Source organism: Rhipicephalus microplus, chromosome 6 (assembly GCF_043290135.1).
Source record: "Rhipicephalus microplus isolate Deutch F79 chromosome 6, USDA_Rmic, whole genome shotgun sequence".
Classification (NCBI taxonomy): Eukaryota; Metazoa; Arthropoda; class Arachnida; order Ixodida; family Ixodidae; genus Rhipicephalus; species Rhipicephalus microplus.
Window position 1 is genome coordinate 130136243 of NC_134705.1, and position 105990 is coordinate 130242232.

General features: G+C 45.8%; 1 protein-coding gene across 1 annotated transcript; it reads right to left on the bottom strand.

Moving 5' to 3' along the window:
- Window positions 1-39238: 39238 nt before the first annotated feature.
- On the bottom strand, window positions 39239-103973 carry Gnpat (dihydroxyacetone phosphate acyltransferase). Its single transcript, XM_037418847.2, has 14 exons — window positions 103833-103973; window positions 101811-102060; window positions 99408-99584; window positions 94784-94913; window positions 93279-93482; window positions 90095-90246; window positions 79231-79361; window positions 74535-74785; window positions 73046-73357; window positions 58845-58924; window positions 54932-55069; window positions 53644-53843; window positions 43939-44000; window positions 39239-39438 (listed from the first exon to the last, which is right to left on the bottom strand). The coding sequence occupies exons 2-14, from the start codon at window positions 102003-102005 to the stop codon at window positions 39368-39370; spliced, it is 2103 nt and encodes a 700-aa protein (XP_037274744.2). The 5' UTR covers window positions 102006-102060; window positions 103833-103973; the 3' UTR covers window positions 39239-39367.
- Window positions 103974-105990: the final 2017 nt, after the last annotated feature.

The window sequence follows — 105990 nt, forward strand, 5'->3', positions numbered from 1 at the left end:
AAGCCCCCCCCCCTTCTTTCCCCAGGATCTTTCGAAGCCTTCTCAAGACTTTTTTTTTCTTCGTTTTGCTTCTATTCGCTAGTGCATTTCTTCCTCCCTTTCACCTTCTTTCTCATTTTCTGTTCTCCTTTCGGTTCGGTTTCGCTTTTCTTTACTGATTCCACGCCGCTGTAACGCTGACCCAATTTTCGGAGGGGCGACGCCGCCTTCGAGTCGCCGCTACGGCCCGTTTCCGCCATGGAGAGACTCTTTGCCATCGTTCAGAGGGGGGGGGGGGGGCACAAGCCGCTCCCATTGGAACGAGCAGGGTCACATGATCACCACACTCCTCCGTAGTAGCCTCACCACCCCACGCAGTGGGCTACCTACCCCCCTTCTTCTTTGGCCGTCTCAAGTCGGCTCACTTACCACCGACTTTCGCCGTTATTTCCGAGACCCTAAGAAGGGAAGGAAGAGAAGGAAGATCTGCTATAAACCTACCCGCAACCACCAGGCACTTACGCACGAAGCGCAATATATAAGCGTCGACTATATAACACTGCAGCATTGCGCGAGGAAGTATGGAAAGAAAAAAAAAGAGGGCAGTCGGACAAAGAAGCCGGCTTCGATGCAGGTGTAATCGTGTTTTCTTTCTCGTCTGGCCATTACGACGCTGTGCGCACGCGTGTTAGCCATCCAGAGGATGCGAACGGTGATAGTTAACGAAAGCGAAGGTTTCGACCTAAGCCCTTCCGGAAAATCGGTAACCCGTGACACCGGACGGGTCATTCGATGCGTGTAATCTTCTTTACTGTCTGGAGCGGGATAGTCTACGTGCCAAAGAACGGAACATACTTTGCAAGAACGGTATGGAGAAAAAAGTGAGAGGTCCAGGAAGTAGATGGCATCGCCGTACAGTGTTATAAATGCACGAAGCAACGTCCCGTGAATATAAGCTGAGATTTATCATAGACTGTCGGTTAGGTTCCGTTTGGTATATTTGGCTTACTCGAGGCGAAATTGTTAGACATTGCCTTGGTGGGACACTGCTAAAGGTTCAGTGATCACCTGAATATATCTTGCCACTCTGATAGATATTAAACCGGACATTGCTTATGACATTCCGCCATACTGGCGTTTCGAAACAATCAGAGTGAACCCAGCAACCCTGAAAGTCAATAACAGATGATAATATGGTGCATATAATTGTACGACACTATTTACGATAGGGTCTGGATATCGGCAACCTTGATCCACGGTTGATTCACGGTACCACCGTGCCTTGAACCCTTTCTGTAAGTGGGGGGGGGGGGGTGCAAGGTTCAAGAAGCGAAGAAATTTGTGAGAAGAGGGTAACTGAGACATAACATGAAAACTAGTGACATCAAAAGGATACAGACATTTTGCCACTAGGCAGGTGGCCACAATTGGTGCTTCACGCTAATACGTCACGAGAGCGTGCAATATCAACCGTGGTGCCCTGCTGAACGTTTACAAGGACGTATGTGATTAGAGAACTGGTAAACTTCTCATGATTTGTACCAGTGTATACGGGATACACCACCTGCATAGTTGGCGAAATGTCAATACCGTTTCGTTGTTAATAATTTATGTTGAATCGTGGTTAACATTTTATGAACTGTGAAAAAAATTGCCAAAATCTTGGAATTTCTTGTAATATTACAGCGGAGGTGAATCGGGTGCTAGGTCAACGCGTGTATTTTACTTATTTTTAACAGACGTTTTGTTATTGTAGATGAATTTCGGTAAAATTTCCACCAGTATACACAATAAGAAGGCCTCTTGAAATTGATATGTCCGTCCAACATAGTTTTTGTTTTTTTTACGGACCATGTAAATAATTTTCGCTGGGGTTTGCGAAAGTAATTTGCTAAAGAGAGATGCACTATGAAATTGACGCCCAATGAGTGCAGCTCTTTCCCATTTCTTACCCGTATGGTTAGCCCTTTGACATAACTGTGCACTCCAGCGACTGCTAATGTACTAATACAAGGTGTTCTTAAACAATTCAAGAAGTAGCCCACTTGCTTTTTTTAGCAAGTACTTAAGCACATTCGCAGACAGAACACGTACCGTTTACTACACGCGTACCCAACGTACCTGTACGTTTCCAGGTTCTCCAATTCAGAGGAGCCGATTCCGAGGTCTGGCTTCCCAGTTTATCTAATGACGTTATCGCACGGTGGTTCCAGCAATTAATTCATCAAATAATTGCCCGGAACATTTACTCGCCCCACATCTATTGCTTGAGCCCCCCCCCCCCCCCCCCCCCCAGTACCTCAGACATTACCACTGAAGGTACCCATTCACCTGAGTTGGGCTTTGGCGTACAAGTGCTGTACAGTGGCTGCCAAAAATAACGCACAGTGGCGCTAGTGTTTCTCCCATATGTGTTTTTTATCAAAAACGTGAAGGTAGGGATTAATTGTGGTGTTTAATTTTTGTGGAATATATCTGTCTAGGAATTAAAGTATTTTTGTTTGTTTCTGTTTTACCATGTCCTTCGTGCCTCACGAAGTATGAGCTGTCACTCTTTTTTTTTTAATTGTTTTCAGTGTACTTAGTACGAAACTTCCAAATAATTAACTTTTCTAACTGATTAACAAGGCACCATCCTGGAATCATAGAAACTGGCGTCACTCACTTTTATCTCAAAATCAGAACGTTCATGAAGCCTTCAGGCGAAGACATTCTTTTACGATGACGCCTTTAATGCCTCGAAGTAACTGCTTTCAATACTTTTTTTTCTCTTCAACTATTGTTGATTGAAATAACCTAACCAACAATATGGTAACACAAGACTCGCTTTCTTTGTCTGAAAAATACTTGCAGTATAGATCGTTATGACCGTTGAATATATTTGTAAGTTTATTGTTCATTCCTATTTCTTGCATAATATTGTACAATTTGATTGTATATTTGACAAATTTTCTCCTTCAAATTTTTATTCTCTTTTGTGTTTATTTCAACTTGTCCTTTTATTTTTGCAATTTACAGTTACTATTTGCTGTTTGATTCCATTCCGTTTCTTGTTGATTTTTTATTTCATGTATTTCCTTTGTAAGCTATTGGGCATATTTATGAATACCATGCTATTTGCTGTTTAATTCCATTCCATTTCTTGTTTATTTTTACTTCATGTATTTTCTTTGTAAGCTATTGCGCATATTTATGAATACCATGTATTAATAATTCACACCTGCTATAGTCTCTGCTTGAGACTGCAATATCAATAAATAAATAAAAATAAATGTAAGACCCATGTTGCATACATCATGTATAGGGAAGGTGGCCGAACACTTCGTTAACAACCACATCACTTGACACATTGAAGAGGATGTTCGCTTTTCATAAAACATGATTGGTTTCCGACCATCATTATCAACCCAGGGTGCCACAAAGTTGGTCAAAGGCTCGATTATCGACGTTCACACGAGAGATTTCGGGGCAATACTAATACTTGATCTGGAGAAAACCTTTCACACTATCTCTCATGCGTGCCTTTTCAACTCCTTCTCTAGTTCTTGTTTGGGACATAGATTACACGCATTCATCTTCTTCTTTCCTAAAACCAAAAAAGACATCATTAAGAAAGGATTAAGATAGGGCATCCTTCGTTCTTGGTTCTTAGGGTACGCCAAAATGCCGTGGCCCCAGCATTTTTATTTTATATTCCTCTCCATTGGTTTTCCAAGAGGTACTCGCAAGTAGAGGGCACAGGCATAGTAGAGGGCCCATCTTTCTTCCCCATTCTCCCCTCCCTTAGTGCAGGGTAGCAAACCGGATGCCCCAATTCTGGTAAACCTCCCTGAATTTTCCTCATTTTATTCTCTCTCTCTATTTTAACATGAGCACCTTGGCATTGCCAGAAGACAGGCTGATCTAAACAGTTGTTCAACTCTGTTATACAAACTTTGAGTGTTCGTCGGCAGCCTCAAATCGAGGCCGTACAACAGGTACTGGACGTTCTACGTCCAGTGCTTGCAAGCCTTCAGTAGGCACCATGAGCCCATTATCTGTAGACATAGGAACGGGATATGCTTAAAGTCACGAGTCCACTACTATCGAACGCAGCAGCCTATTTTAAGCTCACGTGTTTTTTTTTTTTCACGTTCTTGTCTTCATATCTCTCTTTTGATCCCTCAAACTTCTTGCCCCGGTGTAGGATAACAAGGAATCGGACACTCGCCTGGTTGACATTCCTGCCTTTCCTTCCTCTACCTCCTCGTCTTTTAGCCGACGCCATCACTGGTGTACAGGTGACAGTGAGGGCACAGTAGAAGAGGCACTCCAACAGACTATAAAATACACCGAGGCTTTCCTTAATGGCACTCGACTCTGAACCTCTGCGGCCATATAGAAACATTTGCTGTGCAGACCCACCGAAGGAGTGTCAAACCTAAGAGTTGGGACCCCCTTTCGGTCGTCATTATAAAGCTTCGCAGCGGCTCTGATCACCCCATCCCCGAGGTAGAGGTCGCCAGAGTTCTTGACAGAGGCTAATAGTCCTAAGGGGCAGATCATAAACAAGGTCACAGTGAAAATGTCAGGCATGATCTGGCTTATCACCAGGAGGAAAGAATTAAGTGGAAGGACCAAGGTATGCTACTTTCGAGGTGTCCTCAGGCAGGACAGTTTACGATGTTCCACGATTTCTTAGTGAGTCACATTACTTACGTTCCTGCAATGCACTGCTGGCAGGGTCATGAGGAAACTAAAGTAAATTTCCTTATTCGCAAGAGTATCAAAAGAGTGCCTAGGGGTCCCTTCGGGTACTAGCACGTACCACGTCAGGCGGCAGTGGCTCAGATCATAGAGTTTCCTAAAGATGCACTAAAGAGAACTCTGGCGCTAGTGTCTATGGGATCTGCAACGCACAGCGCTTCATCAAGCCTGTGAATGATGGGTAGTACACGGATTTGTCTAATCTTCTTACTTTAGGCTTTGTTTGGGTTCGCGTGGCTTTAAGCTGTTTTGTCACGAAACAAAAATCAGCAAAGGATTAGCAGTTGCACTTCACCACCTTAATACTTTAAGCTTACCATTTTGAATCGAGTCACAAAGTTCAAAACGGTTCTTTTTTTTTTTTCGTTTGAAACGAAAACAAAACACAGCTATAAACGAAGCCACAAGTACGATTCGCCACCCGCAAGGACGAAGACTAGGCAAATCTGTGTACTACCCATCATTCTCATGGTCGCTGAACAACCGCAGCGCCAGAGTACCCTTTACTTAACCTCAGTAAACTCTATAGCTCAGATAGTCTCGTTTTCGTCGTGACACCTGTCTACCAAAATGCGTTGAAGGAGCCCTGAAACACTTTTTCGAATAACCATGGAATTAATTCACTAGAAGAGCTTAATGCCTCACGAATAGACCTCTACCAGGGTACGTCACAGCGTGATGTCACCGGTGCTCGTGCAAGGCGGTGGTTGGCAAGACACTCCCGCTGGTGGCTGAGTGAGGTGCGCAGTCGCTCGGTGTTGGGGGCAAGTTTCTTTTTTTTTCTTTTTGAAATCTTAATCTTGATCTCAGTGGCAGAATTAGCGGTGGTATGTGTCAGAAAACATCTAGGTGTGTGGTAAAGTGCGTGATGAAATATTTGCCACGCTGGCTGGCTGTTTATCTCAAAGAAGTGAACACACGTGGCGGCCTGCGCGAGAAACAGTGGCATCGTCTTCGAAAATGTGCGGTGTTGATTGTGGCGTGTTGTGTGCGTTGACAGGCATCGACAATATTGGTTCACCTTTACGGAGGGTGAAACTGGGAATACTGTGCGTGGTGTGTGCAGTGTGAATGACGTAATGCATCCTGTTTGCGAAAACACTGGTATTCGTTGTGGGCCCGCTGGTTGCAGTAACCACTTGTCGATAGAACTTCACGATCTGACATTTTAGTCAAGGTAAGAATGCATTTGACGCAATCTTCTGCAAACGGGTACATCACAGCGTATGCGCGGCGTGCAGGAAAATAAAAGTTCACGATATGCTGGTGATATATACGACTACGCATGGGCTATAAGCATGTTGTAGCGTTGACGAATCTGCATATACGCTTCACCACGTGGAGGGGGGGGGGGTGATTTTAAATGAAAAGAAGAGAAAAGTGAGCCCCGTAACTGTCTCTCAGAGGGAGGACACCTCCACCCTAGCTCACGAGGGGTGCGGGTAACAGAGAGATTAAAAGAATAAGATTAAAAGGTAAAGAGATAGAGAGAGAGGAAGGAGAGAACGAGGCGCATGGACAGCGAACGACGGAAGTAAGGAGAAGATAGGTAAGATGGAGACGGTCGCAGGGGTCCGAGGACGAGGCACCACTCGGCGAGAGCTCTTGTCGGCGTCAGGAGATGGCGTAGATCGAGCCCAGTCGGCCAGAGCTACGCTGTCGTCGGAGATCACGAGGGCACAACCGGTCGGTACGAAATCCAGTGAGCAAATCACCACGGCTATAACTCGTTTTATCATATACCTGATGCGTGTTAATGGAAACAGCGGAGATTTTCGTTTCTTATCTACTTTGTATTTTTACGGATCGGTCCTTATAAAGTCACAATGCACATTGGAAGTTTGTGTATCATGCCAAAAAGAGCAATATAGGTCCGAAAACACGTTACAGGTATCAAATGCAGCAAGGTAACTGTGCCAAATAATAATTCAGTGGTCGTGTTTTACATCACATGAGTTTTCACTGGGTTATTGAGAAATGCAGCGGCAGAATTTCACTTTAATTTTCCCGAGGATATGTTAAGCTCAGCCTAACGCACGGCAAGAAATGCTTCTTTTTTATTTCGTTCATCTCCGATGAGACTGTTGAGAATCTTATCTATGACGTCACACACTGACGCTCAAAACCATGCTGCCGCCAATGTTGTGCCTCATTTAAAACTGCATTGCACATGCCACGATGGGAATTGAATAAGTTTGCATCCATGTCATGCAAACATCCAGTCTACGTATACATTCAAAATGTTCGCTTTCGAAACAAAAATCTGACTTTTTTATGGCTGCCATCTACGTGTGTGAAGCCCACTGCGTGCTAGTCGTGTCTCTCAGTAATCTAAATAAAGTTTCTGCGCGCATGCTTATGGGACGAAAAAATTTCCACACTATGAGCAGTGACCCTTCCGCGACCCCTTTCTTTCAAAAGCTGTGACTTTAGAACATAGCAATGGAGAAATTTCTGTCGAAGGAATGCAGACACGCAGCTCTATATGCAGAAAGATGCCGCCGGCGGAACTTTCTTGTTAACCAGCACCTGCTCCGAGATAAGGTGGCGTGCTCGCAGTGATATCACACTGTTTACAAACAGGGAGAACGGCGATGGCTGCACTATTCCGGCCTTTTTCAACGTAGTTTGAGGCCTCCCAAACGCGTTTACAAATCGCCGAATGGGCTCGTTTTCGTCGTGACACCTGTCGAACAAAATGCGTTAAAGGGGCCCTGAAACACCTTTTCGAGTATCCATGGAATTAATTCACTATAAGAGCTTATTGCCTCACGAATTCAACGCCGCAAAAATTTAAGAACCTGTCCAGTGCGGGTGGAGTTACGCAGGTTTGTCGCATGCTGCAAGTGCATTATCTCTTCTCTTGTCCGGAGAAAGCGCTGGAAGCTGAACAGGGAGGGTTGGCAGGGCAATGAAACTACCGAGCCTTTTGACCTTCAGCACTTTTTTTTCTTCAAATGCGCGGCTTTGTCAGTGTGATCGCGCACGCACGCGTGGACAAGTCACGACCTCCCGCAGCTATCTCGGTGAGTTGATTTTTCGGTCATGGACGCACAGAGGGTTTTTCGCTCACAACCAATGGGGCCGACGCCGGCGGCGGGTTTTCTGTGACACGAGCTCTTTAACGCTATGGCGTTAATATACATAACAGGCGTAACATACATTGTAAAAAGAATACAATGAGATACTCTGATGCAATGAATACAATGCTGCAACAATATAATAAATGCAATTGGTGCTATTGCAATGTGTTTATACAAGTGTTTAAAGATTGAGAATACTTGGTGTTCTACTATGAAAGATGTTCAACAAAGCATTAATTCATTTGTACATGCTAAGTTCGAGCGTGTTTGGGCGATTTCGGGAAGCGCGCGTGCGTGATCGAGGGCTTTTGCCGCCGCGCGAAGAAGCGCAGCTGTTCCACGTCGCGAACGCGCTGATGGGCCGAGCCTCGTGTTTGCTCGCCGGGGCCTTTCCTCGCGCGCTGCATTTTACGACTGAGTGTTTAATAATTTAGAGTACTCAGTACTTTACTATGGAAGAGCATATTGTCGGAGAGCATCAGCTGAATGGATGTTAATACACAACAGGGACGCTATTCAAAGAAAATTGAGTTGGTTTGTTGGTTTATTGTGGTCCTGCAAGGCACGCGCTAGCGCGCAGCGGGTGACTCTCACGTCGAAACCGTTAGGCCAAGCCTATCGGCGGCTCCACGGGCCCGCTGAACGGCCCAAAGTTGGTCACCCAGGAGGGAGCTGCGTAGGGCCGCCTCCCACCTGACCGAAGTGATGTCAGGGTTAGTGTGCATTGCCCTGCACTCCCAGAGCATGTGCACCTGCGTGGCTACGTCCCCATATGCAGGGCAAGGGTCATTGGGAAACACGTCCGGATAAATAGCGTTAAGAGAGCTCAGTCAAGGTACGTGTCCGTCTGTAGTAGTCTGAGCGTAAGGATCTGTGGCTCATTAAGTTTGGGATGAGGAAGTGGATATTGTCTTCGCGCGAAGTGAAATTGTTTTCTTATTTCGGTGTACGTGGCAGGCGCGTCCCTGTTTTCCGCAACCCCGTCGTGCACGAATCATTGCCCGGAGCCGGCTCGGTCAGTTAGCGCGCGTGCGGTCTCATGGGCCGACTCGTTGAGGTTAGGGGAGCGTCTTGGACCAGTCCAAGATGTGCAAGGAAACTATGTAGGTAAATGATGTTTGCTATCTTCTCAGCCGCCACTCTGGAGCACGCGCATGGCTTTCTCGGAGACAACACCACCCTCGAAAGCGCGGATAGCTGACCTAGACTCACTATAGATGACCTTTCTTTCACCGTCCAGGATGGCCAGGGCGGTGGTCACTTGCTCGGCAACCCTCGGATCATCAGTGGGAAGCAATGCGCAGTTGGAGATTTGCTGTTTCGTGTCAACAACGACTGCGATTCGACAAAGCTGACACCACGTTCCTCACTGTGGATCTGCTTGAGAAGAGTGGCAGCTCTAGCTCGTCACCTGCCACGATTGTGCTCGGGATGTAGATTCCTCGGTATCGGTGCCAAGGTGATAAGGCCGTTGAAGCTCACGGGGCACCTCTCTCGTCTTCTCATCCACTTCATCCGGAAAGTGACCGAGCTCTCGGAGTATATGTCTGCCGGTCAAGGAGGTGCGCGTGTTTAGAAAAAGTGGGCTACGATATAGAGCACTTGGTGCACTACTATGGGAGAACAAAAAGCCGTCGCGTGGGCCCAATGTCAAACAATGAACAAGGATGCACGGAGCGCATATGGCTCGCTCCGAAAAAGTGGTGAACGATTCTGAGTATTTGGTACTCTGGGCTCTGGGTTGGAAAATGTGTTTAACGATTCAGAGCACTTGGTACTCTACTATTGGAGAGCCGAAAGCCGTATCTATATGGTCTCTATATGGTCGAAAGGTGAGCTAGCTAAGGAAATTGAATTTACACAAATGTCATACCACAACGTTTGGCACTTGTCACTTTATAAACCCTTTAAATTGATAATAGCCGTAATTGTTGAGCTTATTGACATCATGTGTACAACGAGTATTCAATTTGGTTTTTGACGGGGCATTTTAGGAACAGTTTCATAGCCGCATGTGACTTTTATCTGAGAGTCAAATAAAATTTGAGATGAAAGCGAAATGTCAGTGACTGGCTTATGAATTTCTGCAACCTTCGTGCTTTGGCTAACTTGCACTTGAAGGGCCTCGATGTCACAGCACACTTTCTAATAATCACCGAATCGCCACAAGCATCTGAGCTATCAGGCGACAGCATCAAAGAGCCCTTGTCAACGAAACTTTGTTACTGATGTCAGTGTCAGCAGTGTTCACGAGGGAAAAGTTGCGATGGCCGCGTGTGAATAAATCGAGGGTTCGTGGTAGAATCGAAGCCAGGCATTCTGCGTGGCTGCCAGGTGTACTGACACAGCCGTTCCAGTGCAAAAAAAAAAGCCTATACAGACATGGTGGTGAAAAAAAGGTAAAAAAATATTTTCAATGAAAAAAAAATGACAGATTCCACATACAGTGGGAATCGATGGTTTGCGAAGCACAAATGAGAAAGTTTGATATGTCACTTTAAGATCAGCACTACGCAACGAGGTGGAGGTAACTGATGCCGTATAAGACTTCCGTGTCATGATTATTATGTTTTGATGTGTCGTTTACATTCGCCATCTATTCATTTCACGTTATACCAACTTTAGTATATGTGGCGCTAGCGAAACAGCCACGAGCACGCTATGAGCGTGGTTTGTTGTCATGTTCTTACTTGACGCGCGTGTCAGGATTATCATGTTTGCACCAGTCATATACTTCCGTCATTCATTGACGTCACTTAACACCAAATTTGGTATAAGTGGAGCTAGCAAAACGCCCGTTAGTGCATCATGGAGGGCCCAATATACTTCAATGTAGCGTTTACGCACGTGCACGCTGGGCACAGTGACGCTATGTTAGCAAAACGCGAGCACTCTATAGTCTGACGCCAGGCGTGATCGGCGCGACAAGCGTCCGTCTGCGCGACCCGACGTCAACCAGTGCGAAATATGCTAAATTTCGCACCGATAGATTACCCAGACAGCACTGTGTCTGCCTCTTTTCGTGACGGAGAGACACCGGACGCGCTGAAACGCGCATGCGTCAAAGCAACGCAGCTCGTCGCGTGCCTGCGAGTATATGGCAGGACCGGCGCTTGGCGTAGCAACGCTGGCGTGACGCGACAAAATGAACGCCGGCGAGCACGCACACCACGTCATGTCGAAATGTATTGGCACCTTGACTGTGGCACGTAGTCATGTTCTCGCATTACATGCATCTCACGATTATCATGTTTACACCAGTCACACACCTGCGTCATCCATTGACGTGACGTAATACCAAATTTGGCGTATGTGAAGCTAGCGAAACGGCCACGAGTTCATTATGAGTGTGGCATGCAGTCATGTTCTTACATGACACGCATTCCGTGATTATCATGCTTGGATGTGTCATTTACCTATGTCGTTCGTTCACGTTACGTAATACCGAGTTTGGTACATGTGAAGCTAGCAAAACGGCCGCGAGCGCATCATGAGCGTAGCATGTAGTGATGTTGTTACATGACACGCATCTCGTGTTTATCATGTTTGCACCAGTATCATACCTTCGCAATCCGTTCACGTCCCGTTATACCAAATTTGGTATAAGTGAAGCTAGCGAAACGGCCGCCAGCGCATCATGAGCGTGGCATGTCATGCTATTACATGACATGCATGTCATGATTTTCATGTTAGGATCTGTCGTTTGGCTTCGCCATGCAATCATGTCATACCATACCAGTTTTACAACATATTATTTGAACGAAACCACCACAAGAGCAGCAGGAGCACCAAATGTAAATCATGACATAGATGTCATGATTTTCGTGCTATGACTACGTAAATATGTTCTTCGTACTGTCATGTTATGCCATATCAAGTTTGGTATCGATACCATTATCGGAACCGCCAGGAGAGCTAAAAGTCGTAGGCGGTCCTTATAGATAGATAGACACGCTCAAAGTCACTGAAGTTCGCTAAGAAATGCTTCGCATTTAAAATTAAAAGTCAGGCTGCCGGTAGAGGCATCGAGACCGTGCCTAGCCACGACGTCCTCCTCCCAGGTCACCAGCCGTAAAGTAGGATGTCCGGCCTGGTGCTAGACAAGCAGCCCCCCCCCCCCCCTGCTGCGGACTTTTAAGGTGCGAAGAGGCAGGGAAAAAGTGTGCCGCACAAGAATATAATATGTGTTCATAGTTAGCTATGGAGCTGCCACATAAGCGGCGGCAGGCCAACTAGTACGTGCCGGGGTGAAAGAAGGCAAGAGACGCGGCATGGAGGAAGGTGTGGCCTCAAGTGCGGGAAAGTTGGGAGGCTGCCCTTCTCGGCTGCTTGGCCTTTGCTTGTCAGAGCCCTTGCAGTCAGGGCACGTGCCGCCGCGGAAACCACAGTTGTCCTGGAGCAAGTACTTCTCCTAGGGTTTGTACAGCATCATCCCTCAAGGCCACTCCTACCTCTCACTTGTAAACAGTTGAAATAAATATTTTTCACCGCCACCCCACCACCACCACAAGTGTTGGTGATGCTGAGAAAACGAATTTGTGTGGTAGGGGAAAAGTGAGGTGGTGGAGGCGGTAGTGCGATGTGGTGTTGTGGTAAGTGAAAAGCTCGTCGCGAATATCCATTACCGGCGGGGAGTGCGGGTTTTCTTGGCATACACTCCCCACTCAGTACAAGTAGTAGCTATTTAACAAATATGAGAGCTGTGACTGGCCCGTGCACTTCTTTATACTATCATCGTAAACGTTAGAGTCAGATGTCTCGTGTTATCCGGCAAGTTCTTCATAAACGACGCAAGCATAGCATTGTTATTGCACAAATTTAGTGCATTGTACATCTTTGGTGGTATGAATTAAATGGAACTTCTTTTTTTTTTCCTGGGAAAGTGCTCAGATTTGGGTGAACGTCAAACAACCCCACGTGATCAAAATTTCTGGAGCCCTCCACTATGGCTTCTCTCGTAATCATGTGGTGGTGTCGGGACGTCCAACCCGCATATAAATCAATGTACAAATGCACGCACAGATAACGTGAAACCGCCGCATATATTTCAGACTTGTTTACAGCTGCGTAACAAGGTCAACAGCAACAAGGATGTTAGCAACACCAGAAGCAGCAAGCTGATATGAATCAGTGCTTTCGAGAACAGTAGCCCTAGACACTGCTACATAAATTAACTTCAATTAACAGTTAACTTTTCTTCAGTTCATTCACAGGTCCGATGCACTACCTTTGGCTACGCCACTGTTCCTGATAAATCGAAGCACGCAGATAGTTGCCAGATGATGATGATGAAAAACATTTATTATAAAAGAGAGAGGTACGGGGCCAAAGCATGACCCCGCTACAGGGTCGGCGTCCTTATAGTCCGGGACACTGCATGACGAGGCCCCTACTCGCGCCCGTCTCGACAGAGCCCGTTGAGACTCTAGTGATGAGCAGTACAGGAGGGCAATCTCCCATGCCTCTCGGGAAGGGGTAGGGGAAGGGGGTAGGTGGGGATTTTTCGGACATGCCCATACGATGTGGAAGATATCACACGTTTCCCCACAGTGTGGGCACCGCCCATCTGTGTTCGCATCGAAATGTTTTAGGATTGCAGGACAGAGTAGAGTACCTGTCTGCAGGCGCCTTAGAGTTCGCTCTTCCGCCTTACTCAGCCCCTTTGCAGGAGCCGGGTAAAGGCAGTGAGTGTCACGATAATAGATCAGAATTTCTTTGAACCGCAGCAGCGGTGTATTGGCCTCCGAGTCATAAGAGCCAAGGTGAGGAGCCCGGTGGGTAAGCGCTCGGGCGGCCGCGTCAGCGGCCTGATTACCTCGTAAGCCCTGATGGCCAGGAGCCCATACGATGCGTTTCGGGGCTGGATCAGCGAGAGCCCGTTTTAGAATTTGGCTGGCTAGGGGGAATACCTCTCCTACCAAGGAATGAGCACATGCTTTCCGGGAGTCCGTGATGATAACTTTCGAGTTGGGGTCCGCAGCAGCAAGCGCTATCGTGACTTCCTCAGCGCGCTCTGGATTTTGTGCTCGGAACGAGAGCCCATTGACATGCTTTTCCCGGTGAACTACAGAGGCCGTGTAAAATCCCGTGGGCGAAGGCCCTGCTATATCTACGTAGAATACACCAGGTCGGGAGCCGTGTTGCCTTGCAAGCGTCCGAGCCCGCGCCTGTCTTCTGCTTTCGTGCGTGTGCTTATCCATGTTACTGGGGAGTGGAGAGACCGAGAGCATATGCCGCCAGAGTTCCGGAATACGCTCCGCCTCCTCTGCAGTGCAAGTGTGCTGTATATGTAAGCGGTTTAGCAGGCGGCGCCCGGGAGCCGTCTGCACTAGCCGCGTATATTGATTCATAATGTGGGCCTCCCGCAACTCCTGGTAGGAGTTGAGCACACCTAAAGCCCTCAGTTTTGCGTTGGAAGTGGCCACCGGGAGATCCAGAGCTCGTTTAGTAGCCTTACGAATGATGGCATCTATTCTTTCGTCTTCTTGCTTGTTAGTGCGAAGGTATGGGACGGCGTAGAGGATCCGGCTAGACAAGCAGGCATGGGCGAGCCGAAGCGCGTCCCTGCCCCGCAGACCACCCCGCTTGTTGGAAACGCGGTGAATCATGCGCCCTACCTGTTCGCCTATTCTCTTGAGTTTCGCTATAGTGGAGTCCGGTCTGAGTTTGTGGTGAATGAACAGGCCCAGAATCCGGAGCTCCTCCACCTCTCTGATGGGAACCCCAGACAGGGAGATGTGTATGGCTGACTTATCTCTTGGCTTCGCTCTAACGTGCAGAAGCTCTGATTTGTTTGGAGCACATTGGAGTCCACAATCGTTGGCATACGCCTCGACTATGGATGCGGCCTGCTGAAGGCGTTCCTGCATTTCACCAAGGCTCCCTTCAGTGGTCTAGATTGTAATATCGTCGGCATATACTGCGTGTTGTGTGCCTTCCACCCTGGCTAATTCGCTTGGAAGGCGCATCATAGCAATGTTGAAAAGGAGCGCTGATAACACTGCTCCCTGTGGGGTACCCCGTGTTCCCAATAGTTGCCAGAGCCATGCAATTATAACGTGTGCTAAATAGCAACTCCTCGCACTAAGTGATACCAGTATAGTTTTTAAATGCGGAGCATTTCTTAGTCGCACGGTGTCGCGCTTCGGCATCGGCAGTGACGCCGTCCACACACTTACAGTGCATGACAGCGTCTCGCGTCTTGTACCGCACGCCCGCGTCTCGTGCCGGCCCAGGAAAGCACCCCCAGAAGTGTCCCTCCACTCCCCCTCTCTTGAGTCACGAGGCCGACGCAAAAAAATTAAAGATGACTGTTCGCACTGCACGACCATTCACTGGTCGCCCATATATATGTAGCCACTGGATCGCGCGTTAGGGATTCAGTCGGGGGCGTCTTTACTTCGTTTTCACTTGACGTTGAGCACAAAGCTTTTTCTTCATTCAATGAACAAGAAAAATAAAGGGTAAACAACAATTAAGCATTCCCAAACCATACCCAATGGAATGCAAAACTTTATTACAAATAGTTTTTTTCCGGTGAAGGTGGAGCCCTCAGTCCAGGGCCCCTGTGGCCTTTGCCATCTTGCAAGCTCTGTCGATCAGCTTGAGCTGTTCTTCAGGCTTAGAGCAGGACAGCGCAGCCTCCCACTGCTCCGGTGTTGGTGTACAGTTTCTTGGCACTACCTGTGCGTGTTGGCAGGCCCATGTCACGTGGTAAAGTGTGGGGTGTTTTCTGTATAGCGGGCATTTGTTGGTGTATATTCCCGGATAGATTTTACTCAGAAGACTGAGATTGGGGTACTTATTAGTCTGCAGCTGTCTCCAGGCAACCGACTGCTATCTGTTGAGGTCTTTGTGGGGAGAGGGGCATACCCCCTCAGGGCTCTCTGGTGTGCTAAAATTGCTCCATAGCGTCTAGTAACTGTGGCTGGTTCCTCGTCGTTGTACGCCCCCCGGTCGGCGTATTCTCGGGCAATGACGTCAGCCGCTGGTTCCCTGTCACAGTTTCATGGCCTGGTGTCCACGTAATAGAGCAGCTCGAGAAGTTGATTTTTCTTCCCTTGAGTATGCGGATGGCAGCACTGGATATGCGTCCACTGCTGTACCGTCGACACGCTTCTTGCGAGTCAGTAACTATTTCTGTAGTAGACTGTTCAATCTGGTGTGTGATGGCGAGCGCGATCGTTACTTCCTCAGCCTCGAGGATGTTATTGCTTTTGATCAAAGCACTGTTGACTTCCCGAAGTTGGTGATCAACAACGCTTACAACTGTCCCGGAATGCTCTCTGTATGTGGTCGCGTCAACGTACAATACGTCGGTTCTCGCCTTAATTTTTCTCTTGTGCTTCTGATCTGGCTTTTCTTCGAGCCTTATGGATTTCTGGATGCATGTTTCGAGGTATTGGGCTGACTTCAATGATGTGGCGAATGTCCTTTGGTATGCTCGCCGTGTTATTGATTTCTCCACAAGCATCCCTCATGCCCAATGTCTGCAACGTATGCCTGCCCGTAGCAGTCAACAGTAATCTCATTTTCTGCGCAACAAGATGCCCCTCGATATGTTCTTGCACTGTGTTGTTTATCCCAAGTTTAAGGAATTTCTCTGTCGAGGTGCTGACAGGTAGACCAAAGAGGCACTTGTAGGCTTTTCTGCGGATTGCCTCTAATTGTTCTTTTTCCTCTGGAAGTGGTGTTTGGTAGGGGACACTGTATACAATCCTACTGACCACGAGGGCTTGTACAAGCCTACAAGTGTCCTCCTCCTTCATACCCCGTCTTTTGTTAGAGATTCTGGTGATTATCCTCGTGATTTGCGCTGTAGTGTTTGACAGCTGTCTGATGGTGTGGTCTATACGACAGTTGATTTGTATCCACATGCCGAGTATCTTGATTCGGGACACTTCTGGAATCTTCTTCCCCCCTATAAAGACGTCTATGGAGTTTTGCAGATCGTATCCTTGTCTGTAGCCTCTCAGGACTTCTGATTTCTCCGGCGAGCAGACGAGGCCACATTGACGCACGTAGTCGTGAACTGTATCAGCTGCGCGTTGCAGAACATCTTGTTTTTGGCCTAGAGATCCCCTTGTCACCCAGATTGTAACATCGCCTGCGTAGATGGCATGTCTGAGTCCTTCAACGTTTTCGAGGTTCCGAACTAAGCCGATCATAACAATGTTGAACCACACCCAACACTTGACATTCACGCGATAACGACCACTCTTCGGCGCACTCACTCGACTTTTCACTTCATTTTAGGGGGGGGGGGGCGAAGCTCCTTATAGCGACACCCGTTCGTCCCTCGTAGCCGTTGTAGTGTGTAACAAGTATAACATTTTGACCTCCAAGGTGGCGCTAGTGAGAGATTTCTTCTGTGCGTTGTTGAACAATAAAAAATAGTGCGCAATATACATGTTAATGGCTGTTAATGAAGAATGAGAAACAGGAGCATTCGGCTTTTAGTTAAAGCGGACGCTGCGATCCCCATTAGCAGCCATTGGCATGTACATTGAGCACTATCTGACAGGAAAAGGTTGCTACGTTACACTCGCTGGGCGTAACCTCCTTGGTTTTAGAAAGGTTAAGCGAGTGTTGGGCCGCAGTGCCATGAATACAGTGAACTACTATGTACCATGAACTCGACGTGGTTAAAGGTGGGAAGTAGACCCGAAGCGCAAGCCGTAAGAAAGTGTGCGTGTGCCACCTCTCGTTTAGTCCTTGGAATGTCCGCTGGATGGCGGTGCTTCTTTATGGGGAATATCTGATGAAAAGATGCGAGATGGTGGTACTTGGAGTGTTGAATAGATGGACGAACGGACACACAGACAGATGCGTGGATGGATGCATGAACGGACGCAGGGGCGGATGCATCGACGAACGCAGGGACGGACGCACGAACAGACGCACGCATGGACGGGCGGATGGACGCATGGACGGTAACACAGACAGACGCATGGGCGGACGGAAGCAAGAACGAATGGACGGACGAACGCTTCGCCCCACTCTCCATCATTCACTCCGTGGATATGCTGCTAATTTTTTTTCTCTCCTCGAAGCAGGTTCAACACTGGAATGACTGTGTTGGAACGTCTGACCACTGTGCCAACTGAATGCCTGGCTTAGTTTTCGCTTCGAACCCTTGATATTATTATATTCGCATCCACCGCTATTTTTCACTCACGGTCAACACCGTTGACACCGACACCGACATTTCCACGACACGGGCTCTTTGTATAAGTCTGACCACTTGTACAAGTTTCAGCTAGCGCGTTAGCACGAGTCATGTCGCCGTGGCCCCGCACCCTACGGTCAATGAAGAGAAAGGGCGCACGAAGCTCCACACGCACTCTCTCTTCATAAGGAGAGGGCGTGGCGCCACGTCAACACATCACGCGTTGACACGCTGCAATGCATACGTGTGGTGAGACCTAAGGCACCGCGCCGTGTCGCCTTATGGCTTACAAGTATTTGGTGCCTCTTTTCTTCTCATCGAACCACTACCACCACCAGACCTTAACGCTATCGCGTACAAACACGGGAGAACAGGCGTCATTCGGTGATTACTGGAAAACAATGTCCCAGCTTTGCCGCAAAGTCGAAGCAATGAACGTGATAGCAACAAATTAGAAGGTCACGCGAAGAATGGCAACCTTGGTTTGTCATGCACAAATGACGCACGAAACGTACTCACAGGTACAGATGAACGCGAATAATCGTCTCAGTTTTTACTTAACTGCGTCTCAAAAGCGCGCCCTTTTTGCAAACAGAGGCTGTGCAATAAGTGCAGTGACCTTTGTGCGCCCAGTAACTACAACCGAATCGTTCCGGTGAAAGCCCAACAAGTACGATTCTCAAAACCGCGAGATATAAGCGAGCGTACGCGTGAGCATCCCCTCTCCGCGGGGCAAAGTACGGGTGGGAGATGTGAGCACGCGCCGCCGCGTCGTGACAATCTGGCAACGCTCGCACTCGTTGCCCCATCTCGCTAGTAATGCTTAAAACGCGACAGTACCCCTAAGATGCCCATCGCCAGCGATAAGTGGTAGATATAAATAGCTCGCCGTTTCAACGTTGAAGGAGGTGCTCTTTCGTGGCCCAGTGGCCAACGCCTCGCACTCGCAATTCAAAAGTCAGACGTTGAATTCCGCGAGCCGAAGTCTTTTTCCGGATTATTTTTCTTTATTGCGTTTTCACACACACACACACACACACACACACACACACACACACACATATATATATATATATATATATATATATATATATATATATATATATATATATATATATATATATATATATATATATATATATATATACACGGGGGCCAGCCCAGTGGCTCCACCCATGTGGGAACTGGGAGTCGGAGCTCGCCAGCCACCTTTTGGGCCCTGGACGGCCTGGTGTTGAAGGGCCCTGTCGGGGCTCCTGAGATGGTTGATCCAGTCGTCCTCGGTGCAGGGGACCCGAAGCTAGCGTTTAGCACGGGACACTGCCACAGCATGTGACTTAAATCGCACCTTGAATTTTGGCATTTGGGGCATTCTGGCAATATATCTGGTAGGTATTTGCTGCAGATATAGGGGCTGGGCTAACTGTGCATTTTCAGCAGTCGAAGCGTTAATTGTTGTGCTTTATTTAGTGCTAAGTGAGGTGAGGGGAATTCCTTTCTAAATAACTTATAGTGCGAGCAAATTTCGTGATATGATAGGAGTGACTCCCGGTGCGTGTAGGTGTCCCCGGCCAGTGAGCCGGACCGAATGAGGTTGACGTCGATGCCGGCGGTGAAATCCAGCCGAGAGTATCCATATAATTGCAATATCAATAGTATGCTGCAACATCGAGGTCCTCGTATCATAAGTAGTCGAAGCGCACACGTTGCCAAACACCATCAGCCAGTCACTATCGTTTTCTTTTCAGCCTAGAACGTTAATTATGCTCAGCTAAAAGTTACACGTAGCGATTAAACTGCTCCATAAGTACCCTGCCGGAAACCAAATCAAATACTAATTAGATGTAATATGCCAATGATACAAACAATTACGACTACCATATCTTTAAAGGGTTTGTAAAGTGGGACCTACAAAATGTCCTCTTTATGAGCGGCAACAAAATGCAATCCAACGCTCATGAGATTATGACCTTTGTTCGGTGCCTTACCGAACAGATGGAAACGCAGGTTGAGTAAGCCTTCATTAGAAAGTAGCGTACACGATTTTACGGAGTGAGGAATGCAAATATCGACTTTTCTCTACTCTCGGTTTAAAAGTCATTGGCAGGAAGAAAATTTCTGCATATCTTCCGAAACTGCATGTGACTCTGTTCAAGCTTAGTGACAATTTAAGTTCCCATTTCTCGTTGTTTCCTTTAGTTATCCTGATATGTGATAGTATTTCAGTGCTGGAAGTTTCATCGTGTCTATTCTCTCTTGTTCGTACGTCCCATTGAAGTCATTTTGTTACACTGAACAGTTGAACTTACCCGAAATGCTGCGACTAGTTTGCAATTGGCTTCCCTATTTGTCGCTACTTCTCAGTGGTCAATGTGAAGATAGCATTTGCTTATAATCTACCTCAGTGTAACTTACTCGCGTGAAGGCCAATTACAGACGTAGAACTTTTTGACGCGGGTAGATTAAACTCGCTCCATCAAACGAGCCACAGCCAGGGTTGCTGTTGGACGGCTAAATGAAGCCAGCGTAGTTTTGACACTTGACTTGAAGTCAAGTTTTGCGATAGTATCGCGAAATTTGTAGCCATATACAATTAAAACCATCTTATGTATCCCATCGCACTGATCATCGTCACAAAGTTGGATTCGCTTCATGTAATACTGAGTACTTTTATCAATCATTTCTACCACGAACCTCTCGCGATTGGAATGGCCTTCCCGCTGACATTGTAAACATTAATAACTGTAAACATTTTCGCAATTCTGTAGCTAATATTGTATACTCAGGCTCTTTCTAACTTATAGTGCGTCTCTATTGTACTTGCATATTTTGTTCCTTTTATTTTGTTACCTTTTTGTGCTTTTACCACTCCCCCTCTGTAATGCCTCTGGCCCTGAGGGGTATAATAAAATGAAATGAATGAAATGAAAACGGCCGTATCACTAGATTTTTTTTTATTTTTAAACAATATGACTAACACTCAAAAACGTAATGTGTGTTTGGAAAAAGTGTTTAACGATTTAGAGTACTTACACAATGGTGTTGTCTTAATAAAATACACTTTGGTTTACCCTGGAATGTTGAAATCCATTGCAATAATGTTTCCCTCCTACTTGGTGTTCAAGTCACAAGTGAGTTGCAAGAAAATGATTTATCTATTTATTTATTTATTTATTTATTTATTTATTTATTTATTTATTCGTTAGCGTTACGGCCAAGAAGCTTATTTAGCCTAGATTAAGCTAAAGTCTTGTTTGCTCATCACATCTCTGTTAAAGATGTTGTTTGAGTATTTTCACTTTCCGTAACGCTACAGACTGTTTACATTATTTCGTTGGGCTTTAAAACGTTTAAGCGTTTCTTCGTTTTTTTTATTTTTCAGGAAGATATTCAATTATTTATTTCAAGTATTATTTCCGCTTCAAACGTGTTTAGTCAGTCACGGTTTTATAGCTTTGCGCGCATGCTTGATCTGTTTGTAGATAAAGCATATCTTGTAAACCCTTATCGCATTGTCATATTATTTGTTCACATTATGTGTCATTATCATAAAATAATTACTATGTTTATTGATAATCGGCTCTCTGAGTTGTGATGGCGTGTGATTCAAGGTTTAGTCTAAGATGACCACTGATGTGTGTGCATATAATACGCCGGACAAACCTTTAGTAGATTTTATGTTGCCAATGAACTATCAATTAATGTCACGCTGTTTCTGTCAGTGTGGGATGGGGATGGGATAACTTAACAAAAGAAACATTTGATTCAATAACTTCACATAGTCCAAACTCACTTTCGGATGGTTTCGCAACGTCGATATTGAAATCATCTGCAAGGGCTAGTTCACTACCAGTGTTTCCAGCCGGGCATAAGTATACATGGTGTTTCAGCTAAAAAGCACCAAGCAATAAAAAAATTGAAAATGAGTGCTACGCGTCCTCAGCTAGCACATTATTGTTCTTAGCTGTATGTAGTAAGTCTACTGTTCTTTTGCGCCAAGGTCGGTAATTAACAAAGATTGCTTAATGATCATCTGCAAGGGCTAGCTGACTACCTGTGTTTCCAGCCGGGCATAAGTATACATGGTGTTTCGGCTAAAAAGCACCAAGCAATAAAAAATTAAAAATGAGTGCTACGCATCCTCAGCTAGCACATTACTGTTCTTAGCTGTATGTAGCACGCCAACTGTTTTTTTATCCGCCAAGGTCGGTAATTAACAAAGATTGCTTAATGAACTTTTTAAATACTGGCTCTAGAGAAAAAATTTCAACACAGGACTTGTAGCTCTTACCCAGAAATAGCAAGATCTTCAAGTTAAGGTAAGATAACAGCGCTGGTTAATTTTTTCCAGCGTTTGTTTAAAGTGCGGGAATTTCAAAAAATGCCACGTGATTACCGCCAAGTTAACGCGCGGCGCTTTGAGTGCCCTCAAATATAAGTTGAACGAACTACCGAAGGCTTCTCAGACAACGAAGGTCGCTTGAACAGGCTATCGGTGACTACGATGGACATTAAGCGATGGTTGGATGGTACCGTTAAAAAAGGTGGTGGGTGGGGGGGGGGGGGCGAAATCAAAAAACGAAGACAATAAACTTCGACGAAAAAGCGGCTGAAATGTGTACTGCGATACGAGATCGAAGGCAGCATTGAGCACAGTGCAGACGTTTTTTTTTTTTTTATCGGGCTAACGACATCTTTTTTCAGGCCCTCTTTCCCACCATCATGTTTACCGTTGGTCGCTCACTTTGCCACTGAGAATAGTCAGGGAAGCTCGCACCCCCATCTTCCCCCCCCCCCCCAGTTTTGGCAGTGGTCATTGTCAGCTGCCCTCTGAGAAACGAACTGAGGCAAATTTTTCATTTGACGAAGCAGTCACGTAATTATATATTTTAAGACTTTGCAACATACTTTCTTCTAGTTTTTTTTACTGAGAAGGTTTTTTTTTTTTTTTTTCGCTTCTCGCGACCATAAACTGGGGGCTTTTTGCGTTGCGGGCCACTTATGCAACGCTTCCACACCTTGCACTCTGACCATTCCTAAAAAGCTACCGCTCAGCATGGGCTCAGAAGGTTAGATCACGCTTTCATGCCTTTCCTGAGGTTTGCTTGACCTGAAGTTTACATCACAGGTGACGCAGGTACAGGCGGGAACCAAATGGAAAACGCTTTATGAAACATTCGCGTGATGCTCCCGCCTTAAAAAATCGTTATCTTTTTCAGAAAACGAATTAAATCACGGCTGCTCTCTATCTTGGCTGCTATGAGTCAACGAGGGCGTTGAAGTGTTTTTTAAAAGGCCCAAATAGAGAAATCGAATTAAAAATGATTGATTTAAATGTGGGGTTTAACGTCCCAAAGCCACCGTGTGATTATGAGACGCCGTAGTTGAGGACTCCAGAAATTTCGACCACCTGGAGTTCTTCAACGTGTACCCGAATCTGAGCACACGGGCCTGCAGCATTTTCACCTCCGCCGAAATTGCAGCCGCCGCAGCCGGCATTCGATACCGCGACCTGCGGGTCAGCAGCCAAGTACTTTAGCCACTACACCACCGCAGCAGGGCAGAACTGAAAATGGATTGTACTTCAGTCTTTGGTGTACCAGCATCACCTAATTTATAGTGTGGTAGGTTACTTGAAACAATCTTGTGGTGGCTTCCAACAATGTGATAGGTAAGGCAGTCGACTCGAGCACAGAGGGAAGTCCAGCTTAGAGGCTTGTCCCGCGACTTGATCGACCTTAGCAGGGATATAATCCACAGTTTTCTGAACTAAGATGACTGCTCACCTGCAAAAAGTCTCATCTGTTTCTAATCATGTTTATTTCTCCATATCCGCAAATAGTTCCCAGAGAGGTGTACATGTACATAAACGGCTCAACATGGTTATAATAAAACTGAAAATATTTATTAAATGTAGATGAATTCATGTCGCCAACTGCATTAAAAGCCACCGCCAGACTGATCGTCGGGAATCCTTCTTGAATTGCGCTCCTATAAGGAGACACTGTCCGGATTCTGAAACAACTTTCCCGCAGTAACGCGCTGTACACACGTAATTTTAACGCAACAAGTTTTCGCAGATTTGTGATTTTGCGTATCATGTGGATGATTTTACGAAACACAAACTTTTTTGTCATTAGGAAAGAATCGTCTTAGAGAGGCGGTGCGCAAAAAAGCAATAACACGCTAGAAAGGGACACTGACAAAGCGCAAACTATCAACTCAGAATTTATAGAAAATAAACGAATAGATGTGTGTTTAAATGAATACTGGTTAAAAAGCCATGATCAAAACAAAGTTGAGTTCAAGGGCGCTTCCAAGTCCAAATCTGTGGCAAGTAACGTGACCGAGGATAACGCGACGCAAGAATTACTTGCTTCGTGAATGGGATACACTTCTTCGATTTCACGCACTACCCTATCCTTCATCAGGAAATGCAATGCCGTGTCAGCAGTTAAGCAAACGCGAACTTGACAGAAAAAGGAAAAAAAGTAGGAAGAAAAACAAATAGCACGAAAAAAATAGAGATGAAGAAATAAATATAAATAAATAGAGAAAAACAGCAGAAAAACAGCGGAAACACAGAAAAACAAAGACAGAACGAAAGATACAAAGAAGGCTGCCCAAGTCAGCACTTTCCTCAGGCTTGGCACCAGTATACCTGAAATGTTGCTTTTTTTGGTTGTTGCTGCATAAGAACATTGCGATAGCCACAATTTTTGTAATTTGCGACTTCCTTCACAGTGTGAACGGGGCTCAAGACCCCCCTGTTTCAATCCGAGGTGTCATTTGATTCGATGCCTTGTTACGTTGTAAAAATGCGATTGTGGGTGGTGACCACCGCTTTGTGAAAAGCCGCGCTGATTTCGGCTGTTTGCGAAACTCCTTTTCCTACCCTTGCGTCGCACATTTGCATGCTTCACACTCTGCGCGCTCCGAGGAACGTCTGGATCACGGACTGGTCTAGATTAACCGGGTTGCGTTCCAATTTCACCAAATCATTTAGAGTTCTGGTGCCGTTAAACAAAACATACGCTGGCCGAGCCAGACATTTCTCCAATTTTCGAATTAACGTGTGTCGAATTAACAAGCTTTTACTTTTCTAGCGGACTCTTACAGTTGAAAATTATCACACGGTTTACTTTCAAGATTTTTCTGAAACAGCTACATGATTCGTCTAGAAAGCGAAAATTTAGGGCTTTAAGTCGATAGAGATGTAAGATCTTCTCCGTAGTCATACTATTTACAATGTTGAACTCAGATTCTAGTTTGCAAATGAAATGCATGGTCAGTCCGAAAAGGGCCTAAATGCGCCAGAAACCAACGAAGTGTTTTGGGAACTTTTCTCGTTATAATTGGCATAGATGGGATTGAAGCACTGACGACAACACTAAATTTATAGTCTATTTAGATGATACCAGCTCATCTTTCGTAGGAAAATTAAATCAAAACTTGACAACAACAGCTAATGTGACCCAAATTGGTATAATTTCTGTGACTAAAAACTACCTAAAAAAATACCATGCCAAAACTTAGGTGGTCTGTGTTGTCTTGAATTGGCTTGTGTTGTGCCAAATACAACTTCGGACGACAAATTACGCACATACAATGGAGACTGTCAACTCATTGTTTATGGAGCACAGTAAGAACGTGCACGCACACGCGTTCACGGTTATGTAGTCTACCAGATCCATCTAGTATTTATATCAGACGAACTGGAAGGTGCGCCAATGCGATATTATGCAATCGCCACGGAAAATAGGAACGTGATGACCAATTACCAAACCGAAACCTCGCGGCACACAACACATAGCATCATTGCAGGCTACTGTATCATAAATATTTCTTTAACGCAATTTTAGAAATTTATTGCTTAACTCTTTTGAATGATGTTTTCATGAACAACTTCCCGGTAACTATCTGCCGACGAAGTGAGGAACAGGTTCGCATCCCTCAACTCGATCGTGTATATATATATGCCCCCCCCCCCCACACACACACGGGAAGAAGTTGGTACGTATACACTACTTTCTGTATGTATGTCCATCCGTCCGTCTGTCCATCTAGTGAACACTCCAAGTACCGCCACTTCACATCTTTTGATCACATAGTCGCCATATACCAGTACCGCCATCCAGCGGACATTCCAGTGACTAAAACCAGAGGTGGCTACTACCATAGTAAGACCATAGTCCCTCAATACTTGAGAGACTATTGGCGAATTCCATTGAGAGAACAGGAGTAGAGGGGCAGGGCACTGAGAGCAGGGCCACTCAACCTGCCCCTGGAATGCGGCGCGACCCCGGAGGGCAGGTGAAGGGGGTGTTGAGTGGGGAGACCATGTGGTCGAAACATTCCAAGCCCCGGCATATTCTCTGTGGGGAAGCAGCAAAATACACGTGAAACCGGTCAGCCACACGCCCTTTATGATCCTTATACCTAGTATGTTAGTGCAATGACGCTAACGACGCATTAGGCAGACGTCCAGTCCGTACGAAACAGCGGTGTCAAACTACACACGGTTGCTACCTTTGCAGCCACACTTGCCGCTAAAGAAAAAAAAATGGCAGCATATCCACGGGGTGAATGATGGAGAGTGGGGCGAAGCATTCGTCTATCCATTCGTTCTTGCTTCCGTCCGTCCATGCGTCCGTCTGTGTGACCCTCCGTGCGTCCATCCGCCCGTCTGTACGTGCGTCTGTTCGTGCATCCGCACGTCCATCCGTGCGTCCATCCCTGCGTTCGTCCATGCATCCGCCCCTGCGTCCGTCCATGAATCCGTCCGTCCGTGCCGCTATCCGTGCGTCAGTCCATGCATCTGTCTGTGTGTCCGTTCGTCCATCTAGGCAACACTCCAAGTACCACCATCTCGCATCTTTCCATCACATATTCCGCATATAGAAGCACCGCCATCCAGCGGACATTCGAAGGACTAAACGAAAGGTGGCACACGCACACTTTCTTATGGCTTGCGCTTCGTGTCTACTTGCCACCTTCAACCACCTCTAGTTCATGGTATATACTAGTTTACTGTATTCATGGCACTGCGGCCCAACGCTCGCTAAACCTTTCTAAAACCGAGGAGGTTACGCCCAGCGAGTATAACGTAGCAACCTTTTCCTGTCAGATAGTCCTCAATGTACATGCCAATGGCTGCTAATGGGGACTGAGAGACAGGAGAATTCGGCTTTTAGTTGACGCGCACGCTGCAAATTTTTTATTGTTTAACAACGCACAGGAGAAATCTCCCACCGGCACCACCTTGCAGGTCAAAGCATAAGACATGTTACGCACTACTACGAACACCATGACTACGACGGACGAACAGGTGCCGCCTTAAAGAGCTTCGCCCCTAAAATTCGGAGACTGTGAAGTTCAAAGGCCATGTGGCTCGTCGTACTGCTCCTACTCCGCATTTCTGGCGAGAACGCTGCAAACTGCTTCTACAGGCTGCAGCTGCTCTCGGCGCAGCAAAAGCACTCTCGCTCTACCAATGGATGACAGTGCTCCTGCACCTGTTCAACCACTGAAACACGCCAGCTCCGAAGAGAGCACTTTCGGCGTGCTTCTGGGTGCTCCTGCTCTCCCAATGAAATTCGCCATATGGCTGTGTACTGGCAATGGTGCTCGCAGTTCTTCTGTTGACGTCGCCTACAGCCTCGAGTAAAATAAAAGGTATGAAAAAGGCATGACCAAGCAGTGTTTGCTAAAGGAGAGTGCAGGGCATGACTACACGCCGTGCTGCAACCAACAGACATTTATGGCCGCTACGTGCAGGTACGAGTACGCTGCCTACACGCGATGGAGGGCCAGTTTATAAAACCCCACGGAAATATGATCGTGAAGTTAACAGAGCGAGTCTCCACGACGGAAACATCTTGACGTACCAAAAACACGTCATCGAAGTGGCTGCAATGTAAACCCTAATGTCTGCAGGGGTGCCCATGGCGGGAGGCTCCGTCCCTACACCAAACTTGGCCCAAAGTTTCGCGACCAGAAAAGAAGTATTGAGGGCATTGTATGAAACTCTATGATTGAGGGTTTATGCTACTAGGTACTCTACTATGGTAGAGCCTGAACCCGTCCCGTGGGCCTCACACTTGATGAGGCCGGAAATCAGCATTGTTTGGAACGATCCGACCGATCGTGTGTTTGTTTAGAAGAAATGTTTAACAATTTCAAGTACTTTGTACTCAACTATGGGAGAGCACTGAGCCGTCCCGTACAGACTTTTTGCAGACCAATTGTTATACTCAAGTTACGAATTACAAATATATTGCACAAGTAACCGTGGCATTCTCCTTCTGTCACTTCCCAAATCCTTCAAACATATGATAGCCGCAATTGTCAACCTCGTTGAAATATTGTGTTTAATTATTCATTTATTTCATTTTCGGCAAAATATTTTTGGAGTGGTTCGACCACCGCCTGTTACTTTTAATTGAAAGTCAGTAACATTTTAGCCAGAAGGCAAGACACCAGTGATTCGTTTATAATTTTTTTTTTTGCAACTTCGACGCTGAAAGTTTTTCAGTGCGTCACTGAGACCGGCAGCGTCCCCGGACGCTCTATCAAAAGAATGAAGCGTTCCATGAATGGATGGATGGAGTGATTTGGCTGTACCCTTTAGATCGGGTGGCGGCTAACGTCACCTAGCCGTAGTATTTAGTGAACAAAAACTAAATTTGTCTTTTTTAATGGTGAAGTTAAACACTGGCACTTTGCTCCGAATTCGAGATTATTTTCACTTGTGCATTGGTTGTAGCCACCAATCAGATAATCTCCTTCTAGTTGATTCTACCCGCTTAAAGTCTATTTCGCCCTCCCTGTTCCTAAACCGCAGTGCTTTGAAAAAAATGGCAGCATATCCACGGAGTGAATGATGGAGAGTGGGGCGAAGCATTCGTGCGTCTGTGTGAGACCGTCCATGCGTCTGTTCGTGCACCCGTCCCTGCGTTCGTTCATGCATCTGCCCCTGCGTCCTTTCATGCGTACATCCATGCATCTGTCTGTGTGTCCATTCGTCCATCTATTCAACACTCCAAGTCTCACCATCTCGCATTTTTTTATCATATATTCCCCATATAGAAGCACGCCATTCAGTGGACATTCCAAGGACTAAACGAGAGGTGGCACACGCACACATTCTTACGGCTTGCACTTCGGGTCTACTTTCCACCTTCAACCACCTTGAGTTCATGGTATATACTAGTTCACTGTATTCATGGCACTGCGGCCCAATGCTCGCTAAACCTTTCTAAAACCAAGGAGGTTACGCCCAGCGAGTATAACCTAGTGCTCAATGTACATGCCAATGGCTGCTTGTGGGGATCGCAGCGTGCGCGTTGACTAAAAGCCGAATGCTCCTGTCTCTCATTCCCCCTTAGCAGCCATTAACATGTGCATTGAGCACTATCTTTAATTGTTCAACAACGCACAGAAGAAATCCCTCACCGAAACCACCTTGGAGGTCAAAATCGTAAGGACCGCTATTTCGGGTACGTGCCATTGGTGGTTACATACGCTGCCAATAGCTGCCAATTGCCGCCGGCGTGCCTTGTGGCCGATACTGGGGAGAATGAGACGAGAGATCCTCGCGTTCCTCTCCGAAGAGCTTTTCTTCCTCGGGGAGCAAGAGTTTCTGCGGCATTGGTCGTGCCCTTTCGTCAAAGTGGAACACGAAAGGATACAACTCATTTTTCGACCGACTTGGTGCTAAGCAGCGCCCGTTGAGTTGTTATATATGATTTCATTTGTTACAAATTGTGTTTTATTTGCATCTATTGTATCGTTATACCCTTGTATAGTGATATCACATTGAATTTTTGTGTACATGTATGCCAACATAATCATGTATATTAGAGCAAATGTCTTCAATGTAGCGTAGTGATGTTAGTCGTGAAATATAGATGTGCCGAAGTGTATGTGCCCTGTTACTGGAATGGTATGAAGCATTTGTGTTCTGTACATGCTGTAAATAAACTTTTTCTAAACAAGGAGCTTCGCCCCTAAAACTCTGCGCCGTCATCCTGAACTACAGGGGGAAGCCCTTTACAGAACATTATCAAGTGTTTGGCAGTTTCCTCCTCCTCTCCACACACACTGCATACCGTGTCTACCCCTTCGTATTTGGCCTCAAACAGTAAAGAACTACCCCGAGTATTATCATAAATCCTTTCCTTGGCAATTTCCTGCTTAAAAGTTTGGTAGATCTCTAGTGCGGACTTCTTAATCAGGTCAATTTTCCACATATCGGTTTCCGTTTCCTTCACCTTCCTCTTAACTAATAGTCATTTTTAGTTTGGCCCCCTGCTCATTTGTAAGTGTTTACACGTCAATTTTCTGGTTTGCTTGCTCCATTTTGTATCGGCATTCTTCATGCACACGTAGCTGAATAACTTCCTAGCCCAACGCTCCTCCCCCATTTCTCTCAATCACTCCTCAAATTTTATCTTGCTGCTAGCTTCCCTGCCCTCGAATGATGTCCATCTCATATCACCTTGTGCTCCCTGATTTGGTGTATTCCTGTGAGCTCCTAAAGCAAGCCTACCTATTCCACGCAGCCTAATTTCTAATCTTGCTTGAAACTCTGATATCATGCACAAGATCACATTGCCGAAAGTCAGACCAGAAACCATGACACCTTTCCAAATTCCTCTCACAACATCACAGCGCCCTATTTTTTATCACCATAAATTGCTGTGCCGGGCCTTCCCCTGGTGGGTCAGAGCTACTAGGGCCTCCAAGGTGGCGGGTCACGCCGCGCGCCCGCAATCTCGAAGGCCATGGTAGACAGGAGCGTCGGCTGGCAGAGCCAACGTTTCTAGAACTAGGTTGGGCAGAGCAAACGAGGCTTTCCCGCTTTCGCATGCTTTCATCGCGCGCCGTGAGTGGTTTTGGCTGGCGTAAGGAGCTGCTATCATGCCGAACATGCCCAATAAGGAAAGCGGTGGACACACTTGCCCGGTTCTTGGATGTGATAATACGCGAAAGTCACTGGACGTTTCGTTTATTGCTAGCCCGCCACGGTGATGTAGTGGCTAAGGCTCTCGGCTGCTGACCCGCAGGTCGCAGGATCGAATGCCGGCTGCATTTCAGATCGAGGCGAAAATGCTTGAGGCCAGTGTGCTTAGATTTAGGTGCACGTTGAAGACCCCATGTGGTCAATTCCGGAACCCTCCACTACGGCGTCCCTCATATTAATATGGTTTTAGGACGGGTGCTACTTCATGGCTTAGATTTTTGTGATGCAGCAGCCAAGTTGGACCTTTGTTAAGATGTCTGCGTCTTCACTCACGGGGATATTACGGGGCTGGGATTTTACACCTGAAGCATACCGCATAATCAACTACGCGAATTTATTTATTTGTTTATTTACACATACTGTCGGTCCTCATCAGGACCAAGACAGGAGTGGTAACAATACATATACATACAGCAAGCAGTCAACGGAACAATAGAATACAGCGATACTGCGATATACGCCCTATTGTTGAAAATATTCAGACACAAGTGCAGAAAACTGATCATGATTCCCTGCGTTTATAATGTTTGCAGGGAGACGATTCCAGTCACGTGCTGTCGAAAGGAATGAGTGTTTGTAGCGATTCTTGTAAAATCTATTTTCCTTAACGTGCCTACTGTGTTTGTTTTGCATTATGCGGGTCTTGATGATTACCAGCTCATTAATCATTAAATAGAAAAAGCTAAGTCGTTTCTCCTTCCTCCTGACGATAAGTAGGGGCAGGTTTGCGCTCACGTAAAGTGGTGTTATGGTGTCTTGCGGACGGTATCGGGAATAAATAAACCGCAATGCACGTCTTTGAACTTGCTCTAGTTTTGACTCTGAATCTTTCAAATAGAGATCCCACACTTCACATGCATATTCTAATATTGGGCACACGAGCACTTTATAAGCAGTCAATTTCGTGGCTGGAGAAGCCAGTTTAAGGACACGTCGAATACAACCTAATCTCTTGTTGGCTTTCCCAACTACTTTCCTTTAATGTGTGGTGTCCAACTAAAGTCAGATGTTATTAAAATTCTGAGATATTTGTACTCTGTTACACGATGAAGTGGTTCTCCTGGTAGAGTGTATGTGAATGACAGAGGTTCATGTTTGTGTGTGATGGTCATACTGTCTTTGCTGGGTCAAGAGACATCTGTCACATGTACGTCACACCATTGTTGAACTTTTCCTATGATGTTATTTAAGAGCATTTGGTCACTAATAGATTTCACCTCTGTATATATGACACAGTCATCTGCGAATAACCTTGCTGTAACTGTGGCCGACTCTTTGATCAGGTCGTTATTGTATACCAGCAACAACGCAGGCCCAAGAACTGAACCTTGAGGCACCCCTGATCTCGCATCAAAGACCCCGGACTTATTTTCATCAATACTGACGAACTGTCGGAGATCAGTAAGAAAGTCTTCCACCCATTTGACTACATCTCCAAAAGGACTTGTTTTTGGGCTAGTTGGTGCATACTAGGTGCAGAAGACTGAGGCGCAAAAAACATATCATGAGGCAGGAAGAGCAGGAGACTGAGGCGCTGTTCTGTCTTCTCTCCTGCTCTTCCTGCCTCACAATATGTTTTTTGCACCTCAGTCTTCTTTTGACTACATCTGTATCTCCTAAAATAGCCTTTTTTTTATTTACAGTTTTCTATGATTAACCTTATCGAAGGCCTTCTTGAAGTCGAGAAAGATCAAATCTATTTGTCCCTTGCCATCAACAACTTTACCAAAATCATGAACACTTTTCAGTAATTGTGTAACGGTTGACAAACCCTCACGAAACCCATGTTGATAGTTACTAAGAATTTTGTTCTGTGACAAAAACAGCCGGATGTTCTTAGAAACAATATGTTCCAACACCTTACGGCAGCGTGACGTTAGCACAATAGGCCTACAATTGGCAGTAGACGTGGTGTCACGGTCTTTAAAAACGGGTATAACTTTACTCATTTTCCATTCTTCAGGAAGTGTACCTGACCGTAGTGACTTCGTGAAGATAATGAAGAGGTACTTCGCAGTCTATTAAGCATACCCCTTTGAAAACAAATTTGGTATCTCATCAGGACCTGCCGATTTCTTTGTATTTAGGTTCAGCAGCAAATTTAATACTCCTTGATATGTTAACTGCAATTCCGCTGCAACTGTAAGCCGTTGGTGTACCTCAAATTTTGACTGCTTTCCATCATCATTGGTGAAGACAGTAGCAAAAAAGTCATTGAAGGTGTCTGCTATATCACGTTTATCCTCAATAGATCCTTGTTCTGTGCATATTTTAGTGACTGCCTTCTTAGTTGGAGCCGGGTACCTCCTAAACTTTTGAGGTAATTCGCGTAGAAATGTATCTGTAGTGACACCATAATACTTGTCCTTATATTCCTTCATCATTAATTTTAGCTGTGTACTTAATTTTGACATGTCTTCATTAAGGTGAGATGCTTCTATGCCTCATTAAAAACTCACAGGGTCCCCTATCCATACACCTAAGAAGATTCGATGGCAAAAGTCATATTCTTTTTCTTCTCAGTCAATGTACTGATCCTACCCCGCCAGCCTATGACTGTCAGCAGGATTTTGCCATGGGTGCAAACCTGTCTTTCATCACGGCTGGGGGAGAGCACTGGCGTAGCTTGGGCTTAGGCAAGTGCTGGTGTGGCTCAAAGGGGACCAGTGCCCCCTTTACACACCCTGGCCGACACCCCTGCCCGCCACCAATCACACCACCCTTTGATAACTTGCTGTACCTAACAAGGTTGGCACTGCCTATAAAATTGAAGGCAGTGCGAAACTGACTTTTTCATTGCCTCCATGATCGGACCACATTTGACCAAGCTCGGATGTCACGCGATGGCGTGATCACGTGAAGTCACGTGACGTTTTGATAACGTCACAATTTTTGGCAATGTCTGACGCCATGTGTGTTGTCGTCAACACGTGGTGATTTTTCGATCACTCAACGCCGCCGACGCGGGACGCAAATGGTCAAGTTTCGCGTTTGATGAGGCATCTAAGGTTTTCAGCTACAGAACAAAAACTGACCGTCGGTGGCTTTGGCGTCACGCGACAGCAATGTCAACAAGAGTGATGCAAAAATCATCGCGTGATGGCGGCAACATAGGACCTCACATATTACCAGAATGTCTAAGGTCATCGTAAAGGCCCCATTATCACGGCATCAAACGACATCATCGCTTTGTACTGCTCTGCGATCAGCCCACAGAGCATTCGTCTACATAGCATAAGTACCATTTATGACAGGAGGTGGAGGAAAAGCACTGGAGAGGATGGGATGGGCACGTTGGCACAGGCTTTTTTTTGGGGGGGGGGGGGGGGGCACCCCCTCTGGACCCACCACTGTTTTGGGGGGATATAAATGTCACCTCTTCTACTTCATGGAGCGGCCACTAGACGAAGCACTTTGTGAAAATCGCGCTAAAGTCATAATTTATCTTCTAGTTACTACCTGCAAACAATGTTGTGTTGACCGATTTCAGCACATACTATCAATCCAGTTGAAAATGTCAGCAGCAAAAGTTTTCACTATTCTTTTTTTCACTTTCGATAACTTCATGCACGCACGTGTCCCACTAGTTGCTGCGAAGGCAACACCACTTCGGCGTGAAACTTTTTTTACCTTGTAAAGGCACATACTAAAGTGGGTAGGATACGTGCTTTCACAAACCTGCCATTCAATGTGACTTATGTTCGGGAGCAGATGGAAAAAGGATATGAGGGAGGCAACATTCGAGGAGGGGCATTTTTGCATGGAGCATTAGCCTACAGTAGGAACGGCATCGCATATTTGCTAAACTCGCTGTCGAATATATATACAACTGACTTAACGGAGGTGAACAGAAAGAATTTTGCCCAATAAGAGCTATGCCAGCAACATCCACTTATAAAGCTGTCGACTCCTTCACTTTTTCGTTACCGAAATTTCTCAAAATGTTTCTTGAACTTACTACACTCAGGCTAACCTCACCATTGTTTTCGTACAAGGTCAACCAGTTCTGTCTGGCGTGCTAACCAGTCATCACTGGCGAGCATGCTTTAAACATTAATCCTTTGCATCCCAGCATGCATATATGTGGACAAACATATCAGTTTAGGCCAGGCAATGCACTGCTTTAAAATTGGTAATGCAATGTTGATTTTCCATCAGCATTTCATACGAACATCCATACGTGTCCACTTATGTGAATGAACAGCTGTATGTCAGCACAGAACAGTGTTGTTCTCAAGTCTCCTGTACCCGTCACTTCAACTTTCTAAATAAATTTTGAATTCAGTTTCACTTGAGAAAAATAAGAGTTTATTTTTTGTGCAACTTTAATTTCACTGTCAATGACTAAAGTGTAGTTGTTGCTGCAATGTCCAGAAACTCATATTGCGTTTGGTTATTGGTAGTAGAACCGCTCATTCTAAATTGTAGAGAAGCCATTCGTTGCTGTGCAGCTCTGCACAACACTTTATTTACAACATAGCTGAATGCACCTTTCAAAAGTTATGTTCAAAATTCGTTTGCTATGCAGTAAACTCACAATAATTCAAACTCTAATAATTCATACTTTTAGTAATTTAAACGAAATTCAATTTTTTGGTTGACCCTCTACTTTTTCAATATATTTAAAAGCCTCTTATTTCAAACAGCATCATTCGCTTATTTCATAATTTTGGCAGCTTCATACAAAAAAAAAAAATGTCTGCTGCTTTCCCACTACTATTTAAAAACTTGCGTGCTTGTATAATCCTCACAGTTTAAGAATGAAAAATAAGCGTCTTAGGCCTTTAAGGAAAAAAGCTTTTGCCAGTAAACAAATGTTTGAAACGAAGAACACACATGGTGAACTGTGACGCTTCTCAACTAGTATAGAGAGCTTTGTGTTGAAGGCACATATATAGCAAACAAGCAGTTGTCACTTGACAATTTCTTTAAAAGGTGCGATCAGCAGTAAATGGCTGAAGAACTCTCCGCTTTCTGTTCATTGTGTGCAGTTAGGATATAAAAACGCTCTAAAAATGTTTAAATCTGATAAAATCAATGCCTAATCATAGAGTATGGTGTTACCTCACCCAAAGTCATATATCTGAAAACTTCTGATAATTCAAACTTCTTGATAACTCAAACAAAATTCAGAGGTTCCTTCGAGTTTGAATTAGCGAGAGTGAACACTATTTGGGATGTGGATTAATTGATCAAGACATGCTACGTGCCATGACACATTCGAGCTCACTAGCAGAAGCAAATGTTAAAAATTAAAGAGCACTTATAATTAGTGCACTAAAGCAGAGGCATCAAAAGCAAAGGCATCTTGAACAATAGTATAGAAAAGGAAGAAAAGCGGAGAGAGGAATAAATAATGAGAGAGAAAAAGCAAGAAAAACAAATATACGTTAGAGAGAAAGAAATAAGTACAAATAGAAACATAAAAGCAGAAACTGAAGAAACAGAGAGACGTGAAAAAAAAAATAAACACAAGAAGTAAGAAAGGAAAAGATAAAGGGAAACAAACAAAAACCTAAGTCAACGACTTCTTTGAGGCTTGGCCACCCTAGTGCGAAGCTGCCTCGATTTTTTTATTGGATAGATGCTTGCAAAGTACTAAATGAGATTGTTCGTAACACACAAAAATGAAACAACAAAGGCCACAAGGACCTATTTTAATGTTTTTACATACGAAGACAACCCACTGCACAAAACAGTCTGTATCATAAATGCCGATAAAGATGCTTTCAATGCAAACAATAAAGGCGGGAAAGCTTTGTTACAAGAACGAGTCCAACGGCAGAGCCATAATGGCATAAATAAGCAAAGCACGACAGCAAACTTGTGACAATTCCAGCAAAGGACAAGTTTGCTGAGTAATAGAAGTGCGAGACAGCTGCATTCAGGTAAATGTAATTCAATTGCACAGGCAGCACAAGTTGTCTCCTGAATTACGAGGACTGCACACAACTAAACAGGGCACGACCTCAGCGAGAATTAGTGGCAGTTATGGATACTACAGCGAAGAGATCTGCACACACTTATTGTTGTGCGCAAAAAAGGAGAGTTGAGTGTAAAATGCAGGTAATGAAATAGTGTATGTGAACTATAATAGACCATCACATGCAAAATAAATAAAACAACTTATCGACCATCAGATGCGGACACATTACAATGACTATAATGCCATTGTATCAGCTATTATCTATCTGCACTAAGAGCACAGAACGTTCAAACTTATCAAGCCTCGATTACATGATGTTGCATTGGTGCGACATAAAAACATTGCTCGCAAACCAACATTTTGCGTTATTTTGTGGTATACCACATCTTTACGTTATCAGAGCATGAATTACCTGTAAGTGTATCTGCGATTTGGCAGGCAGTGCGTCACAGCAATGTCGTAATTTAGTTCAATTATCACGACAAAGTAGCAGTTAAAAGGAAGCTTCCAATCTAAAACATAGTTTTATGCGTTCTATATTAGAACCAATAAGAAATCATGCCAAATTCATGCAACGATTTTCATGCATTTGCGTACATATTATGCAAACATGACAGTTTCTCCCAGTTACATCAACACAGCAAGTGTGCTTACATGATCGGTGTTCTCTACACACTGAGGCCACATTTGTCAGGTTAAAATGCACACTTTGATCATGTCATTATGTTAAGATCGCCACACCTTCAAAAGGGAGTAAGCAGACTCACCCGTAAGACATTCCAGAGAAGTTTTTTTGCTTTTCAAAACTTCTTAGAAACTTTGAGCAGCTTTAAGGTTCAGTCAGTATGAAGAATATAGGTGACCGTACAAAATCACATGAAAACCACCTTTAGGCATTAACCCATCACATTAAGTTAGAAGATTCATATGCCTTTCACTGAACAGAGAATTCCACAGTGGTACTCAATATGTAGATACTGTTATACCTCGTTAACTCGAACTCACATATCTTGAAAAATCGGCTAAGTCGAAATATTCCACAGCATCGCACATGTTCCTATATTTTCCATGTACATATTTCCCTTTATCTCGATGTATTTTTGGGTCGATGACTCGAAATCTTGACTGGAAGTTGAACGAAAGTTTCGCGGCCAGACCATTTCACGAGAATTTGCGCGATGCTGCCACAGCTGAAGTCCGTCAATTTTTTTTCTTATTTAGCTGCGCCTGCCACTACGTCGATGCTTTCTGCAACCGCAAAGTGTGTGAAGTCTCAACCTAGAGACATATCAACTTCATCAAGCAACTCTGTGGCACGTCATATGACACGTACATATGCCGAGAAGGGAAGCCCTCTGCCCACGCTTGCCGTAGTTTGTCTCGTTCGCTTTGTGCAGTGCACATGACTTTCCCCGAGGTGCGACTTCCACCCATCTGCGCAAACCACGTGGTACGGATTTTTTGCTGACTGCGAATGCAATGCTTGCAATTTTCCCTAAGGTGCGATTTCTGTTCATTTGCGCAAACCAAGCGGTACGAATTTTTCACTGACTGTGAGAAGTGGTAACTTAGCGTGTGTGGCAAGCATAGCATCAAGGCACTGCAAGCTGTTAACGCTAGAATAAAAGGTTGCCCTAATTAAGGAAGTGGAGAAAGAAGGCCGAACGAAATCGAGCATGGTGCAGGAATTCGGCCTCCCGTCGCTTTCGACGGTACTAAAAAAACAAGCAAAAGATGCTGGATGGATTTCAGCAGAGCTTCTCCAGCCAGCAAAAGGGGGTTCGAGGTTCAAAGTTTCCAGACATTGAAGCGGCGTTGATTGTAAGAGTGTCCGGCAAAACCCAGCTGGTTAAAGTTTCTTGAATGTCATTATTTTTTTCTTTAAATCTTGCATGACAAGAAAGATTAGAAACTCTCATTGAGTAGCCGGTAAGTAGCAGTGATTTTTCTGAAAAGCACTAATTATTCCTGGCAATTAGTGCACTTTTGCTTATCCCAAGAATCTCAAAATTTTCCCTGGTTTTTACGACTTCCAGTTAACGAGGTATTACTGTACAACTATTTCAGGCCATTAACATGTGCTGAACCTGAACACGTTGTTCATTAAGGAATACTCGGAAAGGATTCCGCTGCACTGACACATGTCCTCCCGAATGCCTACGCTTCACGTAATCACTACTAAATGCCATTAAAACACGACATTGAAACAAAACCCCTATCACTCAACGTAGAAACAGAGAACAGAAAAATTAAACGTGCGAGTGCAAAAAGAAGCACTGAAAGAGGTGAGAAAAAAATAAGCAAGCGAAAGATTAATTCATGTGACTCGTATAGATTACTTGTATTTGGGCTATACAAAACTGACTGTAGGCGGACATATATCACAACAATACCAAATGTTTCTATGGAAATTAAATAAATAAGCTGCACCATCCTCGCGGCTACAGCTTGGCTTGGCAGGGCTCAGCGTCCCTCGACGACGACGACCTCGCAGCCAGGGAAAGGAACACATCTGCGAGAAGGAAGAGGAGGTGTAAGCGTTTATTTCGCGAAACGACACCTCTGTGCTAGTCCAGCTTGCATCCTAGCTATGCACGTCGCGTGTGTGGAAAGCTAGCCATGCAAACTATACCGACGATCTTGCGTAAAATAATCAACACAACTTATCGATCGTCCGATGCTGGCATATTCCAATAAGAAATGCCACTGTATCAGATATTTATTGGTTTGTGCTAAATGCACAGAAAGTTCTAACGTATCAAGCCTTAAATACATGACACAGCAGTGATGTGACATGAAAACTTTGCAGGAAATTCTGAGCACGAATTAACTATGAGTGGCGCCGTCACATTTGATACGTAATTATTATAAACTGGATTTTTAGGCACTAAATAGTGTGTTTTAGGTGCCAAACACAGGCAGGTAAAACATCGTTTTAGGCCCTCAAAATCATAATTATAGACACAATAAATTCGTACAAAAATTGAAATATTCCAAAACAATGACGTCGGTGACTTCTATCTACGGAAAGAAGCAAAAAAAGGATATTGTTTAAGATTGCAGAAATGTACGAACGATTGAACACAGGCATGCATTTCCCGCGTGATTCGCAGTATGTGGTCTTTCATTTTGTTGTCTAGCATTGTGCGTCAAGTGTCCACCATTTGATTAACGCTCTCCTGGGTCTCTTTCGTTTCGTTATAGCTGGGAAAGACAGCGCAGGAGCAAATAACCAGACCACTGATACTCCAGAACAGAGGGATGCTAGGTCTAATCCCGTAGATCAAATAGGACCAATTCCACCCCTATCGGTGAACACCTTAAAGGGCCTCTCGCTAGGTTTCGGCATTTCAAGCTGACAAACGTAACGTTGCACTGGGCACTCTGGATCATTCCTGTTAAGACTTGCAAAATTACATGTCACAGAAAAACACTCAATATCTTATGAATGCCACTTGCCCTTCTCCCGGGCCTGCGCCCCAAGATCTAGGAAGTGACGTAGAGCAAGGAATGGTCCTGTTTTTACATAGCTCATCTGCGTTGACATTCGTGGGCTGACGTCGCATCCCGTATACACTCTTCATCAGAATTTCGTTAAAAGCAAGCTATATCTAGAAAAACAGACGAAAAATGTCCCGTCTCCTGTTGATATTCTGCACTTTAAACGGTACCTCACTGAGAGCATTGAACATGACACTACTCTACTTGGCATGTGCAATTTGTGTGTTCTGTTGCGTAGCATGAATGAGGAGTACTTTGGTTTGGGCTCGCTACATCATATCATTAAGAAGGGAAGCGCAAAGACAAAGGGGACAAAAAGAGAGCGCTCCTTGTATCTATGTCTTTCTTTTCGATGTGTATTTGCACTGCCCTTCCAAAATCAGTATAATGAATGAAAGCCTAGGAAAATACAACACACAAATTTCCATTTTTCGGATCGTTATTATTATTTTTGTTTTGAGTAGCCTCAAGATGCTATTAACTAATAGGCCCTCGTTTCACGCCCGCCTTCGTGGACTAGTCGCTATAGGGTGCTCCGCTGCTGAACCGAATACCGCGGGTTCGATTGTGGTTTCGGCGATCACATCCAGATGGAGGCGAAAAAGTAGATGCCCGTGTGCTACGCAATGTCAGAGGTCAATATTTGCGGAGACCTCCACTACAGCATTTCTCATTCATATTGTGGTTTTCTTTACGTAAAACCACACATACTACCACTGCTACTACTACTATATACTATTACTACGACTACTACTACTACTACTATTACACCACTTCACTTGCGTTATTCTTCTCGTCATTCCTACATTGTGCCTTCACCAACCCTGACAACACTTAGCTTGCGCCTGGTGCGTCGTCTCTGACCGCAGTGTCATCGGAGTGACATGGTGTATCGCAGTCACAACACTGGGTCCTTGCCAGCTTCTCCTAAAGTACACGCACTGACTGATCCATCCCACAGAAACGGGTAATGCACAACAGAGAACGGCGAAACGACACGACATCGATGGCGTAGGTGCACACGTAAGCTGGGGCAGCTTAAGCATGTTATTGTTGGTGCCTATGCATCATGTGATCTTTCAGCCCCGACACCGAAGAGAACAGGGAAGGAATGAAGCTCGCGATGGCTACATGGAAGGAGAGACAAGAGATTTAAGCCTGCTTCTTCGCGTCATGCTTTAAGTGGGTCGTAGCGAACCAATTTGAAAAATCACCGTGGTAGAACGCTTTTCATTGGGTACGCAAGAACTTCTAGTGTCTACCTAACTACAACTTACCGTATTATGTCACCTAGAGAGGGACGCTTCAAAAGTAAATTAGAAAACAAAACAAAAGCTGCGTGCACATCACATGTTTCCCGAAGGCGCTGCAGCAGAAGGGTTACAATATTATAGAAAACACGCCTTTATTGACGCAACACACTTTTTTTCTTTTTAAAAGCCATTTCATTTTGTCATGAAACTAACAAAAAACAATCTCATAGAAAAATTATCTCCCATACGACATTCTAAAATCTTAAAATATACCATTGCGCAAAGAGGACTGTTTGGCTACATTCACATACGAATGCGAGTTTTACCATGATATGCCAATCACCCCACCGCGGTGGTCTAGTGGCTAAGGTACTCGACTGCTGACTCGCAGGTCGCGGGTTCGAATCCCGGCTGCGGCGGCTGCATTTCCGATGGAGGCGGAAATGTTGTAGGCCTGTGTGCTCAGATTTGGGTGCACGTTAAAGAACCCCAGGTGGTCAAAATTTCCGGAGCCCTCCACTACAGCGTCTCTCATAATCATATGGTGGTTTTGGGACGTTAAACCCTACAAATCAATCAACCATGAAATGCTTGACATAGGAGCTTTAACCGCAGTTTAATTCGACGCAATGATAATAATTCCCGTCCTAGTTCATTTTTCATATTGTTATAGCTGTCATTTTTTACTAATGGGTTAAAACAAACCTTGAAGCCCTGTTCTGTATTTTTTCATGTTTGTCACTTAAAGAGACATGAAAAGGGATCTCATACGGAACAGGCGTATTCAAGCATACGTAGAATGTATGCTAAATACACCGTTGATTGTAAACATGCCGGCACCTGTCTCAGGCTTCGCTGTGTAAAGTATAACGATTTGGCGACCTTCGCCGCCACTGAATCAACAATAGCATTCCACGAGTGGCCCTCTACGGTTTTTCATACGTTCTCCAGCTACCAGCGGCTGTCCAGAAAAACCTGCTGTTCCTTTCCCACCGCAACACCCAGTTTTTCAGGGTGGTTCTTCAGTTCCTTCATGACACTGGCAGCTGTATGTAGAAGACCCAGGTTTTCGGGGCGGTTCTTCAGTTAATTCAGGGCACGGCCAGCGGTATGTAGAAGGCGGTCGCCGCGTCATTGGCCATAGACACCAATTTTATTTTTTTACCCCATCTTCAATTCTTTCTCTTCCTTCCCCAGCAGACGCTGAGACATTCTTCCACTTAGGGCTGCCGAAATAGCGTCTTTTGCACTCCTCATGCTCCTCCTCCAATCGCTCGCAGCATGTCAGCTTTGCCTTCGTTGTGTTTGTAAATATCAATGTTGCCTTTTTTACGTGAATAATGATTTCACACCACGCTCTAAAACAAAATTTGGGCTTGAACAGCGCCCATTTGGAAAATAGGCATGTATAGGCAGTTACAGGCATTTAGGCACGAACACCCAAAATAGGCATTTATAGGCACTATAAAAACACCAAAAAAGCCCTTCTTAACCTTTAATTCATGCTCATATATCAAAATGGCACGATAGGAAAGCAAGGAACAAAATAGGCATTTGCCTATAATTCGGTCTTTAGTAATTATACAGTGACCTTGCTAGACTGCCCAATAAATATGCTTTCAAGAAAAAATTTTGGATCCTTCAAACATAAACGGAATTGACAGAGAGTTATTTTAACCTCCAAGTGGTGTTCTTTCTTTTCCCCTTTTTTTTTTCAATCACATGTGCAGACTCGGAAGCTGCACAGGGAGACCACAGAGCTAATACTTGTGCTCACTCAATCTAAGCGCAATTACTATCCTGGAATGAGTTAGGCCCTCTCATTTCACATGGGCTGCTTGGATGCGCATATACATTCGAGAAAAAATTAGGGCAGCGGAGGTTTTTACTGCATAAGTGTATTGTTATATAGATAATTGTTGGGGTTTAACATCCCAAAACGACAAAATGATTACAAGGGACGTCGTACAAGAGAGCTCCCAAAATTTCAACCAGCTGGTGTTTTTTAGCATGTGCTAAGAGCAAAGGAGACCAGGCCTCTCTACTAGAGTATCGGCTATGGCGGACCCAGTCCTGAGCCCACGGACCCCAAACCAGGGGACATGGGGGAAAAGGCCTCTCCACAAAAGCTACACTTAAACCTGTAGTACACATAAAAATCTGCATAATTAAACAAAACCCCAAGGACGTCACCTCTCTACAAGAAAGTCAGCAATACAACAAAGTAGGCAGCCATTAAAAAATGCGGCTTTTCTCACCAATGCTCTCCAGAACTTTGGAGATGGCGTCAGCATTCGGAACCAAGACGGCAGCACCGTCCCTGCAGGGTGAATCAGAGAAATCGGAGAAATAAGCACCCCACCAAATCACCACTGCCCCACCAAATCACCCCACCCCACCAACACATAGGTTCTCTAGGAGAACCTGTCCTAAACGACTGGCAAGCAACACAATTATTCAAGTGAAATTCAAACAATACAGCGTTGCCATCATAGCGGTGGATAGGACATTATTCTACATTTAGCCAACAATATCAAACAGTCATCAAGTCTACATAGTCTGTACCATCATACATTGCACTGTATTTATACATTGTAAATATAACTGCAGCACTAACACTTCACGGTGCTGTAGGTGCATGTCTAAACAAACAAATAAGCACTAGCCAGTGCTTGTAGTCAGTAAATATGGTATATGAGTTCAGTCGCAAATTGGACCTTATTTGCCGAATATAAGGCCCAGGAACAAATTGTTTTTTTAGATAAATGGTTCGCAATATGCACTGCGAAGGCTGATAGGTCAGCGAAGCTGTGGTGTCATCTGATCCAATTCACCAAACACAATGTAGCCTTGAAAAATTGAGCTAAGCTTGTGCGAATATAAATTTCTTGGTTTGAAGCAAAGACAAGGTGTGGCAATGTTTTCAAGGACAAACATCGAAAATGCGTGAAGGCGTGATAGCAGTAGGTGGCAAACATGCCAGCACGGCTTCATCTCCGACAACCCTTTTGATAGGCATCTTCAGCTAGCTGCTCCATACTGCATGTGGCTCAGCGCTGCTAGTGGCAAGCCCCAAACACGTTCATGCTGCCGTTCATGCAGTCTCTTAGTGCCAAACAGCAAGGTCGCCGCACAGACGCCTTCGTGGATGTCGGCAGCTCCCCATCGCCACACGCGCAGTTCGGAACAGAGTGGTCATCGCGAACACTTTCGTGGAAAAATGCGTGCGCAAGGCGCAGAAAGTGCCCGGGCAGTAACTGGGTCAGCATGCTGGCGATGTGCTGTACGCAACTAAGAATGATCGGCTCTACACGGCAGTAAATCATTTATGTGCGCACAGGCATCGGCAAAAGCTGGACGAGTCATCCACTCTTTCGTCAAGGCCTTCGCTTTTCAAATCATTGTTTCCAAACGCCCCATGCACGGGTGTAGCCCCCGGAAAAAAATTCTGGCTACGCCCCTGGCCCCATGCGAGATAGCCCGGTTCGTGGCAGGTACCGAATGTATTCATGAGAGATCGGGTGCACACTAAAATGCGTGACAAGTGTACTAAGAGGCATTAAAGCGCAGCTGTGGTAAATTGACCATCAATGTGGCGATTTGACAGCTTCAGCAGCATAAAAATGCACCAATCAGTGTTTTTTTTTTAGACTGTCTGATTTTTTCGATGATTTAGCACTTCCTTGAAACTACAAAAAGTTGAACACAGACTCGCCTTCAGAAGTTTGCATAGTTAAAACGGTAAAATCCCAGTGTGAATCGAATAGCAAACACAATTAGAAAAAAATTCAAAGGTTCTAATATTCACACGCACCCACAAATTGGTCATTTAAGGTACCTTGCAAGTTTTGGGCTGGCTTGCTTTAAGTTCAGTGCAATTTAGAGCTGCTTAATTCAGACTGCACCTTTCGGTCAATTGATGCTTCTTGCTTATCTGCATCAGAAAATTAACTTTGTTCTTTCAAGCTAGAAATTTGCATGCATTCCTTTAAAACAACCAAGAATAAAGCCAACAGTACTTGACAAAGCATTTCCTTAACTGGGCATAAAGAAATTACACCATTCCCCTCCGAAAGAGAACCATGAAGGGATGCGAAGCAGCATTGGGGGTACACACCAAGTTTCCGTTTACATTCGCTCAGTGTTTCCTTTAGTGTGTACGTTCTGTATTTAGTGTTCGTGTTATCAATACGTTCTGCTTGTGCATTGCCTTCGTTAGCGCAGAGTTACAACTCGTTGGCATGGGAGCGAAGTGACAATGATGCTATCAAACCGGCAAATGCGCTTACAGTTAAACCTGCTTATAACGATACTCCATATAACGAATTCCTTGATGTAACGAAGTTTCCTTATTCCCCACTGTCTCTCCATAGAAGCACATGTATTTGCGACCTCCATGTAACAAAGTAACAGTGGCAAACAACCTCGATATAATGAATTTTCGCCACGGACAATCGAGAAATTTGCTCCGCATTGTAATACAAGCGCGCTTCGAGGGCTGCCACGCCGCCAACGAAGTGCGAAGCGGCATCGGCGGGCATCTGGGCGGTGTACGGCGGGCAGACGGGCCTGCAAACCACGAGCCGGCTTTGCCGCCATTCTCGCCATCATGCTCGCATGCGTGGGTGTGCACCCCCCCTCACTCCAAACAAACATGAAAAACAACTACTTTTGTGCGTTGGCAGTGCCACGCTTTTAGTTAGCGTCACATATATGGGGGCGCGCTGCATATGGGAAGTGATTAATTTTCTGCAGTATCCGTGTCTGTGTGGTTCGCTTTTAGTTTTCGACGCCATGCTCGCGTGCATAGTTTCACTGCGTGCGCATGTTGTGGCCCCCGACGACGTTCAGCTTTGTTTTGTTTTTTTTATTGCGATAGCAATCATGTATATGGACAGTCTCGGCTGGTTTTTTGCCTCCGCCGCCGTCATTCACGTATTTATATATAAGAAAACTCAATACGCGGAAAAAAAGAGAAAAAAGCCGCCCACGCGCTCGGCGCCCAGCTCGTCACGATGTGCTGAAGGTCGCTTATTTCCCACCTGTACTTTGCCCCGCTAATGGGGGGGGGGGGGGGGTCGATGCTTGTGCACACGCGTTTATCCTTCGGTGAGGAGAATGGCGTGCCTTCGACTTTGACTGGGGAACGATTGAGTTTAGTTGCCAGGCGCACGAGGATCACTTCGCTCGCTGGACAGGCGCCGTTGGACAGGCGCTCTTTTCAAACACACCGAAGTAACGACTGGGGCACTTGTTAGTTCGCACTTATACCTGTACCTGTGATTACGTTTCGTGCCTCGTTTTTATTTAAACAGCGTGCTAAGTGTCGAGCGGTAAACGATGTTAGTTCCATCTTGTCCTGTGCAAGTTGTTTTCTTGCGTCATTTGTGTGTGAGCAGAGCGCTGCACGATCCAATATGCTTGCCGTTCTCAGCATTACATTCCAAGAATTGTTATCACATTCATTGCTTCGCCCTTGCGGCGAAACTGACTTTTTTAAATTTCGGACAACCGTGTTTTCACCACCGAGGGGATGTCAGACTAGGAGCTGATGGAAACTCACGGAGACCACAGTGACGAGGTCGACTCGTCACACGCTTTCATTTTGCACCGCGCCATTAGTTCGCAGGCTGGTAGCTTTCACGATTAGCCTATTACTTTTGGCAACACGACGGCGCGTTGAACGCAATGCAATGAACGTGATAGCAAAAAATTGGAATGTTATAAGAAGTAAGCCTGGCAGCCAACTCTTTTGGATCCGATATTGCAGAACTCCTATGAAACGCTAGTGTGAGCAAATACGGCCGCTCCAAGAAGATGTGCTCTTTTCACACAGTCCCTTCGCGTTGAAACTGCACTGATACTCGCCGAGATAGCAAGCGCCCCAGCGATCGCGACTGCCCTTGAAATCGTTCGTTATTGCTGCTCCAGCGATTCCCCTTCCTCCCCCACTCCCCGCGTTGTTGCATGCTCGTTCAAGACGGGTGGCTTACTTTCTGTATGAACATTCGACAGCAGTTCTAACAGACGGGAGATGTTATGTACTTTCTATGCGATAGGGATGGGCAGACTCATTTTATCTCTGCTTCAGCAGCGCTCGCGCGCTTTTACCCACTCCTGAAAGTTAGGATGTGCGGGGGCATGTTATCAATTTGCACTTAATACGGAACATGTCGACGACAGTAAAACACCGCCGGGAGTGTCCATATAATGGCTATCGAGATATTAATGTACTTTTTTACAGTAAAATAAGTGTTTTGGGTTAGCTCTGCCTTCAGTCCCCCTTTTGTTTAATTTGTGCTTCTATTTTTCGAATTTTCGTACCAAACCTGCATATAACAAAATCCTCTTTATAACAAATTTTTCCGGGAATTTATTAATTTCGTTATATTCAGGTTTAGGGGGGAAGTGGTGTTGAAAAAAAAACCTTTTTGTTTGTTGACCTAGAGCAATGAAGTTTGGCATGCATTCTCATAGGTGTCTTGAATAGAGAAATATGCAGTTTCATCATGATACCTTGAGTAGTTCTCAAGTCAAATCTTGCTACATGGTTCGACTTATATGATCTGCTCGTGGAAAGCCTAGCGCCGTAACAAAACATGCCAGGAAGCTGCAAATGATGTTGATCTTTACTCAAAAGAAACGCTACACGGTATGACACTCTCAAAATTCTTTAACTAGCTTTCTCTTTTTTTTTTTTTTTTTTGAGATCATCATGGCTGCCGACACAAATCGTTAAAAACAGTGGCATGGACAAATCATTGTCTAGAAAAAAAAACAGGGCCATAAAACAGCAATTGAAGATTGCTGTACCGACAAGCAGTGTTCAGGAATTCAGGAAGAAAAAAACAGAATCAAAATCAGTCCAGTCATTCCCGTGCTACTCTTTCCACGAGCAATGCACAATGTCCAAAACACACTTGTGAGAAAAAGCCTGCCAAAGTTTTCGACAGGCCTTTTTCGATTAACTTTCTTGTTTCTCGTTAGATATTGATGAAACTTGGCACAGACACTAAGAATGACTTCACAGTGCTTCCATAAAAATTTTGAAGCGATACCACAATTACTTTACGAGAGAGAAATTATTTCTTCATTGAACCTCGTGGAGGGCTGAGCATAATGTAAAAAAAAAAACAGTATTAATAAAACTGCATTTAAAGTTTAAACTTTTCTTTACGTCTCTAAGACACCTAAAAATTGTGATCTCAGGTTTGTCTTGTGATATTTGACTTCTTTTCATGATTTACTCCTTTTCATGATTTACAAAGAACAAGTATGGATTTCAAACCAAGTTCTTTGTATGAAGGAGTGGTGTGATACGTATGACAGAAAAGATTGTAATTGAGTAAGACCATATACTCAAATGATTACACATATCTCTTGTGCTGAAGTTGTAATGAGCATAATTCGGTACTTGATTACAAATAATCACTGAACATTTCTTTATTTGGAGAGAGGTTTATTGCATCAGAAAAATGGATCACACCATGACGGCCTATGCCTTCTTTCCAATATAAATAACAAAGTTATGGGCAGAAGACTGGTAACACAGGAATTTTTAGCAGTATAATTAATGACACAAAACGGGCATATAAAAATTCATGCCCTAGCTGATCCATACATGCTCTTTTGCCACTCTAGCCGTGAAATGCATCATCATACAGCCGTTCGCGGAAACTCTAATCTAAGAGGCTTTCATTGCCTCGGAACATTCATAGACGCTCGTGGCGATATCAAGCACGGCTCCAAGCACGTCTAAATCGCATCACAAAAGCTTTTTGACAACACTCCATATGACCGTGGGGTGCGCGGCCGCGTGGACAGTACAGCTGGCGCGTAATGCACTTGCCAAAGGCGTTCGGTGAAACGCGAAATGTGTAACTGCGATGACAAAAAACCGCCGCGCACTGCGCTTGGCGTCGCATTTTCAAATAACTACACGCGAAACTGCTAGCCGCTGTTCGGAGCAATGAAAGGGGGAAGGGGGGTGACGAGCTTGACTGTGTGGTCCGCTGCCGGTGCGTAAAATCGCTCGTACATGGTTTTGAGGAGCTAGCGAGTGACGTGCTCCATTCTTTGTGAAGAAGCACGTCACCAAGAGTGTGCTAGCGCGTCGTTCCTGCCTACAGTCTCGCTGTCGGCGGAGTTAGGGCTCAAGACGACTCTGATGACATGCCGTGCTCGTAGACCGCGCACCCGCTCGTAGTAACCTGATCGCGCATCCGCTTACTGCTTGTAACTAAAGCTTAATTATATCTTAAGTGATAATAGAGCTGTGAACACATCACGAAGTAGCGATTTTCGAGAGCCATGTCTTCGCGACGCACAAGCAGCAGACGACGATCTCCCGGAGCGAGCATCGGGCTAATGGCGAGGAGAGCTGAGGCAACATGGCAGCCACAGCCAATGAAGGGCCTCAAAACGACCTGCAAACATTTGCTTTTCGTGCGCTTGTTGTTAAAGGGAGGAGCCAGCTGAGGCGAGAAAGTTAAACATGGAGAAATGCTCTTTCCAATGAGCCCAAGAAGCCGGCTCCCGGCCCAGTCATTGCGAAGCTATAGTTTTTTGAATATCGCTGTTTTCTCACCATTTCCAGAAAAAGTTTCGCTACCTAGGTGGGTGAAAGGAATTTTCCAAAGCACTGCGCAGTTTTCAGTGTAGATATTTTGGACCCAGATAGAAAAAGGGTTTCAGAAACTGAAAACTTAATTTTCAAAAAATCGATTTTTTTGCCATTTTCCGCCATCCCAAAGCCGCGTCTCCCCTTAACTGTATATAAAATGTAGGAGAGAGAAGAGGAAGTGGGTGTACAGGCTGCAGCGTTGGGGAAGAGAGGAGAGACGAGACCAAAAGCCTGCATAAACGAGGAGAGTGGGAGCGAGAGTAGGTGCATGCCCAGCAGAACGCTACCACTGGATCAAGCTTACTCATAAAATGATACGCATCTAAAAGAACACGTTAAAGCAAGCGGTGCAAAAGAACGACACAAGCGAGGAATAAGTACACAAGACAAGCGCTAACTTCAAAACTAAATTCCTCAAAGATCAAAACACCCTATTGTCACCAAATAAAGAAAAACTGGTACAATTGATTCTGGATTTTGAGAATAAAATTTATTCTGAAGTTAGCACTCTTCTCAAGTGCTTGTTCCTCGTTTGTGTGGTTCTTTTGCGTTACTAGCCTTAACATTAGGCTTGTGCAAATAGTGAATTTTAGGTTTGAAGCGAATTCGAAGCGAACAGTGATTTGGTTTGAATAACTTGAAACCAAATTTGAATAGAATATATCATGTATAAAGAAAGATGGGCATATTTATCATGACCTGACTAACCTGCACAATATTTTTTTTTAACATGGCCTCTATGCAGGAGCTTTTGTCATCTTTTTTTCCATTCAAAAAAAGTCGAATCAACCTTGAAAGGTAGCAGAATTCGACTTTCAGTAGGATGCAAGTGATAACCTGTAAAATGTGCAACATTATTCATTGCAGTTAGAGTGTGTAAACCGGCAAAACGAGCTTTTAAGCTTAGAAAATTATAAATAGATTTGAGGATAATATGTTCATTTAAAGGCACCCTGCAACAGTTTTTCAAGTGGCCGTGGAATGTATTCACTAAAGAAGCTTATTTCCTTATGAATTAACCACCGCAAAAATTTTTAGAATCTGTCCAGCATGAGCGAAGTAGCAAAGACTTGCCACATACTGCAATTGCATTCTCTCTTCTCGTCCTGCCCCGGCAGCGGTGGTCTAGTGGCTAAGGTACCCCACTGCTGACCCGCAGGTCGCGGGATCGAATTCCGGCTGCGGCAGCTGCATTTCCAATAGAGCCGGAAAGGTTGTAGGCGCGTGTGCTCAGATTTGGGTGCATGGTAAAGAGCCCCAGGTGGTCGAAATTTCCGGAGCCCTCCACTACGGCGTCTCTCATAATCGTATGGTAGTTTTGGGACATTAAACTCCACATATCAAATCAATCTTTTTTCGTCCCGACGGAAGCGCTTGAAGAGAAGCCGGGAGAGATGTCATGCATGTCGAAGAATGGCTGAGACTAGCTATTTTTGTAGGCTTGTGCGAATAGTGAATTTTAGGTTTGAAGCGAATTCGAAGTGAATAGTAAATTTGATCGGATAATTTCTAATCTTATTTGAATGGTATGTATGACATATAATAAAGAAAACGAATATTTATCATGGCCTAACTAACGTGCACAATATCTCTTTTCAATTGAAATAGGGGCTCTATGCAAATGCCATTTTTTTTTTCGTTCAAAAATAGTCGGAACAACCTTCAGTAGTAGTATCGGTAGGATGCGGGTGATAACCTGCAAGATACTTATTGTTTTAAAATTTATTATACCTGGAGCATATAAGCCGTCATAATAAGCTTAATAAAATGAAGAATTGATTTGAGGGTAACATGTTAAAGAGCCCTTTTGAATTTAAAAAAGAACTTTGCGGCAAAGCAAATTTTCCCTGAATCCGTGCTTTCACGGCTCAACACTCCTACATTGCAGTGAAACCACCTTTACAAACGGTAACATGCGGATTTATGTACATTTATTCGTTCATTGCGAATACTTCGAAAACATTAGATAATTTGAATTCAAATCAAAGCGAATTCGAATACTCAGCTTGTCATTCGAATGCTTCGAATATTCGCACAAGTTTACATTTTTGGCAATGTGCCGTCATTTGCCAAGTGAGCGCAAGTTTTATCCGAGTTTGGGATTTATTGTGAATTCTAGGTCTCGTGCTGCACTATAATATTTAGCTCGCGTGTTCTCGGTTGCGTACACTACCGATCGGCAGCGTTTCCTGACCATGCTCAAAAAGTGTTGCAGGGCCCCTTTAGGTCTGAAGTGAGGCTTTGCGGCGAAGCAAACTTCTCCTACTAAAATGTTTTCATGGCTTAGCACTGCTATCCTGCAGTGAAAGCACCTTTACAAGCGGTTACATGCGGTTTATTGTACGTTTCTTTGTTCATGTTGAATACTTTGAAATATTCGATTATTTAAATTGAAACCGAAGCAAATTCGAATATTCTACTATTCGTTCGAATATTCGAAGCATTCGACTATTCGCATACTACATAACACGCATTCTTAACCCAGCTTTCTGTTCACATAAGAAAAAAGAAAAAAAAAAACATTTTGATGATGCCAGTGTGCGCAATGCATTGTTTTTCTAAGATAATTATCCATCTCTGCTTTTGCCGATATTTTTCACCGATTTATACGTACGCTCGCATCTCGAAATTCTCAATTTCGATAGTTTGAATGAAGTTTTGCAGTCCCCTCAACCTTTAATTGAGGGTCTACCGTTTTCATAAGCTGTTTGCATTTTACTTCCTATAAAAAAAGTTTTTCGTGAGCATAACTGCTTGGCTCATTTCTAGAGCTGCCGCAAGCATTATTCAACATTTCATCTTCCAGAGTCACCAATTCTTTCTGCGCATAACTATGTTGTGCTGAATTCGAAAGTCAAGTACGGGCACTGCTTCTGTCTGAACACAATTACACTCAAATTTCGCACAATGAAAAAATGGTCTTTACATGTTGCATTTCTGAAAAGGCCATGTTCAGATTCAGTGGCCGCCTATTTTGCGCACAAAATATCGGGACAACAAACCACTTGCAAGCAGAGGCAAAACAAAGGCATGAGTTTTTGTCACTAATAGCACAACATGGCACGCACGGTCTTTTCCCATAACTGTGCACAACACATTGTCACACTGTTGCAGAGAAATTCTAGACCTGCATGGATTCGTACAGACAGCATATGGCTTGTTTGTTCTGGTTGAAACAACTAAGCATGGCATCGAAACATAGCAATAAGCGACATACGCCACTAAATGCTACCCACATGCGATACCCGAGTGCGAGTAAGCCAATGGTGTAGCCGAGACAGCCAATAGACGCCGTCTCCACTACGTACTTGAAATGTACTCCACAAAAGGTGTGACGTACCGCTTCTCCTTGTGTGCTGCACCCAGGTTGCAGAGGCAGATGAGGCAATTGTTGAGCATGTCGAGGGACAGCACCCGGTAGTCCGCAAGCTGTCCCTGGCACAGCCGCTTCTCCGCGGCACACTGGCACTTTCGCACTAGCTCGGGCAAGGGCACCTCCACCACGTCGCTGGGCTGATCGCGCAGGAAGACGCACACCGTCTGTGCAGGGCATGGATAACAAAAGGCATTGTTAATGCCACCGATGGCATTGTCGTGACGACTGCGGTCCTATCTGTGCGCCATCATCACTTGAGCAGACGAAAAGGTGGCGCTTCGAAGTGGCCTGTACCGAGAAATTTTCGTCAGGGGTGGGAACATTAGCCTTGCCCATTTGAGAAAAACACTTCCATTATTTATTGCCGGTGAGGCCCCCCCCCCCCTCCACCAAGACTTCAGGGGCCCCTCTGGCTACGCAGGCCTGGTTCGAGCGGGTTAGTAGTGCCCGATTTTCAGAATAATAGCAGCACAGAAACAGGACAAAAGACAATAGGGGACACCTCCTGTTCTGTTTCCATCTGACCATTATACTGTTTTCATTAATCACTGTAAACTGTGCCTGGATATTACGTTAAAGATGATGTTAAAGATGACGTTAATGAGACCATCATTTTATGTAATCACTGCATGATCACACTGCTCAAGTGCCTCACGGATGTCCCGCAGAGGAATGTTTTGAATAGGTCAAAAGTACTCCAGATGTTCTTTCATCAATAGAAACAGAAATATGCTTTCGTCACCATGAGCAGGGCTACTCTAAGGGCAAACTCGAGAAATTTTCCCAGGTCGATGTGTTATAGAGCATTGACATGATGGTCGAAAAAGATCAGTCTAGGCTAACGGACTCATGAGCGACTCACTCGGACTAGGATCCAGGCATGAGTCTCAGTCTGAGTGAGCCCAGGTGAGTAATATTTTGGCGAGTGCGAGCCCGGTTTAAGAAAATTTTCGCGAGTGTGAGTCCGAGTGAGTCCCAAGCATAAGATATATTTCATGAGTGAGTCGGAATGAGCTCCACCAATTTAGCCGACCTATGCCAATGTGTTTCTCATTTTCTCGCTAAAATTAGCAGAACTGAAAAAAATTTTAAGGCTGGTCTGGTATTTTGGCGTAACATGATGCAGGGTGGCGCAATTATAACGAATTACACGGTTTCAACTTGGTTCGCCACAAAAATAAGAAATCTTATCAAATTAGCACGATTGGCGCAGCTGTTGTGTTGAACACGTGCATCTAGGAGAGCTGCTCACCTGAAGCCCCTCGAGGAAGGGTGTCATGTGACTAGCGAGGAAATGCAAGCTGCTCGTGCTCTCCGGAGAAGCCGGCTCCAGCCGGAGGACAGCAAGCACGTTGAGACTCTGCAGCGCGTACGTTGCCTCCAGAAAGCTCTGCGACGGATTGAAAAATGAAGAGGCGTACAAGTTCAAGTGTTTTACGCACAAAAACGACAATGTGGTCACAAGGAACGCAGTAGTAGAGATAAATACTATGGGCAGATTCTGACCACTTCACATTCTTTAAAAATTGAACTAAGCAAGTTTTCTAGCACTTGAAGAATGCTGAAGTGCAGACACACGAGTCGTAATAAAAGCTTAAACCGTGAGCCGAGCGAAGGAATTCCTTGTGCATTCACCTAAGACAACTCGATGTGGAAAGCAATCTTCTTTGTCGCAGTCGATAACGTACAAGGGAGCAAAGCTTCACGTGCCACTGCGCAGCGCCACCTTCGTTTTCTCTTGTCGAGGCCGCGCACCTTCCTGTTTTGGTCGTTGCCCAAAAGAGAGCACTACGAGGCATCATGTGAAGTTGTGGAGACGCGTCGCGTGATGATGATTTTTTTTTGCATCACTTCTCACAGACGCCTTGGAATGGTCACCGCTGATGGTCAAGTTTCTCGTTCAACGAGAGATCCAATGTTTTCACCTTAACACCGCTGTACTACAATCATGTTAAGCACTAAAGTTGTACGATACATGTGTAAACCACTCCTCTCCCTAACTTCATTAGGCACTGACAGCTAAAACACGTTGGTGGACTAGTTGGTTTGCATCTATGAATTGCGAGTAAGCGCGACTGACGAGGACGTAGAAGGAGACACGGACGTGTGCGTGCCGATTTCTTTTCACATTGTCGTTTGTCATACTTGCTCACGATTCGAGCACAGAGAGTATTTTACACATGGTGCACACATTGGCACATACGTATTAACTTTCAAAACATTGTAGTGTGACGTTCACCAACAGCCACTCACCAAAGCCGCATGCATGCACTTCCGAGAACACAGATTCACCCCGGGCCCAAGAGTACAAATACGTTGGGATTATCTTGCCACACAACTTGCAGTGATAGCAGCATATTCATCACATCACATTTAAAGCACTGAAAAAATTAGCTTACCTACAACGTACGTCGTCCAAATCTCTGAAATGCACTAAGTTACTGTTGTATAAAATGCCTTGTACGCCCTATACTAGAATGTGCTCCATGTGTCTTGAGCCCGTATAAAATATGCGACGTCAACATAATTGATTCTGTACAACGGAAGGGGGTTCGTTTCATTTGCCATCGCTATGATCGTAGCTTTTCACCTTCATCAACCCCCCGCCGCGGTGGTCTAGTGACTAAGGTACTCTGCTACTGACTCGCAGGTCATGGGATCGAATCTCGGCTGCGGCGGCTGCATTTCCGATGGAGGCGGAAATGCTGTAGGCTCGTGTGCTCAGATTTGGGCGCACGTTAAAGAACCCCAGGTGGTGGAAATTTCCGGAACCCTCCACTACGGCGTCTCTCATAATCATATGGTGGTTTTGGGATGTTAAACCCCACATATCAATAAATCAATAAATCAATCAATCAATCACCTTCATCAGCGATGAATTCCTCGAAACTCCCTCTCCTATCAACCATACGGAGTCTCGATTCCTTGAAGCTGTTTCACTCATTTGTTCACTCGTCTTGTTGACTAACTTCATACGTTTACATCTCATATGCTAACACTGTTTCAACTAGACGTTACTAGAGCCTCAACTGAAAGCCTTTCCTTACGCGCACAAACTTTTTCAAGAATTGTTATTTTCCTAGAGTTATTGAACGGCAGTAAAAGGTAGCAGTAGGTCGTGAAAGGCAGTGGTAGGTAGTGGAAAGTAGTAGTAGTGAAAGGTAGAATACTACCGGGTATTACCCGGTAGTATTCGTGAATTGTTGTCAAATTTTGTAGATGCCCTGTTATGATAAACCATTGTTTGTTTGCTTTTGCTGTGATGTCAACCTTGTTAACAGTGTTTTTTGTTTTGATCATGAGAATGCACTCTACTCCTGGAATAGCCCTGCATAGGGCTGCAGTATTTGAAAATAAATATATAAGCAAATAAAATAAATTTGACACAAACCAATTAGTCAACCAATACTGTTGTTGGTGAGAGCCTATGAATGTTGGGGTAAATATGCCACTGTAAAACTTGCACAATCGATACCGTTCTTCTTTTACTTCACTTTATACAAATTACTCTTTTTTAATTGCCTGCAGGGCTAGTGCAACAGTGAAAACTGATGTAGAGCAACAGAGGCAGCGGATACCATTTACACAAGCAACTACAATTTCGGGAAGGCCCACTGTATGCTGCCTTAATGATAATTGTGCCTCGACTCTCAAACCGGGGCACTTTACAGAGGTTGTCTGTGGCAGCTCACCCTTCCAATATCAACATACATGGTAGAGAGGAAACTATGCAGAGAAAGAATAAACGCTCCACGAAGACTCATAATTTAGAGGGATGCAAAAGAGAAGAACGATCTTTCTTATATCGGCGAACTGCCCTTTCACAATGGCAGACCAGGGCTGGATAGGTGGCGCACCAAAACAGGACCCCTTTGCAGGGGGTCTCGACATAACTCAACCGCTTGCGCAGACGACCGGCTGTAGGGTACTGCTGCGAGCGCTCGCACGTGAGCCGTTCCCTTGCTTGAGTTTAGCACAAACAACTCAAGCAGCCTTTGGGCCCGTAATACTGCAGTGTGCTTCAAAAGAGTTCACTATTGGCAAGTTGGTGCTTTGACATGAAAACTATCGTGAGGGCGCAACTGAACACAACACACAGAAAGAACCAGACGTGGACAGGTGTAAACTACTAACTGTTGGTAGTTCGGTTGCCTGTCCTCATCTGTTTCTTCCTGTGTTTTCTGCTTAGTTGTGCCCTTCTGATGGTTTCAATACTGCAGTGTGGTTCACTTCATCCCTCGATATCACTTCACTTCATCTTGAGGCCACTTTCCTAAAAAGGTGCTAAATAACGGAGAGAAACTCTGCAAAGCGGATTACGTCGATAGGAGTGGCCTCCTGCACCAAACGCTTGGGCGTCGTAGACTTTGACGACCTCTGCTACTGCCCACGTCTTTTAACCATTTCGCGAATGTCGACAAGTACAGTCATAATGAGATTTTCTAACAAAATGACCTATGAATGAATATACTTGTCAGCAGCACAAATCGGTTCCGCAAAAAAGTGATGAAGACAATACTCATCACACTCGTGTTTTATGACGCAAGATCGCCACACTTAACCGCCCTGAGACACTTGTGTGCTGGATTTTATTTTATTGACAGTTTCCAATCAGATTACCATGCGGTGAAGCCACCTTTAGGTTCTCTTTTTCAAATCGATTAGTAAAATGAAGCAATGTCATTGAATTGAAAGAACGGTACTATTTTCTTCAGAGAACAAAAAAGATCTAGAAACTGAGCAGAGAGTAACTTTTAATAATTTTGGCACATGGTTTTTCTCTTTTTTTTGTCACAAAAAGGTTATTAATAGGTAAAAATGAATCACATTGTGTTTTACAGGGAGCCAGAGACATCACACAGAAAGTCTCGGAAAATATTTATTAAGCCTCAATGTTTCACAAGTGAAAAAAACAACAGAAAAGCGTGGAAATTCGCGACATTATGCTGAAATATATTTGAAGCGCATTTAGCAGAAAATTTATTAAAACCTCTACCTTCATTTTCTATTCTACTTAGTAAACCTATAACAGTGACATTAATTGCAGCAGTGTATCCAAGGAAATATTCTTTCATCTAAATGCATTATTTTTCACTCTAACAGCACAATGCCATAGCTAACAAGCCATCACAACACAACAACACAGTTAGAAAAATTCCACTCACCTCTTCCAGTTTGTCCACCTCAAAAACAAACTCCCGCTGGAGTAGGCTCTGTAGCTTCTTGAAGTTCTCGTACACTGAAGCTGAAAGGGAAAGAGCGAGCTTTGAAAAACCAAAATGGCTACTGTTCAAAAAGTGCTCTTGTTTACTATGTCATGTAACCTGTGAAGGAACCAAGCAAAGATGCTACGCTTGCCATTTGTGCAAGCAACTAATCCTTATACTCGACAGTTTCACAACTACAGCAATCATCATTAGCAGCATCGCAAGTCTAGGTCATTTCCACAGCATCTGCAATGTCCTCTGTCTACAATCCCCAACTACTCTTCCGCTGTATCCACAGACACTACCGTAAAAACCATAATATAGGTTGGACCAAAATATAGGTTGACACCTCAAATTTTGAATCTCGGAAAAAGAAATTTAAAAAAGCGCAAAGTATGACGGCGCACCCTTTTGTTGGTAAATAGTAAATACGTGACACAACCAGCTGCACTGTGGTGACATTTCTTTTTATTTGAACATTAATCTTGTGCAGTTAAACGCCAGAAGGCCACAAAGTGCTGTCACTCAGACTCGTCCGAACTTGAGTCCGATGACGACTGTTTTACACTAGCAACGTGCCAGAGTTTTCCATTCAATCCAATGCATTACTGATGCAGCATTTGCCGAAAGACGGAAGCACAGTGCCACCGCGCAAAGCTCTACCGCTTCATAAATCGGCGCACCCATCATGGCGATCCCTTGAATTGCACCCTCGCGAGCTTAGAGCTTTCACGCAGATTCACTCCGCTGTTATGAGTAGGTAAGGTACCCTAGCGTTTCCAGCTCGGGGAGTACTGCAGTCCGTCCACGAAACAAAGTTTTTTTTTGGGGGGGTAGCTGCAGGATGTCATGTGCTGCTTTTGGCTCCTCCAGTATCGTACGCTTTTCTCCTATGCACCGAATTCCCATAGTGCTGCCAGGTTCCCGTGCGCTTTGGCATACTCAACAATTTTTTTTTCTTAAAGCCTATCGTAAACTGCAGTTGACTAGCACTAGTTTCTGAAGTAAATAGAAAAAAGAAAACAGCAGACTGACAACAGATAAAAGAGGCAAAGTGGTGTTGCTAGAACAGTGTACGCTTTGCCTAGCCTTGCCCAACGGCGCCGCTGCTGATGCTCATGATGGCAATGGAGGCTTTCGACTTTTGCTGCCCATTTTTGCGAGACTACCAGATTTTTTTTCTGCCAATGATTGATATACAAGACGAGGGTCAACTTTTCATTGCACTTTTTCTATTCAACCTATATTCCGGTTCTTACAGTACGTGTGCCTGAAAATTTAGTTATTGATTACATTAACTAATCCTCAACTACCTTCTTCTATTGCATTTCCTTTCGATATGTATTGCCTTAATGGTACATTAAAGGAGTAACGACACCTTTTTTTTTTTGGAGGCGAGCTTACTCTGCCATACAAATCTCCTGTATACAGAGATGGCTGTGAACAAGTGTGATACTCGGCAAATGCTCATAAGATGTATTTTTATTTTGATATTACAGTCGAATTTCTCGCAGTGCACCTATTGACATCGACACTAACTTGACATCAGGCTACAGTACTAATCCTGGTGACTTCACACAGCAGTCTACCAAATTGTAATGACGTCAAACGCCAAAAGACAAAAATGGCACTTGTGCGTCGCCCCCTCGACCGTCTGATGATGATGATGTGTGGTGCTTTGTGGCGCAAGGGCCAATTGATGGCCTAAGAGCGCCATTTCGATGAGTAGAGAGGAGACAATGATATGTTGCGTGGCTGTATAGGGGCCTTAAAATTCCTCGCGATAATGCGGGTAAAAACATAAGTATTAAGATCATGACAGTGGCGTGATATGCATATTAAAAGGGGTGACAAAGATTTTGATAATAAAAACATGTAAAAATATTTGGCACTAGCACACGTGCCTCATCAGCGCCCTTGTGTCCAAGGGCTGCGAGGCAAGTGCTTTTAAATATAATCACTGCAGCAGCAACCTCTCTTGAGAGGTCACGCTACGCAATGCCTGGGTATATTACATAGTAAAAATTGACATCTCTTAAAAAAGCTAACAATGATTTATGGGTGAAAAGTGGTTCCCTACCGACAAACATTGCGGGATGTAATGGTATATGTTGTCGGTAGGGTAATGGAAAGTGTTGTCTTCTTAGAGTGTTTAACTGTTTACATTGGATTAAAACATGAAGAACTGTCAATGCCTCACCACAATTGTCACACAGTGGTGGATCACCACCGGACAAAAGATGTGTGTGTGTCGTGTACGTGTGTCCTATCCTGAGTCTTGTTAGTGTTACCTCTGTTAGACGTGATTTTGATACTGGTGGCCAATGGCCAAGGTGTGGCTTGATAACGTGTAGTTTGTTTTGTGTGTGTTTATCCCACTTGCTCTGCCAGTAGTCCCTGAGGTTTCGTTTCAGAGACGGCTTCAGATCAAGGACCGGGATTGATATGGGTGTAGGGGCAGTGCTTTTGTGGACGGATGCAGCGAGCTGATCCGCCCTCACGTTGCCTTGGATCTCACGGTGCCCTGGCACCCAGCACACTACAACATGTTGGTTGAGTGTGTAGAGTGTGCAAAAAATGGAGTAAAGTGAGACAAGGACAGGGTTTTTTTTTGTTTTTTAACACTGTGCAGAGCCGTTACCACACTGAGGGAGTCTGTATAAATTACTGCTTTTTGTATTTGTGATTGTTTGATGTGTTTCGCTGCCACAAGTATCGCGTAAGCTTCCGCTGTGAAGATACTTGTGTCTGGATGTAGAGGGCCAGCATCTGAAAAGGAAGGGCCAACAGCAGCATAGGACACAGAGGAGTTGGACTTAGAGGCATCTGTAAAGAACTCAGGACATGTGTATTTGTGTTGAAGTTCCAGGAAATATGTTCGGATATGGACAATAGGCGCATGTTTTGCAACTTCTAGAAAAGACACATCGCAGTCTATAGTCTGCCATTGCCACGGTGGCGGGTATGCTACAGGAGCCATTAAACTGTGTTCAAGTGAGACTCCAGTTTCCTCAGCTAGACTCTTCAGGCGAACTGAGAAGGGCTGCCTCATCGAAGGCCTGTTTTGAAACAGAGTTGAGCTTGACAAATCATTCATTGTAGAGTATGAGGGGTGCTTCTTGTCTGCTTTCACCTTAAGGAAATAAACAAAGCACATGTAAGTTCTCTACAGATGAAGCGACCACTCATTTGACTCAACATAAAGGATTTCTACGGGGCTGGTGCGAAAAGCACCCGTAGAAAGGCGGATGCCCAAATGGTGCACGGGGTCCAGCATCTTCAAGGCACTTTGAGTAGCAGACTGATAGACAACGGCCCCATAATCTAAGCGGGTGCGAATGAGGCTTCTATACAGGTTCATGAGGCATTGCCTGTCACTACCCCACATAGTACGTGACAACACTTTTAAAACACTCATGGCTTTTAAACATTTTGTTTTTAAATACTTGATGTGTGGTACGAATGTCAACTTGTTGTCCAAGATTAAGCCTAAGAATTTATGCTCCGCATTGACAGACAGACGTTGACCGTTCAGTTCAATGTCAGGTTCTGAGTGCACGCCTCTCTTTTGGGAGAACAAGACACACGTGCTTTTTTCTGGGTTCAGCTGGAATCCGTTTTCTTCTGCCCATTTGGAGAGCTTGTTTAAACCTAACTGAACCTGCCGCTCACACATTGCTAGGTTGCATGACTTAAAGCCAAGCTGGACGTCATCGACATATATGGAATAGAACATGTTGCGAGGGATGGACAGGTGCAAGGAATTCATTTTAATAATAAAAAGTGTACAACTAAGTACAACACCTTGCGGTACTCCCGTTTCTTGCACAAATGTTTGGGAGAGAGTACTGCCCAAACGGACGCGAAATTTCCGATTGGACAAGTAACTCTCGATTATGGAAAGCATTCTACCGCGCACACCCAGGTGAGACAAGTCTCTTAATATCCCAAAACGCCATGTTGTGTCGTAAGCCTTCTCGATATCGAGAAACACCGAGAGGAAGTATTGTTTGTGGACAAAAGCATCTCGGATCTGTGCCTCGATACGCACCAAATGGTCGGTGGTGGATCTACCCTCTCGAAACCCACACTGGAACTGGTCGAGCAGATTGTGTGTTTCAAGGAAATGTAAAAGTCGGCGGTTTATCATTTTTTCAAAAAGTTTACAAAGGCAGCTGGTTAGTGCAATGAGCCTATAACTTGAAACTGAGGAAGGGTCCTTGCCCTGTTTCAAAATAGGGATAACGATAGCCTCCTTCCAGAAAGCAGGGATGGTGCCAGAAAGCCAGATAGCATTGTATAGAGAGATTAAAGTTTTTCGCGTTTTAGGCGGCAGGTTTTTCAACATTTCATGCGTGACACGGTCGTAGCCTGGTGCAGAATTACTGCTAGAGTTTAGTGATGTTTGTAGCTCAGCTAAGTTGAAAGGTTGGTTGTATGCCTCGTGTTTTGTGCACTTATATTCTAGTTTCTGTTTTTCTATCCTTGCTTTATATCTTTGGAAAACTTCAGTATAGTGTGCCGAGCTAGACACTTGCTCGTAGTGTGCACCGAGGAAGTTCGCCTGATCTTCCAGGCTGTCACCCTGTGTGTTTACGAGTGGGAGTGAGTGTACTTGTCTTCCTGCTACCCTACGAACCATGTCCCAGACTTTAGCCTCTTGTGTATATGAATTTATCCCCGATAAAAACTTGTGCCAGCTTTCTCTTCTGGCCTGCCGACGCGTTCTCCTGCCTCGAGATTTTATTTTCTTAAAGCTCTCAAGGTTTTCTGCTGTCGGCGAGTTGCGCAGCAACCTCCATGCCCTGTTCTGTTCCTTTCGCGCATTCTGACACTCAGTGTTCCACCACGGGACATGTCGTTTGCCGGGCAGTCCAGATGTTTGTGGAATGCACTTGGCTGCTGCGTCAGTAAGAAAAGCCGTGAAGTACTGCACAGCTTCATCTATGCCTAATCCGCATATGTCGGTCCAACTTAAGTGTGTAATCTTTTGAAATTGTTCCCAGTCGGCTTTGTTCACCAGCCATTTGGGAACATGTGGAGGACATTCATATGTTATTGGTGTACTTAAAAATAAAGGAAAATGGTCACTTTCGTATGGATTATTTATGACTTTCCACTGAAGTAATGGTACAAGTGAAGGAGATGCGATACTGAGGTCTATGGAGGAGTAAGTATTGTTTGCAAGGTTATAATATTGCCACGTTCCATTTCCAAGTTTTGGTTATCGTTCCGAAACACCACACGATTCTCGGCGCAAACCGTGCCTGCAGGTTTCGAGAAGGTTCCGGACTGTAGTAGACCATTTCGATAAGATCACGCCCACTGTGCGAACGGTACAGATTGTTCTAGAACCTACGCCACCGCCACCGATAACGCTAGAACATTCGACGGCAAGGGTATAAATGCCGACGCGCTTCGCCGCTTGTCAGTTGTTGATCGAAGGCCGACGCTCCGTTCGCCGCTATCAGTTTGAGACTGCTATCTGTGCGAGACTGCTGCTGTGATTGGACTTTCTGTTTACCGGGCACAGGTTCGCCCAAATAAACAGTTAAATTCCAACAAGAAGTCTCCTGTCTTCGGCCACGTCACGACCCCGTGACATTTGGTGGAGGTGCTGCTTCGTTCATGTACCGGACGCCCCCGTCAAGCCGTGAACCCAGCCCACGTTGCGGAGAAGACACCGACGCCAACCAGGAGCAGCGAACAAGCCGCCGACAGCAAGGGCTACCACCGGAGTACGGGCTTCTACACGACAAGCCGCGGAAGACCAAAGCCATGACCGCGACTGCAGCGACAATGACAACCGCAGCGTCCGAGCCCACGATGGTCATGCATCAACCCAGGGAACCACCAATTTTCCATGGGTCATCGTTCGAAGACCCGGAAACCTGGCTAGAAACATACGACCGTGTGGCCGCCCTCAACCACTGGGACAATGAAGAAAAGCTCCGTCGTGTGTACTTCTACCTGGAAGACACTGCAAGGACCTGGCTAGAGAATCCGGAGTCCACGCTCCGAACGTGGGATGTCTTCTGCGGCGCATTTCTTCAAACGTTCGCAAGCGTCGCTCGCAAAGAGAGGGCCGCTGCTCTACTCGAGACCCGGGTTCAGCTACCAAACGAAAAGGTTGGAATTTTCACAGAGGAGATGACCCGCCTATTCCGTCACGCTGACCCAGACGTGCCTGAGGAAAAGAAAGTTTGTTTCCTCATGCGAGGGGTCAAACAGGAGCTCTTCGCGGGGCTGATGAGAAACCCACCGAAAACCGTCCAAGAATTCGTAGCCAAAGCGACCACTATTGAAAAGACCCTGGACATGCGCACCAGACAGTATAATCGTCGCCTGACTGCAGACTGCGCTGCTGCTCAAGTCAGTAACTACGGAGACCTGCGTGAAACGATCCGAGCGATCGTGCGGGAAGAGCTGCGCAAGCTGTTGCCTTTGGCGCAGCCTCAAGTGGATTCGATCGCCGACATTGTGCGAGAAGAAGTTCGGCAATCGCTTCAAATTCCCCACGCACCGCTGCCCGAGCCGGAAGCTATGAGCTACACCGCTGCACTGCGCCACAACGCTCCTCCCCGTCCACGCCAAAACGCCGCCCCATCGCACTTCCGTCGACAGACGCCACCGAGGCCACCACCCCCACCGACGTCATACCGTTCGCCAGCGGCCCAGCGCAGTGCACCGAGGAAGACTGACGTCTGGCGCACCCCTGACCATCGCCCGCTCTGCTACCACTGCGGCGAGGCCGGACACACATACCGCCGTTGCCAGTACCGACAGATGGGACTGCGTGGCTTCGCCGTCAACGCACCGCGTCCACAGCCAGGAGAACGACCACGTGACATCGCCGACTACCTGACAGGAACTCGGTGGACACCACGAAGCCCTTCGCGTTCGCCGTCGCCCAGCCACCGCACGTCACCGCACCACCGACAGTACTCTGGCCCAACGCGGGGCCGGTCTCCTAGCCCGTATCCGGGAAACTAAGGGCAGCAACCGGTGGAGGTGCGGTTGCTGTGCGACGAACTACCGAAGATCCTCTGAAGACGACGACGCCGCGACGGAGCTTTCCGAACACAACGCCAAACAGGCAAAGCCCTGACGGCGAAAGCTCACTTACCGAAGGTGGCCGGACGACGCAACAGGGAAGCAGCGGAACAAGCCGACGCAGCCGTGACCCGACGCCACGCCCTAACTGTAATGCGAGACGGCGAATTAGCGACCTCGACGTTCTTATCGACGGCCACAGTGTGACCGCTCTCGTCGATACTGGAGCCGACTATTCTGTCATCAGTGGGTCGTTCGCCGCGAAGTTAAAGAAAGTTAGGACAGCTTGGAAAGGCCCTGAAATCCGCACAGCCGGAGGTCATCTCGTAACGCCTGCAGGAATCTGCACAGCGAGAGTCACCATTAACGGCCGTATTTATCCTACAGACTTCGTAGTCCTACAGCGTTGCTCGAGAGATGTCATCCTTGGCATGGACTTCTTATGCCTCCATGGTGCTGTCATCAACCTAAAAACAAAGTCGATAACGTTATCCACAGAAGAAGCACTACCGCCGCGCACGCCGTCTGGACACCATGCCTTGAATGTGCTGGAAGAACAAGTCACCATTCCGCCTCGCTCAAGCGTCATTATTTCAGTCGGCGCTCCTGAATCACCTGACTTCGAAGGCGTCGTTGAAGGCAGTCAGCATCTGTTGGTCACCCGAAATATTTGCGTCGCAAAAGGAATTGCAGAGTTGCGGGGAGGCAAAGCAACGGTTATGCTCACAAATTTTAGCAATGAGTACAAACATGTGAACAAAGGAACAACGGTCGCATACATCGAAGAAATTGTCGAAGCCACCAGCGCTTTCACCCTCGCCGATTCTGCGGAACCTGCTCAGAGGAACCAAGCCCCTCCCATAGCTTTCGACGTCAATCCCAGACTTCCGAACGATAAGCAAGAACAGCTCAAGGCCCTGCTCCTGCAATACGAAGATTGCTTTTCGTCGTCATCGAAAATTCGGCAGACCCCAATCACGAAACATCGCATCATAACCGAAGAAAATGCCAGACCACTCCGTCAGAGTCCGTACAGGGTTTCGACGCGAGAACGTGAGGCCATCAAGAGACAAGTTGATGAAATGCTGCGGGATGATATTATCCAGCCGTCCAAGAGCCCATGGGCATCCCCCGTGGTGTTAGTGAAGAAAAAGGATGGGACCCTACGTTTCTGCGTCGATTATCGCCGCCTGAACAAAATCACAAGAAAGGACGTGTATCCTCTCCCACGAATAGACGACGCACTTGATCGGCTCCATAACGCCAAGTACTTTTCGTCAATGGACCTCAAGACTGGCTATTGGCAAATCGAAGTCGACGAAAGAGACCGAGAGAAGACGGCGTTTATAACACCGGACGGCCTCTTCGAGTTTAAGGTGATGCCCTTCGGCCTTTGCTCAGCGCCTGCAACTTTTCAACGCGTTATGGATACAGTACTGGCAGGATTGAAGTGGCAGACTTGCCTTGTGTACTTGGACGACGTCGTCGTGTTTTCCTCGAGTTTCGACGAGCATCTTCGGCGCCTTGAAGCTGTACTTCAAGCCATCAAGACTTCCGGACTCACACTGAAGCCAGAAAAGTGCAGATTCGCGTATGAGGAGCTCTTGTTTCTGGGGCACGTTATCAGCAAGTCTGGAGTTCGTCCTGATCCACGGAAAACAGCCGCCATCGCCGAATTCCCGCCGCCCACTGACAAAAAAGCCGTGCGCCGATTTCTGGGCCTGTGCGCCTATTATAGGCGGTTCGTGAAAAACTTCGCCCGCATCGCCGATCCTCTCACTAATCTTACCAAGGCCGACGTGGAGTTCAAGTGGGAAACGCCACAGGAACACGCTTTCCAGGAACTTAACACATCGCCTCCAGACGCCTCCGTTACTTGCCCATTTCGACGAATTCGCCGAGACAGAAATACATACTGACGCAAGCAGCGTAGGTCTTGGCGCCGTTCTTGTGCAGAGGGCTGACGGACTTGAAAGGGTTATTGGTTACGCCAGCCGATCGCTATCCAAAGCAGAAGCAAATTATTCCACAACAGAAAAGGAGTGCCTCGCCATCATCTGGGCTACGTCGAAATTTCGCCCATACCTCTACGGCAGGCCCTTCAAAGTTGTGAGCGACCACCACGCCTTGTGTTGGCTAGCCACTTTGAAGGACCCTTCAGGTCGCCTCGCACGATGGAGCCTGAGACTTCAAGAATATGACATTACTGTCATTTACAAGTCCGGCAAAAAACACTCCGACGCCGACTGTCTCTCTCGTGCGCCTGTCGACCAACCACCACCCGACGACCCGGATGACGACTACTTCTTGGGAACGATAACTACCGACGACTTCGCTGAACGACAGCGGGCCGACCCGGAACTTAAGGCCCTAATAGAATACCTCGAAGGCAGGACCGCCGAAGTCCCGAAGGTATTCAAGCGCGCACTTGCGTCGTTTTTTTTACGAAACGGTCTTCTACAAAAGAAAAACTTTTCACCGCTTCGGGCTAAGTATCTCCTTGTGGTGCCTTCAGCTCTGCGACCAGAACTCCTGCAGGCCCTGCACGACGATCCGACGGCAGGGCACCTCGGTGTTTCTCGCACGCTCGCGAGGATACAAGAAAGGTACTACTGGCCGCGTCTTACAACCGACGTCACTCGTTATGTGAGGACATGCCGGGACTGTCAGCGACGCAAGACACCGCCGACAAGGCCAGCGGGACTTCTGCAGCCAATTGATCCACCTTGCCGACCTTTCCAGCAGATTGGTATGGACCTATTGGGGCCGTTCCCGACGTCGGCTTTCGGAAACAAGTGGATCGTGGTAGCCACCGACTACCTCACCCGCTACGCCGAGACAAAAGCCCTGCCAAAAGGCAGTGCATCCGAGGTAGCTAAGTTCTTCGTCGAAAATATCGTCCTACGTCACGGCGCCCCGGAGGTCCTTATCACCGACAGAGGAACGGCATTCACTGCCGACTTAACTCAAGCGATCTTGGCATACAGCCAAACAAACCACCGCCGCACGACAGCGTACCACCCACAGACCAACGGCCTCACCGAGCGGCTTAACAAGACGATCGCCGACATGCTGTCAATGTACGTCGATGTCGAACACAAGACGTGGGATGCCATTCTTCCGTATGTGACCTTCGCATACAACACGGCGGTGCAGGAGACGACGCAGATATCTCCATACAAATTGGTCTATGGAAGGAGCCCGGCAACGACGCTCGATGCCATGTTACCCAACGTCACCGACGAAGAAAACCTCGATGTGAGCGAGTACCTTCATCGCGCCGAAGAAGCCCGACAACTTGCGCGGCTCCGTATCAAGAATCAACAGACGACCGACAGCCACCGTTACAACCTTCGACGACGCTTCGTGGAATACCAGCCCAGTGAACGTGTTTGGGTGTGGACGCCGATACGCCGACGTGGACTAAGTGAAAAGCTTCTGCGACGGTACTTCGGACCGTACAGGGTGGTTCGACGTCTCAGCCCACTTGATTACGAGGTTGTCCCCGACGGCATCACGAACTCTCAACGACGCCGATCGCGACCTGAAGTCGTCCATGTCGCGCGCATCAAGCCGTTTCATGCACGTTAACAAACTGAAACAGTGTTTTTTGTATTATTGTTGTATTGTAATTTATTCATTGTACTTTCTGGCATTATTATTGTACCTTCATCTTGTATTGTACCTTTAGTTAAAGCATCGGGACGATGCCTTTTCTTCAGAGGGGGGCAATGCCACGTTCCATTTCCCAAGTTTTTGTTATCGTTCCGAAACACCACACGATTCTCGTCGCAAACCGTGCCTGCAGGTTTCGAGAAGGTTCCGGACTGTAGTAGACCATTTCGATAAGATCACGCCCACTGTGCGAACGGTACAGATTGTTCTAGAACCTACGCCACCGCCACCGATAACGCTAGAACATTCGACGGCAAGGGTATAAATGCCGACGCGCTTCGCCGCTTGTCAGTTGTTGATCGAAGGCCGACGCTCCGTTCGCCGCTATCAGTTTGAGACTGCTATCTGTGCGAGACTGCTGCTGTGATTGGACTTTCTGTTTACCGGGCACAGGTTCGCCCAAATAAACAGTTAAATTCCAACAAGAAGTCTCCTGTCTTCGGCCACGTCACGACCCCGTGACAATATGTTGCCTCTTTTCTATTCAACAGACAAGCACCTGATGGAAAGAGGAACTGTTCAATGAGACGACCTCGTGCATCACATCGACAGTCACCCCATAAACCACTGTGCGCATTCAGGTCCCCTAGAACCAAATAGGGTTCTGGTAACTCATCTATTAAAGACTGGAAATCATGTTTTTCCAGGCGGTGTTGCGGCGGTATGTATAGAGAGCAGATGGTGACGAGCTTATTCAATAGAACTACTCAAACAGCCACTGCCTCTAGGGATGTTAGTAGTGGTAGATGACTGCATGCTACTCCTCGATTAACTATAATGGCTACACCACCAGATGACGCCACAGCATTATCTCTGTCCCTTCGGAAGACAACATATTGACGCAAAAAATTTGTATTCTTGGATTTTAAGTGTGTTTCCTGTACACACAGCACTTTTGAAGAATGTTTGTGTAGAAGTTCTTGGACATCGTCGAGGTTTCCAAGTAGTCCTCTGAAGTTCCATTGTATAATTTGTGTCTCCATTTTGGGAGTAAAGAAGTGCTGTGTGTATGAAATGAGTGTGGCTGGTGTCTAAAGAGAGAAGTGACTTATCTTACAAAGCCTTTAGAAGGCCCTGTAATTACCGTTTTGTCTTTTTTAGAGCGGTCGAGGGAACCCCGCCGCTCCTTTGGCGCAGTCTGCGCCGGTGCAGTTGATGTGTCCATCGCCTCAGGAGAGACGACAGATAATGTTGTTTCCGTTGTAGGCTTCGTCGTGACAGACAGAGCCTTAAACCCCACCGGGCTGGAGGTCGAGGGGACCTCTTTAGTTTGTATGGTGCCCTGGCTGCTGCCAAGGTTCACAGGGGCCTTCGGTGGGGCTGTATTCAAGGAGGGTGGGGCAGCCGAGGCTGCTCCCCCCATGGGGGCTTGTGGCGTTTGCCTCGGCACGCTGGGCGTGGTCCAAGGCATTGCCGAAAACCGAAGTGGTGCTGACCCCCCTCGCACCACTTCGGCATACGATGTGTTCCCAGCAAAATGCGGGGAAACGCGCTGCCGCGCTTCACGGAAGCTTATGTTCAATTTAAACTTTGTATTAATAATTTCTTTTTCCATTTTCCAGGCCACGCATGACCTGGAATATGCAGGATGGTCACCCTCACAGTTTGGACAGTGGACTTGTAGCTGACAGTCATCGTCAGCAGTATGACCTTTGGTGCCGCATTTCGCGCAAGTAAGCTGTCCTCGGCAGCTCTGGGAGCCGTGCCCGAACCTCTGACACTTAAAGCAGCGCCGCGGGTTAGGTATGTATGGTCTAACTAGCAGTTTAAGATATCCTGTTGCTATTTCATTGGAGAGGGTGCTAGATGCGAAAGTTAGTATGATGTGCTTCGTTGGGATTTCCTTATTTTCTCTTCTTATTTTGATACGCTGCACCTGAATGACGTTTTCCTCTTTCCAGCCTGTTAGAAGTTCATCATCAGAGAGGTCCATCAGGTCTCCATCTGATACAACACCCTTCACAGTGTTCATGGTTCGATGCGGTGCGATTGTGATAGGCTGATCCCCAAATGCTGTGAGTTTATGTAGTCTCTGGTACTGTGCGTTGTCTTTTAATTCAAGTAATAGGTCACCACTGGCAGTCTTTGTGGCCTTGTAGCCTGCGCCCAGCGTTTCTATGAGACATTTGGACACAAGGAAAGGTGAAATACTTCTAGCTTTCTTTTCTGTACTTTCACAGTGAATTATGTGGTATTTGGGGAAGTTATCTTTTTTGTTTGGAGCAAATTCAAAAATTGCATCGGTGCGCCACCTCTTGGAGGGGCGATTAGTTGTAAGAGGGCTAGGGGTTCTCATAAATTTGATAGCTTATTCGGCGGCCATGCCAGCCACCCACCACCGAGCCTAACAAGGGGACGCTGCGAGACGCAAAGGAGGCGCAGGCGCCAGCCGTACATGGCCGCTATAACCTAATATATCTACCCAAGGTTGGATATTTACACTAGGTTAACCCTTGCCGCCAGGAAAAATTTGAAGTAAAATGAAGTGAGGAGAATACAGAAAAGATGTAAAGTGAGAACAAAAGACGAAGATGTAGGGAGAGAGAGATAGGAAAAGGCGACTGCCGATTTCCCCTGGGTGGGTCAGCCCAGGGGTGCCGTCTACGTGAAGCCGGGGCCAAAGGGGTGTGTTGCCTCTGCCGGGGGGCCTTAAAGGTCCAATCACCCAGCGTCGGCTCAACCCCCAGGATCCCCTTTTCCCCGGACACGGCAAAGCCACGCACGGCTAGGCGTGGGAGGGAGTCAAAACTCCCCCGTTAGCTCGGGTCCGTGGTGTCGCTACACACCAAACGCCTACTTGCGCAGGCGCCCCTGCGGGGCTCGACCGTCTGCTATAGTGCTCTAATAAATCATTATCAGCATCTGCCAGAAGACGCCTACTGCAGGACAAAGGCCTCTTCCTTGCTCCACCAGTCGACTCGGTCGTGTGCTTGCTGCTGCCACTTCATACCCGCAAACTTCCTAATCTCATCTGCCCATCTAACTTTCTGTCTCCCCTCAGTTGCCTTCTCTTGGAATTCAGTCTATAATCCTTAATGACCTGCGGTTATCTTGCTTTCACGCTACGTGCCCTGCCCACGACCATTTCTTCTTCTTGATTTCAGCCATTATATCCTTAACCCCAGATATCCTTTCCGCTTTAATAAATAATGATTAATATGTTGGGTTTAGTGTTCCAAAACCACCACATGATTATGAGAGACACTGTAGTGGAGGGCTCTGAAAATTTCGACCACCTGGGGTTCTTTAACGTGCACCCAAATCTGAGCACACGGGCCTACAACATTTCCGCCTCCATCGAAAATGCAGCCGCCGCAGCCATGATTCGATTCCACGACCTGCAGGTCAGCAGCCAGCCTAGTACCTTAGCTACCAGACCACCGCGGTGGGGCGCTCTAATATATAAAAGGCTGCAAATGGAGGTGCCTCACCTTGAGACCGTGGGACTGGTGTGACCAGAAGTGCGAGCGACGCCATGCACACTGGCGCCACCACTTGAAGAACCTGGTTGCTGTAGTGATACAGCATCATCTCAGGCACGGCCGTCTTCACCGTGTCGGCCTCTATCCGCAGCAGGGCACCAGGTGCCTTGGCACCAGCTTCGGCTACAACCGGCAGCACTGAGCTCGCGTCGGCTGGTGCCAATTCGATGGTGCCCTCCGGCGTGAGCCGGAACATGTTGGAGTGCAGCCGGACTTCGCGACGGAGCCAGCTCACTGGATTTGTTTGGTTGCTGTTTCCTCCTGGAAAATGGGTAACATTGATGCTCATGCTAAACTTCACAATTTATTGCGCAAAAGAAGATAATGCAGAAACTCCACCAAAACCATGACGGGAATACAAGGTATGCCATAGAGTGGGACTCCAGATTAACTGGAACCACGAAGGGTCACCTGACAGCCACATAAATAGAGGTACTGCCTTTACACGATTGCAAGTCAACTTGAAATAGGTTAATCCCCCATATGGCACGAAAAAAAAAATAAACGTGTGAGCACGTTCGATAAATGAAACTGATTTACGTAGTCTCTGGACTGACTACACGTTGCCCAACTCCACATTTGTGGTGGCGCCTGTTGTGTCGCCCGCACATCTCTCCCCTGTTTTTGTAAAAAGTAGTGTTGTAACATTTTAGGTAAGAACGTATCGCCAAATAGCCCCGCAACGCGCTTAGGAAAGTCGAGACAAAAAGAAACAAAATCCGACACACTACGACGGTTTCAGCTCAATGCTCCGAAGCTACGTAAAAAAGTTCGCTTTGTAGCAACATGCGAAGATCATTTTCAAAAATTTTCATTGTACTTAAACATTGACATCTATGAAGCACATTAAGAACTTTAGATTCAATACATGTAAATAAATACAGTTCAGCTTCTGCAATGCCTCATTTTTGATGAGAAAACTAAAGAACCCCTCCAGCACTTCAGCTGTGCAGCTAAAACACTTTCATATAGCTATCTCACATTAATATGCTAGGGGATTCTCTGCAACAATTTCGTATGATATGGCTTTGAAGTGTGCAAAAAATATTCGAAAAATATATGAGAAATAATTGATTTGATTCGTACTCGCACATTAACATTCGAATTCGCTTATCAACAAAAATTCGGCTATTCACACAGCTCTTTTCATCATGTTAGGTAAACTATTACAAGTAATTCCTGGCTACTTCTAGATGTTTACATTGGTTTAGGCATTGTCAGTCTATTCTGCACTATTTTTGAGCATTGTCAGCCCTGTTACATTCTCATATTGACCACCGTACGACCGTATGGCATGAGACAGTTGATAGACAAGCCAGATCCCCAAAGTGTCTAAAACTTTGCAGACAACTGCTGAATCTGACAAATGAGAGTTGCCCCTTCGCTAACACTCATTCACAAAAGACCGCAGCACCCTCGCAATAACCAGAGCACCGACCTTTAAGGTGCACGAGGGCGCCCAGGCGCTGCACCAGCTCTCGCAGCCAGAGCACCTCGTCGGCCAGATCGTGAAGCATGACCCGCGGTGGCAACAGGCCGCGGCTGCGCTGCTGGCTCACGCGTGCCTGATAGCAGAGGCACACCAGGGGGAAAGCCGACAGGGCCAGGGACCTGTGGTGAGCCCGGACCACCCAGTGGGCGAGGCGATTGCACACCGCAGTTTCTTCGGGGGTCACGTGGGTCTCAAATCTGGCAAGGACGAGGAGAGAGAGACATTAAATGGGCACTAAAGAACAAAATGATTTTTCACGTAATGCAGTATAGAGTACTTATAACGTACGTTGTGGGAGTCGCGAATATTCACACTATAAGCGGTACCGCACTAATATAACCAAAGCAACATTTTTCAAGGGTCGCACTTCAGCAAGACGTGTTGAACATGCAGCCTCGCGTATTTGAGAATTGAAGCATACGATGCGTGGTGCTTACAACAATTTATATTTCAATTAAATTTAATTTAGAACTGTGAGGAAGGAGATCGACACATGCGGAAGCGCATTGCCATCGCCTGGCTCGCTCGGTTGTTCGCTCCCTGGCTACACTTTGCCTGCTGCTGCTGCTATCTTCCCGGTCGCAGTGTACCTCAATAAACCCTCATAACATAACTGTTAAAAGAACCTAACATCGAAATACACGCTTTCATTAACTTTTTCATTAACAGTATACATCTTTTCCTGTCAAGTGCAGCGACTGCAAAGAGTTTCGTTTATTCCATACCAAATCGTAACTTAGCACGTGACTGCTACCAAAATGCAACCAACTCTGATTAGGCCAAGCCTGCCGTTCAGGTGTCATGAAAACTTTGTCTAAGACATGAATATCGAGTGTCGAAAAGATCACACTCAGACACTAAACCCAGAAAAATGTGTGTGATACAAAGTTTGTGTTCGGACCGGGAGATCAACAATGACGAAAACGCACAAAGCTTACGTAAGACAGCACATTCGTAGGAAAGGCGGAACCTTGCGTCATAATGTTGTAAAAGGTTTTAATTAGCTATCCCACTATAACCGATATTTCATTTTAAAGGACTGTACAATAAACGGTATGCGTATACATGGTGTTCTATGGAAGAGTCAAACGGGTATCAAAAAAGACCGCATTGTAACCGGTTCCGCAGTGATGCGGTGACAGTAACAGTGAAAGGTTCCGAAGTGACAGCGGTGATGCGGTGACAGCGGTGATTCGGTTCCGCGGCGACAGTAAAACCACGTTACTTCGGACTTCACGGGACCCGGGAGAATGTCCGAATTAACCGAGGGTACGAAGTATCAAGTATCACGAGTACGAACAAAACAATTGAAAAATGTCTCCTACAAAATCAAACTTCTATTTCTTAAAAAATTCTGTGATCGCGGTTTGCTTCACGAGGGCAATGTGCAAAGAAGTCACAATTTTGCAAAGTTGCTGCAGGTGGCTTAGTCCGCACACACTGTCTGAGGAAATCATGCATATGTCCTCTAAAATGGCCAACGCAAGCGCAGCCTCCGTCATTGTGTTGCGTAGACGCTCGTCTGCATCACTTGTGTCTTCGTCAGCAGATTCCCCTTTCCATCCAAGACTTTGGCGACGATACTATTGCCGTTGGTCACTGTGCCGGCCATGGTAACATCGCTGTCAATTGCACGTACCCAAAGGGCACATCAGCTGGCATGATGCTTACATAACGGCTGTCTTGCTCTTCGCCACGAAGGGCACATCAGCTGGCATGATGCTTACATAACGGCCGTCTTGCTCTTTGCCACTTTCTTCGTGGCCCACAACACCCGGGTCAGCAGCATTGTGCACGAAACCACTATGCCTAAAGCAGTTGGCAACTCCTTCAGGTGGTGTTGCTTCTTAAAACGGTTGAACCACCCTTCCGACGCATTGAAAGAGTCAACGTTCATGGTCAGCGCAAACTTCTCGGCTTGTCAGCAGATAAGGGGGCCACTCAAAGGCAAATGGGCATCGCACGAAACTGCAATCCGGCACAACAGTGCTTCTTCTAGCTTGGGGTGCACTGCCGTTTGAAGCCTCTTCCTCTTATTTCCGAATCGCCACCATACACTTGCGTAATCTGGTCTTCGTTCATCCAAAACCATTCAGCATTCTTTTCATCAGGTTAAACTTTTCCATTACTTTTTTTCAGGATGCTCCCGCTTGCAACGCCTTCAATATTTTCACCTCCGCAGCCAAATCCTTAGCTTTACCCTTTTCGCTACGCGGTTCGAGGCGGCTGGGCTACAGCAGACGCAGGGGAAGCCATCCCGGTGTCGCTTGCACGGTGGTGACCCCCACCCTCACACGAAGTAGGCAACGAGCATGGTGATAAAAAAACGGTCGGTTGCCTGTTGGCCTGTTGCTGACAACAACAGCGATGCACTGTCTTTCATTTTGTTATAAACTAACGCCACGTAATGTTTTTTTTTTTTTTTTTTTTTTTTTTTTTTTTTTTTTTTGTGGGTGCCTCCAAGATGCAAAGCTAATTCCTACCTATGAAGGAAGTTTCGAATCGCGGAGGCCACAATCCCATCTCGAAGTTGTTTAGGGGTGCTGTCGATTTGGCTGGCAGAATCCGCTGCTGCATCCCCGTCTGACTGCGGTCGGGAGTGTGACTTAACCATAGCGCGGCCGAATCTGTCCGAATTAATTAGAGTTTTCAGTCAAAGGACGATGCACATTTCGGATGGGACTAGACGCCGGGGCCAAATTAACTGAAATTCCAAATAAACTGGTATAAAATTAACGAGATCTTACTGTAGTTTATAAGTGGTCTACACTGTAGTAAAGCACAATTTCACAACCCCGAAAAGACTACTTTTACCGTAACATGAAGCCTGGTAAGCGTGAAAATACGCAAAAATAGAAAATGCGGGTGGAGATGCCACTGTGAGATTCCTGCACCAAACAATGTGACATCATAGATTTCAAAGGTGTCTACTGGGTCCTAAAGCTTATACTCGATAAAAATGAAGTAAATTGTCTCTTGTGGCTGCCATAGACCTAGCATACAGTTTCAGAGGCTACTCAACAATCGACAACATTCATACTATCAATCAGGTAATAGAGAAATGCTCAGAATATAACCAACCACTATACATAGCCTTCATAGATTACGAGAATGTGTTTGATTCAGTAGAAATATCGTCCGTCATGCAGACACTGCAGAATCAGGGCGTCGATGAAGTATATATAAACATCCTCGAAGAAATCTACAGGGGATCAACTGCTACCATAGTGCTTCATAAAGAAAGCAACAGAATACCAATCAAGAAGGGTGTAAGGCAGGGGGACACAATCTCCCCAATGCTATTTACCGCGTGCTTACAGGAGGTTTTCAGAGGCCTAGAATGGGAACAGTTAGAGATAAGAGTTAATGGACAGTACCTTAGTAAACTGCGCTTTGCCGATGACATTGCATTGCTGAGTAACTCAGGGGACAAATTGCAACTCATGATTAAGGAGTTAGACAAGGAGAGCAGAAAGGTGGGTCTTAAAATGAATCTGCAGAAAACGAAAGTAATGTACAACCTCGGAAAAGAGCAGCGCTTCGAGATAGGTAATAGTGCACTTCAAGTTGTAAAAGACTATGTCTACTTAGGGCAGGTAATAACCGCGGAGCCGAACCACGACATTGAAGTAACTAGAATAATAAGAATGGGGTGGAGCACATTTGGCAAGCACTCTCAAATTATGACAGGTAGATTGCCACTATCCCTCAAGAGAAAGGTATATAACAGCTGTATCTTGCCGGTACTTAGCTACGGAGCAGACACCTGGAGACTTACAAAGAGGGTTCAGCTTAAATTGAGGACGACGAAGCGAGCAACGGAAAGAAAAATGGTAGGTGTAACCTTAAGAGACAAGAAGAGAGCAGAGTGGATCAGGGAACAAACGGGGGTTAAGGATATCATAGCTGAAATCAAGAAGAAGAAATGGACATGGGCCGGGCATGTAGCGCGTAAACAGGATAACCGCTGGTCATTAAGGGTAACTAACTGGATTCCAAGAGAAGGCAAGCGGGTTAGGGGGAGACAGAAGATTAGGTGGGCAGATGAGATTAAGAAGTTTGCGGGTATTAATTGGCAGCAGCAAGCACAGGACCGGGTTAACTGGCAGAACATGGGAGAGGCCTTTGTCCTGCAGTGGACGTTGTCAGGCTGATGATGATGATGATAGTTTCAGAAAACTTAATTGAGCCAATGTTGTGAAAATACGAAGAATACATTTTGAAATTTTTGACATCAAGTGTGGAGATTTCGAGTGAAATTTTAAAAATGAAACTTCAACCTTGATTTCCTCTGCTAATATCGACCTTATGATAGTGAAGCATATGGCATTAGGGTTCTCAGAGTACAGCTTGTCAATCAAAACTTAGTCACCGTTCTGTTTAGTGTCTCTTCAAAATGAAGATGGCAATAGTAAAAAAAGCTAACGTGAAGTGTGCATGCTTTCCTCCCTTCGTGTTTCCCTGAAGTTCGCCACAAGACAATGGATTCACAACTAGCATCAGCGCACCATCTTCCTAAATGGTTTTCGCTATTACAAGCACAAGCGATCACAGACCTAACAACTTAACGCAGTCCAGTTGCACAGTGCAATAGAGTTAGAGCGATAGCTTCAAAAGGTACCACCTGCCCAAAGCCACCCACCTAGGGTGCCTGCTGTGCACAGACCGATCAACCGACCGACCGCAGAACTGCCGGACCGACATGGGCGAGCCAAACTTGATGAAGATGTTGCCGTAGTCGTCATTCAGGATGCCCCTAGCCTTCACCAGGCCCTGCACCAGATTGAGAGAACACAAACAATGTCTTGGTCACAAGTGTTCCTTCTTCTGTAATTTTTTCAATGAAGTCCATATAATGAAAGTTAAAGGAGTATTATCATCTTCCAGTGTTATTCTCCCAGCTACAAGCAACCCCTAATGTGTTTCTCAATATCAATGCTTTCCAATTCTGAGAAAAGTTTGTCTTGATACTGAATTCGAATCCAGGACCTATGCCATAATGGGGCAGTCAGCCTGTTTTTTCAGCTAATTGGGAAACTAGCAGATTACAGCTCAAAACACTAAAAGGCCCTCTTTCTTAAAAACACACATAAGATTCCTTAATAACTTCAAGCCATAAATCAGTTGAGAAATCTTACATTCCATTACCTCCCTCTACCTTGCAAGCTTTAACAGAAATAATATATATAAGTATTACCAGAGTAAATCCAAATGCAAATAAGATGAAAACAAATACCGCACTACATTTCGAGATTTTCCCGTCTTTAGTCTATATGTTAGTCAAGGGACACAAAACCGCGCCTAAAAACGGGCAACACAGCAGTGAGTGCGCAATAGACCCTCGTATTATCACACAGCTGTGGCGGTGAGGAAAGCAGTCTCAGCCGGTGAAGAACAAACTCTTTCTTGCACAAACGTGTGCCTAGTAAAAGAATACTGCTCAGTATATCAAAGAATGATACTCAATGATACTAAATGAAATAACACTCGCCGCAGTGGTCAAGTGATTATGGCGTTCGAGTACAACCCGTTGGTTATTGTAGCGAATCCCAGCCCCAGTGGCTCCATTTTCCATGGAGGCAAGGAAGCTTGAGGACCGTGTGCTTAAATTAGGTGCACGTTAAGAGCCCTAGGTAGTGGAAATAGCCAGGGCGCTGCGCTACGGCATCTCTTGTAAACATATTGTATTTTTGAGACGACAAATGCCAACAATTATTAAAGTGCAACAATAAGAGCCGACTCTGTTATCGGTCGCCAAATAAGCTGATCAGTTCCAAGGCGCATTGGCATTTATAGATGTGGCATCAAAGATGCCAGTGTCGTCATTGGCAGCCGTGTTAGTTGCAGAATAAACTCTCCTGTTAGCGTTGTGTACACAGTCGTATCGGAAGATTCTAAACTAGGGTAGATGCTACTCGAAGACACTTTTTTGTTTAATATTCACCCTGGAGCGATGAAACTTGAGCTGTTTATGGAACTTTTTATGAAGATTTCAAACATATTGATACGTAACAGCCGCTAAACACGGCTGCATGAAAGAGGAGGACGAAGTGAGTTTTCGTTTGATGCTGGACTGGCGCCATCTTGCTCGTCGAGTTCTGTGCGCTGTAAATAGATCATTAAACAAGTTAATCTTAACATTATTGGTGGAGGTGGACGACCCCCGTACCTCGATGGAGACGCGCAGCGGTCGCACCATCAGGGACCTTTCAACTGCTTCGACTGCTGGTACTTCCTCTACGCCGCCCTCATCAGTCCAAGCCACCACCTACATCACACTCCCGCACCTCCGGGATCCCGGCACTTTCTCCGGTGCGGTGATGGTACGATTGATCTTGACACTTGCTGAACCGGTACGAGCGCGTCAGTGCTACTCACCGCTGGGATCCCACGCTCATGCTCACCAACGTGCTTTTCTACCTGGACGGCACTCCCCGAACATGGTTTGAAAGCCACGAAGCCGACATAACGAGCTGGGATCTCTTCAAAGAAAAGATACGCGACCTGTTAGGCGATTTATCTGGTTGTCAGCTCGCTGCGAAGAAGACTCTTGCCACACGGGCCCAGTCTTCTACCGAATCCTACGTCGCCTACATTCTTGACGTATTGGCCCTTTGTTCCACGGCCGACCAGTCGAAAACCAGGCGACCAAGACGAAAAGGTTAACCACGTCTTGAAAGGCATTGCTGACGATGCTTTCAACCTGCTGGTTTTTAACAACGTCTCGAGCATCAACACCATCTTTAAAGAATGCCGACGTCTCGAACAAGCTAAAGCCCGCCGCGTAGCTCAAAGCATCGTGCGCCTTCCGAACACAGTGGCCACTTCTTCGTGCGACGACGCCTTCCACCAGGCCCGTCAATGTGACAACCTTACACGCATCATTCGTTGAGAGGTCGAGGCAGCACAGCCGATATCCACGCCTTTACCGACGCCTGCGCCTTCCCCGACCACGATCTCTTTGATACAAGCGGTCGTTCGTCAAGAGCTATCGAATGTCGGCCTACATCCTGTTCTTGCCGTATACTCTGCTGAGCCTTCATATCGTCCCCCTTCTGCTCCTCGCATACAACGCAATCCGTCTGAATGGCGTACTCTTGATGACAGGCCCATATGTTTTAACTGACGACGCGTTGGTCATATCGCTTGTCACTGCCGCAGCCACTGGGCTCCACCGTCCCATTATGCACCTCAGCATCACGCCACTTCTGTTCGCCAGTCGTCCCCATCACTTTCTCCATCAATGCCGACCACATTTTCCGCTCCTGCAGCACCTCCGAGCAGACCTCGCTACCACCGGCCACCGTCCTCTGCTCGTCGTCAGTCCCGGTCACCCCCACAACTCCGTGCTGCCTCCCCGACCTATTCGCAGCACCTCCGACTGGAAAACTAGGCCGTGCAGCTTCTGGAGGTGAAGCTGCGTTGACGACCATCATAAGAAATCCTCGCTTAACGTTAACGACGAACCGGAACCTTTTGGACATTACTGTGGACAATGTTCGTGTCAGCGCATTGATAGATACTGGCGCGCATGTGCTCATTAGGAGTGCTAACCCTCGCCGCCGACTTTAAAAAGTTGTCACTCCCGCCCTCAACCGAGCTGTACGAGTCGCCGATGGAGGAAGTACAGCAATTCTAGGCATGTGCTCTGCGCAAGTGTCTATCAGGGAGAGAAGCACTGCCGTTCTTTTCGCTGTTATCGAACACTGCCCTCATGAACTCATTCTCGATATGGATTTTCTAGCCACGCACTCTGCTCTCATAGACTGTTCAGCTGGCTCTCCCCATCTCGATTTACCCCTCTTATCCGACCTGACTAGCCCACCGCAAGCCAGCCTCTGCTGCATTGATTTCACGCGCCTCCCGCCTAACTCTGTCACACGTGTCGACTTATTCTCCACGCCGCCAGTACCTGATGGTGATTACATGGTGGCCCCGATTCCTGCAGTGATGCTTACGCACGGGGTTGCTCTGCCGCATATAATTCTGACAATTACGAGAAACTGAACCTTCCTTCCACTGGTCAACTTTTCACTCACCACCCAGGTTCTACCACAGGGTATCTCCCTGGCCAAAACTACCGCTCTCCAAGATGACCATGTCGTGCCCTTCAGAGTTGATGATTGCTGCAGCTCAGTCAGTGGTTCCACTCCATCACGTTCTTGGGGCGCCGACATCGAGCGAATGATGTCATCGGACCTCACGTCTGGGCAAGCTGCAGCGCTTTACCACGTTCTCGAGGGCTATCGTAGCATTTTCGACTTTGCCAGCAGCTCTTTAAGCCAAACGACCATTGTCACCCATCGCATAAATACTGGCCATGCAACTCCCATTCGCCAACACCCCTACCGTGTCTCTGCGTCAGAGCGTGCAATATTACAACATGAAGTCGGCAAAATGCTTGCGAAAAACATTATCGAGCCTTCATGCAGCCCCTGGGCTTCTCCAGTCATCCTCGTTAAAAAGAAGGATGGAACATGGCGCTTTTGTGTCGATTACCGTCACCTCAACAAAGTTACAAAAAAAGACGTTTATCCTTTACCTCGTATAGACGACGCCCTCGACTGCCTGTACGGTGCTACTTATTTTTCAACTATTGACCTTCGGTCAGGGTACTGACAGATAGCGGTCGACGAGATGGACCGCGAGAAGACCGCATTCATCACTCCTGATGGCCTTTATCAGTTTAAGGTGATGCCCTTTGGTCTCTGCAATGCACCAGCCACATTTGAAAAGCCACATTTGAAAGAATGATGGACTTATTGCTCCAAGAGTTGAAATGGTCCACCTGCTTGTGTTACCTTGACGATGTTATTGTCTTTTCGCCCACATTCAACTCGCATCTCGATCGTTTGTCAGCTATTCTGGACGTTTTTCGTCGAGCCGGACTCCAGCTTAACGCCTCCAAGTGCCACTTCGCTCGTCGTCAAATTTCCATGCTCGGTCATCTTGTCGATGCCCAAGGCGTGCGTCCAGACCCAGAGAAAATTCGCACAGTCACGAACTTTCCTGTTCATAGGACCACAAAGGATGTCTGCAGTTTTGTGGGGCTGTGCTCATATTTCAAACGCTTTGTTAAGGACTTTGCGACCATTGAACGCCCCCTCACAGACCTCTTGAAGAAAGACGCCTCGTTTATCTAGGGCCTCGTTTATCGTTTTCCCAACTTACGACACTGCTTACAATGCCACCAATTTTCGCTCGCTTTGATTCATTAGCCCCAACTGAGGTTCACATGGACGCCAGTGGACACGGCATGGGAGCTGCGCTATTGCAGCAACAACGGGGACACGACCGTGTTACAGCCTACGCAAGTCGACTGCTACCTCCAGCCGAGCGCAACTATTCCATCACGGAGCGCGAGTGCCTCGCCCTTGTATGGGCAGTCGCCAAGTTTCGTCCATACCTGTACAGGCGCTCATTCCGTGTTGTCACGGATCATCACGCGCTCTGCTGGCTAGCCTCCTTGAAGGACCCCAAGGGACGTCTCGCTCGTTGGGCCCTACGTGAATTTCATTTTTAAATTTAAAGAGAGATATGCGCAAGTGACATCCAAAATCTCAAAATGCATTTTTCGTATTTTCGTGTCGCTGGTTTGATGAAACTTCCTGAAGTTTCGTATGCTAGCTCTGCGGCACCTACAGATGAGAATGTAGTTCAATTTCATTGATTACAAGCTATGTAGGACCCAGTAGACACTCAAAATTTTTGAGGTAGCGGTCCGTCTGTCTGTCTATTTGTTCGACCATCCGTCCTTCCATTAAGTGAACATTCCAAGTACTGCCACCTCGCATCTTTTCATCATATTGCCACTTGGCCACTAGGTGCGGCGAGTGAAGCCATGGCTGCTCGATAGAATGGAAGACGATGTTCTGAAGCAGTGCACGCTCTGGTTAGTAGTCGATTATTGAAGCAGCCATTTTGCCAGTTTTCGATGAGTCTCCCCCGGCTCAGTTCTTCCGAGTTGAAGACCTTTTGTAGCATGTGACAGCTGGTGAAGCTGCTGGGTAGCCCCCAGCCGATGTTCCAAACGCCTCCAGGTATCCCTGTAATTGCAGTGACAACACCTGTCCACCACTCAAGCCGAAGACTTCGAGGGGTACCTCCTGAGCGTGGACCTCTTCCTGAGATGACGTCCGTCACACCCCCCGAACGCTAGAAAAAACGCCACAGCCTCCAACGCACCAGAAAGCGCTGCAGCCACGCCTCATACGCTGTGGAAGCCACGTGTGCCGAAGGTGTTCCACGGTTCCGTCTTGGAGGATGTCGAAGACCGGCTGGCTCAGTTCAAACGGGTCTCCGATTACAATGGTTGGACCGACTTCGACAAGATGAGGAACATGTATTTCAGCTTAAAGGATGACGCTCGTACTTGGTACAAAAACCGTGAGCCTTTTTTCTCGTGGAGCGTCTTTCGTCGATACTTGCTGGCAAATTGGGCAATCTCGATCGCCGTGAACGAGCCGAGCGAGCAATTCAGTCGCGCCTCCAAATGCCGAATGAAAGTGTCATTATGTACGTCGAGGACATGACGAGCCTCTTTCGTCGAGCCGACCCCGACATAGAGGAAGAAAAGAAGGTCCGTCATTTAATGCGAGGAGTGAAAGAGCAGCTTTTCGCTGGCCTTGTTCGCTGTCCCCCAAAGACCGTGGTGGAATTTTCGACCAAAGCCACTACCATGGAACAAGTGCTGCAGCAGCGCTCTACTGTGTACGAGCGGCAAGTTAGTGTCGCATCGTCAGTAGGTCAGATCGGAGGTGCAGGAAGCAGCATCAACATTGACTCTCTCTGCGACCTCATTCAATCGGTGGTGCACAACGAACTACAAAAGATTCAGAGCATGTCCCAACCTACTGCAGGGTCTATTTGCAGCCTCGACAGAAACGAAGCACGACAGGCTCTCCAAGTGCCGTCTTCCAGTTATGCCCCGCCTGTCCCGACGGAGCCACATCGTGCATCATACGTACGCAGACGCTGCCAGGCGATATATTCCTGCTTCCCCGCGCTTCGTTAATCCTATGCCTCAGGATGCGCTTTCTTTACTGCAGACAATTCAGCAATTGGAAAATCGACAGCCGCTTCCCAGAAAATCTGACGTATGGCGCACACCGAACAGACGACCACTGTGTTATCACTGTGGTGAAGCTGGACATGTGTACCTGGAATGTCCCTATCCTCGCCTCGGACTACAGGGTTTCGCTGTCGACTCGCCACGACTGAGATTCGGCAAAAGACCGAAAGCCATTGAAGAATACCTTTCACAACAGCGCATGCCACTGCGGCGGCAGTCGCGGTTCCCATCCCCAAGGCGATCTTCTCTAAATTTTCAGAGACTCCCAGGGGCGGCGCTGGCGCGCTCGCCAAGCCCTAGGCGGGAGAACTAACGACAGTGACCTTTGGGAGCGAGGCCGCTGACACTTGATGCAAGCAAGGCCTCCCACTGACGTAAGCATGGACCCGGAGCGATTCCCCGACAACAGCGACGAAAGCCTGAAGCAGATTTTCTTTGGATATACATGTTGTAGTCGACGGTCACCACGACGTTAGTGCATTATTGGACACAGGTGCGGACTATTCAATCATGAGTGGAGAACTAGCAGCACACATAAAGAAAGTTGTTAGGCCTTGGTACGAAGCACAAATTCGTACTGCCGGTGGGCACGTAGTCACCCCAATCGGCATGTGCACTATCAGAGCGAGCATTTAGAGACGTACATTTCTCGCCAGCTGCCTCGTACTTCGCGACTGTTCCCGAGACCTAATCCTGGGAGTCTACTTTTTGCGGGAGCACGGCGCTATCATCGATCTTCGAGAGCGTACCGCGACGTTTTCGACAGCTAGATCCTCCGACAAATCTGACGATATCCGTGACAGCACGTTTCACGTTTCTGCCGACAGCATCACATTGCCTCGCGTTCAAGCGTCCTAGTTGATGTGGTTTCCGACAAGTTACGTGATGGTGAGGTTGTTGCCGAAGGCAACTTGGCGCTTTTGTTCGCGCTAGGGGTCTGCGCTGCACGCAGCCTCGTCATGCTTTATGACGGACACTGTGCCTTACTTGCGACTAATCTCAGTAACGAGTACCGGCACCTGTTTCGTGACACCGCCATCACTTTCGCCTACCCTATCGCAGACGTTTCTGAATGCTTTGCATCTACATCAGCCGACGACGGGCTTCGACCAACACCAAGCGATGCGACTTCACTACTTGCAAAAGTTGTTATCAACTCAACTTTCTCGGAACAACTACAGACTGAGCTACGTGAACTGCTATATCAATTTAAAGAGTGCTTCGCGTCCACCTCGAAGGTTCGTCAGGCATCGATCACCAAACACCGAATAATTACGTATACCGACGCCTCGCCCACAAAACAACACCCTTACCGCATTTCGAAAAAGGAACGTGACGTGATAAATGCTCAAGTCGAAGAGATGTTGCAAGATGACTTTATCCAACCTTCGAAGAGTGCCTGGTCATCTCCGGTCGTGCTCGTGAAGAAAAAAGATGGATCACTGCGCTTCTGCGTGGACTACAGAAAATTTAACAGCGTGACTAAAAAAGACGTCTATCTGCTGCTCCGCATCGACGATTCCCTCGACAGACTGTGGCGGGCCAAGTATTTTTCATCGATAGACTTGAAAATTCGCTACTGGCAGATCGAAGTTGATGAACGAGATCGTGAAAAAACCACCTTCATTACACCGGATGGCCTATATGAATTCAAAGTGCTTCCCTTCGGCCTCTGTTCTGCACCTGCGACATTCCAGAGAATGATGGGCACTGTTCTTACAGGTTTAAAGTGGCACACGTGCCTAGTTTATCTGGATGATGTCGTGTTTTCTGCGACCTTTGAGGAGCACCTGAAGCGTCTCCAGAATGTGCTGGAAGCGCTCCGCTCTGCTAACCTGACACTGAAACCAGAAAAATACCACTTCGGTTAAAAGGAACTTAAGTTTCTCGGCCATGTTGTCAGTGCGGATAGTATTCAGCTAGACCCTGACAAAAGTACCGCCGTGGCCTCGTTTCCTGTTCCATGTGATAAAAAGGCAGTACGTCGCTTTCTAGGGCTCTGCACGTACTATTGCCGCTCTATAGCCAATTTTTGTAGCATTGCTGAACCGCTCACTCGACTTACTCCTGAATATGTTCCATTCATCTGGGAGGAAGAACAGGACGCTGCTTTCTCTGAACTACTGGAGCGTTTGCAGACACTACCAGTCCTCGCTCACATTGGTCAAGACGCTGATACTGAAATTCATACTGACGCCAGCAACATGGGTCTTGGTGCTGTCTTCGTCCAACAACAAGAGGGCACAGAGCGAGTAATAGCGTACGCTAGCCGTGCTCTTTCCCGCGCCGAGGTCAACTACTCCACGTCAGAGAAAGAGTGCCTTGCCGTTGTGTGGGCCATGATGAAATTTAGGCCTTACCTTTACGGACGACACTTCAAGGTAGTGACCGACCATCATTCGTTGTGCTGGTTAGCCAACCTATGGGACCCGTGTGGGCGACTGGCACGATGAAGTCTCCGTCTGCAGGAATACGATTTCACAATCATTTACAAATCGGGTCGCAAGCACGAAGATGCCGATTCATTGTCCCGTGCACTTGTCGAAGTTTGTGGCCAGGACACCGAGGATGACGGTGGTTTCCTTGGGGCCCTTACTACAATGGATCTGATTACACGACAGCGCGCGGACGATGAAATTCGCACAGTTATCGAAAACCTTGAAGGGCGCAACTCTTCCATACCTCGATGTATTTCTAGAGGTCTGTCGTCGTTCTGTCTGCGAGATGGGGTCCTGTATAAGAAAAACTCCAACGGCAATGAAAGAACCTCTCTTCTTGTTGCGGCAACTGACATGCATGAAGACATTCTTCTCGCCTGCCACGATGAGCCCACATCTGGTCACTTAGGTTTCTCACGAACTCTCGCTCGAGTTCGACAAGCGTACTACTGGCCTAAGCTTTCCGCATCCGTAAAGCGATACGTGAAAAGCTACCGGGAACGTCAACGCCGCAAATCCCCGCCACTGAAGCTCGCGGGGCTTCTTCAACCAATAGAACCACCTAGAGTGCCATTCGATCAAATAGGAATGGATTTGCTGGGTCCCTTTCTGCTATCATCTGCCAGCAATAAGTGCATTGTAGTAGCCACTGACTATTTGACGAAGTATGCCGAAACAAAAGCACTACAATGCACTACGGCTTCCGACGTCACCCAATTCTTTATGGACCAGATCATTTTTCGACATGGCGCCCCGTCGTGCATAATCACAGACAGAGGAACAGCATTCACGGCCCAGCTCACTCATGACATATTCAAGCTCAGCTACACGGGCCATCGCAAGACCACGGCATATCATCCGCAGAGCAAGGGCTTGGCAGAGCAACTCAACAAGACCATCGCTGACATGTTATCCATGTACGTAGATGTCCAGCATAAGACCTGGGACCAGGTGCTACTATACGTCACATTCTCGTACAATACTGCTGTCCAGGAAACTACGCGATTCACGCCTTTCCATCTTGTCTATGGACGCGAGTTCCAGACCATGCTAAATGCGATGCTTCCACACAATTGCGAGGCTTTGATCACTCCTGACCCAGTGCAGCTTACCCAATACGTCGAAGAAGCACGCCTACACATTACGCACCAGCAGAGTACAGACGCATGCCGCTACAACGCTCACCATCGACAAGTTGAATACCATCCAGGCGATCAAGTTTGGGTGTGGACTCCAGTCCGACGCCAGTGATTGTCAGAAAAACTGCTCAGTCGCTACTTCGGACCGTACAAAGTGTAGCGACGCGTGAGTGATGTGAACTACGAGGTAGTCCCTGACGGCACCTTCTCGCCACGGCGGCGAAGGCACTCCTCAGAGATTGTGCACATAGTGCGACTGAAGCCGTACTTTACGCAGTAGTGCGACTACGCATGAACCTTATTGCTGTTTTTTTTTTGTATGCATGTATTTTCTGTTGGTTCGAACCGACTTTACCTTTGAACTTTCAGAGCATCAGAGTGATGCCCCCCCCCCCCCCCTTTTTTTTTCAGAGGGGGAATAATGCCCCTTGGCCGCTAGGTACCGCGAGCCCAAACCATGGCTGCCTGCTAGAATGGAAGACGATGTTCTGAATCAACACGCGCTCTGGTTAGTTGTTGATTATTAAAGCAGCAATTTTGCCAGTTTTCAGTGCGTCTCCCCGCCGGCTCAGTTCTTCCGAGTTGAAGACCTTTTGTAGCACGTGACAATATATTCATCATATACAAGGACCCCCCTCCAGCAGACATTCTAAGGACTAAACGAGAGGTGGCTACAACAAACACGGGACGTATGACCCACAGCGTAAAGAGCTTCACCCCTAAAAGGTTCGCATTATAATCTACTAAACATGCCGCACTGTCACCCACACCATTTTGTAACACCTTTGGACATTAAAGGTACTGAATTATTAAATAAACAAAATACAGCTGTTACGTAAACCAGGTGCCTGCACTCACCGACGTAGACTCCTTGGGTTTGGGCACACCCAGCAGCTCGAAGGCATAGAGGTTCTCCTCGAGCGTGCGGTCGTACGTGATGGTGATGGGGATGACGGTTATGTCAGAGACTTGAGAGGTGAAGAACATCTCCAAAACTGTCTGAAGCAGACCTGTGAACACACACACATTCCATGTAGACATGTAATCGTACACTAAAACCTCATTATAACAAAGTTGTATCTTACTTGAAAATAAATTCGCTATATTCAAAAATTCGTTATAAAGGTATATCCCTGATGCTATATCTAGAGCAAGATCAGTCTTTGTTTACTTCGTTATAACCGATGTATTGTTATATAGGGGTTTGTTATGTCGAGATTTGAGTGTGCATCCTGTGTAATCTGTGACCCGGAACCAGGGCATATGTGGTAGTCAAACACCGTCGCAGGTTCCTTTGTAAGAAGTACAACTCTAATCCCCAACGGCTGAACCCGCTCTAATATAGTAAATAAGCCATGCAAACTAGGTCTGAGTAGTTTAAGCGAGCAACTCCTCAAACATCACACCTCTAAGTACACTTCCATTGCCATAGTCATGTAGTGAAGAGCTGCCACCCACCTACTAGTGCAGTCATTGCAATATGAGGGGAGAACACCAAATTTGTGTTTCATAAAAAATTACCTACATACTTGTAATCTACCAATACAAATGCGACATAACGTATTGCAAGAGATGCTTTCCCCCATGAGCATTCGCTGTTTAGAACTCTCTTGCACTTGATAACAGAGTACGGCCACTACAGCTTTTAGAAGAGAATCCCAGTGGTTCCCTCTCATATTGCGCAAGACTGTACATCTCTTTTCATACAAAAACCTATAAAGCCTAACTATTACCTGCATCAACCTTGCACAGTTAAAAGCAGTTTTCATCAGGCAAGAGGACTGCTCTTCTTTGCCTTTTCACTGACTGCCGTTGAGCTCAACAAATGCACATTAAAGAACACGGACATTTAGCAAAACTGTCAAAAGAATGGCAATCGATGGGGAAAGCACAGCACAGGTGAAGAAAACTTCAGAATGTGAACGATGGCACAACACTAATGAAGATGATCGCCATGTTATGACAATGACATGACGACAATGACCGCATGAAGACGATTGCAGAATGACAGCGTGTGAGAATCACAGGACACTATGACTGGATCACAGTGATGCTGGTAGAAAGACGGCAAAACTCTAAAGCAGGGTTATCAAACACGTGGCCTATGGCTGCACAGGGATTGAAATGCTAAATGATACTCACAATGATTACTCGTACGCTGCATTAAGTAAGGTACAGTGACAGGACTGTTCTCGTGAGTTGAAGCAAGTGCGTAACAAAAAAATCTATGTTTTACATTCGGTATCCATATTCGAGACCTTCTGAAGATCAGCATCGATTTGTGTAAGCCCCTGAGCACAAAACCCAGCCCCCTTCAGAAATTAACGTTACGAAAGAAAAGGGAAAAGCGTTGTTACAAATGGCAGCTAAGATGGCACATTGCTTTCTCTCCATCCTAGACACCACTTCTTCCCTTCTCTGCTTTTACCTCCTTCAATGTCTAACCCATGCGGGGCTAATATCTGCTACTGCGGGATGTATTTCTACCACACGGCAGAAATCCTAATCATCTCAACATGCCTTTCCTTGCATTAATAATGCACTAGCGCTAGTAGCTGGCACAACTATGTAGACATATGATAGTTTTGGGGTGAATTTTAGTTCCTTATAACCATTAACTGACAATCTTACTTTGTTGAAACAAGGTTTCAAGGGCACACATCTCTAGAAACTTTCAAGGGGATTTTTATTGACTTCATCGTATTTATTATGTTGTTATACCCCATTTTATCATAATATGGAGCCAAGAATGTTGTAGGGCCGTGTGCTCAGATTCGGGTGTGCATTAAAGAATGGCAGGTGGTCGAAATTTCTGGAACCCTCACTACGGCGTCTCTCATAATCATATTGTCGTTTTGGGGCGTTAAACCCCAACATATCAATCAAATCAAATCCATTTTGTTATAATGAAGCTTGAGTGAATATGGCCATCAAGATCTGTATACATAAGTCTGGATCAGTGATGGGGATCTAATATTCATAAGCATGTGTCTTGTAAGCACTATAAATCTTTCACGTCAAAAACAGCATGTGCACAATCTACATAAGATGATGCGACATATCAGCATAACCAATGAAGAGTTATAACTTTTCAAGATATTAAACGCAAGCAAGCTGAGTAAAAGATTATTGTTGGATGATAGAAAGATGCCTCAAAGTGTGCAGCTCACAAAAATTTTGGAGTAGACTGGAATGATGATACAGTAAAATCTGGGTAATTCAACCCTTGCTAACTTGGAAAGTAGAATGATTCAGATGCACTCTCTCGTCCCAACAAGCATATGCAATGATTAATAGCATAAAACACTCCCCAATTCAGCCATATTTGGCCGTAACGAGATAAATTCAGATGATCCTCACAGGGAGCCAGGCACAAAGCACCACAATTTCAGAAAGGCTTGGTCACCATCCACATTTTTACCACAATCCCACTATTCGTGACCAAGGCTTCAGCAATTGCAACTAACTTGTTTCATTTTCAATTTTACACTGCGGACGTGAACTGCATGGGCTCTATCTATGATCATGTTAATAGCGACTTGGGCCAAGGCTGCAACAAGCAGTAGTTTCGTTTTCGCCGTGTATCTTCACAACAGTGTAATTGCCATCCATTATTGCGTATTAGTGAGTCAAGTTAATTCAGTGGCAGGTGCGTACTCGGCAGTTGTTTCCACTCTAAAACGTAGGCTGCACATGTGCCATCAGAACTGTGTGGACGTATGATTGTGTCTTTAGCAACCACAATTTCGTCCACAGCAGAGGCTTTGTTTCGAGTTTGGGCAAAGCGTGTGTAATGTTGCAAACCTAAAACATGGAAGAAGGAGTTGAAGATGAACAGCCTCTGCTGCAGTTTGCATGCAGGCATCAAACTCACTTGCTATGTGGTGATGGACGAGCGTACGATCAGTTGATGGCAGTATTTCCCTGGCTCACATAAAAAAAAATCGAGGAGGCGCTGCCTTGACATTGATTCTCTTTTTCAGTAATTGCAGCAGCCCTGCCAACTACTTTGTATGAGTGAACAGTATTTAAAGTCGCCCACCGATTTTTGGACAGAGTGACTTGGCTGTGCGGCTGCGTGTTCCTTCGACAAAGAACTCAAGGGCGTGCTCCGAGCCGGCAATAAGGGAGTGGATGTACTGGCGAAACACCTCCCAGTACAGTTGGTCGGTGCCGAACGAGCGCCGGATGAAGAAGGCACCACCGTTGCGAAGCAGCATGGTCACGGCTGGCATGCCCAGAAAGTCTGCAAACATGGAAAGTTGATTGTTCAGGCTCAAAAAGGAAAATGATTTTTCTTGAATTATAAACTAAAGCGATCTGCTTATAACAGCTGCCACCTCAATGCATGCACACAAGAGTTCACGCACAGGAACTCTGGGCACCTCGTAATGTCTACAGTTATGCAAAAATCTTTTCAAAAACTATGTTCAAGAGACAGGAATCACGTCGATACCATTGTGAATGAAACATTTTTCAGGACGATACACTTTCTCTTTCTTTCTCACCAATGTGCCATATGAGCAATATCTTTTCGTACGATTAACATAAGCAAAAGTTCACCCGACACTGGATAATGTGAACATAAAGACGGGCTTTTACAGGCACTATTTCTAAAACTCATAGTCTTCACATTCCAGCGCCCTAGCCCGAACAACATTCCGAAGAACTGCAAAGAACACCTTACATGCCTGCAGCTATGCAGATTTTGTTGACAGCCGCCGCACAGGCAAATCCCCACCCGTAACACTACACAGCACATGCGCGTTTGACGAGTCAGTGAAAGCGTAGACGAATTCTCAAACTGCGTTGAAGCTCGTTTTGAAGAATACCATTTTGGATGATAAATAATATTTCTGTTTCTACAAAGATCATATCAAAAAGATTTCACTGTACTATCGGCATCAAATGAAACACAAACAGCGGCTAGCATTACAAATGGTACAGTGTGCCGTGCAGTCATCCCCACTGACAGCCGGCCACTCTTTCCGGTTTTGGAGAACTGCACAAGTCCGTTGTGATGACTGAACAGCGCACACTACACCATTTCTAAGGGTTGCCACCGTTAAGGTTTCATTTGACGCCGATCGCAGAGTCGTCAGCAAGCTCAACACGAACGCTCTGACGCGTGGCCTGTACTAGTTTGACTGATTTCAACCACGAAGCGCTAGACGCTGCTGCCGAGATAATACCTCGGAACACGTTGACAGTTTGTCGGCATGCACGGGTAACATCTCGGCAACAGACCCCAATGCTATGGGGCACTGGCGTCAATCAAATTGTTTTAGGATGCGCAGAGGAGAGATTCATGTTGAGCTTGCCGAAAACTGCACGTGCATTATTTTCATTTATTTTATTTATTTATTTTACAATAATGCTAACTCCTGGTGGAGTTGTTGCATAGTGAGATTAGAGTCAAGAATGACGCATAGAACTTTTTAGGTAAAACAGAACCGTAAAATGGAGACAATATAAAGCAAACAACTAACACAACTCGTTATTATACAACATACATGCAAGTTAGGGCATAACTCAATGGGTACTCACCCATTCCTGCTGCTATGACGGGGAGCGGTACGTTGTAGTAGAAGCACACGTAAGACATGAGCAGGAAATCGTTGTAACTGCGGTGCGTTGGCAGTAGCAGCACCGGATTTTCTGCAGCAGCTTTCCGGTACTGCGTAAAGAAGCATGTACATGGAGCACTACAAACTCTGAAAACGTAATATCACAATTTTCTTCGCACGACATGAACTCCAAACAACGCAAAGCCGGCGTGAAGATGGCAAGACGAAGCAGAAGTGATAACTCTGAAATGATGGTTGGATGGAGTTGGTCCAAAGCTGTGCCAATGCAAAAAGCACACCCTTGGTAAACTATACTAAAAATGGCTATGACACGCTTTCTCTTTTTTCAATCTTTTTTTAGTCCATAGAAAAGAATTTATATGGTTCCTATTGCATACGGTTCCCTGCCGCATATACACTCAAACTTCGATATAACAAACCTGTATATAATGAATCATCAGTAATAATGAAGTGAGTGGAGAATACTTTTGTAGTAGAAAGTGTTAAGAATATACATTTATAAGAAATTTTCGAATGTAACGAAGTGTTTTTGCGATAGAGCTGACTCTGTTATCCTGAGGTTTGAGTGTATGGTATTCGGTTGTGGGGCTCGCCCAATTACAGTGGTCTGCACCCATCAGAGTTTTTGTTTACACCACACGGCACAGCGGAAAGCCGACTCGGTTCTGCTGTTAAAACTCGGAGACGTAAAGTCGGTTGCTCTGACTACCTTGGAATCATCTTTGAAGAAAATGTGCACACTAAGATTGAATAATCATCATTAACTATAAGCACCCATTTATGACTGAGCTCTTCTTAGGACACCTTGAAAACTGGCATTTCTGGCCACACATCACATGTGTTTCGCACATTCACCATCCCCTATGCACGAACAAGGCCAGATGCTGCCACTATGAGGGTCGTTAGGGTGAAGCACACATTTCCTGATCGCTCGTGACCCGAGTGTCCAGTAAGTGCCGAATTTACGAACTCAATAAATGTTTTGCCATACAGTAACAGGCACTGATCTGTGGTCAAGATCAAATAAGCCAGGGTCAAATTAACAGTATCCTATTGTACTTAGGATGTACAAAAGCTACACAAGAAGGGGGACGATGCTAGGAGAGCAATGCACTGCCCTAAAGTGAATCGTTGCCTTGAGCATTTTCTTTGTTTTCTTTCTCTCTCTCTCTCTCTCTCTCTAAGTGCACTTGCCACCTCTTCTAGCTAAAATGTGATCACAGGTGGCATGTGACTGCACTCAGTGAGTGGCAGCTGAATCTACATGGCTTCAAAGATCATCGACAGGTTCGCCACTCGTGAAACGAGCCAAAACACATCACGCCCACTAGGTCCCACCTGCTGCGTAGTCGACAAAGGTATTGTTGTAGAGAGAGCAAGAGATTTTCAGCTGTCTCTAGATGAAATTAAAATTTCCCTGAAATGCGCAGCGCAACAATATCTGGCTCACAAGTTAAAAGGAGTCCAAATTACAAACAGGCAGCATTTTCTTATCATGTTCTAAAGACGTCACTGGGCCTCTTTAACCCTGTCAGTACCAATCTTGAAATAAATCTGGTAACATCATATTGATTCCGAGTATACTCGTTTTGCCTTTTTAAATTACTCCCTGTCACTTGAGAGACAACTCTTGTAAGAAAAATAATGCGGGTGTGTCCCGAAGCCCATAGAGAGAACATATAAGCAAATATAACTTGCAGCTAGTGAAATTTTGGAAAACAAAAGGAGCGCAGTCTTGCACATCAGCATCAGCTCGCGTCTCTTTGCTAGCATCTCAACAGCACAGCCATGCAGATTCAGTGTGCCATGTGCATCTGCTGCTTGACAGAAGCAATTAAGGAGCTCTAGACTAATTCAGACTGCGAATAAAATGGACCATTAGTGTCTCAGCAACTCTGACTCGGTGGGTAGTTACTTATTAAAAATAACTATTTCCTCAATTCATTGCTTGTAATGAGTGCTACCTTTATTTTGATTAGATAATCCTGTATGAAACTGGTTACATGTCTTTGACAGCCTCCTACTGCACTGCCAATAAAAAATTCCCAAATAATGAGCACAAAAAAATAATGGGCATCAAGCATCCAGCAATGCCGAGGAAACCCAGCAGTGAAAGGGTTATAGAGATACTGAACCAAAATCTGAAAATTTCGCTAAAATGATGAAAACAGGTTCTCTGTGAACGATCACACTAAAAAAAAAGTCATAACTTCAATGAACTCCTCAGTGGCTGGTCTTATTTTCTATATTTTGTGAGTGTGCACCAAGCCGTTCAGGCTGTGCGAGTCGGAAGCCACGACATCATCACACCCCCCCTCAACAGCCGGCTGGTCGGCCAAACTTCAGCCTTTCGAAGCGCGCATGCCGTCACATAGCTGCACAGTCAGTATGTATTCGTGTCGCGGTCTCCCTCGAACAGCGATGAATTCACCTTTTAAAATACAAACCATTTCAACTTGACACGAAACTACAGTAGTGAGCCTCCCGTTCCAAGTGAATAAGAAGAGCAGAAGACATGGGCAGTCCAGACCACCAATGTGGTCCAACGTGCAGCGAGAGGAGAAGATAAATTAATGTTTAGAAATATGTTATATTCATTGTCTCATCTGCTTCGTTGAAACAAAGGCGCCTATTACGGCTGAGTCAAGGCATCGTAGTTCCTCATTTTGTGAGCATCTATGTAGTTGGCGTTCAACCGCTGTGCAGCTCGTTCTTTGAGTGACGAGACGTGTGTAATTTCCGAGTTGTTTCATAGCTCTGTGCATATGGTGCCTACTCGTACATCAATGCTACCACAAGCCATTTACAGGTTAAATTAGTCGAATTCGGTTTACTTTCGTCTTGACAGAGGACACAGAATACGTGAAAGCAAGCCTCTTTTGACCGCGCTAGGGTTAGATAACACTATTGACCCGTGCTTTCGCTCTTTTTTTCTATATATCAGACACAGCTAAGTGAAGTGACAAAGTGCTCCGAGTTAGCAATGAAGTCAACTTTTAAATGTGTCCAGGTTCGGCCTGATGACTGAGCAGCATGTATCCAATGTACTGCTTGCAATCTACAAGAAACGTACACAACAGTGTGTCAAGCCTGAAGATATTGTTACGAAAGCGGTCAGTGCAGCAATGGCTAGGAATTTCGCCACAAAAAACGCCTTAAAACCGTAGACTGATGGCAGGAAAACATGCACCATACTATGAGATAAGTTTCCCCGACATGCAAGACGCACCGCAATTGCGAGCGAGCAGTGCCGACAGCAACGAGCACGCACCGTAGCACTCGTGGCTACTGTGTCCGTGCGTGTGTGGGTTGTCATGACATTGTCTTCGCAGCTTCTACCGGCGGCCACTAATGTGCTAGGAACAAGCAAAATACGCTGAAAAAAGACGTTTCTCGTCCCGTCCCCCCTTTTTTTTAATCACTTAGCTGTATACATCATTTTCGCAGTTAGGCTGTTATCCTACTACAAAACAATGGCCGCAAAATTATTGTTTCGTATCACTTCAAGGGACAAAAAGGTGTTGATTAGAGAACAAACAATTAGAGAGAGAGCATGGTTAACCTTTTGAGAGCTTTTGCTGTGCATGTACAGGTGCAGTTTTCAGTCGCGCAATGCATTTGCTGTATGGATGTGGTTTCACCTCTACGTTAGAAATTTTAAGCCATAGTGACAAATCATGTTCTCTGGGGAGGCGCTGCCACCTCCTAAGATTTGACGAGAAGCACAAAGTTTGATTGCGATACTCTGTTGCGAAGATAAACAGAACTGATTTCTAGCCTCAGCGACTGGGAAAACGCTGCTTGGCAGTCTTGGTTTCCCGACGCGACCAAAGCGGAGGCGTGCGAAACTCCATTTTTATCTTTATCAGCACTTGCTTGCAGAGCGCCAAAAGTTGATTTCCATCTTTATTGTCACTCCTATTTACTTGTTTATCGCCCACGCTCACAAGATATTCTCGCTTTCCTTGTTCGCCAAGCTTCCTTCCGAGTTCTTCAGATGTGCAACAAGCCAGTGATATGGCCAAGCGCCCTGCCCATTCTCCTGACAATCACAGCAGCGACTCTTTTGACCATAATTTTGCTGTTGTTTTAGTATTTGTGCAAACTGCACCAAGACACTGCGTGTGGACCCGAGTTTCAAGGAACACCACACTTCTAAGTACTGCAGAACGTTTTGCAGTTCTGAGTATAATGTTGACAACAAAATGCAGTTTATGGGCTCTTTTTAGATTTTTTTTCCCCAAATTTACAGATCGTGTGCACTCAAAATCTACAATAAAGTGATTTCACCATCAGTAAGTTTTTTTTTTTTTTAAATATTGTATTTTCAAAGGGTTAACAATGTAGCGTAGATGACAGATGGCCAACTGATTAATTGTAAAAGCAGCCTCATCGGTGACAAAAGAAAGGAAGCTTGGTAAAAGACAAACGAGGGGGTAGGCTCTGCGATCAAATCGCGAGGCTTGCAGGAATGGGTCGAGGTCGGCCGACATGACAAAGGAGTTGTTATTAGGGCCCACCGAGAGAAAACTTCGTCTTTTGGCTGGACACTATTAGATCAATACCCCCCATTCCCTTCGTACCCGCTCCATGCCCTCGGTGTGGACGTAGATGGCCCGGTACATGCTCTTGTATGACTTGCTGAACATGTAGCCGAGGAAACGAATGTTGCCCATACGCATGTTGTGCCCCATCTGCTCGAGGATGCGGCGCACCTCCTCCGACACTTCCGCGACGGGTCTCTTCTGCTCGGCGCTCACCTGCAAGGACGAGGAACGCACGGTCGTACACATTTGAGCGAGAGAAAACATAGCGCAAGCGTAAAATTCTGAGCAAGCCCCCCCCCCCCCCCTTTCTCCGCAAGATCTAAATTATGCGCCCCCTTCACTTCCCCTCCCAGCGTCTTGACTGTTTGATTTGCTGTTCTTATTCACCTGATGCGAGTAAATGAAGGCAGTGAATACATGCATATTTAATGAAGCATTTAATTAGAAGCACGAATGTGCATCCTTCATATTTAGTGGCTCCTCTGCTACTACGTTGAATTTTTGATCTATGACTGAGCCCTCCCAATCATGTCGGGTTATCTTACACTGTGTGTGTGTGTGTGTGTGTGTGTGTGTGTGTGTGTGTGTGTGTGTGTGTGTGTGTGTGTGTGTGCGTGTAGGGGGGGGGGGGGGCTTGCTCAGAATTTTACATATACAGGTGTTGCACGGGATAGTCTGGTCTTAACCGAAACCTAATCGGAACTGAATTTCTCACTCACAATTGGCTCCCCATCGTGTATTGCACAAATAAGTCAATTGAAGTCAAGAAAATGAACTTCGATGAGGATAGATCAAAAATGCTTGGGACACACCTGCACTTTAGTATCACACTACACTTAGAAACAGTGCAATTAAGGTTAACTTTATCTTCCTCGGCTTCATTATGAGCTGGTTTTCATTCAGGTTGCCTCAAACAAAAAAAATTAGCCCTCAAAATTTCCTTCCTTATTTTTGCACTAAACACGGCGACCCAGATCTTCCGAATTTCACAATGTGACCAAAGGGCTATGAAAGGCTAAATTTGCGTGAAGCTAGAATAAAATCCACACTTTTTGGTTGACGAAAAACTTGTCCTTGCATGGTACTAGACACCAGGCACGTAGCCAGAAATTTTTTTTTTGGGGGGGGGGGGGGGGGGGGCACCATTTTGATTTCGGGAGGGGCACCCCCTTTAAATGGCCATTTTTCGCTCTTTATGAAATGTCGAAAAAAGAAATAAGGGACTCTTAAGCTTTGCCTTTAAGAGTTGAACGTGATAGCGTAATCCGGCCCCTAGTGTGCCCTTCAACCGCTAAGTGCATACTTATTAATATGTTACACACACACACACACACACACACACACACACACACACACACACACACACACGCAGTACATTGTACCAGAGCCCGCAATTTGTACATACAGGTTTTTGATCTAAAGCAAGAGTCGCATGGCTTCCAAGATACACGCCGCGCGCTTGCCATCTCGGAGGCCGTAAAGAGTCTCACAATGCCTCACAGATAGCAGCACATTATCTAGTGTTTGCTGTTTGCTTAATCAAGGCCTCTGGAAAGACATATGTTTTTTGCTAGATAGACACAGTTGTCCAGTTTTAGAGCTGTTTGAAAGTTCCTGTGTGTTTTTAGAGGCAATGGCTGCACTATCCCGGTCTTTTTCGACGTAGTTTGAGGCCTCCCAAACGCGCCTACAAATCGCCAGGCTATCAAAGTACGTCAAAAAAGGCCGAGATAATGCAGCCATCACCGCTAAAAACACAGGAACTTTCAAACAGCTCTAAAAATGGACAACTATGTCCATCTAGCAGAAAACATATGCCTTTCCAGAGGCATTGATTGAGCAAACAGCAAACGCTAGATAATGTGCTGCCATCTGTGAGGCATTGTGAGACTCTTTATGTCTCTTCAAGGAAATGCTATTTGAACAAGCCACAACAATTGCATAGATTTAGCTTTTCATTCTCATGACGCTATTAAAGAAGTGAAATACTGCAGTTGCCATTTCACCGACCTTAAGGCAATGCTGGTTGCAGTTGGCCGGAAGAAGTTTCCACAAGAACAAATCTAACGATTTCCAGATAACTAACGCAAGACAGATGACAGAATGTGGCCATTCACAAATACAAGCGTTACGCCTACGCGCAGGACACTTGTATTACAGGACCATGTGACTATATCACTACAATATTTTCATGAAGTCGTTATTAAAGTGCTGTTAAATAGGTCGAAAACCTGTACCATTACTATAGATACGTCGTACTTGTGCGTGTGCGTTTGTGTGTAACAAAACATATTAATAAGTATGTACTTTATAGTTGAAGGGCGCCCTAGGGGCTGGCTTTCGCTATCGCACTCAACTCGTAAAGGCGAAGCTTAAGTGTCCCCCAATTTTTTTAATGCTCTGCCGAATTGCAAAAGTCAAACAATTGAAGTGCATTACCTCGGTAATAGCCTTCTGTACACGCGCACTGCGCAGCACCTCCTGCTTGACCTGGTGTGGTGTCCGGTTGCCAAAGAAGCGGTACTTGGGGCAGCTCCATTCTCGCGTGCACCACGACAGGTCTCCTATGGTGCGTCGATCATGGAGAAGGTCCTCAAACCGCTCGCCGTTCAGCGTGATGTAGCCGGTGCTCATGGTGGCGAAATGAGTTGCCCTTCCTTCACGGTTTGACTCTCGGCCTCGCAGGCTCCTGTGGTTTCCGCACACGGTGCGAGAAAAATGAGATGCAAGAAAGAACCGCATTGAGATGAGCACGAAATGTACAAGTTTGGAAGGTTCCTACCAGGGACAAAATTACGCAGTGAGAAGCAATGTGGACTCCCTTGTTGGATGACACCATTTTGAATTGCTACTCCCAACCAAGCATGGATTACGAATGAGGCCGTCATGCAGACATGAGGAGCTATGGGCAATTAAACATGTGACCATCTCTAAAATGAACCATCAGCCTGTTTTAACCACGCGAATTGGTGAACGCTAAAGTAAGGTAGTCTCGTGAGTACAGATTCTAGCAATACTCTTTACCCAGGAATTACATCAAGCTTATGTCCATTTACAAAGAAGCAACAAGTGGGGTAGGAGATGCATTGGGTAAGGCATTACAAGCCACATTCAATGTCACAAAACGTGGCGAAGCACATTTACCCTGTTTGAGACCAAAGGAGCAAATGCTGCAGGACAAACGCTGACTGCCCTGTGAAAGTTGACTCGAACAACTGGAAACTGGCCTTTCATACAATCTAAGGACAGACATGAGTCACTAAACAAATGTGATAATTTTAGTTTCAAGAAGTTTATCTCGCTGATAACTCCAGAGAGGGAGGGCTGACACAACTGTCACCTTCCTTAAACTGTTTCCATGTTGCCTCTTTTATTTATCGAAATGAGAGAAAAACTTTTCGAAGCAAACATTGTTTTGTTTGACGATTGTAAATGGTGTGCACATCTAATCACAGAGTGTGTAAAAACCCTTTTCTTTCTTTTTTTTTTTACATCAACTTTCAGTAAACAGTCAGGCGCTTGGCCTACGTACCATCCCTTCTTTTGGTTGTGCGCTATTGGAATCATTAATATTCATTGACCCTCGGTTTTAAATATGAATCAACGAGTCCTCGCCAAGTTGTTACATGCGAAGCTCAGCTTCTCATTAAAGCTTATACAGATGCACGAGCACCGATACATTATGCTATATAAAAAAATTAATACATATCTGAGCCTCCATCACAAAAGTGTAACTACGAGAGCGAGTTTGTAACTATTATTTCACATTTTCGAAATGGCTATTGGTACAGTAAATGCACAACGCACGTACATACAGTATATTCCCGACAATCAGAATTTGTACGTACGTCTCGTTCAACAATCTATTCAGCGTGATTAAGACAACACTTAAAACACACTTTCAAGGCTTTACATGACTCCGTCAAACTTGTAAAGACTACACTGCCTGTAACAATGACAGTATAACAGTACTAGCTGCGAATGTACCGGTAAACAGATAGTCGAACCGAGCAACAGCAGTTGCGGTGATCGCAGCGTGCGCAGGTGTCTCTCTCTGACCGTCTCGTAGGGCACAGCGTCACAAAGAAGAAAAATAAGAAAGGTGTGCCCGGAAGGACAGTTTCACGATTTCGTCGAACGTTAGCGCGAATAATTCGCAGAGGGATTCTTCCCGACGCATCAAGCGAGTGTTCCAGCAAAACATGCCGGTCCAAACACAGGAACAACACGCAATGCTGGTTGTAATTACACGGGCAATTTCACGAAAAACATACGAGGATACTTTACCGAACACGCCGATCGCTGAAGGAGCTATACAATCGCCAAGATCTCGGTAAAAACCGCGCCGACGAGGGAGAGAGAACTTCAGCACACTTCTGAAATTCCGCAGGCATCGAGGAAAAAAACGGCATGCATCGACCGAGTGCCTACGCAAATGAGAATAAAATACCAGTTACGTACCTTTTACGTCGACGACATACCGGTGAACAAACCAACGCTTCTTCTCTTCCTTCAATCGATGCGATTAACGCTCAAACGAGCGTGCGATCATTGCCTAAGCATCGACGCCGGCAGAAAGATCCACGGCAGGCGCGGTTCTCGTTTGTTTTGCATTTTTTTGCTGCTTTTATGCTGCTTTTCTCTCGACGTATTTGTGCTCTTACCGGATTGGCTCGCTGGCCATCACGCCACTCGTTAGCCGATCGACTCGAGAGTACCGTTGTTTGCGCTGCTTATGTCAATGAGGACGTTGTTGTTGCAGCTACAATGAATCGCTGTTTTTCGTACTGATTTACTCGACCATGTGATCACTCGAGAATCATTCGCCATCTCGGTCGCTGCTCTCAACTGCAATAAACGTGACTGCAGCGTGAAACCGAAACCGAAACCACCCAGCAGTCCATTAAGTTTGTGTCATTTGCCTTTATTTCTAAGGCATTTTCTGGGATGTTTCTAAAGTGCGCATATTATGTAAAGCACGAGCGATCGCCAGCGTGCGAAAAGACTTCTAGGTGAATTTTATTCTCTATGAATTTGATTCAAAAACACATACAGCCGAACCCGCGTATACATCGAACCCATTTATAACGAATTATTGTTGCAAGATCACCTCTAATGTATATTGGATAGATATACTATTTTATATGTCGTATTAAATAATTATAGAACTTCTTTGTCATTCTCTTGAAATTTGGTGTATCCAAGTTCAGCTGTACCATTAATAAATAAAATAATCATAACAATCAGGGAGTGGACAGGGAGGTGCTCACGTTGGAGCACCTCTAGCCCTCAACAAGTCCACTTCTGAATTTAGTGTGTAGCACACCCGATACGATATGCCTGCTTTGACTGACAATACAGTACACAACCACAGCAGATTTCTGCTATCTGTGTTGTGCATAGCATTGTTCCAAGTTCCTGCATCATTTTCTCATTCACAAACATGTAAGCAGCCAGAAAGCTTTTGCACCACCGAAAATGTATACACTGCGTCTATATAGAAGAAGTAGGTCAGAATACGAGTTCCGTATGCCAGCAACGCAGTGGAAGTATGCACTTTACATTTTTACTTTTCAAGAAGTGGAAAACAAATAAAATTAATAATCACTGGTCAGCCACCGGAGTTGTCATTCTGTACGAAATAATTCTTTGGTAACGCCTCCAAGCTACCTGCCTACAGTCTATACAGCTGTCGTTTGTACCCGAAGTGTTTGCTTGACGAATTTAGCATGTGTGCACTGCCTCTTGACAAGCAGCTACGGCACACACGCAGGAGATTCAGTGATTATCTGCTGCAGCTATTTTCTGGTACAAAAACATTTCTTTTAATTTTGCCAGTGCTTCCCAACTAGCAACTCTTCATTCATCGAATTCCTTGCATCAAAGAGATAAATATAATACAGCCACAAAGCTGATTCTATGGGAGACGTAGAATCAAATAACTAAGAGAAATAAAGATGCATTATTTTCTTAACTTACTGTTTGGTTTGGCCTAATGACCTCAATGCAACATAGGAATTGCGGTACACGACCGAGCTGAGGTCTCTGCATCAAAATTGTCCAGCTGGAGGTCGGCCCATGCAGATAATCTTTGGAGCATTATTTAATTAAGCTCCAGGCAGAATTCTGTTGCAGTGGCCAGCAATTAAAACCCATCACACTGCTGTAGAGTCACAGTGACATTACAGCAGCTCAGTCAACTAACATACGTGTGAAGTTCATAACTAAGGAGCATCAGGTCTAGAAAAAGAAAATTGAGGAAGCTTAGTGGTGCAAGATACGAAAAAAAGTGTGGAGCTGTGTAGCTTTGTTCATTTTTTTTTCAGTGTTCTCTTTGTTTCCTTCTTTCTTTCTTTCTTTATGTGTTTTCCTGTTTTTCTTGTCTTTTCTTTCTTTCTATTGATCACCTGCTTCCTGTTTCGAATTTTGTACATGGTTGGTGTTGTCACGTTTCCCCAGCCATAGTACTAATTGCCCACACTTTACACCGTTTCAAGGCGCACGAATGACGAGGGGAAGAAGGCTCTTCTTTGGCACAAGAGCGCTCTCAGTATGCTACAAATGACTGTGCTATATCCAGTTTCACCAGCGCTGCGCCATGCAAGGATGACATCATACA

Bases quoted from the DNA above. Each gene is read 5' to 3' on its own strand.
- Gnpat (XM_037418847.2), bottom strand. From the start codon at position 102,005: ATGAGCACCGGCTACATCACGCTGAACGGCGAGCGGTTTGAGGACCTT. The intron at 73,358-74,534 runs GTCGGTGCTCTG...CCCATTTTCCAG, and splicing joins CGCCCTCGTGCACCTTAAAG to GAGGAAACAGCAACCAAACA. The intron at 44,001-53,643 runs GTACGTCACACC...TTCACCCTGCAG, and splicing joins GCAGCACACAAGGAGAAGCG to GGACGGTGCTGCCGTCTTGG.